We start from the raw sequence: 136,891 nt of genomic DNA, 5'->3' as shown, positions 1-136,891 counted from the left end.
CCCCCCCCCCCCCCCCCCCCAGTGTAGACCTAGCCTAAGACACTAAAGTAAGTGATTCTTGGAGATCTCGTATCCAAATACTGGTCTGGCTTGACCAAATGGTCTCTTGGGATCATAGCACAAGGTGATAATGCTGCAGGCTCTTTGGCCTTGATTCAGGAAATCCACCCTATTGAGGACAGCACTTAAGCATATACGAAAGTGTTGTCTTGAATAGCAATGAGCTTAAACATGTGCTTAATTTTTTTCCTGAATCAAGGTCTTTAAGAAGAAAACAGCCCAGCATCAGACAGTGAGAGAGAAGCTGCTACTTGACTCACCTATATAACTGTATGTTTAATGCTTATTTTATTTTGAAGCAGTGAAATGTTTAAAATTAAATTATTCCTCCTGTTGCAGATGTTGATGGTTTGATTACCCAGGCTTTGCTGACTGGTAACTTCGAAAGTGCAGTTGATCTCTGCTTACATGATAATCGCATGGCTGATGCCATCATATTGGCCATAGCAGGTGGACAAGAGCTGCTGTCAAGGACTCAGAAAAAGTACTTTGCTAAGGTGCAAAGCAAAATTACCAGGGTATGTAGCTTTTCAACTGAAAACTAAAACCAAATCTCTGTGTATAGGCTTTCAGCAGATTCCTGAAACTGTTAATGTTCTGGTGACCTACGACTTTCCTTGCTATCTATATACATTTGTTTCTAGGAGAATTGAATGTTGGGTAAATTCAGTCATTGGATCTGTGAGTGAAAGGGTGTTTTTCTGTTTTGTGTATTGTTAAGCAGAGAACAGGCTTATTAGCTAGGACGAAGAGCAGCTTTTACTCTTATTTCTACTCTCTCTCTCCTCATCCTTTTAAAATGCATTGATCACATTGAGTAAAAAGAATCCTCGCTGATGAACAAGGATAAATATCTAGTTTAAACAGTGTTTAGTGTATGTGCGGTCTCTTATCTGGTCATCTTTAGCAAGTACTGTACTTACTCCAGCTGCAGCACTTATTATGTTAATTTCTGTCCAGTCAGTTGGAGCAGAGATTTTTGCTGATGTTTTGCTTTACTGTGTACAAAGGTTATCTAAGAATAGCGGGACTAATCTAATCACATGACATCTATGAGACGGTGTGATATGGACATCTGGTTATTTGTACTTTTCAGCTTCTGCCTTGCTGGCAATGCTCCTTCAGTTCTTTGCCTCCTGCTGCTCACTTGCGTCAGAGGGTCAGCAGAAGGTGAAAGCAAGAGGAGCAGCCATCTAGACGTACTGTTACCAAAGTTGGCATTTTGAAACTGACCGCGTATTTCAGTTCTTGCTTCTCACTGTACCTTTGACAGGGAAAGGCATTCAACGGTGCAGTAGGAGGAGGCAAAATTGAAAAGAGCAGGTTTTTATCCTCATGCTAAGGTCCTGAATTAGCAAAGCACTTAATCACATGCGTAACGGGGAGCAGTGGCTTCAAATGGGACTGCTCCTGTGCTTAAAGTTGAGCAGGTTGCTCAAGTGCTTTTCTGGCTCAGGGCGTAAGGCTGCAAAGCATGACCAGCACTAACACACCATCTGAAGTCTCTAAGCGGCCATTCCCTATGATCCGACTGGGGCAAGGGCAGTTCCAGTTTGTTTTGTCTGGGGCAAGGGTAAAGAGGGAAAATCTGTCCCCCTCTCTGAGACCTTTTCTAGATATTTTTAGTAGGCTTAAAGAACAGAAGTAGTGGTATTTCAAATACTCCTTTTGGCAATCCATCCTTTTGGGAAAGACAATTCTGTGGAACACCAATCCCTTACCTATGTGTTGTGTTAGCAAATAAGTGATGCATTTGTCATTGCACATTTTTTTTGATTAGTTACTTGCCTTTGTTTTTCTTCTAAAGTCATACAAACTGTTTGTTATGCCCAACTGTGTTTCTTACACTTGTTCACTAAATATCAACACAGCTGCAGAGTAAATCAGTATTCCATCTGAAGTGGATGAGTAACTGGAGGGCAGAGCTGGAGGCAGGGAAGAAAAAACTGAATACTATCAAGATCCTGACAGTTTGGCTCAGAGGACAAAGGGTGGGGTTGTTCAGTTAGTGGACAGAGTATTGTTGATGCAAGTCTGGGTTGCCTCTGCTTAGGGCAATCTCTTTTAACTGCAGTGAAGTAGGCTGCCAGGGGCGTAGAGTTTAATAAAATGGAATTAAAAGGTTTGATTGGCATGCAGTTTAGGAACAAAATCAGTGACACCCCTCACTTTGTCCTGTGTTGTGCAAAAGTTTTATAACTAAATTCTTAACCAAACAAAGCTAACCTTGTACTGTAAAATATTTTTTTAAAGCATCTGCATTGTCCCTAATTTTCTGATTACTGTACCCGTGTGATGTTGCACTCAGGACACCCAGAGCTGTGAGCCACCATGTTCCCACTCTGCCTTAGCAAGAGTGAGCGTGTTGCTGCTGATAAGGTATGTGTCAGCTTTCTGACACATCAGCCTGTCTGCCTTGCCAGCAAACTCTTCAGGACTCCGCCAGCTTAAACCTTGCCTTGTAGGTGACAATCAGTGAACCCCAGTTCTCGAGTTCCCCAGAGATGTCTCCCTGCAGTGTCCAGTCCCTCTCACTGGACACTCACAGAAATTAAGTTCCCTGCCTCCAGAGAGACAATACACACACCAACATGTTAGGTTAGCTAAGACTCACACTTCCATACAACAGCACTGAGATGGTTTTGTAATAAAACAAGAATAAGTTTATGAACAAAGAACAGAAATTGAAGTGATACTAAGCAAGAGAAAGAGACAGGTATGGTTACAAATAAAACAAAAGAAAACATGCTATAAAATAAAAGTGACTAAAACTTAATCTTTCTTTGCCTAAGCAGTTTTTGTATGTACATCAAGTTACCAGCATTCATAGCGTTTCAGACTAGGGGATCCAACTTTTACAGGCTCAAAGCGTGCTGTACCTATGTCTTCTCAGTGATGGGCACCTAAGGGGTTCTCTCCCTTTCTTGTTATAGACAATAACCCCCTGAAATGTATTCTTTGAAAAGTAAGCACAGAAGAAGTTCCTCTCCCCTGCTGCTTGTTCTTCAGCCTGAAGGCGCCAAGCCCCTTTATTCATCCTCTGGTCAATTTGCTTTTTTAATTAGTTTGATCACTTTATTTACCTTAGATGCAAATGTACGTCTGTTGTACTTTGCTTGCAAAGCTTGATCCTGGCAGACTGGTGAATCCACATTCCTTTGTCTAGGACAAACCTGTTTATCTGCTCTGCTCAGATTGCTTTGTCTGAACACATTTTAGGAACATATTTCCAGCACACCTATGTAACACTTTACACGCTACCCATGCGCACCTCACTCAGTAATACTATCATAGAATCATAGAATATTAGGGTTGGAAGGGACCTCAGGAAGACCAATCCCCAGACAGATTTTTACCCCAGTTACCTAAATGGCCCTCTCAAGGATTGAACTCACAATCCTGGGTTTAGCAGGCCAATGCTCAAGCCACTGAGCTATCCCTCCCCCCCGGTGACAATCACTGCTAATCACCATGGTGTTACCAACTTTCAGAAAACCTTTTATTCAATACACGTTTATAGTATAATAATATATACAATAAGTTGATTTAATTGTTTATTCTTTGTGTTCAGATCCTCTTTTTTCCCCTGGGACATCTGCACCTGATCGTCACATTACGTGGTGTGAATTTTATAATAAGGGTACTTGCTGTCCTGTGTTGCCTTTGCCCTTGTTTCTAAGTTTCACTAGATCATTCTAAACATGAATTTACATAATCTTTCAGATTAGTTGAGTCATGGTGAAGTGTCTGTCCCAAATACCGTGGGGTTGGACACACAGCATAGATATAAATGATATGGTGTCAGGAATGGGAATTCTACAAAGACATCATTCGGTCTTTCTCTTTCCTTCCCAGCTCATTACTGCCGTTGTGACAAAGAACTGGAAGGAGATCGTTCAGTCATGTGATTTGCAAAACTGGAGAGAGGCGCTGGCTGCTGTGTTGACTTATGCTAGGCCAGATGAATTTGCAGCTCTCTGTGGTAAGAAAACTTAAGAATGGATGTAATTTATTTTACTCAACTTTAGTGAAACTATGCTTTTAAATACTCCGAAGTTCTTTTCCTTCAAATGAATTAATTTATTCATAATTAGTTCGTTCATTGGATAATTCCTTTATTTTGGATTATGGGAACTCATTGGAATTTTAAAGGAATACAATCAACTTGAAATCAATACTCTATTATCTTTCATCTCCTACCCAACCAAATCTGTCTGTGTTCCTGGTTCAACATGCAGCTCCCCCTATTGTATCTGTTCTGTGAACAGACAGCTCTTCAGTCTCCAGGGATGTCAGTCCAACTCTTTTTTCATAAGGCATTAAATTCATTCTTTTATCACAAAAAATTAAAACAAACATACTCCTCAACGTGATCCATTCCTAAATCATTGTACAATTCAGAGGTGTTTGTACGTGGAAAGAACCGGTATGCCTCTTCACGGCCAAAGCAAAGCACAACCACTGTTATCTTTTCCTATAAGCCAGCAGTGATGCCCATTAATATGAGAGCTGCCTCTGCTAAGAAAACAGTATATAATATTCTTTTCTTATGGGATGCCAATTAAAATGTTTCAGAAACATGACTAGATGAGTCAGAATTATCAGACAGATTAACATGATTTTTTGGGGAAGAGTCAACATGGCTTTTGTAAAGGGAAATCATGCTTTGCACCTCTATTAGAATTCTTTGAGGGCATCAACAAACATGCAGACAGGGGTGTTCCAGTGTACATAGTGTAGTTAGCCTTTCAGAAGGTCTTTGACAGGGTCCCTCACCAAAGGCTCTTAAGCATAGTAAGCAGTCATGGGATAAGAGGGAAGGTCCTCATGTGGATCAGTAACTGGTTAAAAGAGGAAACAAAGGGTAGGAATAAATGGTCAATTTTCACAGTGGAGAGGTAAATAAAAGGGTCCCCCAAGGATCTGTACTGGGACCAGTGCAGTTCAACATATTCATAAATGATCTGGAAAAGGGGATAAAAAGTGAGGTGGCAAAGTTTGCAGATGATACAACATTACTCAAGATAGTTAAGTCCAAAGCTGCCCGCCAAGAATTACAATGGGACCTCAAAACTGAGTGACTGGGCAACAAAATGGCAGATGAATTTCAATGTTGAAAAATGCAAAGTAATGCACTTTGGAAAATGTAATCCCAACTGTACATACAGAACGTTAAGGTCTATATTAGCTGTTACTACTCAAGAAAGTGTTCTTGGTGTCATCATGAAAACAGTTCTCTGAAAACATCTGCTCAATGTGCAACAGCAGTCAAAACATCTAACACCGTTAGGAACCATTAGGAAAGGGTTAGATAATAAGACAGAAACTAATATAATGCCTCTATATAAATCCATGGAACGCCCCCACATCTTGAATACTGCATGCAGTTCAGGTTGCCCCATCTCAAAAAAGATACATTAGAATTGGAAAAGGTACAGGGAAGGGCAACACATATGATTAGGGGTATGGAACAGTTTCCATTTGAGGATAGATTAAAAAGTATGGGACTGTTCATCTTGGAAAAGAGATGACTAAAGGGGTTTATGGAAGTGTTATTTATCCCTTCACATAACAGAAGAACCAGGGTCATCCAATGAAATTAATAGGCAACCGGTTTAAAACAAACAAAAGGAAGTTCTTCTTCACACAATGCACAGTCAGCCTGTGGAACTCGGAGCCAGGGGATGTGGTGAAGGCCAAAACTGTAACAGGGTTCCAAAAAGAATTAGATAAATTCCTGGAGGATAGGTCCATCAATGGCTATTAGCCAAGATGGTCAGGGATGCAAGCCCGTGCTCTGGGTGTCCCTAAACCTCTGACTGCCAGAGGCTGGGCCTGGATGACGGGGTTGATCACTTGATAATTGCCCCATTCTGTTCATTCCCTTTGAAATATGTGGCATTGGTCAGTGTCAGAAGACCGGATACTGGCTTGATGGACCATTGGTCTGAGTGTAGCTGTTTCTGTATACAACCGTGTTAGCACTTTAAGTTGTTAAAGCACCTTGGAAAAATTAATTCTCCCACCATGGCTAGGAGGAGGGAAGTGCTGTCTCCTTTCCACAGATGCCCACACCGAGGCAGAGAGGAGTTAAAGGCTTGCTCTTGCTTCTGTTGAAGTCAGTGGATGAAGTCCTTGAGACTCACCAAAGACCACACAGCAAGTCAGTAGGAAATCCAGGGTGAATGTAAAGGAAATCCAGCCACTCACATCATGTGTTCACTCCTGCATACCACACTGTCTCACCTCGCCTTATTAGCATAATAAACCAATGGCTAGCCAAGGTTACACCAGCCTTATGTTCTAAACCTTACTAACATTACTCACATGATGGATACAGCTACAAGACAAAATATATTGTGCTAGCAAATCAGATTGCCAGACACATGCAAATAAACAGCAAAATGTAAGACAAGTTCAGACTAGCCCCCATCATTTGTCCCCTTTGGACACATGAACATGTTGCACAATTAGTCTGTTTTCAGCATGAGTGTCAGGGAAGAGGGTTCCCACACTTTGGGTTCCTATGACTGCAGATAAACACTGAGCCACATTGGCCAAGCAGTAGCAGGAAAGTGTCACAATGCCTGCATTCCCTCTGTGCAAGATGGGTAACATTTTCAACAGCACCCTAAATGACCGAGTGGGTACGCACAAAACAATGACAATTTTAATGTTTCTCTTCTACATTTTGCTAAATTTAGAGTTTTGGCATATATTTGAGTATCACAGGGATTTTCATTGTCTTACCTAGAGCTAGTCCAAGCATCCTGAGTGGTACTTTGTTTTAATTATCAAGTATTTTATGAGATGACTCAAATGCTTTTATTTATAATTCTTAGATCTGTTGGGCACTAGACTTGAAAACGAAGGGGACAATCTCCTGCAGACACAGGCTTGTCTGTGTTATATTTGTGCTGGGAATGTAGAGAAACTAGTTGCGTGTTGGACTAGAGCTCAGGATGGAAACAGCCCCTTGTCCCTTCAGGTTAGTGTCTTTGTGAAGAAAAGTGTTGAGTGACATGCCGTAATAATTTGGTGTGGTACTTTTGGTAAGTATGTGAGTTTGGCTTTTAAATAAGTTTATTTTTATACGGGATTTTGACAGACTTGCATATCCCTCAGCATGAAAGTGATGTGTTACTTTAATGAGTAAAATAAGATTATTTATAAATGGCCTGTGGTGACACTATATTGCAAAACATGTTCAATGTTTATCTCAGCTTGTAAAAATAAGGCTGTTGCATTTTTAATTTATATACTTTCTTTGCAAGGGTTGATATATCATTTAAATTCATTAGAGACCTTGATTTGTTTTGTAATTCTTGCTTTTGGAATATATGGTTTAGAAACTTTGGGGACCAAGTACCTAAAAGTAAAACCCAGAATAGTTAGTCACAGGTGTTTTTGAAGGTGGACATGGATATATTTATTTTTTGGACTTATATATATGTGTTGTGCTTAAGGCAAAGTCAATATCTGTTTCCCCACTATAAGGGAATTCTTGCATTTTTTCTTTTTATGATGCTGTCCTATGAAATTGCTTTGGACTTCAATTTTAGAAGTAGCTTATTGTAATACTGCCACGCAGGTCAATATTTGCAGTAGGCTGAAGAAAACAGAAATATTTTTGAACTGTATTTTATGTTATCATGTATTTGTAGTTGAATTTCAAATAACTATAATTACTTTTCAGTCTTCTGAACAAGATTTCCTTGTTACAAAAATATCTCAGATTTGAATTTGCATTTTGATTGTTTTGCTTCACCAGTTCAGACTATAAAAACCACAAATGAGCTAATATTAGGCCTCAGCGAACGGTGATATGGGAGAGCTGGACATCCCAGAAACTATTATTTTAATCCTGGGGGACCGGGCGGGAGGAGCTTGCCTATTTATTAAGATATTCACTTACTGGGAAAAAACATGACTGAACTAGAGAACAGTCCAATAAACACACAATATTAGTGGTGTACTATTGCGATTCATGTGTGGGTCTGGATTTTTTAAACACTGTACCTTCATTAATGGTCTAGAAGAGGGAGTAAACTGTACATGAATGAAATTAACAAATTATACTAAACTGGGAGCTATTGCAAACACCAGTGAGGATGGAGGAATAAGAGAGAGATAAGAAATGTGAACAGAAAATAACACAATGAGATTAGGATGACCAGATAGCAAGTATGAAAAATCGGACAGGGGCCGGGGAGTGGGGGATAATAGGCACCTATACTGTATAAGACAAAGCCCCGAATATTGGGACTGTCCCTATAAAATCGAGACATCTGGTCATCCTAGGTGAGATGCAACTGGGGGAAAAAAATACTAATGACATCTGGGAGAAAAATAATCCAAAACACAGCTGGTCAATGGGAAGGAGGAAACTGGGGAATAGGTTTCAGAAAGAGAGCAAGGGTTGATAGTAGACATTTCGTTGAACAAGGAGTTTGCAGTGCTGTTTGGTAGTTAAAAATTTTTGAAAAAAAGGGCCAATGCAGTTTTGGGCTGCACATACAGAGGCACAGTTGTTAAAGGGTGGTGCAAACAATGAGGAGAATTATTTTGAATGATACATGGGTTTAACTAGGAGTCATGGAATGGAATCAAGAAATTGAAAATTTATGATGAATATCAAGAACAATTTCTTGTCAGTAAGAACGATTAGACTGTGGAATAGTCTCCCAGAGGGAGTGGTTGAATCCTCTTTGCTTAAGACGATTAAAACTAGAATTGCCAAAACACTATTAATGGTAAGTTAGGGAACAATCCTGCATTTGCGAGAAGATGGATTAGATGACCTAAGTGGTCTTTCCCATCTCTGCTTATGTTTCTAGAAAAATTTTGTAACAGCAGTAAATAACATTCTTTTGTTGACTAATACTAGAAAAAATGGCTGCTGATAATCTACAGGTACCTTAGATCTCATAAAATAAGAATTTTAAAAAGCTTTTCTTTACGGAGTAACCAGATTACTATTGGTTTATTTAATGTCACTACATTTTAAAATGCACTGAAATGAATGGTCACTGATTACCGTTCTATTATCTTGCTGTCTCTGAATGTTACACAGAAAACCAGCTAATAATGATTGGGAAAATCTTTATTTTCACTCTGTTTAAAATAATGTAATGAGAACTGTGTGGTATGCAAGGTTGACCTCGAGTCTGTTACTGACATGCTGTAGTTAGTGGCCATTTTCTCTCAGTTGATCCCATTAAGTTGCTGTTTTTCCCTCTGTCATAATCCCCCAGGACCTCATTGAGAAAGTAGTAATCCTGCGTAAGGCTGTGCAGTTTACACGATCTATGGACGCTGATGCTGTCGGGGCTCTTCTGGCTGAGAAGATGAGTCAGTATGCCAATCTGTTGGCTGCACAGGGCAGCATTGCTACTGCATTGGCTTTCCTTCCGGCAGACACCAACCAGGTAAGTGGCCTTAACTTTCCTTCTGCCCCCTTCTAGATGAACAAGCTTTAATTGAAGACCTTTGCGTGGCACATATAGTGTAGAAAACTGTCACTTGAAGACATGTTCCAATGTGGTTTGGGGTTCTTCTTCCCGCTCAGAACTGCATTGACAGGGATTATTATTGTGGGTAGGTGGGAAAAGTCACTGGAATGGAACACGGTCTCAATATAATCGTCTCCTGGTGCCTCAGAAGTTAAAAGGGGGGGGAGGTTTGGAAAATAAATCAAGGTAAAGCCAAAACTTTGCTTTGTGGTCCCCAAGTGCTCTCTTACAATGAATGGTTTAATTCCTCTCCTGCTAACCACTTACTGTGAATTCCATAGGTTTTGCAGGGTGGCTATTGGACTATCAGTTAATTCCTGTATATATTCTGAAGTTCTTCTTCTTGTCACTCTGAGCTGTGAGAATTGCATTTCATTCTTCTCCCTTCTTGGCATGCCATTCTCTAGAAGAGCCCTCTAGAGCCAGTCACTAGTGGTTGTAGCTGCCATCACCCCCCATGCCCCATTTTCCCCCTCTCTCCACAATTCTGTGGCATTCCCACCACTGCTGGCCTGGGAATGAGAATACCAAACTTGGGATTCAACCCACACTTCCAGTAGAGTCACTTGCACCGGATCCAGCTGGAATGCCTGTTTTTTGGCCGACGAACAGATTTGCTTCAGCCACCCAGAACACTGTTCAGTGGAGTATCCTGTCCTCTTCTGAACAGTCATTTGAAGTTTAACTGATCAGTAAGTGGCCATCCATCTGCTGATTCGAGGCCACAGATTCCACTTGGTGTAATTATATGTTTGCTTTGGTTTACTATCTATAGCCAAAGATCATGCTGTTGCGGGACAGACTTTGCAGAGCCCAGGGAGAACTTCCAGTGGGACAGGAGACACCAAAGTCCCCGTATGAGAGAGAGCCCATGCCCAAGGGACGAGCTGGATCTGTGGCTGGACAAATGCAGATGCCCCAAGGCCCAGCCCAGCAGTATTATCAGCAGGTAAATGATTTACAGCAGTCAAGCTGAAGCAGTGCTTCCACTGCGTGGGGTTTGAAGATGATGGCTTGTGCACTTTGTTTCCTTTCATGAATCCGAAGTGTGTGTGATGTGCCTACGAGCCCTTTGGACAGCAATTCCTTTGTGCTTTCTTGCCATCTGCGTAGATGCCTCCTTTACTCTGCTTTTGGAAACACCTCTCACATATCTTATCAAGCAGCCTGGGGTTGGAGATATTTTTTTTTTTCCTTTAATTTCAAATGTATTTCAGTGCAAAGCACTATAGCTTCGGGGATTTTTTTATTTTTATTTTCCCCTCCGACATGCAGCCTTTGAGATGCAGTCATGTCATGCGGTAACCATCTCTTCAGCTAAGGTCGGGCTGGCTATTCACTCTGCTCTGTAATCGGCCAGACAAATTGCTGCACAGCTGCAATACCAAACTCATGACAGGTGATGCTGATTCCGCTGGCCCATGCTGTGAGTCCAGTGATGGACGGATTCGGTGGCCAGTACAGCCTCATGCTTAAAATCTCTTCCCCGGGGTGTGGGGAAGAGGCAGGTGGAGTAGGAGCTGTGTATGGAGAACATATGCACCCTGGACAGGGTAGAGGTGCTGGTGAAGGAGGCCTGGAAGACCAGAGCATGAGATGTGCTGGAAGAATGAGTGAGTGAGTCTGGGGTAGAGGAGGAAGTTGTTTGGGGGGCGTTGGGTGGGAAGGCAAATGACATCTAAAGGAGGTTGGGGACCTTTGTGCTAGATTGGACTCAAGGCTGTACCAAATCAGACTACATGGTAGAATGGGGGGAAATAGGTTTGCCATTACTGCCATGGGATGGTGTGAGACACGCCATCTCAGCTGTTCCCCTAGTTTAAGTGTGATTGCCAATCCATTAGCAAGCCATTGTTGATCGGCTGGCCCTTTTGTGACTAGCTGCTTTCAGTTAATTCCTTGAGAACGGAAGGCGTGTATTAATGGTATAGGAACTGTTTTTAAATGGAGAAAATGGAAATGAGAAACTAGGTCTGCGCTTTGGGTTTCCCTTCACATCCTGGGTGCTGACGGTGTGGATTTACTGGAATGCTCACACTTTCTGGCCTTGAGGCATCTGATGCTTCAAGAAAATCAAGTAGTCGCATCTTCCCAGCTTTTTTGGATTCTGGCTGCGGAGGGGGTTATGCTGCATCTCACTGCATCAGGGAAACGAAATTATTTGTCTTTTTGAGGGCAGAAGGAAGAGGAAAGGCTAAAGGGTCAGGATGTTTGGCATTGTTGTCCTCCTTTGTATATTGGTGGCTTTGAATGCCTTACTGCAGAGTTAACCCCAAATGATATCCTGGATGTAGAACTTACGAAAAGTAACTTTCAGAGTGGGCATAAGACTTCATTAGATTTATGCAAACATTTCTGTGCTTGATTTCAGATACTTTATTACAAATAATTAAACCAGCTTTTCCTTTCTGTTTCTCTCTCACCTTCCTTCCTGTAACCAATGAATTGTATTTAAAGGTGATATTGCAGTCGCAATAACCTTCATGTTCTGTTATGGAAAATGTTAGCCTTCCTAGATACGAATTGGTCTTGGTAATGCTACAAACTAAAGTTTCACGTTTTCTACCCGTTAGAGCTAAATGGAAGGGGATGGGAGAACTGCCTCTGCTTATTTAATAAAAAACAACAAAACTTACTTTCAGGTAAAATTATGGTTTAAACTCAAACCAACAAGTACATTCCAAGTGAACTGTGCAAAGAAATTTTTGACTTGCAGGTTCCTTGTGTTAAAAACACAATTCCACATTTAGGTACTGCAGGGATTTGATATTAACGGGGTGTTACAGACGGACATGCAACAGTATATAGATTGGACAGAGCAAAGTAAAACGTAGTATTTGAGCCTTCACTTTTCATTTCATTGCCATTGGCCCCAACTTAGGAGAGCACTTAAACACATGTATAAGTCGATCATTCCTGTTCAGGCCAGCACTTAAACATGTGCTTAATTATGGGTCTCCCTCTGTGTTGCATTATAATACTCTTTTTTTTTTTTCAGTTGGTGAAAAGCATCTAATTAACTTTTTACAATTGCAAACTGATTATTGATCAAATTATGCACATACATATTTGGGAAGTTATTTGTTGTTGTAATGGCTCATTATATTAAAAAAATACATAGAATCATAGAACTGGAAGGGACCTCGAGAAGTCATCTAGTCCAGTCCCCTGCACTCGTGGCAGGACTGAGTATTATTTAGATCATCCCTGACAGGTGTTTGTCCAAACTGCTCTTAAAAATCCCCAATGATGGAGATTCCACAACCTCCCTAGGCAATTCATTCCAGTGCTTAACCACCCTGACAGTTAGGAAGTTTTTCCTAATGTCCAACCTAAACGGCTCTTGCTGCAATTTAAGCCCATTGCTTCTTGTCCTGTCCTCAGAGGTTAAGAAGAACAATTTTTCTCCCTCCTCCTTGTAACAACCTTTTATGTACTTGAAAACTGTTACCATGTCCCTTCTCAGTCTTCTCTTCTCCAGACTAAACAAACCATCGCTATTATTAGAAGTAGGTGTATTAAAGTCATTCCTGAGCCATGTGGTAACTTAATGTTGTTGCTTTTACTCTAACTATGCAAAGACCTGGATTTAAGGCTCACCTCCTGTCTCCTTCCTCTGACATCCAACGTAGGCACTATGAATTCAGTGTATGGCAGTATCTCCCATTCCTCAACAGTGCCCTCTCTCCGCAGCTAAAGATGTGATCTAGATGAGCCAACAGAGTCCTGCTCATTCATCCTTGGTCAGGAAGATAGTGATTACAATGTAGGGCTAAGGGCTTGGGAAAGTACGGAAAACATGGGCATAGGAGATATCTGGTATCCCGTGGGAACTCTGAGGACCCAGTTGTGGGAAGAGACTAAACACTGAGAAAGAAACTTATTGTGCATGTGCTACAGCTGGATTTCAAATTTTACTTTTTAAAATAAAACACCTGAGAGGGTCATCTGAACCCAAGTTGAACAAACCCCACTTACATGAAGGCAGTCAACTTCCATTTCATTGAAGCCTTGTAACTTATAGGCTATTGTGTAAGTGCTGCTTGGTGTGAGGCCTCAGCATGGGGTGGATTTTTGCAGCAGTTACGAAAATGTGACAAAAGGGGGCTTTGTAATAATGACACTCTGACAGAGCTGGCTTTAGGGGCATGTATAATGCCGTTCAAACACCAGTCCGCTTTCTAACTGTTAGTACTTTCTCTATGCTCCATCTTCCTGCTGTGGTTCCCTTTAGATACCAACACTCTTGACCTCTTGTCTTCTCTTTTTGCTTTTGAATGTGCAATGATTTAGGCTCTGTCTTTATTTTTATTTTATTATCTTGATTGCATGGCTGCTTTGAAGCACTGGGATGCCTGATTTTTTGTGTGTTCACAGAGTTCCTATAACCTGCATTGCATCTGGTAATGTGATACCCTTTAGGGTGTTTTTGTTTTGTTTTGTTTTTTTATTTTATTTTCCGTGATTGGTATTTCTTTGTTCAATTCAGGTTAGAATTGCCCCTACTGTCACTACCTGGAGTAACAAAACTCCTACTGCCCTTCCCAGCCATCCTCCTGCAGCCTCTCCCTCTGACACACAGGTATAACATTCATTATTCCTCTTTGAGCAGATCCTGCTCCCTTTAAATAAATACCCCCGTATACAGTTTGTATGCTTGATGCATTCCGGTGCATTTGGGAGACAGCAACAGGTGTTCAGGTCAATCTGATTTTTTTGTTTCCATTCAGCTCTTGTTACATTTCCAGATATCACCCGGACGGCTAGCCTTGAAAAAGCATTAGCTGGTGTTTAATCAAAATTTAAGTTCAAGTGAGAACTTCCATAGCTTCCTTTTGGCTGTGGAATCATGCAAGTGTTGCAAGAGTAGTCTTTTTCTCTCTTTCCCCCTAATGTTGGAAATATCAGGTTTAACCTTTAAAAAGTGTCTTAAAATATCTAGATGGCAATTTTTTGTGACTTGCTGCACATCATCTCTTCATTATATCGAAGGGGTTTGTGTTCTAAGGATGTCTGCTTCTTCATTTCCTGTTTAAATGATAGTGCATCACTTTGGCTGTGGTTCACCTTTATATTGTTCAAAAAGCCTGGCTCACGGAGGTGGTGGAATGATTAGCACAGTTATGTCAGTGGCGATGGCTATTTTCTGTTCATGTCAATTCAAGGCCTTTAAATATGAAATTGTGAAATCCCATTCAACGACTCCTCTGGTGACTTGTTAGCAGCACCGACTACATCTAATCTCTTTTCTCTTTACTGCATTCTTGTTTCCTAGGGAGACAATCCTCCACCCCCAGGTTTTATTATGCCACCCGGGGCTGCTCATCCGAATGTGTCGCCACATCAGGCCGCCTCTCCCGGCTACACTGTGTACCCGCAGGCGGGGGCACGACAGCCGTACCCGCAGAGTAAGTAGCAATGGCTTATTTACACAGCGTTCGCATGAGTGAGTTTGTTTGGGAGGTTCAGACCAATGGGGAAACCAGTGCCACCTTTTGGGTGAGGGAGGAATCCACAAAAAGCTCCTGCTACTGTTCCCGCTCACTCGCCATACCGAGGGGTATTTTGTCAGGGATGATGTGGCACTGCATATTAAACAGCTAAATTATAATTAAGCAGGTGACTACCAACAAATCTTATTTTGAGGCCTAGACTGGCCCTTTCTAAAAGCTCAGAGGGCCAAAGATCCCTACAAGTACTCCAGAGCCAGGTACTTCTCAAGCAGCATGCCTACTTGTTGAGAAGGAACTTAACCTAATTCAGCTATTGCAGAGTCGGCTCAAAGTGAGAGAATGGGACAGGGAAGAGACCATAGATAAGGGCAAAGATGGAGATTAACGAGGACGGGGAAGCTGCAGTAGCCTGTTTAAAACAAATAATAACAAAAGAAACACGGGGTAACCGGGAAGAGTAACCGGGGTGCGGGGGGGAGAGAGAGAGAGAGAGGGAGAAAGGATCCTATGGGAGCAGAGGAGAAATGACAAACACCAAGATTAGACCAGGCACAGTGTTTGAGTTGTGTCATCTAATGATGAGATCGGGGAGGAGACCTGAGTCCTGGACTTGGTTCTGCTACTAACTATGACTGCGAGGATGTCATTTATCTCCTCTGTATGGGCTTCCCCGTCTGTCAAGTGGGGACCTTACTTTTCTACCTGACAGAGGCATCGTGTGGATGATGTTGCTCCTAACTTTCCACATTTAGAAGGCTCCCACAGAAGTAGTGTATGGGTTGTGTAATGGCCTGACACTTATGAGTTTTGGGAGAGAAGCAGAGAGCTGCCGATAATCAAGGTCTTTGTGAAAAAGGACATAATTCCCATTGCCTCCCAGGCTCCAGCAACAGGGTGAGGTGACATGGCCTTCTGAGTTCAAGCACCGCATTGTGGGAGTAGGACCTGGCTAGCCAGGAAGCCATTTCAAGTGGGTTGGGAAGGGAGGAGGTGGGCATTGCCCCTAAGGGAAGCTGATGTGAAATCTGATCCTCCACTGCAGAGAGGAACAAGCTGGCACCTTTAACCTGCGCTAGCAGGGTATTAGCTCATTACCTACCAGTAGCAAGACTCTCTGCCATAGCTGGCTTTTGGAGAAAGGCCCACAACATCTGAGGCCTGAGCTTGCTATTCAAGTTAGGTGTCCTACATGACGGGGCATTTTTCTACTTATTAAGCCATCAAACTAGTCTAAAATGTAAGTGTTCTGCTCAACTGAAATCAGGAGGAAAGTTGTGATCCTTGGTAGCTAGGAAGAGGGAATGGGGCATCAAAACTGGAGAGGATAGTAGCTTTCTCCTAGTCTAGTAATGTTACTAACAAAACCTCTCCCTCTTCTCCCCCTATGTAGCTTATCAGCCAACACAGCAGTATTCTTATGGAACGGGGGGACCAGCACTCTATCAGCCTCAACAACCTATTGCTCCTCCTGCTTCAAACTCCTACGCTAACCCTCCCTATATGCCTCCTGCTTCTCCCCATTCCGCGCCCTCTCAGTTATATCCAGGACAACCTCAACCCTCTCCAACAAGCTTGAATCCTGGCTCTTCTTTCCCCGCCCCTCCTTCTGGTGCATCCTTCCAGCATGGCAGACAAGGAGCTCCAGCAACTTCTGTGGCTTATGCACTGTCTACTGGACCAACAGGTACTCTGCCTGCAACCAATGAGCTTCCTGCATCCCAAAGAACAGGTCTGCGCTTGAAAGGAGTTATTTTGCTTATGTGGATTTTTGTTGTTGTAGTTTGTGTGTTCTGGTGAATTACTAATATAAAATTTGGCTGCGTTTTAGGGTTAATGCACAGTGTTTCTAAAAATGACATTATCCTTTCTGGGCCTAGTACAGCTGTAAGGCCTTGTCCACTATAGCTGAAACCGTGCTAGCATAATAGCTCTGATTCCCTGATCAATGTGTACAGAGATCTTCTGAGAGTCACGCTGCGCTATAGAAAAAGAATCTCTGTCTGCCGTGGTCAGAGGAACAGTGTTCATACGCAATTGATGCTGGCACAATTTTAACCATCGTGTGGACAGAGCCAAAATTGCTATGTGGTTGGTGAACCAATACCTAAAAATGAGCAAATATCAAACCATCGTGGATGCAGTGAGACTGGTTCTCTTCTTACTCGCACCATTTTTACTAGCATAATTTCTCAGTAGTGGTCATCCCCAAGTGACACACGTCTATAAATGAAAGGAGGGTCAAGCCCAGTGTAGGATCAAATTTAATTTAAGAAGCCCTTTCTACTGAATAGCCTCACGGAGATGCAGTCATTAGCTCTGTTTTCCTAATTATCAGCTGTGATGGGATTACTGTGCTTATGAATGCCCTGAAAGATCATCACAAATCATTTAGAAACACTTCAACAGCATGTTTTTTCTATAAGATAAACAAATAAAACAAAAATAGCATGTGTCTGTTGCTAGAACACAAGAGCATGTTTGAGTGTGCATGATAACAGAGTGACCCAAGCATCCTTTACTGTTGTTTTCAGTTTGAGCAGCTTTAGTGACCTTTTGCATGATGACCGACCTATCTCTTTATTAATGTCACTTATTTCTCAGCTAACTTTTAAACAGCATTTCCAGTCCTGATGTATACATGAGCGTGAGCAATTCTGATTTAAACATTGTTTTCGCTCTGCTCTGTTAACTCAAAGGGGATAAGGGAGTAATTGAAAACAGGGCTGTGTTTGGGCAAGGATTCCATTGTTTAAAGGGACAGTGTCCTGTTAATGGGCTCTGAGACCAAACCATTAAACTTTCTTTTAAATGTCCTTTCTGGTGGGGAAATGGTTTGCTCAAGGCGCTGCTAATGGGATATAGAGCCTCTAGGTTGCCAGCTGGAATCCAGCCCAGGTTGGTAGTGACTGAAAGTCTGATGCTGTTTGTTGATCGATGTGAAATGTATTCGGTCTCGGTCCCTTCCCAATGAACAAGTCTCCCCAACACAAAAAGCCCAGACCCACTTGGTACTAATTGGCAACATTATTGTCCATCTCATCAGAGATGTCATGGCTTGAATGGGAGTGGAAGTTGATCTGTTCTCTGACCAACCTGAGCAATCAAGCTGGGTCAGGAATGAGGCACCCTTCACCAGGAGGAGCTCCAAAGGTTGGCTGGTGGCACACTGATGTTACTTGCATTTATCTGAAGCTGGTTCTGCCCCTACCCACACTGTGCCTGTTCTCTGGATAAACAGGACTGCTGTCTCCCGGGCTGTGGCTCCAGTTCCTTTCATGAGTATTACATTTATACACACACGGTAGGAGGAAAATGTCCACTCTGTCCAGGGAAGAGTGGGGTCAGTTTTGGGGGCCTGTCTGCCTGGGCAGCATTGTTTAACATTGTAGGGATGTGTTTTCCCAAAGGGTGCATCTTGCTGAGACTGTTAATATCCTATCTGTTCTACAAACGGACAGAATACCTTCTCCTTTCCTCTTCATGATGAGGCAGTTGGATACCCTTCCCCATCTTTGTGTGAGGATGGTGTGCACGAGGAGGAGGTATTAGTAAAATGGGTGGAGTGGGAGTTGCTTCCAAGTTTCCTGGCCTTGCAGAAGCAAAGCTGCACACTGTAATGCAGACAGCATTGCTCCTGTACCTTCCAAAAAATGCAGGTAGCAGGAAACCGCTTTAACAGTTTTCTCTCTAATCCATTTTACTATTAGATTTGGGTCACTAGAATGCAATTGAGAGATCTGTCATCTGTTAAGTTTCTTGTGTTAAAAGTTTAAGCAATATAGTCCATATGACTCTTTCAAAGTAGGGTACAGCTCTCACTTACGCACTGTAGAAGCTTCCAACCTTAGTAACAAACACTGTAATATAGGCCAGTTTCAGTTTCCACGTTTTGCTCAAAGGTGACCTACACTTCTTTTTATCAAGTTCTGTCAACATTAGCAATATGGGCTGAATTTGTCCTGGGGCGGGGGGAGGAGATCTGGTGTAAAGTTTAAAACTTTTAAACTTGGGTATTGAAAATTCTTTTAATTGATTATTAGCAGATTTCAGCACTGAGACCGCAGTGCCGCAAGCCTTTAAGTATGTGTTTAAGTCCATCCCTATTCACCAGAGCATTTGAGCACATGCTTAACTTTAGTCACGTGCTTAGACCCATTGCATCTTAAGTGCTGAATTGCTCTATTGCACAGGGTTGGGCCTCTGAGTTGGAACCATATGGCTGCAATTGAGGGAACTTTGTAAAAAAAAAAAAAAAAAAAAAAAAAAAAGATGATGTTTCAGGGAACCTTCAACAGACTGTTCTGTTCAGGTTGTTCAGAAAACTGTACCAACCAGAGAGGGAAAACTTGCTTTTTAAAATGTTTTTAATGCTGAAAGTACAATATATATTCTGTTCAAACTCCATCCCCTTGGAGTAATCTTGATAAACAGACTGTACTTACCATGCCTTAGCCACCAACGTCATTCACAGAAGTTGTGCCGCATAGTGAAAAAGGCCACTCTGTAAGGGACCATTATATTAAATACATAAAAACATAAAGCCAACGTTCAGCTCATAGCTGTATCTCCAAATGTCTAGGTGCAAACAGAGAGATGAGGTGGATGGGGTAATATCTTTTATGGGGCCAAATTCTGTTGGTGAGAGAGACAAATTTACACAGAGCTCTTCTTCAGTCCTGAGCAACGTAGTTATACCGACCTAACCCCACTCCCCGTATACAGCCCTGTGTGAAAAGCTCTCCAGTTGGCCTAGGAGCATCTTTACAGCATTTTACGTGTATGGAGACCTGCCCTTTATCAGTGTCACAGCTAAATTCAAGGTGGAACAGATCGTTTAGCATAAGTAATTAACACACATTTCAAGGGACCATTCAAGGTGAAGTGGCCTGTTAACACCCCTCCAGTCATAGGGAAGGAGGGAGGCGGGGTGGAGAGTTGTTAGTGGATTATAGATTGTTGTAATAAACCATTAATTCAGTGTGTCTATTCAATCCATGATGTTTAGTGTCTACCAAAGTTTATGAATTTAAGCAAACAGGATGGTTATGCCTAGTAATGGAGGTCTGATCCTTGACTTTGAATTTCTGTGCGTTCATATGTTGTAATCCAGGATCTTAATATAATTTTGATGTGGCTTGTTTTTCTTTTTAAACTTTATTCATTCAAAAATAAAAATCTAATGCGTTAAGATTAAAGGATATATGCAGTAAACCAGCATCCTTCGAAGATGCAGGTATAAAAGCTAGAACTCCGTGGGCAGTTTTTTCCATTTGGTTTTTTTTTACAGAAAAATGTAAAAATTGGTAGGCTAAGCAATATCAATAAGATCATATTAGAAACTAAGTGCTTTCAAATTTCATTTTAAACCATCTGGACTTTTACAACAGCAGATGTTTAAGGAACCTATCTGTGGCATCCATCTTAAGCATAAGTAATGTTTATTGTTGCACAGTATTCCTTCTTTTTGGGGGTTATGACAGTGCACGTCTCAGTCCAGTGAGAAGTTTGTGCAAGGATTATAAATCTCTAAAAACCAGGGTTAATGACAGATGTGCCTAACAAATAGAATAGCTGTCTAGTGCTCCCCTTTTCCCTTCTAGAGGATGCAAAATATCTTGCTGTGTCATGTTATTTGGATTGTCAGCTCAGTTAGGGCAGGGAACTTGTTTTATATTTCTGTGTGAACCTCATATCATAACAAACATGATATTGACACACAGTATAAATACAAAATAATCATATAGGTCTTGATTCAGGAAAGCACTTAAGCATGTGCTTAAGTCCTACTGAAGTCTAGCACTTTGAGCACATACTTAAATGCTTTCCTGAGCAGAAGCCATTGTGATGAGGGAATTTTGTCTCTGATGAGTAGTCTCTTGGTTCAGTTGGCCTGATAACAAAGCGAGTCAGGATTCTGCAACAATTATTAGGAGCCACTTGAAATGATGACATTCTAAATGGGAAAGAAGTCAGACTCGTGTTTTGGGAGGGCAGAGGAAAGTCATTCTGCAGGGTTGATGGGGCAGCATATAGCACTAATTGATGTTATCATTAAACTGACTATTTAATTAAAGTAGAGATTTTTTTGTCAGGTGATTCAAAATTCAAGCTTTGCACACTTGCTGAAATGAAATAGCTAATGAGAAAAATAATGACAGGTTAGGTTATGTTTACTACTTTTAAACGCCTTAGTTATTTTTGCATTTTATCTACAGAAAATCAGTCTTCTCAAGACAAGGCCTCTACCCTGGAAGGTGAACTAGCTACAGTATAACATGGAAATCATTAAGCCACAATACGAAATTAATGGAATGCATGTGACCCTCATAGTACACTAAATTCAATGCTCTTTGTCAATACATTTTAATTGAATCAAATTTTATAATATCCTAATGAACATAAATAATACCAGAACTGGAATTTTTAACCACAGAGATGAGTTGATGCATTTTAACTGAATTCTATACAATTATTAGCAGTATTAGTAATGCTAAAAAAAATTTGATGTCCTAGTCTGTGCTACAAAAGCCAGGCTCTCCAAATCTGAAATCTTATGAAAACTGATGTGCCAGATAGGTAGAGGAAATAATACCTGATGATCTTGTTGGTCAGGGGATGTGACTGAGTTTTGGTTAACAAGAAGTCAGATAAAAGGTTTTTAATTAATTAATAGGCCTCTTTAAGGTTTTATGGGCATGATGGCTATGGAACTTGTTTAACAAAACTCTTAAGTGCTTGTTAAATTTAGAGTCCAGTTAAGTCTATACTGAAGTAACACACTCCACTGTGTGAACATGAATTCATAGTTTACTAAAAGAAAACCACTGTGGTGAAAAAGTCCATTGATTTATTTTTTCTTTTGGCTTTTTGTGGCTTTGTACAATAAATCCTCATTACCCCAGTTTAAGCAGCATTAATGTTGAGTTTTAATACAGTGGTCCCCATTAAACGTGCATAATGAAATACTGGAACAATTTTTAATTCACTGATCTAAGCTTTGTACTGCAAATTTTGCAAGTACACACAAAACGCTTTCTTTTAATGAGCTGATTTCTCATGAAAACCACTGAAAAAATTATTCAGAAACTGTTAGCCTATATTCTGTATTTCTCTTTCCTCATTACTACTGACATTGGCCTGAACGCAAGGGGCCAGAATCACCAGTCTGCTCAGGCAGCTATACTCTGCTTTTGTGACCCAACACAACCATAAACCTGATTTAACTGGCTGGGTAAACCTGGTTTATGACTGCCTTGTCTCTCTAGAGCACCCAGGTGAATGTGACCTAGGATTTTAGGAGCCCTACTGATGTTTATTCTTCACTTGGAGTATTCTCTTTGTTTTCCTTTTGTTGTTGTTGGAGACCACATCTTGTTGCTATGTAAACATCCTTCAAAAACCGCAGAGCAGCAACATTCAGAAAATGTCTTATGTAGAATTCAGTGCCCATTAACTGCTTTTTTCCAAACTTCTCTGAAGTAGCGACTGTTGATTAACTTTGTGCAAACAAAATTGCCCAGCAAATGGACTGATTTGTTTTGTTACAAACAGATATAGCGAAACCTTCATAGGTAACTGAGAGACTATGTTAACATACTTTGGCTGTGCGGTCCCAACTGTGTTTCTGCCAGCAACATTGCCAACATTCAGAGGGTATGGCAGTGCAACATTGCTCTCTTGGGAATTTGTTTTTTATGTTGACTACTAGGAGTTTAATTTAGTGCATGCAGGTGATTTATATGATGTACAGCAGGGGAAGCTCAAGATGACTAGGTCAAACTCCTGCTTAGCTGTAAAAAAAGTAACCTCTCTGAGGCAGATAGAGCATAAGGGCTTTCGGTGTGATGAACTGCAGGGCTTGCTCCTTAGCACAAGGGATGTGTTATTCTACCATCTTGAATATTAGTGGTGCAGTAGCAGATTTGAGAACCCAGACTTTGGTTAGCAGGTCACATAACCACCAGTTTTACAACTTTGGCAGAGCCAGGCTTGCTTAAGAGTTTTAGATGTTACTAGAGTAGTAATTTGGAAGTGTTGTGGGGCAAATAGGTCTATTCCCCATCTTCTAGGATTCTAACACACGATTAACATTGCCTTTTTTTGTTATAGGACCTCAAAATGGTTGGAACGATCCTCCTGCATTGAACAGAATGACAAAGAAGAAGAAGGTACTGTATGATGCATTTTAAAAAAGCAGCCTCTTAACTAAATGTTATGAAAACCATTGCTGGAAGAAGAAAAATGAAGTGTTATCATCAAACAGCAATTTAATTGCGTCATGAATAAAAGTTGCATTTAAAGGGAAGGAAGAAATGTAAATTTTCAGCATATATTATCTCCTGAAATACATTTGTAAACACCCTGAAATATGCATCCAAAGGAGACTGAGTTCTTGGGGAAATTGTTGTTAATAATCAGTATGGTCACTTTTGGGGGCAAAAATACTATGGACCAGTGTTATTTGCAGAAAAACAGGTGAATGTGTTTGCCTAGGGCCAGACCCTGAGCTTGTATATGTTGTCATAGCTCCATTGACTTCTCTCGAGTTACAACAATGTCCACAAGTTGAAGATCTGGCCCCTGGTATTTACTAATGGTATGAGAGGTGTCACGATGAGAGACCATGATATAAAACTTTACCTTTATCAAAGAGTCTGGGTGGGAAAATGCAGCATGACCAGTGTAGATAGCAGGAGTGAGGAGCTCATGACACTTTTATTAGGGTAGAATGAGCCTTTCAGTTCTAGTCTCGGGTTCATTGTGGAACATTTTGCGGTGATCAAAATTCTTGCATCGTTATTGTGGCCCACGTGAAATGAGAGAGTGGTGATCTGTCCATTTCTTCATGGCAGTCTGAGCACACAGAATAAGGTTGTGAATGTACATGGAGACAAAGCTACAGTAACTAGTAACCCCTGGAGTTTCTGTCCTGGTCAGGATTACCAAACATCATTGGCAGGGGAGCTGGGGAAACTTGCACTGTTCCTGTACGTGACAATGTCAGGGCTTTGATCTCCAAAGCTGTCAGTCTGGGGTACCTTTTAGAGAGGGTTAATCCTCTCAAAGAGGAGGAGGACTCATACCAGTATGGATAGCGCCCTGATGATAAATGACTAAAAAATCGGTTAGAAAATGCTGTCTTTTTAATTGGATTAGTTGTCGTGGAATATTTTGGTCGTAGCCCTGGCTTCTGTAACACAACCTGATCTTTAGGTTTTGGGAGTTATTTCAATAAAAAGTCATGATCTTTGTCACCATGCCCTAATTGGTACCAGCCAAACTTCCATCATGAATATTTACGCACTGATTTATTTACTGTGTATTTTCAGTATAATAGAGTATGCGTTTCATAATGTTTTTTAAACTATTACTTAAATATTATTAAATGGTTTTAAAACAATTTTTATTGTAAAATAAAAGATATTTTGCATTTTCCCCCCAAACAAGGTTTTTTTTAATAATTTCCCATGACTAATGATTTAATATTTACTATTTAAAAAATTGAGTGCCATGATTTTTCTTTTTTATAGCTAAAACTGTGACCTTTGCTTTTTTTTTTTTTTTTTGCTGTGACCAAAACATGTCTTTTGCCATGACAAGCAACCAGCCATAATTACAGTTTCATTAAACCAGAACTACACTTAGCATCTTGGACTTTCTTGTTGTTTCCTTTTTAATACCCTTAAAAAGTGTGGAAAGTCTAACTGGGGTTTGTTTTTCACGTTATTGTAGTTGTAACTGAAGCCAGCATCCCATTTAGTCATTTGTTCTTTCCTCTCCCAAACACACACTCTCACGTTTGTGGCCTTTTGTCAGTATGTACATACAAACATTTAGGCACTAGTTCTGAAATGCACTAATAATTGGACTTAATAGAAATCTGTTTGCCAGAGGCTTGACTCTCATTTGAAAGATGTATTGTTTGTATAGTGCCAGCTGTGGGCTAGGAGCTTTACAGGCGAGAATAAAGAACTGTTCTTGCAAAGAAGATCTTAAAATATCAATACAGATTAAAAAACAATAAAAAATGAAGTATTCCTAGACTATTTCCCATCTGAGTAATGCTATCATTAAGTAATCTAGATATTTGGGAGTTAATTTTCTGTTATTAACTGAGATTCATTCTCACTTACACTTTCGTTTTCTTGAAAGTAAAATGCCATGTTCTAAAGACTGTATGCCACTCTGTGAGTTCTATAGTGTATTCTACTACGTTGTACCCTCTACTGCCTATAGATCCCAATCCTGTAAACGCTTAATCACCTGCTTTTTAAGTTGGTGACTAGCCCTTTGGCTTGAAGTTAAGCATGTGTGTAAGTGTTTGCTGGATTGGGTTTTTAGATTGTAAGATCTTTGGAACAGAGACCTTTTATGTACTTGTTATCTATCACTTGTACAACAGTGTCAATTTATATGTCATAAGTAAAAATGCACAAGGAGCTGGGAGAAAGGGATTGTTTTCTACATTTCTGTATTACAGGTACATCGTGTTTGAAAGACAGGTTTAGTACAATACAGCCCTTTTTGTGGAAATAATGAACAGAGAAGGCATGGTAAACTTTTTGTTTGATTTTCTTTAGATACCTGATAACTTCATGCCTCCTGTTCCCATCACATCCCCAATAATGAATCCTCTGCCGGATCCACAATCCCAGCTGCAACAGCCGCCAACTTCACTGCCACCTGCAGCCCAGGCTACGTTTCAGCCCTCGCATCTTCCATCAGGGCAGCCCATTTTACAAAATCCTTTCCAGCCTATTCAGCAGCCTCTGGGGCAATCGGTCATGCCTCCGGCTATCTCAAAAACTAGTACAGAGGGGGCACCAGGAGCTCCAATTGGCAATACCATACAGGTAACGGTAATTAAGATGATGTTGTTTTGTATTCCGGTAGCACCTAACCGCCCCATCCAGGATTGGGGACTGATTGTGCTAGGCATGGAACAGACACAGAATGAGAACTTTCTCTGTTCATCTTAGGCCTCAACTACACAAGAAAGTGGCACCGGTTTAACTAAACTGATTCAAAAGGCTGTGTGCACACGCTTATTTTGGTTTAGCGTAAGTTGATTGGGAATTGGTTTCAGCTAAACTAAAATAAACCACTCTTAAGCTGAAGTAAGAATGTCCACATGGGGGCTTGCGCAGTTTAAATGGGTATAAAAACCAATTTAAGTTGAACCAGTACAACTTTCTCATGTAGACAAATCCAGAGAGAGGCTGAGAGACAAGGCAAAATGAAGTAAACCGTCTCACGGTTCAAGGCTATCTGCATCTCTGCCCCCTTCAGTGGTCTCTCTGAGTGCACCCACTTCAGGCCTCAATGCTTTACGTCTCCAGGGTGGAATCTCACGATTCTCCCACTCTCAGACAAGAGGGTGGGCTGCAGCCTCCTGTGCACCAACAGTAATGGCTGAGCAGGCCTGACTAAATTTGGCTGCCAGCAGCCTTTCTTTCACAGCTGTGACCAGTGTGAATGTAGAGACCCAGTACAGCTTTGACAAACCAAAGTATTGTGTGACTTTAACAGTACGGCCAAGCATAACAAGGAAACGGGAGGGTTAACACAACAATCTACAGGCATATCTGTCTGACCTAGATTCTCCCAGGCACCCCCACTTCTGGGGCTGGAGTTCAGTTTGCTTTCCATGGCCCCTGTGTCCCCCGTCCTCCCTCCTCCCCCCGCCCCCCCACTTTACACTCTCTCTGTTTGTCAGTCCCAAGGTTCTTTGTTTCCAGCTTCCTGCCTGAGGGCCCCTCCATGGGCTTACAGATTAGTACCTCCCAGACTGAGTCCCCTCCTGATGGTTGATCTCAGCCTAGTCATAGGTAGCAATGCCTGTCCCGTTAGGTATCTGTGAATGGGGCAACCTGAAGCCATCATCCCCTTTCCTGCAGAGATGCCAAGAACTCCTGCTGGAATTAACCCCTGGTAATCATAACTAACAATGCAATGGCAACCAGTTGGACATAGATTATATATCAGTTATTACAGGCATTTCCTGTGTCTGTCTCCCACCCATCCTTTGTTTATATCGAGCAACCCCAATCTCAGAGCATTCATCCCCTGTCCCCAAACCAGAACAAGACTCATGCCAGGAGGTGTTCATCTCCTATGAGTAGCAGGATCTTAGACGGCTGAAAGAGCATCAGTGGGGTTTGTATCCACCATCTTCATTCAGGGTTGTCACTTTATAACCATAACCACCTAGTCGCTGCTGCTTTGCACTCGCTACTATCCCGAGCCAGGCAGTCAGGCTAATCAAGTAGCTTCTCCCTGCGACTACCCTGCTTTTCACAGCTGCCGCTGAAGAAGAGACATTGGATGCACTCCCCAGCTGAGACACGGCTAATGTTGCCTCTTCAGTCATCTCAGCTCCACAGACATGGAGGGGAGGAGCAAGTGAACATGCTCAGATTGTTAGTAACTTGGGCCGAGTTTAAGAAACAATGATAGATTACCTACAATTCCCGAGGAGTTTCCAAAGTGACTTTAATACCCTATCTTCTCTTCTTTAGCATGTGCAGTCGTTGCCAGCGGAGAAGATTACAAAGAAGCCTATTCCTGATGAGCACCTTATTCTGAAGACCACATTTGAAGCTCTCATCCAGAGATGCCTGTCATCTGCCACAGATCCAGTAGGTCTTTGCATTGGGTGATCCGTTAGTGGAGCGGCACTCTGTAATGAAGTATTTTAATTAGACGTACACCGTGGTGACTGTGCATTAACCAGCGATAAGTCTGTCATTCGTTTTAACTCTTTCTGGCCCAAAGGATCCCTAAGCACTTTACAAACATAACTCAGACACAGATAGAAACCCACACGCACCACTGAGAGGCAGCCACGTTGGGGACGGAACGTGGCAGCCGTTCAGCAGCAGCACCGCAAAGCACCACAGGCGTTTCAAATGGGGAACAAAGTATCAAGCGTGGTGAAATCCTGGCCGCAGTGATGTTAATGCCAAAACTCCCATTGACGTAAGTGGGAGCAGGATTCCACCTCAAATTTTTACTAGCGCTGTGGCCTAGTGCTAACGATCTGCCCTACCACGCGGGAGACATGGCTCCTGGTCACTTTGTCTCTGGATAAGTAGGCCTAGGTAGAGCACTGCTACTGGGAGAAAGGCAGGAGGAATTCCTTCTGTCCACAAGGGCAAACTCCTTCCATTGTATTAGTGGCGTTGTTGGGCTCCCTTCTGGCTCTCTTCCGGCTGGAAGAACTGGAGCTCTGGCCTGGGTTGCGGGGTGGAGAGCAATGGGATCCCCGCTCTAGTTCTGTTCAGGAGAAAAAGGAATTCCTCTGCTTCTCTTCACACCAAACCCTCCCCCTTAAGCTAGGAGCTATGCTAAGCTGATTTGGCATGTCATTGTCTGTTTAGCCCATTCCTTTAACTGGAGCAAGAACCCTCATATGCCGAGGTGGGTATTAGCTGAGGCTATCGTGCATCCGAGCTGAGAGACGGGGCAGAAGGATCATTTTAAGCCTCCATTTTTGATAGGTGTGTGACACTCCCCAGCGGTATTCAGGGTGTGAGGTGCCTCATCACCACCCGCCCACAGCATGAAGCAGCTTTGCCTGATGCCTTCTGTAGCTCAGCTCCCTGAAACCAACAGCCTGTGGCCCCAGACAAGCCCTGACGTCCAGATGTCCACAACCACCCCCTGCGGGCTAGTGACAGTCGCACCCCAACCCGTGAGCCCCATCTGCCAGCGTCTTCCTCTGGAATAGCCAGCCCTTGTCACTGGGCACTCACGGGCATTACCAGCTAAGCTGTCCCTGAAGGGAGAGAGTACGCACAGCTTGACTAGAACAACTCGGGATCAGATCCTTTCTAGCAAGGCAGCACTGCAATCTCTTCATAGTGAAAACAAATACAAACTTAGAAACGAAGGTTAAGGTTTTAAGAGCTAGTGAGCAAGGATAATTAGAAGAGTAGATTTTAAATAAAACAAGACATAAAATGCAATCCCAGGTCTACACTTACGGATGGTCACCTTTTCCTGTTCGAAACAATATGTTCTCTCCTAAGGATTCAGGCTTTAACAGAGCTGTTTTAGTCATAGCTAGGATACTGGTTTTCATGGATACCCCCTGCCCTTTAAGCGGTTTCCTCAATCAATACATGACAGAAAGTCTTTTTGTTGTTCCTTATATTTCCAAAAACTCATGATTTTGTCCCAAAAGATGGGGAGACCCCTGTGAATTCCCTTCCTGGGGAGCTGGCTCCAAGGTGTCTTCCCAGACGTCTGTTTATTTCACATCCACATGTTGACTTGAAATGCAGGTGTGGCTCCCATTGTGTTTGGCTTACCATGCTTAATCTATATATGAACTTAAGCAGTCATGCAAATATACATCCCTTTGTCTGGCTAAACCAGTTTTTCACCTTTGCAGGGGAGTAACATCTGGACACAAACTTGTAAGGACATATTTTCAGTATATTGACATAACTTCTTAAATATAATGAGTACACACATTTCACAATGATATTTTTGGCCAGCATGATCCTGGCTTTCATTTAAGATCTCAAATGGTATTCTATATAGCAGCAATGTGTTTGCTCCCATAATTATACCTTTTCCCTTCTGGGCAGCAAACGTAAGAATGGCCTGAAGAAAATTCAGTTCACGTTCTAACATCACTTCACTTTCTCTTGTTTTCTCCATATGAAAAGGTCACTTTTTCTGGGGCATCAGCCCAGTCATTTGTTTAATTCTTTAAAAATCTCTCAGATTTTCTTGGGCAGAGCAAACATTCCTTGGAATCAGTAGCTGGAAAAGCTTTCATGATTCCTTCCGTATATTTGAGGAATAGATATCATTAGCACATGGGCAGTCTCTACCAGGCTATGTACAAATACAGGACTTGGTATGAAAGACAGTGTTGTCTAGTGGTTAAAACAGGGAACCGGGAGTCAGTAGAACTACCTGCAGCTCTGCAGCTGACGTGTGTTGTGACTTTGTGCCATTTGCTGAACACAGATGTTATTATCATCACTTAATCCTTCTATGCGTCAATTCCTCCCTTTGTAAAAAGAGGCTAGTACCCAGGCTGTCAAGTGATTTGAGACAAAATCTTATATGTGGGAGGTCACACCAAGAGGCTCTTTTCTCACCCTGTGATTTTGGGAAATCATTTTCTTCTTTAAATCCCTGGATACCACGCAGGGTTATGCCACGCTAACTCTAGAATGTGCTTGTGGAATGACATTCTCCTTGAAGCTTTTGCCATCTGTAATAACCTTCCTTTATTTCTCCCATATCAACCATCCATCACACTTCAAATCTCTACTGAAATACAGCCATATAACTTTTCATTTTTTCTCTTTCTTTGTTAGTGCTTTACTGCGTACAATAACTCAGTGAAATGCTCTCTGGGAAATGAAGTTATTGATTCTAGAAGGTCCTGGATTGCGTTGGGAGAAGGGAATCCCAAAATCTTTACCAAACCTAGGGTGTCTCCAATGCTGCTGGCCTCTCATTTCACTGTCTCATTTACGGCTGGAGGACTCTGTTTTTACTTTGATTAGTCATGTGCGAAACTTCAAGTTCACAGCTGTTCACATACATGACGTGGGATGAAAATTCACCATCTCACTAATGAATGTGGCACTTTTGGTGGAACATGGTGAAATTCCACCCCACACCCTGGGCAGGAATCATGAATCTATCACAGGTGAAAACTTGCTATTCTAAGAGAAATGTCATCATTTTTGTTGCAGAAAAGATCACACTGCACCCATAAAATTCTGTCTCTGCAAAATCAGAACACTCAATGGGCACAAAAGATGTTTTGTAGCTTGGGGTTTGTTTGCTTTTTCCTGCTTGCAGTAAGAATTTGTTTACACATGTTCCTGTTTTTACTCTTATTAGCCTTGCCATGAAAATACAATCAGAGTAGGTTTTAAACTAGTGAATTTCATTTCTTGTTTTTGTCTTCTATTACTGTCAGCCCTTGAACTCTCAGGACAAAATTATTTCTTGGGCCGCTGGCTATTTTGATCTTAGCATTATTTTTACTCAACAGAAATCATGTTTTTCCAGTTAGCTGCAAAACAAAATGTATACTATATATTTATGTCACACATTTTTAAATCCCAAAACTTCGCAGGATGTTTCACAAACGATACATGTGCTGTATTACTGCAGTGCAGTAGGTAGGCAGAATCTTAGGGTACGTCTATACTTACCTCCGGGTCCGGCGGTAAGCAATCGATCTTCTGGGGTCGATTTATCGTGTCTTGTCTAGACGCGATAAATCGATCCCGGATCGATCCCGGAAGTGCTCGCCGTCGACGCCGGTACTCCTGCTCCGCGAGAGGAGTACGTGGAGTCGACGGGGGAGCCTGCCTGCCGCGTGTGGACCTGTGGTAAGTTCGAACTAAGATAGTTCGACTTCAGCTACATGAATAACGTAGCTGACGTTGCGTATCTTAGTTCGAAGTGGGGGGTTAGTGTGGATCAGCCCTTAGGTGTGGGGGTTGGCTGCTCTCTACTATCATCTAGTCTTTGTCTTTTGTAGTAAAATCAGTGGCAAAAGGTACTGAGCAAACAGCTTAAAGTCCTAATGAAAACAGTGCTAATCAGGGAATCTCAGTTGCTGCTGTTCATTTGTTACATGGTTCCCTTTGTGAGTAAATCATATTCTCACTATCAAATCAGAACTGTGTTCTTAGTACCACTCCACTTCCTTTTTTTCCCTGCAGCAAACGAAGAGGAAATTAGATGATGCCAACAAACGCCTGGAGTTTCTGTATGACAAACTTAGGGAACAGACAGTAAGTAGTTTTGTTCTTTTATTACTTTGTCTTTAAATATTTTTTTCCATCTGATGTTGCATTTATATATATTATATCATTGGTTAGACGCATGACATTTCGGTAGAGTACTATTGCACAGGTCTGTTCCTTTCTTGAAAAGATGGCATTGTTCCAGGTTTAATTATCACATATTCATCATTACCTAGAATGATTGGCACTGAGTGTGTGCAGACTTCTCATGCCTGTGTGGAGTTATGGCGTTTGTATTGTGGTAGTGCCTCGAGGCCCTGACTGAGATCAGGCTCCCATTGTGCTAAAAGCACACAATAGGGGTCCTTGGTCCAAAGAGCTTACCATCTAAATAGACAAATCAGAGAGAGGAAGTATCATCCCCATTTTACAGATGGGGCCCATAGAGACTAAGTGAGTGGTCGAAGGTCACACAGGAAGTTTTGTGGCATAGCCAACTACTGAACTCAGCTCTGCTCAGCACCCGCCCCCCGTGGCATAACCACAAGACCCTCTTTCCTTAGCGATAAATCTTTTTGTTGTTGACACTTGCTTGTGGGATGCTTCCAGAAGAGGAGACCGACCTTAAAGTAAGTACCTAAATGTGTCTTGTTCATAGTCCTCACTAACACAGGTGCTCTGAACTCAGGGAGATGCTGGTGTAATAGTGGTGTAAAGCCATGTGTGGAATTGGCTGTATGTCCCAGAATACAAGTTTGCCATGAGCCTCTGCCCCATCCCAGAAGAACTCTGCAGGCATTTTTTCTTCTTGTATTTTGATGTCAGTTAATATTCTTCCCCTCTGAACAGCCTGGAAACACTGGTGTAAAAGGGCCTGACCAAAGTCAGTTGAGGTCAATGAGAAGACTGCCATTGAGTTCGTTAGGCTTCATTTTGGGTCCAAAATGCTTTAGCTCTTTGCCACACCTTTTCCAAGGGATGACCCAGGTGCCACAGCAGCACTGTGGTTTGATGCTTGACCTGGGCTATTCAGTCTTCTGGCTTTGGCATAGTGGATGCATTTCCTTCTGCTGAACTTCCTTCTGTGTCTCGGCTTCATTTCAGCTCTCCCCAGCAATCATCAACGGCTTGCACAGCATTGCAAAGAGCATCGAAACGCGCAACTACACAGAGGGACTGAACATCCACACCCACATAGTCAGCACCAGCAACTTCAGCGAGACGTCTGCCTTCATGCCAGTGCTGAAAGTCGTCCTCACCCAAGCCAATAAGCTGGGGGTCTGATGTTACCCCTCTCCCTCGCCTATGCAGAGCTTGTGATGTCACTTTTCCAAAGAAGTACATTTCTGCAAAACGTGTGCAAGAAGGGGACCAAATACCAGACCTTATAGCATGTTGCAGTAGATCTCTGATCAATGGCATGACACTATCCCTACAGATATACATCATCTTAGAACGGCCTTTGAGCCCTGGTGCTTTTTTATTTTAATCTTTTATCATCCCTAATGATTCCTGTCTACAGACAGTATATTTAATGGATTACATCTCGTGTTGTCAATTTTAAGTGCATGTTGTACACTAAACAGTGGTTTCAAATACAGAAGTGAGTGGGAAAAGCTGTTGGTAGGTTGTGTATCAGACAGACCTTATAACACATTCTTTCCATCTCCCCTCCCATTCCTCCATAGCCACCAGATTAAAGTGTCTGATCCTCTTTTTAAGTGTATTTTGTCATTCATTTTTTAAAGCTACCTGCAATTCAGTTTATTCCAATTAGATGTTAAATAACTTAATTTTGAACTGGGGCAAATAAGAAGAATAAAGGCTGATGTGAGCATTTCAATAAAGGTTAATTTATTACAACGTGTCTTTACGACATGAATCTTTAAGATTTGAACTGGAGCCAGGGAGAGAGCTATCCATCACTTTGGGGAGACGAGGACATGTTTTCTCAGTGCTGAGCGCACTGCAGAAGTCCTGGTACATAGGGATTAAAGCAAGATTCCATTCTATTCCAAGATTACATCTGGGTGTTCACATGTCAAGGAAGGGTTTAACAGAGCATTGAAAGATCTGAAATCTTTACAAGTTGCTAAGGCAACCAGTAGAGAGAGGTGGGCATTCAGCACATAAACAAAGGCAAACCTTTTCTTGCATTCCCCTGAAGTTAGAAGTTATAGGTGGCCATTTTCACATCTGCAATGCTCCGACGTGCACTATGCTGTGACATGACCACTACCAATGGCCCCAGACCAAGTCAGGTAAGTTTCTTGTGTGTTTGTTATTTACTGATGCCATTCTGCTCTGTTTAAATTTGTACTTGAGTTTTTAAAATTTGAAAAACGTGTCACGAGTGGCAAATAAGTGTGGTAAGGACAATTCCATAATTAATGGAATCTCCCATTAAAAGGTATTGCCCGCAACAGCCTGTGTTTGTGAGAATATAGACCCATAGGAGCTATCAAAACTGTTCTTGAGGAGCTGCAATTGAGGACAGTTTCACTCCACCAGATGCTGAGACTTTTAAATATAGACAACAAAAGTTAGGTTCCTAAATCCATAATTAGGCACCTAAATAATCCTCCTCCTATTCTTCTGTAGTTGGCTATTGTATTGGCTGAATAGTGGCAGAAAGGTGAAATACGGCAGCACTGCCAGAAGTGAGTAATGAGGTTGAGGAATCCTTTTTCTTGTCTCAGTGAGAAAAATAAGCTTGTCAGTAGTCCACCCACGGATTCTTGGACCATATGGTCTAGTAAGTATTTCCCATCAGCTCTGTAAATGGACTGATGAGCTGTGTCCCAGGTCAGCATCATGTGGCATTTCCTCTTGTGAGGAACAGTCTCACAGATCTGGTCTGGCTAACCCATTTTACAGGCTTTGTTTCTTAGGCTGTAGTTGTGGTTGTGGGTATTGTGAAATCACACTGCTAGCCTGTCATCATAGCAGCAGCACAGCTATCCTGGCTTTGTCAATAGCCTGCCTCTACTTAGGCTGTCCTCAAGATCTCCAAGCTGAGACCCAAGCTTTCTAAAAATAGAACCGAAATGTACTTAATGAGAAAATCTGCTACTTTATCAATGAGAACAGTTGGGAACAAAATGGTGATAGATCAGTGACCTTCTGATGACATCTTCAAAGAATGTCAAGCAAGTAAACCACTCTCTGACATTATAAACACACAGGACCATTTTCGTGTAAGGAAGTCAATAATGCGCTGCCTGTTTCTTACTGAAACCAAGATTTCGGTGGAACCTCATTAATATCACTGGAGTTACTTCTGATTTACACCAACCTGGTCAGATTAGAATAAGTCCCAGAGGCTGTGGGGAAAAAATAATAAAACATTTAAACTTTGGCAAGAGGAGTCTTGTCCTATGATAGCTGGATGGGTCTTGTAAGAAGAGGAACCCGTCCTGGAGAAGAGCGAGTTCTCCAGCCAGTGGAAAATCTTTATATACATATGGAGGGAAATGTTCACTGGCACGTGCCGTTTTAATAGAATTTTCTAGTACCACCTTGCAACAGACGGGGATGCAAAGTGGAGGCTACTTCAGAGTCTTTTTCAGTACTATAGAAATAATAGATACTTAATCAAAAAACCTTTATTGCTTGTAAATTCTTGTCATGGGTTTACCGTGTTTTACCTGGGGAATTTCTAAGACTAGCCTACAAAGGAGTGTTTTGGGTTATCTTTTAATCATGACTATTTATATAAGATATTAAATTTAGTGCTTTGGGGATAGCAGAGCTCCCTGACATACATACTGGGAATGTGGGTTTTGTTACATGCTGCTTAGTAACAATGGTCCTGCTGTCAGAAGAACAGATTTTCTAAACTGGAACCCCGGGAAGAAAAACGGGGAGAGGAACCATTTAATCCTGGTGGTGGCGTACTCCTGATCCTGTTCTAGAACGTGGAGCAGTCAGGTTCTTGTCTCCTCAGCTCAGGGGCTCCTGGTAGTTGGATGATTGCTAAAGTCCTTGGATTTTTGCCTGCATTTGTCTTCTAAAAAAATGTCTAGCAAGCCTCAACTCCCTTGAGGGGCTTTGAGCCTCACTTCAGATGACCCACGCGGTAAGATGATTCCATTTGATTAGTCTAGACTGTGCTAGAACTTAGCAGGGAAACCATTCCTCCTCCATCAGTTATTTCCCCCTCCCTGCTCCTCAACCATATGTTGGTCCTGAATGACTCTGCATAAAAGAAATCTAATGTGGATTAGCAATTCAAAACCACATTAAGCATCGATTAGAGAGAGAGGTTAGGCAAGGGCAGACCATATTCTAGCCTAAATGCTAAAATAGGATGATTACTGCATCTCTCTTGCTTTCCCTCCATAGCAGTGAGATTCTGCTTCCACTGAAGTCAGTGACAAAACTTTACTGGTGCAGGACTATGCAGTCCCAGGATATTTGAGACACAAGATGGGTGAGGTAATATTGTTTATTGGACCATTTGTGTTGGTGAAAGAGACGAGCTTTCAGGCTGGACTAGGCTTTTGGGGCAGGACTAAGCCCTAGAATTGGACTAAAGTGAAGTCAGTTTTCATTATATGTTGTATTATTTTCACAAATAATATATTGATACAAAGAAGTTTTAACATGTAACATTCTATATGTGAGCGCACGACATTAAGGTTGAGCTTCCAACCTTAACTTAGTTCATCCAGGTTTGTGCATCCACTCTCTTTTTTAAGTAGCTCTAACGCTCTATGCTCTTTTAGTTTTTTCTAATTTCTCTTTATTTACCCTGTGGAACTCATTGCCACAATATATCATTAAGGCCAAAAGATTATCAGATTTTTGATGTTGTTTTTTTTAAAAATTGGACATTTATATAGATAACAAGACTATCCAGTTTGGGAATAGTAAACATTTTAAAAAAGAGAGTTTTGATAGGGGTATAAACCCTGAATCTTCAGGGCATAAGCCATTCTCTGACTATTTGAGTTAGAAACAAACTGAGGACTGGTTATCCCGTAGTTGCCTATTGCAATGTTTCTTGCACCTGTCTCTGAAGCATTAGTTCTGGCCACTGTTAAAAACAGGATACTGGCCAGATCGACCACTGACCTGATCCAATAAAAATTGCCATTAGAGCTTGTGATATGTCTGAGCATTCGGTATTTGACAGGGTGTCTTTTTAACTCCGCCATTATCATCTTTGAGATACTCCAAGCCCAGGTTATTAAGAAAACCAGAGAGCACAATTCCAATGTTCATGCACAAAATTTCCCAGTTACTAATTTTGTTAGCTCTTAGTGAAAGCTACAAAGGAAGCCGTTTGTTTTTCTATTCAGCCAATTCTGTTATCTCTTCACAGAATTACTGATCAGAACAGATACTTTTTTTTCCATGCAACCATAATTCAAAAATCTCTAAATCAATTCCTCTCAGACTTTTCACAAACAAACAACCAAATACTTTTCTGAGCAAATTTCAATTCCAAACTTATTTGCTTGAGAATGTTCTGAGCAACAGAAACAGAGGAGTCGGAATGGAAGTTGTACTCAACCTACCAACAAAGGAAAATATTCTTTTTAAACATTTTATTTTAAAGTCGTCTTATACATAATATTCAGTGCATCAAAGGGGAATTTAGGCCCCAATCCAGCAGAACACTTGAGTGTGTGCTTAACTTGAAAGCACACAAACGGTTCCATTGACACATTTGAAGTAAAGGGGACTATTCACGTGCTTTAAATTAATCACGTGCTTAAGTACTTTGCTGGATCAGGGTCTTTGCTTGTCTCCATTCCCTTCTCTGTCACTCGATGAGCTCCTAGGTCTTTGAACAATATTTTAAGATCACTTGCTAGGATCACAACGGCTACATTTTTTTAAAAAAGAAAGAAAAATCAATATAATTCACTTTGAAAACATTTTTACAGCTCTGTGCTGAGATTTCATGATGGCTGGGGACTGCAACCTTCCTGCCTTCTCTTTAATAGGTATTTGCTTCTCCTCTGCATTTTTCCAGAGAGAGAATTCTAGAAGAACATTTAAAATACATCTATAAAAGTCTTGGGCTTAATTATATACTCTCTGCTGATTCAGTTGCCGCCGGAGCGCTAGTTTGTAATTAATTAGCACACTAAGCTAATATGCTTTGCCCCAGTACAACTCATAAAATTGCTCTTTTCAAGCTCTGTTGAGCTAACGTTTGAACATTAAAAACAAAGTGTTTACTCACCTCACACTGAGTTGTTTTGCCCAATTCATTCAGTTGGGAAGAGACTTTGCATCTTCCAGAGCAATGTCGCTTCTGCTGCACGAGAACAGTGCTATTCATTGTGGGGTATACGATGCCTGCATCACTATTCCAAAGGGGCATTGTATTGTACGGGGCAGGTAGGAATGGGCAATCAAGGTGCATTTTAATTAGATCAAGCCCCTCTGCTCTGCTCAGAGAGAGAAACCAACTTCCATTGGCTTTTGATTGAGCGTATAGTTACAAACCGAGGGCCCGATTCTGGCAAAGCGCCCCCTGACTTGAAGCAGGCCTGGAAAACCCAGTGCCTTTTGGTCTCATTTTCTCTCTCTTGTGACTACATGTTTATAGTGCATGTAGTCAGGCTGATCAGGAGCAAGTGACAACGTGGGTACTCGTTCGCACACTCATGTTCCATGTTGTCACATCCCTTCTTTCAGCAAGATGGAAGTGCTCATGTTGCACACGGCCTCTCGTGTTCCCATTTGCTTGGATGGAGAACACGTAAATAATCTAGTGACATTGGCCAGACTCCGTGAATATTGTTTCTTCTATCAATGCAGTTAGTTCACAAGTACATTTTTGTTGGTCAGCTGGTAAAGTGGGCTCTGTTCTCCTGTAGACCCTGATTAAACAAAACATGTGCTTAACTGCCTGTAGGTGCTTAAGTCCATTCCTATTCAGCAAGGCACTTTGGCACTTTATCCATGGAACTTATGACTGTGCTTAAGTGACTTGCTGAGTAGGAAAGAACTTAAGCACATCCTTACAGTTGAGCATTGATGTCAGTGGGACTCGAGCCCATGTATAAGTGCTGTGGACATAAACATGAGGAATAGCCCCCTAAGTTTTACTTTAAATTCGGTTGTTTACTGGGTTTTAACTTTCTACCTTCAAAAACAATAGCATAGTGCAAAAATAATATCAATAGCAACTTACAGGTCACCCTCACCACATATATCTGTTCTGTAACTGTTCAACCTGCATGTAAAAGACCTACTGAAGCACAATGGACCACACTCTGCCATCAGATATACACACAATCCTCAAACAAGTCCAGTGGGAGTTGATCATGAATGATGGCAGAATTTGGTCCAAAGTGAATGCTCTGTGCCATGCATCAAAATCCATCTCCTGTCTGGGTTGTTAACAAGTCAGGGCATCCTAATATAAACCCCAGTTCAGCAAGGCACATAAGCACATACCTAACTTTAAGCATGTGAGTGGTTCCATCGAAGCTGATGGATCTACTTATGTACTTACCGTTCATCAAATGCTTAAATGCTTTGCTGGATCAAGGCCTTTTATTTGCATGCTAAATGTTAGACACATGCTTAAATTCCTTGCTGAATCAGGGCTTAAAAGGTGGATCTATACATTAATAAAAGATACTAACTAACAAGAAAATAATGTTGACCACAGCATAGCAGGAAGTGGTTTATATTCCATACATATTTGTAGTCTTGTGTGAACATGTCGAACTATATTGAAAAAGTAAACAAACTAGAAACCATTCTCTGGGACAGAGTATCGCCACAACAGTGAGGCGAGGCAGTCTAACAGCAGCTGAGTTAACCCTTACTCATTTTTTAAATCGCACCAATCTTCTGACTCTGTTTCTGAAGCCGGATCAGAGCTCACAAAGGGATTTTTTTAGTAATCTTGTCTCCCCCTCCCACCAGTTGGTTATGGTTTGTTTCCCATTTCCAGTGGAATGTCCTTGCCCTCTGAACCAAAAGGTAATTTTAAAAGGTTTGAATGTTTTTGGTTTTGTTTAGAACTAAAATCTTAAAACGGTCTAGGCTAGAGATAACAGAGGTGTCATGAGACCATTCCTGAGGCGATGGGCTTATACCCTGGTTCTATCTGACCGTGTAACTGTCTGAGAAAACCTTTGCACTTCAAATCTCTTCTGGATTTTCTTTCAGGATTCTCCATGTCTCTAGAGACCAGGAAGTGCTGCAACTATTTTTTCCCCCATTGGCATTGTGACGGGTTGGATCACAGAAACCTCCTTGGGAGCTGCCACCCACTCTGCCAAGACTACTTCTACCCCTGCTATCCCTGCCAGCTCGGGACCCCAGCACCCTGTCTTGCTGAGCCAGACATTCCCGTCTGCTCCAACGAAGACCCAGGGTTTGAATTACTTGCCTCAAAGCTGCAGGTTTACCTGAAAGCACCTCACAGAAGTGTTCCTGTCTTTAACACTCAGATGCCCAACTCCCAATGGGGTCTAAACCCAGATAAATCCGTTTTACCCTGCATAAAACTTATGCAGGGTAAATTCATAAATTGTTCACCCTCTATAAACACTGATAGAGAGAGATGCACAGTTGTTTGCTCCCACAGGTATTAATACATACTCTGGGTCAATTAATAAATAAAAAGTGATTTTATTAAATACAGAAAGTAGGATTTAAGTGGTTCCAAGTAGTAACAGACAGAACAAAGTAAGTCGCCAAGCAAAAGAAAATAAAACACACAAATCTATGTCTAATCAAACTGAATACAGATAATCTCACCCTCAGAGATGCTTCAGTAAGTTTTTTCTTCAGACCGGACACCTTCCAGATCTGGGCACAATTCTTTCCCCTGGTACAGCTCTTGTTCCAGCTCAGGTGGTAGCTAGGGGATTCTTCATGATGGCTCCTCAACCCCTTTGTTCTGTTCCACTCCTTTATATATCTTTTGCATAAGGCAGGAATCTAGGGTGACCAGATGTCCCGATTTTATAGGGATAGTCTTGATTTTGGGGTCTTTTTCATATATAGGCTCCTATTACCCCACACCCCCATCCTGATTTTTCACACTTGCTGTCTGGTCACCCTACGCGAATCCTTTGTCCCTCTCTGGGTTCCCATCCCTTCCTTCTCAATGGAAAGACACCAGGTTAAAGATGGATTCCAGTTCAGGTGACGTGATCAAATGTCACTGCAAGACTTTATTGCCCACTTGCCAGCACACACGTATACAGGAAGACTTACAGGTAAAATACAGCCATCTGCAGACAATGGTCCTGGTTAATGTGAGTCATCAAGATTCCAAACCACCATTAATGGCCCCCACTTTGCATAATACAATAGGTCCTCAGGGTTATATTTCATATTTCTAGTTTCAGATACAAGAGTGGTACGTTTATACAAATAGGATGACCACACTCGGTAGATTATAAGCTTTGTAATGATACCTTTCAAGAGACCTTTTGCATGAAGCATATTCCAGTTACATTATATTCACTCATTAGCATATAAACTATAAAACCACATAGACTGCAATGTGACAGGCATCCCTCCTTATCTTCATTTGCAGGAAGAATGCTATAGCTTTCCTCTGCAAAAATTGAATCCTCCTATGTCCCAATTCCATGCAGTCACTAAAAGTGTCACCATTCAGTCGATCAGATTTGGTATCTCTTTTCCAGCCACCACACCAGGTAGATCATCATGTCCCCAGTTTCTAATTGCCGTGCCTATCATGATGTCAGACTTCAACGGGTTGCTATTTGGTTGTTGGTTTTTGCATCTGTTGCATTCTCTTCACTTTTAAAAATATTTCTGGGGTGTTTGTTAAGGTAGGTCTCTGTTTGTATGTTTGCATGATCAGGTCTTTGAATTTCTCCTCCAGGCTAGTCACGATCCTTTGCATGCTATTGGCCACAGAGAGGTGTTCTTCAAACATTGCTTTGGTGTTAGAGGCGGAGTCCTGAACTCCCCTTCCTCTGCATGTGATGCTACAAAGGAGGCACCTATAGTCCAGTGGCCCGGAGCCATCTGTGCCCCTGGTGTAAATCCAGTTATGACTTAGGGTGGTTGTTTGGGTTTTTTTTGTTTTTTAAAGAGAATAAAACTTTCCCTTGTATTTTCCCCCAAAAATGTATTGCTGTAGATAACAGCCATGGAAAAGATTCCGACACCTTTATTGGTGTTGAGGAGCTCCTAACTCCATGATTTCAATCACTTAAGGAGCTACGGTACTCTTCAACAAAATCAGAGTATCGGAATCTGGCCCTCAACAAATCAGACACAATGCTGGGATTGGAAACCTGGGCCCCTTGATTTCACTGAAGCCAGTATTTCACCCCCTGGTCTTTGCGCTCCCAAGACACAAGTCCTCCCCCACTCGGGCTAACACAGAACTCCACAACTGAAAGCAGGCACTGATCCCTCTTGCTGTTTGTGGGCCACTAAGCCATGACATCACTCTCTTTCAATTTCACTCCTGCACTAACCAATTTAGGAGGTTTTACTGGGGAAAAAGCAAACTCGGAGTTCATGGTCGTCGTCCTCAGAAGGTCGGCCCCCCGTCCATCCGTCCCCCCTCAGCCCAGTGAGTTTTAAAGCAGCTAAAGGTTAAAGAATGCATCAAATCACAATACAGCATTTGTTACAAGCAGAGTCCTCCTGTATGTTTAATTGATGTGTATGTGGTGCTTATATAGTGGCTAATATGTAACAAACTAGTGTAAATTCTTGCTCCAAATTGCTTGCGGTATAAGGGGAAACAGATCAAAGAACAGAATACAGAACAAACAAGGAGGTGAGGAACATATAGCTGGATTGCAGTTTTTAATGAATAAAATTACTGGGTGATCTTTCAAAATTTCCCCTTTGCTTGTATTATGTGATTTTGTTCCAGAAGGCATTTAAAGAGTTAGTGTTGTAGGTCGCGCTACAGAAATATACTTTAATCTGCTTAAGCAGATGGACGTCAGTAGGACTTCTTGACGTCCATCTGAAGTCATGTGCTTAAAGTTAGGCATGTGCTTAAGTACCTTGCTAAACTGAGGTCTGGATGAATGGTTTTGCTGTAGATCTTTTCATTAAGATACACCCCTGGCCTCCATATGTTACTGATGGCTGAAAAGCTTACCTAGTTGATTTTTAGAAGGTCCTGTCTGCATTAAGGACATTGGTAGCCGTGTAACTGCATCAGTGCAGTCACCAGGCAGAAACCCCTGATGCAGAGGCCCTGCATCAGCACAAAATTACCTTCTACTAGTGCAGTTCACTCGGTAATTTACCAGATGAAGTTATACTTCTGTGAACTCCACTGTGTGTGGAGTGTATCTACATTAGAGGTTGCAGCCATGCAACTATTACTGTGTAAGTGCACCAGCGTGGAGCCTCAGATCAAAGGACTTTAGAGGTGGAAGAGACTCATTAAATCACTGAGTCTGTCCCCCTCTGAGGATGTGGTACAACCCAACCAGAAAGCATGTATCTGCTATTAAAATGACACTATGTACACTTGAACTTCGCCTAAAGGCTGACCTTGAACATCCTAAATATTTGCGCCCCTGAAGGAATAAAATATAATAACCCATCAGTCCAAATTAAATTACTAATGCCAGTGACCCCAAAACAATTAACTGAAGACAACGTGTGTTGCAAACACACGCAGAGAACATTTGTAGTGAGGGAACCATTCAAGAATTTAAGGAAGGAGTTGTAGGCAAATATTTTACTTGATCTTGACATCTGATTTTTAAATAACTTCACAATACCATAAATTGTTCAGGACTCTCTTCCCTTGTGCTGTATCAGCAGCATATGAAGCCATTCACTAGTTAACAATATACTACTCTCCCCCCTCCCCTCCCCCCGGTTCTCTGTGAATCTGGGTCATCCTCCGGACATTGGTGAACTCTGTATTAACAAATCCTACTCTAGGATCTAGAACACCACAGGATTCTGCCTTTCAAACACTAAGTGACACGGCACACAAAAATGAGGCTGCAGATACAGTGAGAAATAAAGGCCAAGGCCGAGTTGGAAAAAAAATGGATGGAAGATTAGATGCATGCACATGTGAAAACTAAAATAATAATGCTTTTGGGGAGGGGACAAACTGGAGAATACTGATGTACCCTTTATTGCTCCTTTTACTTCAATGGCTTCTTTGTTATTTTCAGGGGAGTAAATTTTATTAGCTGATCCCGTCCGGAATGTCTGGTGCTGCCTACGCTCAGGAAGCACTTTTTGGGGGGTGGGAGTTGGCTTACAGAACAAAGATATCTGAAAATCAGCAGCCTTAATGAAGTGCTTACGGTCACTTAGTGAAAGCCTAGCTCAGACACTAAGAACTGAGAAGATAATATTTGGCACTTTTCTAGCACCGTTAGGAGCTGTTGCTTACAAAAGTAGTTGCTAGTTTTCCTCCCCCCCATTGTGAGGGGAAAGGGATACAGCTTTTATAGACATAATCCACATTAAGATTTGATTTCTATCCATATCTAGAGGAAATTTTCTCTTAGATAGTTGATTCTGATCTGAAGTCAATTGGACTAATCGCATACTTAAAGCTAGGCAGGTACTCAAGTACCTTGTTGAATCAAGGCCCTAGGAGCACAGTCTAATAGGGGTGTTGCCTATCCTCAAATCAGCCAATCACTTAAGAGGATTTTCTCTAGACACAGAGAAAAAAAAATCAACTTTCATTCAAGTCTTAATTTGGGGATATCAGTGGGATGCGCTTAAAGAGAGGTATTCACGTAGCTAAATGGGAACCTATAAACAGAAATCCCTATTGCACAATGTGAAAGCTGGAAGCAAATCACACCCCCCTCTAGACAACTATTTAAAAGATTCCATCTCTGAATTAGCTGCCCCCCTTTTCAATGCATGGCCCCCTAAAGCATCTTGAAGAATCATAATTACCTGGGCAACCAAGGAAAAGAAGTCTGAGACCAACAGCAGTGGGTGCAGGACACACACTTTCTAGAGAAGGGCTAAGGCAGGAGGAGCCAGGCTCCTAGCAGCTCGAGATGGAAAAGCCTAGTAGAGCCAATCCATCCTTCCCACCCTTGACTCCTTGGGAGTGACTGAGTAGGGCCTTAGGGGTGTGACTGGGGGAGAAGCAGGGAAGAGATCTCTCTTCATGGCACCCTCCCCTACTCAACTGCCTGATTTATTTGGTGAAAGCCAGATGGCTGGAATTATGACAGCTTAGAGTTGGGGGACCCAGCCAGTGAGACCACAAGAAGGGTCAGCTGTGCATGCAGGATGGTTCTAATCTCTTGCTGCAGCAGAATTATGTGATCTAGGAGGTTTGGAGACACCCCCCACCCTCCCCAAGCCTTTCAAGTGGAAGATTTACAGGATTGCCCATGACATCCACCTCACTGAGTTTCCCTACCCCTCTGGTCTGCTCCTGCTGGCTTATCCATGGAAGTAGGGGGCATCATGGCCCTGAGCAAGGACTGCGGGATTTGGGCCTTTAGGGTGGAATTCACCCCTGTGCAGAGACCTAGGTCTTGTTTTGCCTCTCTGCAGAGCAGTGAATAATTATGAAGCGTAGAGCCCAATCCTTGCAAAAAGGGGATTTTTGGGAAGGAGTAGGACAGCAACTTAAATCTGCTGTAGGTCACTGCACTTTGGAGCAGGACCCACTCAGACAAGATGGCCATGGGCATCAGCCAGTGTGACTGGTGCAGCCCCAATGCAGCGACACTTACTTCCATCAAGTGCGGCTCACTCCCTTTAGCTGCAGTCAAACCCACCTATGGGGGCATCTCTTTGGCCCAGCACTTGATGGCATACGCTGGGATTTCCCAACAAGGGATTCAACTTGCCACCCACTGACAATAAAACCGAGGTGGAGACATTTTTCACAGAAACCTTCCCCCCTCCACTAAAAGAAAAAAAGGAAACAATCATCACTAGCTGCTGTTGTTTTACTTTTGATGGAATATATGGGTCCAAAACATCAAAGGTGTTAGCATGATCCTGTGACATTAAACAAGGTTCAGGGTTTGGTATACAGAGACCTCAGCCTGCTTGGTACCATCACCAAGACACCACTAAAAATCCCTTTTACCTTTTATTAAAGATACCCGAAGAAAACAGAAGCCAGTTTGAATGCATTTGAAATGCACACTATTAAATAAGGCTTTTCTTTTGAACAACATTCTTTGTTCTCTTTCCCTTTAGCTGGAGAGAGTTTTTAGCAGGAAACCCCTCTGAGAGGGTATTGGAGAGGGTACGAACTGTCCTTTTGGGGAAAAGAGAAAACATTAGTGGCGATAGGCTGGAGTCCATTTCCTAGAAGACAAATCCAGACAAACGCACACCAAAGGGGGGGAAAAAAGAGAACAGTAAAGACAGAAAATGCAGTTTTTGTCTCCAATATTGACTCTTATTGCTGGAAAACACAGGCCCAGCACATGGTCTGATCAGCACCTCTGAGACCTGGCAAACTCATACCAGCAGTGGGCTGTTTAGGGCATTGCATTAAGCTGCCTCTCTGGTCACCAGTAACAACAGCGTTGCTAAATATACAGTCTTGGCTTGCTAAGCCAGGCTCTTATTAGACAGGAGGAAAAAGGAGAGGGCTAAGAAAGAAAAGTAATAAGGTGGGAAGGAAAAGGGCACGTGGAGTAGACGGGGGACACAACACAGTCTCACATCCCAGGTAGTATTTGGGATTTAGTTGGAGGTAGTGGAGATGGTGATGTCATCTGGCCCAGCTGGCTCAGAACATCTCTCAAGATTAGGATGAAGAGGGGCTGGGGACCCAGGAGACAGTGGGGGTGGCAGCCATGACAGTGAAGCTCACTCCTTCCTCTTCTGTCATCTTTCAGTCAGCTAGCATCGGGGTAGCCAGCTTTCCTTCCAAGTCTCTTTATGAGGGCCCTAAAGGGGAGCTGTGGATTCCCTCATTATTTGGTTCACCAATTAGACCTAATTTTCACCACCAATTTTGGTTCACTGATTTCTGGTCCCACATGTCTCTTGTTTACCAGGCATGATCTTAACACCAGCCGTGGCTCCTTTCCCCATCAGCGTGCATTGTTATAGCTTATCGGGACACCTTATGCACCTATAGCCACTTTCCCACCATTTTTACAGTGAGCTCACAACAAGAGTCAAGGTGGGAGGCCCATTTATCAGCAGATCGCCCATAACATTGTTAACAGTCTGGTTACTGCACATTCATTGCAGGCAGCAAGGCTGCAAATAGATCACTCAACAGTTCAATGCATTGAAAAACTGCCCTCTCCCTGTGGTATCTGAGGGATAGCTCAGTGGTTTGAGCATTGGCCTGCTAAACCCCAAATTGTGAGTTCAATCTTTGAGGGGGCCATTTAGGGATCTGGGGCAAAAATCTGTCTGGGGATTGGTCCTGCTTTGAGCAGGGGGTTGGACTAGATGACCTCCTGAGGTCCCTTCTAACTCTGGGTCTCTATGAGTAATCATTAAGGGGCCTGATTTTCCAGTGGGAGCCGGATTGGGCCCTCAATCCTGTTTAGAGCAGGGATTTTCAATTGATGTTCAATTATATGTCCTTTGACAGCAATTGATATTAAGCAGGCACCGTTGTGCTGAAGGAGTGCAGGCTGATTTGGTGCATGGAGGGGTTTTCCCCCATCAAGTGAGGGCCTATTAAGAGGGCTCAGCACCCTCACAAAAGCTTGGCTGCCTTTGGGGAGGACTAGTTGCATCGGGCCACCGCTTCTGCTTCAATCCCGCCCTCTCAGTGTTTGCATTCCGTTTGCGTGTGCGGGGGACTATTCAGTCTAGCCAATATGTGGCAACAGCGGCCAGAGCCGCTCTCTTGAAGAGCCCCACGTGTAGTGCTGATTGGCTGTAGCTATGCAGGTCTGTCTTTCACTCTCCTTTTCTCTTTCCCCCTCCCCCCCTTTTTTTTTCTTCCCTCTGTTGCTGTGCGGAGTTCAGCCTTGGCACGGCAGGAGCATCATGGATGAGATGCTAGCAACAGATGCTGTGCGCCAGGACTTGCATTCGTAGGGTTCATTGAAAACTGGTCTGGAGGGGATAGAAGGGGGGGGAAATCCCCAAACCTAACAAGAAGAACACTCGTCATCCGTTATAATAAATCATCAACCCTCCAAGCAAGCAACTACTCCCCTTCGCTGGCTGGCTGGTAGCTGCTCTCAGACCCTGGTCTGTGGGGTACCGCACAAGCTCGGGCGCATAAGCGCACGCAGACCTCGCTTTCTTAGCTATGTCGGGCCCGGGAGCCGGCTGTGCAGTGGATGGAGAGACAAGCAGCCCCTTCTGTGAGGGGAGAGAAGAAAGCCCGTTAGCATCAAAAGCCGAGAGCAGCGAGGGGAGCGCCAGAGATCGCCAGCAGATTGTCTGGAGGAATGTCGTCCTAATGACACTGCTTCACATCGGCGCTGTCTACTCCCTCTGCCTCATCCCCAAGGCCCAGCTGCTTACTTTGATCTGGGGTGAGTCCCGCTTTGTTATCCCCTGGGAGGAGACATCGCCTTTCTGTGGGGGGTGCGGGCGGGCTTGTTTCTGAAGGCTGGATTAGTCCTGTGTTCACGACTGTGCTTTAAAACTGGAAGGCGGGGGAGGTCGCACAATGGAGCCTAATATTTCAAAGTCCTCTTTGAGCTCGAATCATTCCATTCAGCTCCTCTGCTGCGTGATTTGCACCCTAGGGCGAAAGGATGGTAAACCACCCAGGACTTCCCCCACGAGCGACAGGATCAGAATTGTTCCCGTGCTGGAGGGGGGTGGGGTGGGAAAACAGAAACAGTCAGATTAGAAACTTCATCTCTCTCAATCGATGAGGACATCAATTGGCTGTTTTCAAGCACCTTCCCACAGGAGATGGTCTTGTCTGGTCCCTGCCCCTGTCTCCCAGCTCCTGGTAATTTTGACTCATTACTGAACCAATAGCTCACAGCATTCTCAATGAAACAACAGGGGAGAGGGGGAGATGAAATCTCACGTAAGGGCCTGATCTTGTGAGGGGCTGAAGTCAATGGGAGTTGAGGGCGCTCAGTACCTAGCAGGATCAGACCCCAGCAGCCTAAAATGCTTCCCACTCTAATTCTTTGCTTCAGATACAGTCCAGGCTGTCGTTACTTTTTCTCCTTATGGGCTCTACTTCCCCAGCCTCTTCCCCCTTTTAATGCCTGTACGCGTAGATGCTATTTGCCTGCTTACATATCCCTAGAGTCGCTATCAAAGAATCCCCCGGGGTGTCTGTCATGTGTGCCCCTGGCATAAAGCAAACCTGCTGGAGATATGCTGAACAGGGCTCCCCGCTTCTTCTCCCCAGCTCCGGCTGGGGCAGTGTGGCATGCACCAGGGGCTTTGGGGGGCAGCCATGACTTAGGGCTGCAGCCCATGGGTACGTCAGCATAGCAACTTCTGTTGGCCCTTTTCCCCCGGGGTTAGCTGAGACAAAGGACGCAGCCCCTGCTAAGTGAGTGCGTGCAGGTCAACCCCTCTGTGGGGGGGGACGTCTGATTTTTTTTTTTTTTTTTAGAAAGCCCATTAGGGACCAAAGCGCAATCCCAACATGCCTTGTGCTGCGGCCAAGTGTCCAGCCCCCTGAAACACACACAAGACTTGCTTCTGATGCTTACCACAAGTGCCACTGAATCTGATGGGAGTTGAAGGGGTTTGACGCCACCCAGGCCCAGGCCCATAAGTAAAGATGTATAGAGTTAGTGCATGCTGGGAATGTGGAGCCCTTCCACTCCCTGTTTGGTTCGGAGGAGCTGTGTGTTGACACACTGGTTTGCATAACACATGGTATGCAGGGAATGGTGCTTAATTCCAAGGCCCTCAGGTTCCCAACCGCCTCCCTCCCTCCACTCCAACCCCCCTCCCTCACATATATTCACTACTATACTGGTACTCGCTGTGTTCCTTAATGACAATTATAAGGGCTCTTTGCACTTCCATCCGACCGCTCATCAGAGCCTCTCTAAGCATGCTGTTAGCCCAGAGCTACAGAAGGGGAAACTGAGGCACAGGGAGGTTGTCACACTCTGAGTGTTAGAGTAGGGAGTGGAACACAGGTCTCCGGGCTCCCACTTGCTAGCTCTAGCCTTTTACTCTTCTGCCTTAAAAGAAATGATTGTGCAACTTGAAAGCCACAAGTGTGTGAGCAGGAGTGGCACGGGATGGTACAGGCCGGAGGGAGGTGGAGGGGGTGATACAGGCTCTAGATCTAGACCATGTTCATCAGAAGTTGCTCTGTCTCCTTCCTGAATTCCAGGTTTGCTTTTAAGAGCAGTCGTAGAGAGATCTCAGCCGGGTGAGAGCATTCAGGCTGGCAGGACAATAAAAGGGGATGAAAGCTCAAGTCAATGGGTGGCATGCCCGAGATCACTTATTCACTGACTCTTTAAAAATCCTGCACCCCAATCTGGGTCTATGCTGGTTATGTACTAGGTATGTAGCTTGTGAACCTTGTAACCGATGCTTGTAATCTCTCATAACTCAAGCCTGACCCTTTCCCTCTTAACCTGTGCAAATTTGATTTTAAACATTAGCTTTAATAAAATGTTTAAATGTGTTCAATGTCTGGCACCTCCTTCTGGGGAGGAGGTGCTTGCACTCCCCTCATATGCAGGTGGGGGAGGGGTGAGCATTTGCTCTGATAGCCCTTTTCTGTCTCTAACCACTCGGATCCCAGCGAAGGTCATATCCTGCAGGCAGCAAGATGAGCAAGCCACACCCACTCCCACACTATCTGAAGTCTCTCATGGAATGTCTACATTACAATTAGACGCCCGCAGCTGGCCCGTGCCAGCAGGCTCGGGCGAAGGGGCTGTAATTTAATTGTGGTGTAGATGTTTTGAGTTGGGCTGCAGCCCGAGCTCTGGGACACTCCCCCTTGCAGGTCCTAGAGCCCGAGCTCCAGCCCGAGTCTGAACATCTACAGCACAATTAAACAGCCGTGAACCCGAGTCAGCTAGTGTCTACCTGCAGTGTGACACTCAGTAGAGGCCTCCCCATCCCCAACCACCCATTTCAATATAGGGAAGAGAAGGCCAGGGCAGAGGAGGGTTCGAACCTGACCTGGGTTTTTTTGTCAGTGTAACACATCTCTACTTCAGATCCATTATTCCAAAACCGGCCCACTAGGACTGCCAGCTCCATCGGCAGAGCATTGGTTCAAAGGATACACAACGAAGAGGCCTTGTTAGTCCTGTATCTTTTAAAAGAAACACCCTCTACCCCTCCAGTGTTCGCAAGAGGGGGCCTATATCTGAGACTGAGCGCTGCTAGGACAGCATCACTGAGACATATAAAGTTTTCTAGATGAAGGTGTTCTCCATGCTTGTGTCTTTCAAAGACAGATTCTGTATCCCTCACAAATCATAGAAGCCTCATTATGTCTGTTACCTTGGACACCCGTTTGTGGTTTCTGTGCTGAGTCGGCTGTCTGTGGCCTTGATTACCATTGATTGCAATCTCCCCCCGCCCCATTCCCGCTTCCTTTTAATAATTCCCAGAGAGTTTTGTCCGATTATTCTTCCCTCTGCCACATTTCCCAAGTCTCTAAATGGGTATTTTAATGGCTGGCCCTCCTCTTTCCAGAGGTGGTTGTGTTTTGAGACTGGAGGGTATATCAAATCTAAATCTAAATCGAAAGCCAACACTAGCGCTGTTGGATATAGATCTTGCCTGCTGCAGAAGTAGATCATGAAACAGCCAGAGTGTGCGTTACCTGCCTACTGCTTAGGCACGGGAGTAAACGCTCCCCGTTCTCCCCAAGTGAAAATGACGAAGACAGCCTGGGATATTTCAGCTGTGGTTCCATCAGCTTCTTTGAATCAAACGAGTTTCAGAGTCGGGCTTTGCAGAGCCCTCGAAAGTTCAAAAGGGAAAAGAATCTGCTCTAATTGTTCATAAATCTCCCAGTCTTTTGTTCTGTAACAATGTGATCGTTCTTTAGACAGCACTGCTAGCAGAATTCCTGGTATTTCAGTTGCTGTAGATACAGAACGGGGCCACTTTTTTTCAATGACATCCATTACTTTCTTTGATAACTTTTTCTTTTTTCTGCCCTTTTTAAAGCGAAACATATGATGAGCGAAATGGCTGATCTCTATTAAAATCCAGGTGGAAAACAGGTTTGTTTTTTCTCCCTCCCTCCCTTTTGCTGCTATGTAGATGCCTACCTTTTCTATTGTGGGAGGGTTTAGAAAACCACCCCTGGCTGCGTCTTTCTGGGAATGCTGCACACAGCATAAGGAGAGGAGATTTGAAAACCAAACGAGTTGTAAGAGCCAAGCAATGAGAAAATAAGAGGAGGCACAGCTATGCTCTCTGAGATGGGATGGCTTCTCTTGTCTGTTCTGTAGCTGTCCCTGATGAGAAGGAGAAAGCAAAGATTTGCACTAGGAAAGAGAACCTAACATACAGCTTCCTTTATCTTGTCCCTCCCATCTCCTCCACTGAGACGATCCTAAAAGAAAAGACTAGATTGAGTGTTTGAGGATCTGCCTTATATGTGGTTTACTGAGGCCCCTCTGCTGGATGGAGTGAGTGCCTGCCTGGCCACCTATGGGCTGGTCAAGGGGATAAAATCCTCACTACTGCTGACAGCTGAATGAAGGTCTCCTTTGGCATAAGGGCTACGCATCTGTAGGGGAGTTTTGAGCTAAGGGAGAAATTATTATTATTAATTTGTATTGTGAAACCACCTCGGAGCCCCAGTCCTGGATTCAGGACCTCACTGTGCTAGCACAGAACCAAAAGATGGTCCCTGTCCCAAAGAGCTGACTAGCTAAGTATTCTGCCTTGCTGTCAAAAGTGTTAAAGGTGACCTGCAATAGCTTTTGGTTGCATCCTTCATTTGTTGCTCTGTGGTGTGTAAAGAAGGGCTGGGAAGCTCTTCTTCTTAAGCTTTGTTTTCCTCCTCTTCCCCCAAAGCTTAGAAATATCAGGGATGTCAAGTCTGGTCTACCCTGGGTTAAAGTCCGTGCTCTGCCACAGACTTCCTGTGTGAACTTGGCCAAGTCACAGAGCCGCTATTCCCCATCTGTACAATGGGGCTAATAGCCCTGCCCTGCCTCACAGGGATGTTGTGGGGATAAACAATTATCCCCATGCTCAGATACTAGGGGAATGGGGGCCATACAAGTACCTTAGCTAGACATCTGGTGAAGGGTAGCAATGCTTGGTACAGGTGTGAGATAATTAACATCTCAATGAACTAGGGTATGACCTTTGCATCCTCCCCATTCTGCTGTACCAGTTTAGAGGGTGTGTGGGTTTTCTGTTCTCATGTAGAGGCAGGTATGAAGGGCTAGTGCCTTTTGGGGACTAGACTGTTAAAATGAAGACCCGGGGCATGTGCTATGCACAGGAAAGGTTGTGGGTAGAGGGTTTTAGCTGGGTAGTAGGAAGGTGCATGTGGAAGGGTTTTAAAAGTGGTTGGAAGTCCTCTTCCACTCCTCCACCTCTCTTTTTTTCCAGCCAGTGACTCCATCCAACATAGACGTATCTCCACGTCCATCTGAATTCCGAACATAGTTTGCAACCCTAGGACTAAATGTTGCTGTCACACCTGCACTAAGATCTCACTTAAGAAATTCTGCTCTCCTTATGGAAACTGAATCCCCATTTATGTTAACAAAGAATGATGTAGGGAGAGCAGAATACTGGAGCCAAGCGCTGACAGACGCATGTGAGAAAAGAACTGTCCATCCAGCATTTTCCCCTCATCTTCAGAGGAATCTCTTCTGTATTATTATGAATAATGAATCACAAACAGGTTAATATTTGTATCATAGGAGGACCCAGAGATCCCGCTCAGAATTGAGCCCCCTTTGTGCTAGGTGCTGTGCAAATGTGGTTTTTGTTTTGTTTTGTAAAAGGAAGACAGACTCTGACCCAAAGAGCTTACAATCTAAAGAGACGCAAGGCATGACAAGTGGATCTAGAACGCAGTGGGAGCAGGGGAGGAAGACAATAGTGACAGTAATAGGAACACAGATTTGCACTGATTAACTGAGTGAATACTTCAGGGGCTTCACAGGTCGGGGTTTTTATAAAAGCGAAGAAGAGATGAGAGCATTCTCTTTGGGCCTGAGGTAGCCATGTTTGCTTAGACAAAGTATGTCTAGCATTCAGGGTGCCTCAAGAGAACTGCAGGTGCATGGCGCATGTGGAACAATGAGCTCTCCTAGAATACATCAGCAGCAAACATACTCCTTAAAGAGAGAGAGCCTGGGTTATGGAGCAAGGATGGCAGAACAGGGCCCTCCAGCTACCTCACACACTAAGTTTTCCAGGCCAAACTGTCCCTGCTGTGCTGTAGATGATTGCAACTAGAGAGGAGCCAGAACCAAATTGCCACTTCCCCAAGTTTTGGGAGAGTTTGGAGCTGGAATTGGATGTGAGCTTTGCAATTCAGGCCCAACTCTCCTTGAAACCTTTTTGCTTCACTAAAAGATGACAGTCGCCACCTATGTGGACTCTTTCTAAGGGCCTGTCTTTCCCCCTGAAAGAGAAGGAGCCTACAACCCACAGTGAAGCCCTGAGCGGTTGAGCAGGAGGATGATCTGGTTCTCCTGGTTATCAGGACAGCTGGGCTCAATTCCTTCCTCTGCCACTGACTTCACACATGACCTGAGGCAAGTCACTTCAGGCTGGAATTTTGAAAGAGTTCAGCTCCCAGTTAGGCACCAAAAGAAGTGGTCAGATTTTTTTATGATGGACGCTGAGCTCCTTTGAAAATGTGACCAGGAGTTTCTCTGTGCCTTAGTTCCCCATCTGTAACATGGGGCTAATACAGCAGTTCTGCCTCACACAGGTGTGGCGACGACAAACAGGTTAAGTGAGAGGTGGTTGGATACTCTGGTGGTGGGGGCGGTATAAATCCCGGGACAGAGAAGTCCACAGTGGTGTCTGGATAAGTCAGGCAAGTGGAATCTGTGTACCTCAGGGAGGTCCCTGTGTCCCCCCCAACCCCAGAAAGTCATCCCAAGGCACTTTGTAAATCAGTGGTTCTCAAACTGGGGCCGCCACTTGTGTAGGGAAAGCCCCTGGTGGGCCGGGCCAGTTTCTGTACCTGCCCCATCCATAGGTCCGGCCGATCATGGCTCCCACTGGCCGCAGTTTGCTGCTCCAGGCCAATGGGAGTTGCTGGAAGCAGCAGCCAGCACATCCCTCGGCCCGCACCGCTTCCTGCAGCCCCCATTGGCCTGGAGCAGCGAACCATGGCCAGTGGGAGCCGCGATCGGATGGACCTGCGGACGGAGCAGGTAAACAAACCGGGGCTTTCCCTACACAAGCGGCGGCATCCGTTTGAGAATCACTGTTCTAAATGATGTCCAAAGTCCATGTAACACCCCAGGGAGTGACTGCGGTAAGAGGTATGCAGAGTTGTACCTCCCCAGTGGCCAGCACTAATGTGGGACACGTTCCTAATGCTGTTTCACGAGCAGAGAGTTCTCCATACCGTTTGTTTGTTTGTTTTTCTACGTTCCCTTCCCCAGCAACAACCAAATGCAGCCAGTCTCTCCCTGAGTGGTCTGGGGCTGCCACTTCCCTCCCCACACAGGTGGGATTTCCCTTCCGGCCCCCCCTACTGATCCGCTTCCCACTGCTCCCAATTAACTTGTAAATCAGTGAGTCACTGCTTCACGCTAAGCAGAGATGAAAGAGGGCCACCATGCTACCTAGAAAACAGCAGTTACAGCCAAAATGAACACTCAGCAGGATTCGTTTCCATTGGTAACTTACTGAAATGCATCCAGCTGCACATAATAGACAATGGAAAAATTAGGCCAAGGACAAGCCAGAGTCAGTTGTTTACTCAGGATCATCTATACTTCCCCTTCCCCTGCTTTGACCAACACCTAGAGAGCTTTATTGGGGCTTGTAAACCACAGCTCACAGGGGCAGGAGGGGGGATGCAGGAGGGCTACCCAGAGGCATTCTGGGTGACTGAGCCAGGGAATGCACTGACCAAGGGGGAACTGTAGCATGCATTCAAGGGATGCAGCATGCATGCCAGTGCCCCCACCAACCCCCTCCTGCCTCTGTCTAGTGCGGGAAGGGCTGGGGCCAAAGTGCAGGGACTGCATCCTCTTGTCCTCTTGCATTCCCCCCCCACACACGGCCAGCCAGGCTGGGTCTCATTCTCCACAGATGGCAGGTAGGAAGGCGCTCATCCTCTCTGTGTCTTGGCACTAGATGTTGGCTGTCACTCAGTGCCCTAACAGCTCTCTCTGCTTTCTGATCGCTACAGGATAGCTTGGCATGCAAGCTAAGAGACGCGCCACAGAAGCAGCATGGTTGTTATTGATGTGTGCTATGAGAGCGCCCAGTGGCCCCAGATGGGATCCTGCCGGTGATAGTCAATGTGTAAAGCATACAGGAACAGGGGGGCTCTAACCCGAAGAACTTGTAAACCGAGTTTATCCTTAGCTATTGTATGAGTTTGACCTTTCACATAGCCTCTGAACAGCACCTTCATGGGTCTGTTTTGCCTACCTAATAATGGCTATGAAGATGGAGACAGCTCCAGCCTCCCCGGTGCCATTTCCTGAGAACTTCCCTAGGTAATGGCGGTGGGGGAATGGGGGGGGGGGGCACTCTCAGTTTGAGGATTCGTGCCCAGCTCTCCCAGTGAAGTGGATCAGCGGAGCTAAGAATGGTAAAATAAAAGCAGCAATAAAGCAGATTAGGGTGGGAAGGGAGCTTCACTCTCCCAGCAGGAGCAGAAAACAGGGAGCAGCCTGGGGACCTGACCATTCCCAGCGCCAGCTCCTGAAAACAGGAGGGACACCCCTGGTGTGAAATAGGGTGGTGTACTGTGAGTAGTTCTGTCTCAGCACTGCTCAAAGCTGAGCATGTAAACCACCACCACCCCTTAAAGCCAGCCACAGTGTGGTGGATGCTGCTGTGATTGTCTTTTGTGTGCGGCAAATGCCACACTTCCCACCAGGGTCAGAAAACCTCCCTCCCCAACCACTTCTTTGCACTACCATTGGCAGGAAAATACCAGTGTGTCTCTGAACAGGAGTATGGAAGCAACTCATCATCAAACTGGATCCCTTCCCATATTTCTATTACTGTCTAGGGTTCCTATTGTCATTCTCTTAACCCACAGGCCTTTTTGTTGGTCTTTCTCTCTCTGAGCTCCTTGTTATATGCAATCGCTTGTCTTTTATGTTTTCCATACAATTCCATCTATGTGACTTTTATTTTAATTTAAGGAAAACAACAAAATAAGAACAAATATAAAATCTCCAAGAAAGAGAGAGAGCTGAGTGTCTCACTCCAAAATCTAGTGTTGCCAACACTCACATTTTTATGGGAACATTCACCATGTCTGGTATTTTACCAGCTCCCATTGGCCAGGAATGGTGAACCGCGGCCACTGGGAGTTGCAAGGGGCCATGCCTGCGGACGGTCAATGTAAATTAAATGTCTCGCAGCCCGCCAGCGGATTACTCTGATGGGCCGTGTGCTGAAGGTTGCCGACCCCCGTGTAGACACTCACTATAGCAACCATAGGGGTTCTCCCATCACTGTAGTTAATCCCAAGGCGGGGCAGCTAGGTCGATGGAAGAATTTTTTTGATGACTTTGTGCCTTCCACACCAGAGGTTATGTCGGCTTAACTGTGTCTCTGAGGGGGGTATGGATTTTTCGCTCCCCTGATAGACGTAGCAATGCCGATGTAACTGTTCAGTGTAGACCAGCCCTTAGTCTTAGTGCAGGTCTTCTCCTGTCAGTCAGGTCCCAGAAGGATCACTGACACCACTGCAATAATCAGTGTTGAGTAAAAGCAGCCATGATCATGTAGCATTGTCCTGGGCTGGCAGACTGGCACCCTGAGCCAAGCTAGGCTCAGTCTTCTCCATGATTTAGCAGGTATCCCTCAGCATCAAGGATGAGCTGGCAACAGAAGTGTCAGTTAGTGAGCCCAGCTAGATGTAATGGTTCTTAATTAGAAAGACTGAACCCAGCTGTGGGGGTGGAGCAGCAAGCGCACTGCTGAAACAGGGCTGCAAAGGCAGTAGAAGGAAGAGAACTCTGGAGAGAGAAACAAGGGGAGTCAGGCTGCGTCACCCACAGGGAGCAGGGTAGGCTCCTGGGGGTGGTGAGATAGGGCTGTGAGCAGTGAGCTCCTCAGAGCTAAACTACTGGAGTTGCTAGGAAGCAATGGGGGAATCCTGCTGGGGAAGAAGTGGTTTAAGAAAATCTCTGCAGGGGCCAGGAAGCAGAGGATTTCAGTCAAGCCTGAGAAGGGCAGAAGAACTGTAAGTGTGGACATTGTTTGTTAACTTTGTGGGACCTTTAGTTACACTGCAAGGGGAGGGAACTGTTATGTGACCTGGCCAGAGAGCTGAGCCATGGAAGACCCAGGACAGGAAGTGGGAGAAGATGTGGTCTGGGCTGGCTATCGCAGGGCAAAAGAAGTGGTCATCAAGGTGTGCATGAGAGGTGAAGTCTCGACGCAGTATTGCAGGAGGCACGAGGGGTGCCCTGAAGTGAGGATGTGCACTTACAAGCATATAACAAGGCCAATCTTATTCACAGACTAGACTGACCTAGGGCCAAACAAGGTTCTTGACAGTTAAAGACTGCAAAGGCCTAATCTCTACTAGAGCTCAGCAGAGAAGCCAACTGAAACTTGAAAACTAAGGGGCCAAATTCACCCCTGTGATAAGTGGGCACAACTCCATAGTGTCTGTTATGCCAGGGCTGAATTTTGCCCACAACTAGGACTATTTAGGTTTTTCTCAACCTTTGCCTAATTCAAAAGGCTGTGTGACAGCTCTTTGCCTAACAAACATGCACAGATATAAGGCCTAGGCCTGCTCCTGCTCCCCCTGTAATCAATAGCAAAGCTCCTTTTGTTAACAGGAGCAAGATCAAACCCCGTGTGTGTAATTTCATAGGTCTCCATATTGGTTTTATCCTAAGGATAGAGCTTGGGGAAATCAGAACTCTAAAGTTAGGGATATCTATTACTATAGGCCATCTAGACCAATAATCCTCAACCTTTCCCATACGGGAATGCCCACCTCCCAATCTAGCTGGGACCCCCACACACATTAAACAAAACAGAGCTAAGACCATAAAGCCATCTTTGCCTATGACCTCTGGTTCTGTGCCAAGTGCAGCTCGGGCAGATGTCGGAACTGGGTTTTCAACAGTATGAATGAAATCACTCCCTCTCTCAGCTGGTACCTGATTCGAAGCCCACTGAAGTCGATAGGAATCTCTCCATTGACTTCTGTGGGGTTTGGATCATGCCCCTCATCAGTTTTCACTTGCAAGGTCCCTCTGAGGTCACAGTCTGCCTGGCTCTTTTGTGATCCGCAGATTCCTGCAATAAAAACCAGGCAGGCAAGCTCTGAGCTTCTAATGTAAAAATGAGCAGAAATAACTTCAAAAGAACCCAGCCAAGCCTTTCAGGCCTTCCTCCGTCATAAAGCAGCACTAAAGGGCACACGATGATTTGTTTTCCTTTGGAAGCCTCCTTTAAAGATCATATCCTCTGGGTAATGAGCAGGAGGAACAGGTTTGCTAATAATCCTGCAGTCCCACAGATCCGACAGCAAACGTCCTCCTGCAGCAGGGACATCAGTCCACAGTATGGGGCTCATTAGTGCTGCCATTTTTCTATAGCAGTTCTGAGAAGGTGGGCATGGCCAGTGCCTGCCATGTGCCCACTGAGCTGGCTGCAGTTCTGAGAATCTCAGCTCCTTCCCCTGGAGCCCAAACACCAATCTCTCAAAGACATGCCCCCTCATTAGAAAGTAGGGACGACAGCAGCACAGCTGGACAGCAGAGCGTGCACGCTTTCTCTCTCTCTCTCTCCCTGCCAAAGATCGAGCAGAGGAGACCCGAGGAAAAGAGCAGCATGGAGAGCTGCAGGTGATGTGGGATTGAACCTCACCTTTGTGACTCAACACTTCAGGCTTTATTGACACTAAAAGATGGGCAGCAGCAGCGCAATAGGTAGGGGTGTGTGTGTGTGGGGGGCCAGCGGAGAATTAGTCTACAAGCCTGGCAGGTCAGTGTTCTGCCCCCTCCTTTCCTCTCCACAAATCCCCTGATCCCAGATGCTGTGCTCCTGCAGGGAAACAAGGGAAGGTAATTAAATGATGCAAGAAAAGGAAGGGCGGGAAGAGAGCTCGTTGTTATAACAGCAAGGGAAGAGATGGTGACGTTTCACTTTTTTCCTCCTTTAAATCTTGCTTCCCACAAATTTAGGTGCCCCAGCCGCTGTTGCCCATCTGTCTAATTCAGCCACTCAATGGGCGGTGCTTCATGCCCGGCAAACAGCATTTAGAGTCCTCCCCAGCACTGATGCCTCGTAGTGATGTGACTAGACATGCTCAGCTAGTGGTAGCTCTGTGGCATGTGGTTCTGTGATAGACCCTTACAGACAAAGCACCTCTTTCAAGGTTAAAAAGGAGATTGGTCATTTTTAAAATGTTGTCGCTGCTCCAAAATGGAATCTGGGGATGGCTGGGTGTCATTTGAGTCCCCTCAGTTTTAACTTAGCTGCTACCCATTGAAACCTGAGGCACATTAAATGTGCCCTCAGCCAGCTACGAGTATCAATCTTTGGGCACTTTTATAAGCTTTTCATACACTTGCTATTTAAGCTTCAATGCCATTGTAAAGTGGGAAAGTAGATATTATTATAACCCATCTTACTGATGGGGAAACTGAGGCAAAACAGTTAAGTGAATTGTCTCAGACCAGAGAGGGAAGCAGTGTCCCAGGTGGGGCGATCCTGGCTCTTAGGGCTCTGTTTACACCACCAGAGCACATCTCTTTCTTGGTGATATTAAGCAGGTGCTCTCAAAGAGAGGGTCAGCAATGTCAACAGCCCCAAAGGCATCTGAGAAATCTAATAATATCAGCTTTGGACCTCTGTCCATCTCCCAACCACGGCAGGTGCTAACACCAGAGCAAGAGGCATCGCTCAGTAGAGTAGGTGCAGTGGTGGTGGTTCTCCCCCAACTCCCAATAACCTTCCTGAAAGAGGCAAAGATTGAGAGAGGCTGGAAATAGGCAGGACTGTAGAGAGGTGGTTCCTTATGCAAGGGTTTAACCATCACTTTTGCTTTAGGATGGTAGGCAGGTTGCCCTCATGGAAAGAGGCATGAACAATCCCCACCAATAATGGACCCAAGTTCTCCCCACTGGCTTTGACCAGCTATGAGGGGCAGGGCGAGTTGACCAAAGCTTATCCCCTGTACCTCGAACCTCCAGCAGTGAGACTGGAAAGGGACTCTCAGCCAGAGAAGAGGGTGTATTTGTGCCTGGCTCGATCAGCATTAGGATAAATGGAGCAATATCTGACTCCTCCACCAGGTGGAGGCAGTGTGGATTCAGGCTGCCTGCTGCTTGGAGCTGTGCCGCTGATCTAGACTTTGCAGATGCTCTGGGGTGGGGGGAGGGGGAGGAAATAGCTGCCTACCCTCAACTACATCCAAAGCACTGGGATGCAAAAGGTCTGCTTCAATCAATAGGATTCAGCATGTGTCCCCATCAGTGGCGCTGGAGCTTCCTTCCCTGCAATTGCACTTGTAATTAACGTTGATGTTATAATTAAAGATGAGCAATTTGTTGCAATCAGTAGATTTTATTTTTTACCATCCAGACTAACTGTATAATGCCCTGCTCCACTGGAAAGTTGGCACATCAACATGACTCTGCTACACGAGGCAGCACCTGGCCTGCGTTCTGTCCCACCTACCCGAGGCATGTTGGCCAGCACACACACAGTTAATGCCTGAGAGCCAAAGAACAGCATCAGAGCAGATATCACAGAGCGTTTTACAGCGCCAGGGCGGATATGAAAGAGAAGCATATCTGTCCGATGCTGGCATCAGGAAATGGATATACTATTTTTGTTTTCCCAGTGAACCTCACCCTTAATAACAAAAGGAATCCTAGAACAAAGAGCACTTTCCGTCCATCCTCAGACAACTGACCTTGCAGATGTTGCTTTCAAATGGACCAGAATCGAATTAGATGGAGTCAGTAATCAAAGGAACTTCCCTTGAACGGATGACTGGCCAATTGCCTAGTCAGGGGTTTTCACTTGCAGATTTAGCTTGTGAGCCCCCACCCTGGCCCCTAAAACTATCCTGGTTACGTGGCACTTACAGACCTGCCTCTCTGACCTTCCACACACTGTAGTTGTAGCCATGTCGATCCCAGGATATTAGAAATACAAGGTGGATGAGGTAACTGTGACAGGTTCCCCTTGGGGTGCCACCTGGAACTGGAGTACCACTGAGCCCCCTGACCCATCAGCTTGGGTTCCCTCTCACACTGTGCTGCTGTGACAAGCTGCAAAGCCCTCCAGTCTGCATTTTCACCAGCATTCACACAGGTAGGGGCACACCCAGCTCCAGTCACATTCAGGCTCTCTAACCACCAGCCTCCCAGCCTAGGACCCCAGAGCAGTACTGTCCTGCCCTGGTCAAATCTGGCCAGTATAAGTGATTATAAATGATAGCAAACAGATCAAAGCAGATCAACTAGTAAATAAACAAAAATGCAAACTGAGCTTAACATACTAGATAGGTAGGATATGAATTAGCAAATTCTCACCTTGAATGATAAACAAGTTGGCAGATTCTTAAGGCACAAGCTGCCTTGGTTTTGCAGCTTGGGTTTCCCAGGTTTCATACACAGACTAGAAATCCCTTTAGTCTGGACCATCACTTTTCCCCTGTTCAGACTTTATTCCTCAGGTGTTTCCAGGTGTGTGGTTGTAGGGGGAGTGAAGTACCATCATTATGTCATTTTTTCCCCTTTTATATCTTCTTCCCACTTGCTGGAAATCTCTTTTGCTGTGACCTGGGCCAAAGAGCTCCCATTGTGTAGTGCAATCTCTGAGAGGTTTCTGTTGTACACAGTTCCTGGGGTAATCCTTGTGCTTGTGTGAATTTCCTCAATAAGCCACTAACATTGTTTGGCCTTTTTATTGTTGTACCTCAAAGGCTGCTTGTGGGTGGTTTTTTTTTTTTTTTTTTTTTCAACTTCACGTGTTTCAGTAACGCATACATAGCCTAACTTCATAACTTCACATACGTCACAGCACATACCATCCAACGCGATATTACTGTCTAGCAGATCAATCCTTTTAGAATGATACCTCACAAGGCGCACTTCGTACAAAACATATCCTTGGATTGGAAAAATCTTGCATGCCCTTTCCTTGCACAGGCAACTATGGGCCTTTTCCTAGGCAGAGGGAAAATCCTGCTTTTCTAGCAGACACATGCGTCACCTCTTCCGTGTGTAAGTTTTGTAACTGAGGCTGCCTAGAATGAGAAGAGTCATATCTGAGAATTATGACTGAGAATTCAGTGAACTCTGTGGAAGCCTGATAGTAACTTTTTAACCTGAGTCATTCATTTTGAAGGAGGACTCTTAAGCTATGTCTACACTTTAGAGCTGGGGGTGTGATTTCCACCTGGCATAGACGTACTCCCTCTAGCTCTCATCCACCTAGTGCACTAAAAATAGTCGTGTAGTTGCAGTAACGTGGGCAGCAGCTTGAGCTAACTGCCCTATGTACCTACCAGAGTCAAGGTGGGTTTGTACTCAGGGCGGCTAGCTGCTGTCTCTCTTACCATGGTTACACTGCTATTTTTAGCATGCTAGCTCCATGAGAGCGACAGGGAGTAGATGTATGCGACCTGGGAATCACATCCCTAGCGCCAAGTGTAGACATTGCCCCAGCTATAATATTTCACTGAAGTAGGAGGCGGGGGTACATTTAACAAGGGGGAGGGTGGTTTTGTCGTTAAAGCACTAGTCAGGAAACTTGGGTTCAAATCCTGCTTCTGCTACAGAGCTACTATGTGGCAGAAGACAAATCACTTCGTCACTCTCTTGCCCATCTGTGAAATGGAGATTATAACATTTTTTTCGCTGCCAAAAATCACTGACATGGCTTCTTGAAATTCATGAAAACCGTTTGAATTCTTTGAAAATTTCTGGTATTTCACAGAAATGAACATTTTGATTCAGTTTGAAATGAAAAAGTTTGGTTTGTGTGTTCAAATTGAAAAACCCAAATCTTTGATTTCATTCTCCTGGCATTCTCTTTCCCTGGCCTCCTGCCGTCCAGTTATATCCAGTGAGGAAAGGAGGAGGGAAGAGGCAAGAAAGCAGTGGGAGAAAAAGCAAGAAAGAAAACCAAACCCCATCGCTTTCAGTTTTGATTCAAATGTAAACAAAACATTGAAAAATTCAGTGAAAATTTTCAAATGCCATAAAGTTTTCTTTTCCTTTGAAATTATTCATGGAAACTGTGGTTAGATGTTCGGCTGCATTTGTGTGTTCTCCCTGTGTGCTGCCTCAGCTCTGCACAGCAAACCTTGAGCGAACCGCCCAATGACCACAAGATCCGTTAAGGTACGAAGGTCAGGTTTATTATCAACGAAGCACGGTAATAGCACCTGGCAGACTCTATGAGGATACTAAGACATGTATGCCCATGACAATGGACCAGCTCAGTGAATGGCGGGACTTTCCATTCCCCCCTTGGCTGGACAAAAATACTCCCTCTGAGATACATCTTTATACCCTGATACAAACAAGTTAGTACTGCCTCTGACATAGTTACTGCCCCCTGATGTGGCTAGTTATCACCTTGGTTCGATCAAAACATCTCTATTACGTACTGTCATTCTGACCTTATCTTTTAGGAGGGGTCGTTGTGTTCCTGTTATCGTTGGGGAATGTTTTTGTACCATTCTTGATACTGGGATGTGTTTGCGTGCATACTCTGTGACTAGCACTTCTTAAGAATGTGTATTTCTGCAATATCAACCCTATTCTTGCCAGATTGTGAGAGCAGGTTCTGCCTCAGACCAGGCCTCTGATGCAAGAGCTTATGTCTCAGGCTCTCTTCCTACTACAGAAACTAACTGCTATTGTTCGAGAAAAATCTGTGGGAAACTTTCCCTGTATTCTGTAGAAAAACTTGTATTTTTGAGAAGGAAAAAAAAAAAATTCAGCCAACTCGACTAGATTTGTCGTAACTTCTTCCAAGTGCTCATTTGGCTCTTAGTATGGAAAAATACAATACTAAAAAAAATTAAATACAAGTTTTTAAATTAGTAGCAATCACTGAAATATATTTCTTATCATCCGCCGGCTCCTGCTCCATTCAAGTGAATGGAACTAAAGCATATAGTTAAAGTCAAGCAGGTACATGAGTGTTTTGGGGCCTGATTCAAAGCCCACTGAAGACTCCCATTGTCTGCACTTGGCTTTGTTTCAGACCCTTGCTAAACTATTGATAGGCTTAAGTCAGTCATAGGCTGGCTGGTGCCTTTTACTACACATATAAAACTGTGCCCATTCATGCATTCTGTGTACAGAGATGGCTGAACATCATATGCTCAAATTTTCTGCCAAAAAAGAAAAAAAAATTAAAATTTACCCATTGGCAGAGGGAGTCTGGGGTCCTGATCCTGCAGTGAGCTGTGCACCCACTCATAACGCACTGCAGTGCATCGGGATCCCAGCTTTGACAATTTCGGCTCGAAGAGGAGTGCTTCAGAAAGTTGAGCAAGGGACAATGGCTTTATATCTGAAACCATACTGCAAACTTAACTCCAGTACTCACTGTTTCAGCTTCCTCGGCTTCTGTGGGCTGGCTTTTATGTTTAAGACAAAAGCGTTCTTCTGTTCTCCGATCGTCTTACATGTGATGGCTCGGTGTGATTTACCATAGGCCCTGCTTGATACGCATTCAGCTCTGGGTGAAAGGCTGCAGCTTCAATTTTTTATGAGCGAGATCGCGCTGAGTGTGTCTGTTAGGATAAAAGGACGAAAGGATGGAGAAGTGGGAGACCCCATTTGTGTCAGAAGTTCTCCTCGATGACGGGAAATCTTACAAAGAAGCAGCTTAGTGCTGCCTTTTTGAACTGTTGGCTCTGTTTCCGAGGGAGGTAAATACACTATGTACATAAAATACACAGGTAGGCTTACGGGTTTTAGGTGTGGGGTCCTCCTACAGAGGGAAGGACCTGGGTGCTATATTGTTCGATCTAAAAATAGCTCAAAACCTAAAACCCCCGAATTAAAAACAAACAAACAAACAAAACAAAAAAAACCAGTTAAGTTGCGAAGTGACAACAGATCAGCATGACTGGGCAGATCCTGCACCGCACCTTGGCTCGTACACGCCCTGGCATGGTCCACTCCAGGGTATATGCCAGGGATGGAGTCCGATGTGGAAGGGCGTGTGCTGGGGGGGTGGAGGAGGAGGAGCAACTGGAGCATTCAGCACTACCGGCATTCTTGGCTGCAGACCAGCCCGTGGGCAGCCATAGGCAGGGGCGTCGAGTTGTATTGGCCCGTGGTGCCCGGGCTCCAGCAATGTTCAGGGCCCGGGGGCCCTGCTCCACCAATGTTTGGGGCCGGGTCTCTCCCCCGGCCCCCCCCGCCGCCCCCCCCCGCCTCCCCCGCGTGTCCCCCCGCCCCCACTTGCTGCCCCCGCTCACCTCCCTGGGGCCCCAGAGCCTGCAGCTCATGCTGACTCGACTCTGCTGGCTCCCAGCATCAACTGCTACCGCAGGGTCCTAGTGGCCCCCATCCATAAATGGCAGGGCAGGCTGCCCTTCCCCTGCCCTTCCGCCCTAGCCCTGAGCCATTCCAACGCCCCAAACCCCTCATCCCCCTGCACCCTAATCCTCTGCCCCAGCCCTGAGCCCCCTCCTGCATCATGAAGCCCTCATCTCCAGCCCCACCCCACAGCCCTCACCCCAACCCTCTGCCCTAGCCCTGAGCCCCCTCCCAAACCCCTCATCCTCAGCCCCACAGCCCTCACCCCTGCACCCCCTCCCACCCCCAAACTCCCTCCCAGAACCTGCACCCCTCACCCCCTCCTGCACCCTCACCCCTTGCCCCAGCCCAGAGCCTGCACCCAAACTCCATCCCAAAGCCTGCACCCCAGACCACCTCCCCCACCCAAACTCCCTCCCAGAGCCTTAGGTGGGGGGGGCGGGTTCTGGGCACCACCAAAATTTTTACAAACCTGCCACCACTGGCCATAGGGAGCCTTCTGTAAATCAAAGCAGCCATTAGGGAGCGGGGGCCTATGTTCATTCTTGGTGCACGCGTAATCCATGTGGCCCAAAGGTGGTGTAAAGTGACCCCTCTGCCCCCGCCCCTGTTAGCCTTCTGCGCTGCACCTGTCAGAAGATGCAGCACAGAATCTAGTCCATTGTGTTTCTGTTTATCATGTGACTAGTGTCAGCTTGATAATGCCTTTAATGATTCGCTTCCTGGCTGTAAAGGGTTTGGGTTCTGTAATTGATACGGTAGATGGCTAAATAATGGCCATGTAGCCATCTCAAGAGTATGTGTGTGTGTGTGTGTGTGTATTTTCCAGGATTGGTTCTGGTGGGGTTTGTTGTTTGTTTGTTACAAATTTCATTTGTTATGTTGTGTATGAAGACACACATTTTAAATAAATAGGCTGGAGCGAGGGGCACTGGGCAAGCTAATAATGTCTGGAGACCAACCTCTACTTTTCCCTCTTATATTACGGTAGTGCCCAGTGATAAGCACTGCACATAGACATCGTAAGAGACAAACCCTGCCAAGGAAGGCTTGCAGTCTAAAAAGACAAGACAGACGTAAGAAGTAATATCTTTTACATATATGGAACTCGTTCTCCAGGGCCCTCCACTTTATGTAGTCATTTGCACCTGTGCAAAGCAAGCGGGATATTCACTAATACCTCACGTGGAGCAAGACAACACAGAATTATGCCTGAAATCACCAGGTATATTAAGTTACTTTGCCCAAGGTCACAAACCGAGGCTTTAGTAGAGTTTGGGATTAAATGCGGGTCTCCACAGTCCCAGTCTAATGCCTTAATCACAAGACCATCTTTCCTTCTACCCTTGAAAACTGCTGGTGGCATGAGTCAGTGTCGGGACCTAAGTCACCTATCTCTGGGCATTTATAAAGCACTTGTCACTGTGGTGGTTTAGCACGGATTAAGGGCAAGTGAGGCTTGAGGAGTCAGTAAAATCTGTGTCCTGTGTGTTTTCAGTGTTGTGATGGAGTGTTATTTTATTGAACTGAGAGACGGGAACATTGGAAACTTCAGAGAAATTAGAAAATGTTCATGCCTTGCTTTTTGTAACCTCAAAAATCCTTGCATTGTTCAACATTTTGGAGCAAATTCTAGTTGTCAGTGTGGTTTAGCCTTTTTTTTTTAAGATCAGGAAGATTCTGTTTCTACCTTTGTCCCTAGCTTCCTTTGGTATGTTGCTAACGGCATCTGGGCCAGTTTCTGATGCCAGGTATGCTGGTGGAAATATGGAGCATCTCCACTGACTTCATTGGAACTGGTTTGGATTTACACTAGAGTAACTGAGATCAGAATCTGGCCCTCTGTGTCAAAGTTGACCTGTCCAGAAAATGGGAAGTAATATCATCCCTCTCTAGGGACAGTGGCGTGAGTTTTTATTCCATGAGGGTTGTGAAATGTAGGCATTTATTAAGGCTGGGCTTTTCAAAGGGACCTAAAGGAGTTAGGCACCCAACTCCGAGACTCTTGAGTGGAAGACATGGGTTGGCCCTAGAACTCAGCACCAGTGTCCATTCCCCATAGGGTTCTTTCAGCAGGGAATGCAGAAGTAAGTGCAGGAGTCACCTTCCCGGATCCTGAAATTTTATTTCAAAGTGGAGAAGGAACCTGAACCAATGGATACCGAAAATATTCTGTCCCCATGATATTTCCCTATTTAGCTTGATGAATTTAGAATCATGACTCATCTTCAACTTAAGACATCTTACTATTCCTGCCCTGGGGAGCTGCCATAAGCGTTTATGTATGTGCAACCAAAAGGCTTTGATCTGTGGACCGTCCCAGAAAGCGTGTGTGCGCAGAGACCGGGACTGTTCGATTTCATTTAGCTGGTGATTGCTGGGGTAGAAGAAGTGTGTGATTGCTTCTCTTTGGAATTCTTCCCAGGATGGTAAGGAGGTGGTGGTGAGGAATTGCTGTAGAATCCTCTTCTGTTGTTGTCTGAAACTCTGCTTCCCATTTCACTTTGATGTGCTGTGACTTCTGTGTCTCAGAGCTTGATTTAGAGCTGTTCAAAGAGTGTTTAGATCGCCTTTTAGATTCAGTCGATTTCGTTCTGAGATTTCATGCATTTGGCCTGCAAACAAATATGCTTTTTCCTTTGAGACATGGGAAGTAGGTGGGAGTGAGTGGGTGGGTGCTACTAGGATAGAATGATGCCTTCTGCCTCTCGGTTGCTAGTCTGAACTCAGTCCAAAGTCACTTTGATGTCAATGTTTGCTGTTCTTTGGTGGCTGTGCAGTGGCCTGTGTGAAATAGGTCAGTCATCTCAATCCGTTTGCTAGCAGCAAGATGTGTACATCAGAAGAATCCCCATTTAACTAGCACCCACTTGATTTTTTTTTTGTCCAGCAATCTCAACAGCAAACCAAACACTAAATGGGGCCTGGAGACCGAACTACCCAATACTCCCTAGAACTGCTACTTCCATGTCAGTGGGTGAGGCTTATTGGTAGGACAGTGGGAAGAAGCTTGCACTATATTACCCATCGTGCACCTGTTCTTCAGGTAGAGGGTTTCGATCTCCAGAGTTCTCCAGCCAGAACAAGTCTGGAGGGAGGTAGCTTGGTGTGGCAGGTAGGATATCAGACTTGGGTAGAGGAGAGCTAGGTTCTAGTCTTGGCTCTGCTATTAACTTGGTGTTTGATCTCAGTCAGTACATTTTTGGGTGGATTTTCAAAAATGCGGGCTTACCTCTGCTCCCGCTAAAGTCAAGGGAGAGCTTCAAAAGCATTCACAATTCGCCTAACTCTGCCGTCAGTAAAGTCCATGGTAAAATACTCCATTGTCTTCAGTGGGAGCAGAGTTAGGCCAATACTGAGCACTTTTGAAAAGCCCCTTCTGCCTCCACCTGGGTCAAATAGCCCTGTACATTTCATGAGCCATAAACTCAACCCTCTCCTCCCCCCACCTCGCAAAAAAAAAAAAATCTGTCTAGAAGCTTATTTTTGAGGGGGATACAGGTTACACTGCCCTTTGATTTAGAAAAAGAAGGCTCAAAATGAAGATATGGTTGTCTCAATCACCTTTGAGATGTTGTTTTGTCCTTAGAAAAGTCATATTTAATACAACTCTTCTAGCCTGACTCAAAAGCAAGAACTTTATAGATTACATTTTCAAAACTCAGGGGCAAGCAATTTTGCCCTGGCTCTATGAGTAGAGGTAATATGTCAACAGGTGAATCTACAATGATGTACACACAACCCCCAACTGGTGTTTACAAATTCCAATCATTGCATCCCTACCCCTACCATTTACACATGTAACTACTTAGGCTTCTCATAAATGGTGGGGAAGGATGGTCTTGTGGTTAAGGCACAAATCTCTTGAAATGATTCATTGTACTGGGGTTTATTCAAGACATCTATATGGTTCCATCCACAGCTCCTAGAACTGAAAGAAAATTATGATTTCTTATTAAAATCATGCCTGAATTGCCCTTGCAGCTGTCCATCAAAACAAAGTAAAACATAGGAACGATTTCTGCCTAGAACAGCACTAATGTTGCGTTCAGTTGGCCTCTTGTGTAAAAGGTTACAGATGATGTCGCTTTTATCATTACAGGTGAAGTGTAACCCTTGGATGTGACTTTTTTTTTTTTTTTTTTTTCTTTTTTTTCAAATCATCATTCAGAGCTGGAAGATATATGACCATGAAAGATTATGTCTCAAGAACTTTTTCATTCAGAAGAAGCAAAATAAATAGCTGCTCTGTTTGTTACCCATGGGATCTCACCTCCTGATCCTTGAACTACTAGAGGCATTAGCAGTTCAAATTAATGGTTAGAGTCCTACCGTGTTGGCAAAAATGTAAATACCTTTATGAAATCGATGCCTGCAGCTGTATCGCCTGGGGCTGTGAACGCATCCGGTCTCATAAGCTAAGCACGGTTGGGCCTGTCATCGTTTGGAGGGGAGACGTCCAGTAAAACCCAGGTGTTGCAGCCCTGTGAAACTGTTCCAGAAATGTACTGGCCTCGCTAGAAAAATGACTTGTCTGCCCTTTATCAGGATGGCTGCCTGGGAAAAAAAATTGAATATTTTTTCATAAACTGACTTACCAAGCGAGGGAGGAATTGTGCATGTTGCTCATGAGTGGGACTTTGCAGAGCTGTGTTGGTGCTCCGGTGGCTATATGCGGCTGCGGTGACGTGTGGGAGCTGTAAAAGCCAACCAGCAGGCGGGGGGACGAGGAGCTTTCCCAAGCTTAGGCATTGCATTGGGCTACTGTAAGCTGGGGGCCATGCTGAGAACAGGAGGGAACAGGCCCATGGCGACTAGCACAGTGGGGATTCTGGGTGGTGCTCCTGCCCAGAGGCCACTCAGGATGGGGTTGCTGTAACTTAGAGCAATCCCCAAGTTGTCTAGAGGCCATTTTGGTCTCTAAAGCAGCCCAGAGTTGAGAGGGCCCAAAGCTGCCTTAGTCCACCCCATCCCTGCAGGCATGCTAGGGTCACGTGTCCAGGCCACTACTCCTGCATTCCCAGCACCCGGACTCAATGTCACGCATTGAGCTGGGCCACAGAAATGGGCTACCAGAGTTGTGGGGCTCTGCTGCCAGAGGTCACTGTAGCACCTGCTCCCCCTGCCGGCTCTGAGCAGGGAAAATGCAGCTGGCAGGAATAAGTGAGCAGCAGCTAGTGGGGGAGGCAATAGGAACATGGCCGTTACTGGCTCCAGAAACCTGCCAGCCTGCGCCCAGCCCAGAGACACTTCACCCACCTGCCCCATCTTCCTCCTGGGAGCCTCCCACAGACACCACTTTTCTCCACCAAGCTACCTACTACCAACTCTAGGTACTGCCCAGCCTCACCCCTGTCCTCCCCACACGAGCTATTCGTTGCTTCCCTCAGCCACTGAGCTTGCTTAATCACCTCCCCTCCACACATCCTGTACACCCCCACAAACCTAGCTCCCCCCAGCCACCTCCACACACCTGCTCCATCCAGCAACCCCCCCAACTACACTCCTCCTTTGCCCAGACACCCCTCACAAACCCAGCTCCCCTGACAGTGCCCTCCCACTCCCTAGCCACTTGCTACAGCTGTCAGGTTTGGGGCAGCTCTGTGCCCTGACCCCGCAACTGTTTGGGGGCAGAGAGCATTGACCTTTAAGTTTATGGCCACATACAAATTATGTGCAAATGTCCAGATTATTTCGTGGGATATTTTTCATATTTACAAATAATTGGTCTGAAAAGTCCCATGGAGTGGCACAAAACTTGGCAGGTATGTGCTCAGGCTGCCAGTTTTGTACTGGGCCTTGAAAGCGGTACTGCACAAAATCTCACCCAGGCTTTTCAGCGTGTTGAGATCCTTTTAGGCAGTGTTGCCTGATGGATAGAGCACTAGGCTGGGACTCAGGAGACCTGGGTTCTAGTCACAGCTTTGCCACTGCCATGCTGGGTGACCTTGGGCAAATCACTTTGCACCTCAGTTTCCCCCTCTGTGAAGTGGAAATAATGATACCGACCTCTTGTATAAAGTGCTTTGAGATCTATGGAGGAAAGGTGCTCTGAAAGAACTAGGTAGTAGTATTATTATTATTTGGGATGAATGATGCCGTATAGACATTAGGTGTTGCTAGTCACCACTTTCATTCATCTAAAGTTGTCCAGCAGGAATTAAAACTAACACTGTGCACCTGTGCTGTAGCGCCCCCTAGTGTTGAATGGTGCACAACACGCCACACAAGCAGGTATTTGTATCCTGTTTGAGGAACCGCCACCTAAGCATTCAAACTGTGCATTAAATACTCCTTGGAGTCTTTATTTTTAACTGGAGGATCTCAAAGCACTTCAGAAGCATTAATTAATTAACCCTTGCAACTCCAATGCGAGGTAGGTGTGTATATAACATTACTACCTCCATTTTACAGATGGGGAAACAGAGACAGTGAAGTTGAGTAACTTGACCAAGGTCACACAGATTCAGTGGCAAAGATGAGAGTAAACCCAGATGCCCTCACTTCTGTGCCTATGCCCCGACCACAGACAGCACTGTCCTCTGAATGCATTGCCGTGTTTTGAACTTGCTGTCCAGTCATGAGCTGCATGGGGAGGGGAGAACGTGAACGGTGCTTCAGTGGGAAGCTGGGCATCAGGATTTCATTGACAGCCACTTTAACTACCCCTTGATGCTGCAAGAGCAGTGCAAGGGGCACTAATGTAAAGGAGAATCCGGTTCTCAAAGCTAAAAAGTTTTATATGGCGTAGAGGGGTGTGCGCGGGGGTGCGTGAGAGAGACTCGTAGGGATGGAGCGGTGTAATATACTGGGTCAGATGACAGTGGTAGGTGGCACTGTACATTTCTCATTCCCAGTAACAGAACTGCATTCTGTGTTGCAGTCTGCAGCAGCAAGCTAATGAACCGATGTTTATCCTCACGTCTGCCCTTGAGAAGGGCCTCTGCAGCAGGCACCTTACAATTGACATTGATTTGTAAGGAGTATGCCCCCTCCCTCTAGTATGTGTGGGAAATGCACGTAAATAATGGGCCGGATCCTGCTCCCGCTGGAGTGAATGGCAAAGCTGCCCGCGGGGCTCTGCCTGCATGGAGCTTGTTGAAGGGTGGGGATGTAAAGAGGCACAAAAGCAGGTGAAGGCTTGGGGATGGGGAGAAGTCAATGAACATGGTGGTGATTTATGCATCCGAAGAAGTGGGCTGTAGTCCACGAAAGCTTATGCTCTAATAAATTTGTTAGTCTCTAAGGTGCCACAAGCACTCCTGTTCTTTTTGCGGATACAGACTAACACGGCTGCTACTCTGAAACCTGTCATGGTGGTGATTGGCACCATTAGCACCATAGTAAAAGACAGTTTCTGCCCCCAGAGAAATGACAGGCTAAATAGATAAGACAGACAAAGGGTGGCAGGCGAAATTATTCACTGCCTCTCCCCTTAGGGTAAGGGGGAATGGGAGTGTGTTTACATGGATTGTATTTTAAACAGAAGCAAATCCAGCTCACCAATCCACCCCTCCCCCATCACAATTACGCCTTAAGAACACTCATCAATGGAAAAAAAAAACCACCTTGACCAACCTTCATTGTGGCCCAGGTCCCATAAGCCCGTGGTTTGCAGCATACCCTCCAGGTCAGTAGGTTTGGGCTATTTCAAACCAGAGTGGTGAGTGCAGCAGCCACTGGACTTCTATGATGGCATAACAGCTCCTCTGTCCCTACTGTGTGGTTTTAAATCTCCCCCATGCGTATGGCCTGGTCCTTGGTTTGTTTTTAAAGCCTATTGTAATGATTGAAACAAGAGACTGTCAATGGCTCCTAAGGCAAGCTCATTTGTGAGGAATTGTTCTCTCTCTTTATTTTTTATTTTATTTTAAGCAGTTTTGATCAAAAAAAGAAATTCCTACCCGCTGATCAAAGCCAGAGGTTTTAGTGCAAAAGCTCCAAGCCTGCTTCAGGTCTGTTTTGATCTGAGGCCCTTCCCACAATGTACTGCCTGTGTTGTAACAGGACTCAAAGGGATGAGGGCTGGAGCCTTACTGTTGCATCTCCTAGCTTTAGCCACAAGCTTAATGCCGTATAGCGATGGTTTATGTCTGTGAGTTTCTCTCTGTGCATCAGACATGCTGTACTCCTGTCCAATTTCATGATACTGCATGTTCCAAAAGATTTGTTACGTGCCTGTGCATGAAATGTATGTCAGTGCTGTGAATTCCAGTGTTAAAAGTATTCTCGGCCACCTGAGTACACTTTCCTTTGGACACAGGTAGCTCACGCTCCATAAACCAGTGACCTCGAAAGGAGAGATCATAGTGAATTCTCCCACCTCCCTACCCTTTATACTGTAGAGTCCATTTCGGTGCTTTAAAGATTCACTTAATTGGATTTGCGTCAAGAAACGTCATTTTTTCCTAAGAGCTGAACTGTGTGCTTGGCATTTTAAAATTACGCAGCTCAGTTACTCCTATAAATAACTATCATATTCAGAAAAGCTAATGTCTGCCTTGCTACTGTGAATGCCTTCAGTAATTAATCCTTAGCCTCTGCACTGATTTGTTTTCTGCTACTTTTTGCTGCTTTGGATGCTAATTGTGTGCAGCGTTAGGAAGGGAGGGTCACTAGTTCTTTAACAAGCCTTTATTTGGTTTTGGTAGACTTGTCTTTCTTCCCATTTGATTAAAGTGTGTTTATTTCATTTTTCCATAATAAATAATATAATGTAATCTCTGGCTAGCTAGGGTTTAAAGTAATTTGTCTTTATCTTATGTGCTTAAAGCTAAGCATATGCTTAAGTGCTTCACTGAATCAGGGCCTAAAAGATAGTTGTTCCTTTCAGGTAATACTTTCAGAAGTGCCTAAGTCACTTTTGAAAATGGGACTGTGCTGTAATCCCTTTTGAATTCCAAGCACACGGTGCAACTCCTTGGGACTAAGGAGTTGAAATGCTGAATGCCAAAGTCAGTGCTGAAAATGGGACTGGTGCCTCTTGTGGCTTAGGTACTTTGAAAATATTATCTACTCCCTTTGTAGTACTGCAACAGTAGGGTTATTATCCAGCTGTTAAAACATTATCAAAGAGAGTCATGGGAGTGGGTGAGCCGGTTCTGATGCTGTTTTCCTGTACTGATATGCCATATCTTCCTATCGTAGCATCTGCAAGCTCGTATCTTTCAGCAGGAGAGGAAGCTTGCAGGCGATTGATGTATAGTTAATGCAGCCTTGGCTTCTTACCATCCCACAGGAATGATCACGTGACATTACTCATTATTTTAAAGCATGTTTTACAGATTATCAATGGCAACATTGTGAATGCATAATTGAGTTGTCTCACAACTCCTATTTTTATAACTTGTGTTTTGCCCCTCGGAGAGAGAATTGCAGTTTCCTCCATGTAACTAGGTTATGTTTGATTCTTGGCAGTGCGTGGATAGATGTTATCTGTTACAGTGTTTTGTAATCCTCTGTTAAGAAGGATGTTCAGGTATTTCATCTGTTTCAGGAGCCAGCAGGGTTGATACTCGTCCACTTTGGCGTAGGGTAGAATTGTGAAAGCACTAACATTTTTATCCAGCTTATTTTAGAACTAGGTAATGATCCCAACTGATGTGTAATGTTCATTACATTCATTATTTAATGTTTAGGTTTAGCCAATAGTAAATGCCTATTAACTGGACAAGGTAGGGACAGATTTTCAGAAGAGCCTAGGGTCAGAAGTTTAGGAGATCAGTACCCACAAAAGAGGCTAGATTTGTTTCAAAAGAGCTCCGCTTCCATTCAGGCAACTACTTAAGGGCCGGGGTAAAATCTTGGGCCCACTGGAGTCAGTAGGAATTTTGCTCTGGACTTCAGTGGAACCTGGATTTCACCCCAGGTTTTCCCAAATGCTTGGCACCCAACCCAGTGGACACAACGCCAGATTACTTAGTCCTGCCTTGAGTGCAGGAGACTGGACTAGATGACCTCTCGAGGTCCCTTCCAGTTCTATGAATCTATGATTCTAAGAGCCCCACGCCCAATGTACTGAGTTCACTTGAAAATCGGGCCTTGATCATGGGCGCTCAGCCCCCTGAAATATATGGCCCTAAGGTTTTAGGCTGTTCACCTCCAATCCACTCCATTTTTAAAGGACTCGCCTGATATGGTTTATGCTGCTTCTCTAGGTCTGTGACATGGTAGCCCTATGTCTGCAGCTCAAAATTGCATGGATGTTCTTTGTTGCCATATCCCATTGCAAGCTCAGAATATTTTAGTTGCTGCCAACGATCATCCCTCAGCCTTCTTCCAGGCTTCTGCTTCCCAGGTTTCTTTTCCTGTCTGGGGTTGTTTTCCCCTGATGCATTACCTTGCTTTTTGTTTTCAGAATGAATCTCATTTTACTCTTTGTTATCTATGTTGCTATCCTGCCCAAGTCCCTTTGCATTTCTCTGTCCTCCCTGCTGTTCAAAACACCTCCAAATTTAGCATCTTCTGTAGTTTATAATTCATATGTCATTTAATTTTGTTCTAGATCGTTAACAAAGATGTTAAAACAAAAACACTTTGTCTATTGATTGTGGAATATTCCCATAAATAGCATCTGCACACCTGCACAACATAACTCAGAGCCTGGCAAGTCACTGGCTTCTGGTTTGCATATTAGGAAAGATCCTGGAAATTAAACTCTCTCTCATCCTCTCCCACTTCCCTTTTCTTGTGTACCACTGGTCTCCTCTTTGCCCTTTACAGTGTCACTACTGTTTGGTGTAAGAATGTTCTCTCAGCTTCTGCCATGTGTAACAGCTGACTTACATCTCTCCATCTCAGCAGCTCCCCAGTCTTCAGATCTCCTCTCTTGGTACGCCTCTTAAGGAAGCCTCTCCCTCTGCTACCATATAAAGGCATTTTGTATACAATACACTCTACAAAGTAAGGCTGTGATCCTAGTGTTGCCGCCTTTCTAATTGCTGGTAACGGGACCCCCCTCCCAGACCCCTCCCGCTGCCCCACCTCTTCCTCCCTCCAGAGCCCTGCCCCTGCCCCGCCTCTTCCCCAAGGCTCCACCCCTGTTGCTTGCACCTCTTCCCACCCTCCACTGTTGCTCCCTGGATTCTCTCTAGGAGCTTGGCTGCAGGTAGGAGGCTGCCCCGGCTGACAGGGGCTGGCGCAGGTTCATGATCTGGCGCTTCCTCCCATCCCATGATAACTGGACTTTTGGTTCGGAAGCCATCTACATCAACCTTATGTGATCCTGCAGTTGGTTCAAAATCCTGCAATTTGTCACCGTACTTGTGCACTGACTCCATGTGGGTATAAGGCGCCGTCCGCAAGGATGAAATGGCAGGACTGTAGCCCAAAGCCCCGCTGCAGTAATCTAGCACCAATTTCTTCCATTAGCGTCAAGTCTCTATACTATAGTAGCTTTAAAACAGTGCCGTAGAAAGACAAAGGGCTAAATCCACAAAGAGAACGTAGGCTCAGCATTGCAGTGCCTGATCGGCTTAGGTGCCGGTGGAATCCACAGCTCCAACTTGAGGCACTCAGGTTCCTGTACAATGCATTGGGTGAGTTAGGAGCCTAACTCAGATGCCAGCATGCAGAGCAGGGATCTGCCTAAACTAGCCAGTAGGAAATGCTTAGGCCCTGCCCCTCACAGGGCTTAGTCACCGACCTTGGGCTAGAGAGCGAGGTGAGATTTACTCCGTAGCCCAGTGGTTCGCGCACTTGCACTCCTGGGGGAAACCCAGGTTCCAGTCCCTGCTCCAAGGAATGTTTAAGTAGCTTATATAAAGTGGAACAGCTTCAATGGGAGAATTGGAGAGAGACTCCCCCTATAGCCCAGTGGTTAGGGCACTCAGGTGAGAGACCTGGGTTTGGGTACCTGCTTAGGCAGAGTGTTGCTTGAGTTTCCTGCATCTCAGGTGCTGTAACCACTGGGGTGCAAGGGGTTGTCCTTTGTGTGGGTTAGGCATGCTTGGAGCACGCCTACTGGATCGGGCCCTGCGGGTGAATTAGGTGGGGGTGCCTAGTTTGAGAATCCCACCGGGGTTTAGGTGTGAGGTGCAGAGCGGCTGAGGGCACAGGCAGCTCTGCACACGCCCACTAGCAGAAATGTAGGCACCTAGGGGACTTTACTGGTGGAAATTTAGGAGCCTGGAGAATTTAGTGTTAGGTGGCAACTTGGCAGGGGTTTTGAGGATCTACATTTTGTATGTAGGTATCTAAACTGGCAGTTAGGTACCTAAAACTATGTGTGGACCTAGCCCGACATCCCTGTCTAAGTGGAAAGAGCTGTCGCGATTCCTCAAAAAAAGAGAGGAAATAAAATAAATAGAGGGCCCGAGGACTCCAATTGAAACCGCAGTCCTAGTAGCTTATATTCAGTCGTTTTTCCCCTCTGAAAATCTAGACTGAAAGAAAACCAAACAAAGGCAGCACTAGATCAGTGTTTAAACACTCCAGAGCAAAGAGCTGTTTGCACAGAGCCTGCAGTCTCGCCTCTCAGCATAAAAGTGCTCCTTCTAATTGCATTTCAAAGGCATGGTAGCATATTTCAGCCAATCACAGGCAGATGGCCCCTGAACTGCTTCACCACAATGAAAGCACAACAAACCGGCTACTGTTTCCCCTGGCTAAGCTGCGCTCAAAGTGGCCTGTACATATTCAACAATAAATGGAGACAACAGGTACATGCCATGATCGCGACGAAGACTGACTGACTGATAGATGATGATGAAAGATAATGGAGCAAATAATTAAGAAATCAATTTGAAAACAGCTAGAAGATAATGAGATGATAAGTAACAGTCAGCTTGGATTTGTCAAGAACAAATTGTGTCAAACCAACCTGATAGCTTTCTTTGACAGGGTAACAAGCCTTGTGGATAGGGAGAAAGCAGTAGATGTGGTATATCTTGACTTTAGTAAGGCTTTTGATACTGTCTCGCATGACTTTCTCAAACAAACTAGGGAAATGCAACCTAGATGGAGCTACTATAAGGTGGGTGCGTAACTGGTTGGAAAATCATTCCCAGAGAGTAGTTATCAGTGGTTCGCAATCATGCTGGAAGGGCAAAAGAGTTGGGTCCCGCAGGGATCAGTTCTGGGTCCGGTTCTGTTCAATATCTTCATCAATAATTTAGATAATGGCAGAGAGAGTACACTTTTAAAGTTTGAACGATACCACTCTGGGAGGGGTTGCAAGTGCTTTGGAGGATTGGATTAAAATTCAAAATGATCTGGGCAAACTGGAGAAATGGTCTGAAGTAAATAGGATGAAATTCAGTAAGGACCAATGCAAAGTACTCCACTTAGGAAGGAACAATCAGTTGCACACATACAGAATGGGAAGAGACTGTCTAGGAAAGAGTACTGCGGAAAGGGATCTGGGGGTCATAGTGGATCACAAGCTAAATATGAGTCAACAGTGTAACGCTGTTGCAAAAAAAGTGAACATCATTTTGGGATGTATTAGCAGGAGTATTGTAAGCAAGACACGAGAAGTAATTCTTCCATGCTGATTAGGCCTCAGCTGGAGTATTATGTCCAGTTCTGGGTGCCACATTTCAGGAAAGATGTTGACAAATTGGAGAAAGTCCAGAGAAGAGCAACAAAAATGATTAAAGGTCTAGAAAACATGACCTATGAGGGAAGATTGAAAAAATTGGGTTTGTTTAGTCTGGAGAAGAGAAGACTGAGAGGGGACACGATAACAGTTTTCAAGTACATAAACAGTTGTTACAAGGAGGAGGGAGAAAAATTGTTGTTCTTAACCTCTGAGGATAGGACAAGAAGCAAACACCTCTCAGGGATGGTCTAGATAATTAGTCCTGCCATGAGTGCAGGGGACTGGACTAGATGATCTCTCGAGGTCCCTTCTAGTTCTATGAGCACGGAAGGCTCGTGCTGCCTGCAGCCACAGCAACTGCTGAGAGATCCCCTGGTAGCCAACCCCATAATGGGTCCTTTGGGGTTGTATCACAACCCCTCTCCCAAGCCTCCCTGGCAAGGAGCGATGTGGTAGTTCCATCACTCAGGGATCAATGAGGGGTCAGGAAAATGAAAGATGAAAAATGTGGAGAGGGAGGAAAAGGAAGAGTCTAGTAAGAGTGAGCCATGGCCTTACGGCACTGCCTACAATAGCAATACTGCTCTATTGCCCTGCTGCTGAGGGCTGGAGAGCTAACTAGGCCCTGCACTAAGTCAGTGGGTCTGCAGCCTTTCCTTGCACACATAAATGGAGCAGCACAAACACCATGCGACTGCCTGACAGGAGTGAAGAGCAGGTGCTGTAGAGCCTCATGTGCATGCTATGGCAGATAAACTCTGTGGCTGGTGACCTGCAGCAGGGATATGGAGAGCCAGAGCTGTGCTACTGCTATGAAGCTTTGCAGAGGGCAGGGCTAATGTGGACAGGTACCAGATTACGTAAAGGGTGTCCGGAGGCCATAACTTTGTTAAAATAATTGAAGAAGAGCCCCCCCCTAAAGACAGTGTTCTGCTAGCAGCAAAAGGGCATTGGGGTAAAGCAAGAGCAGCCTGGAATTGTCACCTGCCCCTTCCACTTTAAATATATTAATCCTGCTTTTGACCAAAGCAGTTAGGCAGAAATTTGGGGTCTTGTGAGTTGTTCCAGGCAGGCAGAAAAAGAAATTGGTGATGGAATTGAGTATTTCTTTGGCACAATCCTGTTTATTTAGGACATACTAAATCCTGGTTTCCTGAACAAAGCAGCAGGAATCAAAGAGGAAATCGTATCTTTGCTCAGAGCTCCAAGCCTCTTTCAGTCAGCTCTCTGCCTCAAAAGCTCTTCCTCTAGGATTTCCTCAGGGCCATGCTGCCAGGGCTTGCCCAGGTTGTGTCCTTTGTTTTCAGTTGCTTTTCTCTCAGCATCTGTGGTCATGGTCTTGGTCTCCTCTCTGATGCAGGCGTACACCAAAACAATACCCAGCAAAGCCCCTTCACCCATACAGCTCACATTCCTGAACAGCCTCACGTGTGCCTTTGTTTTGGATGGTGCCTGTGTTTTGGTTGGAGGCCCCCATTGTTTTAGCTACCTGGTTCCATAGAGGAGTTTAGTGGTGTCTTACAACTATCTTAAATGAAGGGCGAGGGTTACACTACCAATGGGGTTTAACCCAACACATAACAGTATGAATATCCAAGGTCAAACGAGCCATCTTAATCTCGTTGGCCTAGATCAGGCCTGTATAATCCCAGAGCCTGCACAGGCCTGCAGATGTAACCCACATACCTCCTGGTGTCTGTCCCATCTAGTGGCACCGAGATCACCTAGCGAGAGAGAGAGACAGACAGACAGAGCGAGAGAGAAGGCTATAGAGCAGACTCATTAAACAGCCAGTTAGTTGGCTTTTAGCTCATGCAGTACAGGCTCATGCACTAAACTCCCGAGGCTCCAGGTTCGATCCCGCCCACCAGGGTCTATCAGCATTACACAAACCCAAGCAAACTACTGCTCTGGAGAACCACCAAACATGGCACAAAGCACTCGGGTGTTTACACAGAAACAGCAGCCTGTTTCTGTGTGAAGGGCTAAGTAAGGGCTCTTTTCCCCCATATGCAGCATGAATGGGAAACTGAGCCCCTACTGCAAATGATGTTTTAACCCTTCCACCCAGTAAGGTAATCTAAGCTTTATTATGAAGGCCTTCTATCAAAAATAGCTATCCTGTGACACAGTAGAGTAGAACAATCCCTCCCCCCACCCAAGCTGCGTTATAAACCTGTGGAACTTGCATGTCATTGGGTTCAAAGAGCTCACTTTTTTTTTTTTTTAGGCTTGGATGTTTATATGACTAATAATGAATACATTTATAGTTCCATAGAACGAATATAAACTCTTATGCTTCAGTGCACAAGCCAACTACTAACTGAGCTGAGGTTAGGAAGAGGCTTCCTTTTGGATGGCTGGCTGGGTTTCCATGTGGAGGCAGAAGAGAAACCTGCTGCAGTTGGACACGGTTTTCAGGCTGGGGTGACTGTTAAGCTGCGTTCACAGCCACGGTAACACACTTTCCCTCCATGCCAGAGCCTAAGGCCTGATGCCATGCCAAAGACTTAGTGAACCAGATGCAGCCTGCAGCTTTGAATCCATGATCAAAGTGAGCGCTCCTCTGAGCTATCGCCAGCTCTCGGGAAATGGCGTTGGGAATCTTTCTCCTCTTCCCCTGGCCTTAATAACATTACACTGTTAGCTGCCTGGCTCAGTGTTTCATTTCACTGCACTAAAAGGAGACTGTTTCATCCCCCTCATCCCCACACACAGGTATCTCTCCCCCCCGGGCAAAGCTGTTCTTCAGTCTGCCTACATGTGCCATTGCCTCCTGTGCAGAACAAAACAAGGCCCTTTGCTCACTGATCAAGGCATATGAATGTTTCCTACTCTCTCCTCTGATTTCTTTTCAGACCTCTTTTCCCTGTGTCTCTTCTCCCCTCCACCCACATCCTTTTAAATCCTTTGTGTGTAGACTTGAATCTTGGCAAGAGACAAGACAACCTATTGTCAGATGGCTTCAAAGCTCCGTTTTTGGCTGCTGTGCTATGGATTAGGCCAGGTCTGAGACATCAAGGCCTTGGCTTCCCGGCGCTCTCACACCTCGACTTTTGCTCTTCATCATGCTCCGTTGTCAGCTTCCCCTCCGCATCAGTCCTGTGACTAGTGAGAAGATCCTGGGAGCCCTGTTAGACTCCATGTTCAGCTGCATACAACATGGGGCATTGCCTGTTCGTCCCGCCTTGAAAAACCAGCCATGTAATCTCCATTCGTTCTCCCGAGCGTGGCTCAAATCTAAAGGCCCTTCTTTAACTTTACTTTTTCAGGCAAACTCCAACTCCTTGAGTAAGTCTGCATAGCACCCACCGCTATCGTATCTGAGGACCTCACTATCTCTAATGCGTTAACCTCACAACACCCCTGAGAGGCAGGGCAGTGCTGTTATCCCCATTTACAAATGGGGCACTGAGGCACAGAGAGACTAAAGGCCAGATGAACAAAGGTATTTAGATGCCTAAAGATGCAGATGGGCCCCTGGTGGGATTTTTCAAAAGTACTCAGGCACCTCACTCCCATTGACTTTCATTAGGAGATAAACACCTAAGCTTGCTTTAGATCAGTGATACTCAGACCTCAGTGGTTCAGGAGCCAAATTAGTGAAAAGAGTCACAGCAGTGTGAATTCATTGTTTCTTTTACTGGAGTACTAGCTATTCATATTTAAACACCTTAGCCGATCATCAGAGATGCTGAGGAAGTTGGTGGGAGTGGCGTGTCTTCAATTCTTCTGAAAACTTGACACCATTTGTTTTCGCACCGGGCATGCAAAACCAGTGGCTGCTCTAGAAAATGTGGCTGTTAGTTACAAATTCCCCCCCTTGCGATGGTATAATTCAGGCCTGCTGTAACTCTGCCCCCCCGCCCCCCCCCCCAGAGAGGGATGAAATCATGAGTGGGATCAAGTCTCCAGGAGAGCAGTAGTTACCTTAATCCAAGTAGCTCAGTAGTCTCCCCGGTACCTCAGCCCAACACTTCTGAAGTGAGAAATGACCCTGGCAACACCAAAGTGAGCTCAAACACAGAGATGAAGCCCGACCGAAGCTCAGTGACACACAGGGAACAAAATGCCGAGGCAGGTTCATCCCCCAGGGCTGGATCTGTTTGGTGCCATGACTTGGATGTTGTCCTCGGATAGTGGTAATTATAACAAATCTGCCTGTCACCTCTTTAAAACAAACTCTTACCATAGCAGATATTCCACATGGACTGTGCATGAGAGGAGAGCCAGGAGGACACGGTGGGATATGGAGCGCTCACTGACGTTCATTCATCTGAAGCACTGCCCGTCTCAAGTAGTTGCAGAGAAACTTAGGTGTTCCAGAAGGGGAGCTTTGGATCTTTGTTTCTTTATTCCCCCACCCCCATCCCCATTCTCTGCAGTACTGGCGATCTCTGCAAATCTGTATGTTAATTCCGCAGTCCTCATTTTTGTTGATCAGGATGAGGATGTCATCTGCATAGCACTAGTAGAAAGCAGGCTGGATGTAAGGCAAATTTAAAACACTGATTTTCATATGAGGCTTTGAGACTGCAGCTGCTGTTGATTGCAAAAAGGGAAGGTTTCATCACCTCCCACACCCATGGAGTAAGTGGTGGTGTTGATGCCTTGGAGTGCTTCACGAACTTCATGTTGACCGTATCTTCATCTTAGGAAAGGCTTTATATTCTTTGCTTCCTTTCCTTCTCCAGCTGGCGAGAAGGGCAGTGTGCTGCAGAGTGCATGTGAGAGAAGGAGAGGGGTCTTGGAATGCTGGCGGATAGAGGAAATGTCTTGTTGGAGGTAGATGAATGAAGTGGTTTGGGGTGAAGGGCTCAGTGTGGAGGGGAAGCACAGAAGTGCCACACAAATGGGGTTGGTGGTGGGGTCCTTTGGAGGGGAAAGGCAGCTTCACAGCACCAGCTCCTCTCCATCCTCTACATAGCCACCTCTGTCCCTGCCCTCTGCCTGCCAGACGGGATGAAGAATGATGGAAGAGCCACACAGGCCCGGATTTCCAAGTGCTCAGCATCCAACGTGCCAAGCCACTTATTTAGGTGTCTAAAGGGAGCGGAGTGCTTTTCGAACCTCTGGCCGGGCCCGACTGGGGACGCTGAGCTGTGCGGAAGAATCTAGCTCCCAGTGCATATGTTCCTCTCATATGGCAGCATAATTTACAGTGCAATACGCATCATAAGTGACTGCTGATTTCAGGGATGTTACTCCACTCCCCCCAGCCCAGCTTTCTCCACATTTACCATGAGAGGGATGTGCATGTGTAACCCACACACCACCTAGGTGTGGTGTTCTGTCCCATCTGGGGGGTGCGGGGGAGGGAGGGAGATAGGGAGGGGAAGAGAGAGAGAGAATGAATGAATGAATCTGCTCTACACCCTTAGCTAACAGCCAGCTGGCTTTTAGCTCATGTGGTAGAGGCTCATGCATTAAGCTCGGAAGGTCCCAGGTTTGATCCCAGGGTCTGTCAGTGTTACACATGCATGGTAAGTAGGGAGGCTGCCTAGTGCAGGCTGGCCCTGGCAGCAGAGCCTGGAGTAGTGGTGGCCCAAGATTCATTGGCTTGTCCTCTGCAAACCTCTGGGATCATTGACCTCTGCTCGTTTCACAGGCAACGCTCCCAGCTTATTCAGTGCCACTCCTGGCCCTCCCTCCCAATTAGCACAGTGTGTTGGAAAGGGCTGTGCCTGGGAGTTGTGCATCTTTTTAAAATAAATCCTCCCTTCTGTACATGGGGTTTTTTCCCAGAGGCAGGAGAGAGGATGGCCCAAAGCGTGTTTATGGCCGCTTGCTATTGCCTGTTCCCCATCATCTTCATTTGGTGACAAGCTGCCCCCCTCCACTGCAATCACCTACTGTGTTTTACTGCTCCAAGCACTGCAGTGCCAGTCCAGCTATGGAAGAGCCAGCCCAGCTGGGCTCTCGTGTTTTATGCACCGTCTCTAAAATTGTCGTCCGTGCTCTGATTCCAGAATCTCCAATGCTGGGGATGACCTGCGATAATGTGTGAAGCGCAGAGAGAGCGAGAGAGCGCACCACTGGATTTTCTCATATTAGATTAAACTCAAAATGCCAGTTTAACCTAGTATCAGTAAATCCGGCTGTGCTCGCTCACTCTCTCCACTTTGCACATTCTTGTGGGTTATATATAAAAATATTTTGCTTTGCTTTGTAAATCAGGACATTTCGGAAGTTAGCTCAGTTAAATAAACATGAAAGGCCACCTTGCAACTATGATTATTTTAGTTAGCTCATTGCCAGCATTCTGAGCTAAACCTTGTGCCAGGCACTAACAGATGCATTAAAATAAAATGATTGCAGCATTAATGTTTTGGTGATCATTTGATTCCAGGTGTTTTGGGGAGTGGCCAGCTCTTTTCCTTACTCACAGGAGCGCCGCCAGCTTTTCTGCCGCCCTAGGTGGCGGAAGGTCCCGCCCCGAAATGCCGCCCCCCACAGAGGCGGCGGAAGGTCCCGCCGCCGAAATACCGCCGCGGTTGCTGCCCCCCAAATTGTAATGCCCTAGGTCACCTAATGGGTTGCGCCGGCCCTACTTACTCAAATATATGACTTTACTGTTAGCTGCTGCTTATGTGATCTTGTCAATTACAAATCCAGAAGGGAGCTTCTGGAATATAGGGGAATTGCTAGTAGGAGAGGTTTGCTCTAAATGTAATCCTTTTATATGTCAGGATAGTCGCGCTCTGAAAATGAGCAAGGAATATAAATGGCTGCTATCTCCTCATGTAATTACTATAGCCACTCTGATTATTTTAGGTAGTTCATTTAAAATTAAAGAGTTGAAATTGAGTTTGTAATTTATTCTGCAGAGGAAAGCTGGGGATTAGAGTCTTATCACTGTAGATCTGCGATGACTTATTAGCTATTTATAAATCAGGAGATGGCTGTGGTGAAGTGAAATTTGCAAGGACCTGATTTCCCACAAGTGTCACGTCTAATCTCACTGTGAAATACATTTGATTGAAAAGATTTGCTTTGCTCTGGTCCCAGAGCTGTTGGGGACTTTTTGCTGGGCTATTTCAGCTCTCAGGCTTATGGGTGGAATATTTATGCTGGTGTAGCTGCCCCACTGCAAATCCCACAGGGTAGATGCGCTATATAGGTGTAAGACTGGATTTGCTCCATCATAGCTACTACACCTATATCGCTACCTGTATCCCCAGTACAGATAGTTCCTCCATCTCACCCTTCAGTTCTCGTCAGCTGTTCTAGTCGCTGGGGATGGGAGGTTGGGGGGTTACACACTGGAGAGCTCCTTGTGGAGCTTGAAAAGGGAGAAAGAAGAAAAAGGCTGCTTTTCCCTGGGCTACTTTGTGTAGGGACAAATCCCGGTCCCAGTCAAGCCAATAGGAAATCTCCAACTGGTTTAGCTGGCCCAGGACTGGACTCTGTCACAGCCTGTTCCTGGAAGGTGCTGAGCAACTTTGAGAGGTGTTGTGACGTTATTGACATAAACTGGGACCATATAGATCATTGTTGCAANAGCAATTTGTCCTGAGTTGGCACTCTCAGTTGGGTTCCGCCAGAACCGCATTGTCACAGGTGTTGTCGGCCTTCAACCACCATAGCTGTCCCTGGGAGATATGGGCTCTGAGCACCTGTCCGGATCATGCCCTTAATGCACTTTTTTTTTTTCTTTAATCTGTCTGTCATCTGAGTTGTCAAAGTGAAGTCCTGCCCATTTGTGACTACTAAAGATCCCATGGTACACCTTAAAAGAGTCTGGGGTCCTGGCTAAATCCCTGCCTGTGAAACTACCTAAAAATGCCCCCTAGAGTTTGTTGGATACTACATTGGCCACTTCCTGTCATTCATTGCTACAGAGATGCCATGTTCTGCCCCAGAGGTGATTGCACTTCAGTGATGGGTAAAGTAATTCCTGAAAAATGTTAGGGCTAAATCTTTCTCTCATTTATACCTATTGGCTCTTACTTAAGTCACTTGGGTGTAAATTGGAAAAGGAATGAGGCCGATAGCTTTTAAAGTATTTTGGTGACAATCCGAATGGAAGCCACTTATAAAGGGATGGACAGTACCCAAGCACGTTCCCACATTAAAACAACAAACAAGCACTATGTTCTCATTCTTTCAGCTTTAAAATTCATGTTCCTGGTGGCGTTTCAGCATCACATACATTCTTCAGGGCCCCTGCTGATGTTTACCCCTGTGTCAAATAAAGTCTAAGGGCCAGATTTCCAGCTGGTGCAAACCGCTTGATTTAAATGGAACTACTTCAATACATGTCAGTTGAAAATCTGGCCTAGTCTCTCTGTTTTTCTCTCTCTCTCTCTCTCTCTCCTCCTCCTCCCTCCCCCTGCCCCAGTGCCCAGGACAGAAAGGGAAATAAATAGTGAATTGACAAGGAAAATCAATGCTCCCTTAGTGTAATGAATTTATTCCCTCTGAAGCCAGTTATCTTTCCTTCTAATTTTGTACAACTGAGCAGCATTAAGATGTTGCCCTTGGATACAGAAATGATCTGATCCTCCGCAATTGTTGGAACCCTTCTTTATGTTAGATGGAGGTCCCAGTAGCTGCTGCTTTCAGCAATACCTCTGCCCCCACATTAATGACATACTAGTGGTTGGGCCCAAACAAAAACACCAAGTCAACTGATCTTGATATGTGGAGGGCCATGGCTCTTATTTCAGAATTTGGATCTAGATCCAAATGTCATTACTAGCCTCTCTTGTAGAAAGGGCTGAACCAAACACCCATGTCCAAAAACCCTTAACCGATATCTTTTCACAATGATACAAGGACCACATGATCCTGCGCAACATATTATTATTTATTATATAAACTGGATATGCCATATGTCCTGTTCGTTACACATTTGTTCCCATAATTTGCATTTTGGGGCAATTTGGAAGGCCACCTTTTAGAGACACTTGTGCCAGGCTCTCCTTTTTTTGGATACTAAGCTCTGTCAGGTTGATATATGATAAATAACAGAATGAACTTTTCTAATTTGATAGGCATCCCAGTCCTTTCATTTAAAAAAGTCTTGTGCAAAGAATTAGAACGAGGCTGGAGAGCCAGCTTCAAAGACCCTAGAGTGAGAATTAAAGAGTCTGGACTCTTCATCACGTCATCATCTTTCCTGACCTGATACTTTGCAGCTATTCTCTTTACAATGATGTGTGGGAAGGATGGTAGGAGTTTCAATTAATATTTGTATCCCCTTCGCAGGAATCAGAGGACGGGCTGAATTCAGCGATATACTTAAGCATGTGCCTGATTTTAACATAAGAACGGCCATACTGGATCAGACCAAAGGTCCATCTAGCTCAGTATCCTGTCTTCTGACAGTGGCCAATGCCAGGTCAGAATGAACAGAACAGGTAATCAAGTGCTCTACCCCCTGTCGCCCATTCCTAGCTTCTGGCAAACAGAGGCTAGAGACACCATTCCTGCCCATCCTGGCTAATAGCCACGGCTGGACCTATTCTCCATGAACATATCTAGTTATTTTTTTGAACCCTGTTACAGTCTTGGTCTTCACAACATCCTCTGGCAAGGAGTTCCATAGGTTGACTGTGCATTGTGTGAAGAAATCCTTCCTTTTGATTGTTTTAAATTTGCTGACTAGTAATTTCATTGGGTGACCCCTAGTTTAAGCATTGAAGCCAACGGAACTGCTAATGCCTTTGAAGATAGGCACATGCTTAAGAACCTTGCGGAATCAGGGCCTCCAAAGAGCCCTGAGCCACCACAGCAGCTGCCGCCCCATCTTAGAGGTCCAAACCAGTGCTGCCAACAGCGCCCACCAAACCTTGGTAAGAGGCCACTGAACAAGTGTCAGTCCTCAATGAATCATACAGAGCGAGCACAGGCTAGACGAGGGAGAGGGCACACCAGGGATTGCCCTGTAGTCTAGAAGACAGTTGCGGCATTATCGCCTGTTGCTGCCCAGAGAGAGCTTGACGCATCACGAACCTGATCCAAAGCCCATCTCTGGGGAGTTTTCCAGTCAACTTTGGGTTAGGCCCTATTAGAGGATGTCTGAAAGCCAGTTAGGGTGCCATGGTCTCAATATCATAGTCCAGTCCTCAACACTCCCCGCACTGTACCCTCAGATGTTCAACACCCCCAATCCCCCCGCCAACTTTCCCCTTCCACTCAAAAACTCTGCTTGCTTTCTCTTATGTTGGTTTAAGTACATGGAAAATGGAACTAATTTAGGGCCAAATTCAGTATGATGGTGACTCACAATGGGCAAATAAATTGGGCTAAATCCATTGTTGGTGGGATACCTCTGAAGTCTGTCTGGTCCTTTGACTTCAATGGGGCTACCTGGGTGAAAATCAGCACAAGAATCTGCAAGCATTTTGGCAAATTCAGTTTTTATTGCATTTTACCTTTATGACACAGGCCCATTAGTGCCAACTGGCAAAGGGTTCAGAGTTCTTAACAAGCAACTCCTATCTCAGACCTGACAAACTCACTCCACCTAATACCCCACTTTCATGGTATTTATCCATCAAGGGTAGCATCAAGATCTACTGAAAGCCTGTGAGTCATAGATACTCATAATTTTTGAGATGTGCGTATGGGTAATATTTAAGGACGAATGTAACAGTATTGACAGTCATACCCTCAGGGTCTTGGAGTGAAAGTGAGTCACCAGGGAATCATGTCTTGGTAATGGCCCATTCAAGCAGGAGGGAATTGTTAACCCTCCTTGGCTAGCCGATTATGTAATATGTTGCTCAATCGTCCCCCATTCCAACCACCCAGAAAAGTCAATGGAAAGCCATTAAAGACAAGCTATAAACGTTGAAACCCCTTGGATGTGAAAAGGAATAATATGACAGTGAGGGAGTGGCATGTCTGTGAATAAAGGCAAAAAACGGATGCAGTATGTCATAGGTGGGGGAAGACACTGGACATCACAAAGAGACACTTTGAAGGGGCCGGGATGCATCTATTTTTCAACCTGCAGGACAAAGGTTGGTCTGGTACCGCCTGAGTGACTGACGGGCTGGTTGTGTTAGGGAGTTAACATCCACCTTGCACTGGAGACAGGTGGCAACAAGATGACTTACAACCCCGGAGCCCTGAGTAGTGTCACAACTTTTGATGCTAGTTTCACTCACTGTGATTATAGAGTTAATAGATACTTTTGCAATCTTTTTCAGGTTGTGTCATAACCTTTGCAGTTTGGAACTGTAGGTGTTTTGCAGTTAATCAATTTCACCAATATTTCAGGTCATTTCCTTGCACACTGCAGGGGTTGCTGCTGGGTATGATATAAACACAAATAGACAGGAAACCTCAGCAATATGTGTTTACACCAGGTGAGAAGAAATGCATGACATACTGACGTCTAACGTTCTTTGTTGAAAGGGAAAATTTAAAGTAAAATTCTTAATACAAAACATCTCTTGCAGATGGAATCTGTTTCCTTTTTGCTTGAATAAAATTATTCAGAGACTGAAATAGGTGTGTGTGTGTGTATATATATAATCACTATACACGTATGTATTCCCAGCATGGTGAGGTCCTTGCTGAACAACACAGACAATGCTGGAACTGGAACTGTGTGGAAGCCTGTTTGAGTCTACACTTTGAAATTATTTTGTGCAATAAGTGTCTCCTGTTTAAGAAAGACAGACATGCCCTAGATTGTGAGAGTAGGGTAGTTTTGAATTTTGGAGGTTTAAGTGGATTTTGCTTTTGAACACTGGTCCCATTTGTATAGATTGTATATAATAGCCTTTTCCCCAGCTTCCTCCCGGCAGATGAACAGTGCAGCTGTATTCTTATTCTCACAGCCTTTTCTCTTTTGTTGTAAAACAAAACAACCCAGTCTATGCAGTGTTTGTTACAAACGAATTCAGAAATACTGGGGATAATAAGATCATCAAAGCGTATGGCATCAGGAGACGAATGCGTGAATGAATCAAACTGACATCAGAAAGGGCCCTCTCCTGGTTCGGAAGTCTGAAATAGTCGCTGCACGCAATTATTCAAAAGTGACTTCAACTGAGTACAACTGTGCTTTTGGAAATTAAATTAACTCTTTGAAATTAGGCATTTCAGATGAAAATTTGTTGTATATTCCTTGTCACCTGGAAAACCAATCTGCTGCTGTGGTCCATTAGCGTATACACGGTACACAGCAGCCGCTTGCTCTTCACAACGGCAGGGAAATCAACATGAAACATTTGTTCAATTAACAAAAAATAAAAAGGAAGAAAAGATGCTGAGCTGGGGCTCTTCTATAACTCCTAGCACCTGAGCTGTTTTTGGCTCAAGCCTGCTAGGTGCTGAGCAGGTAAGTATGTGTGTAAACACTGACTACCGTACTTATGTGCCTTACTTTATGCCTGATCCCTCAGGGAGAAAGGAAGAGTACTGTGGTGATTTAAGGCAGTATGGTAATGGTTAAGTGTGCAAGCTGGTCTCTTGCTTCCAGGACTGGCAGGGGCAGGGATGTATTTTTATTCAGCACTTGCCTTATTCCTACTTTTATTGTTGTTTGTATGGCCGTATCCTCTAGAGACCAAAATAAAAATCAGGGCCCCATTGTGCTAGGTGGATAGTCTCTGCCCAAACAGCTTATAATCGAAATAGCCAAAGGTGTGAGGGGAAATGTTATATGCCTCTTCCATAATGGAAATTCTAAGAAAACAGAGAGTTTGACAGGGCCCAGAGGCAAATAAAAAATCCCCTACCCCAGGAAAAAAAAAAGGAAAAGCATTGAAGTTAATTTTTGCTTCAGATGCTTTAAAAAAAAAAATCAAACTTTAAAACTGACCACTTTGTTGCTGTCTAGGCCAGAAGTGGAAAATGCACATAGAAGAGTTTTGAAGTGTGTGTGTGTGGGGGGGGGGAATGCCTGCAAGCTAAGAGTCCTTGAATGTCCAGCTTCAGCAGAAAGTGAATTTTTATTGCCAGGTTATAAAGTTTTGAGTATAGTGGGTTTTATAATGGGAACTCAGAGGTCTGAATGGCACCTGTTCAATTAGCTGATAAATTAGACTCAACAAAAGACCTGGACAGGGTGTGGAGGATGGTGCTCATCAAAAAGGTGGCTGCCTCCCTTCTGACATAACATAATGAAGGGAACTTAATGGCTTCTCTAGTGCAGTATAGAATGCATCAGATTAATCCACTTTTCTTAGATGCCATTTAAATTACAGTAGCATCTGGAGGTCCCAACCAACGTCGTCGGCCTGTTGTGCTAGGCAGTGTGGATGGTCCCTGACCAGAAGAGCTTACAGTCTCTGTGGACAAAGAGTGGGAGAAGAGACACAGGTGACATGACTTGCCTCAGGTCACACAGCAGGTTGTCCTGACTCCCAGTCCTGTGCCCTCTCCACTAGGTGACACTATCTCCCTGTAGGGTTGATTAGACAGCAGAAGGAATTTTTTTTTTAACCAAGGAAAAGAATAAAAACAGACACTTGACAAGCACTATTTATATATACTTCTGTCTTGCAGCATATTTGTGTTTCCTAATGACGGCTCTGGGGGTGACAGCTGGTGCACATCGTTTGTGGAGTCACAGGTCCTACAAAGCCAAGCTGCCTTTGAGGATATTCCTGGCCGCGGCCAACTCCATGGCTTTTCAGGTAGGGATGAGGTTGTCAGGTGTGATCTTCAGTCTTCGTGCAGTGTTCTCTTCAGGCCAGTCAAGGGTCTCTTATGTGAAGAGAGGCCAGCTGTTAAAAATTCCAAGTAAACCCAAACGTCCACCTGTTTCTGTACTGTGCGAAAGCAGGGCTGCAGTGATCACCTCTTTATTTGTACACGCCATCCAGTGCAAGGGAAAACCTGATCAGAGCGATGGTCCATGTAGTCCAGTATCCTGACTCTGAAAGTGTTCAGTACCAATGCTTCTGAGGACAATTACATGCTACCATGCCCATATAATAAAGTTTCTTCCTAAAATCAGGCCGCTAGAGATTGACTTATGATATCATTTCAGCTTATTTTTATCTTAGTTAATAAAACAACAACATGTTGTGGTTTTCTACAGCAGATTTACAAAGGAGGTATAATTAGCCCCATATTACAGATGGAGAAACTGAGGCCCAGGGATATGAAGTGATCTGCTCAAGGTCACACAGCAGGCAAGTAGCAGAGCTGGGAATAGAACCCAGGTCTCCTGAATCCTAGTGCAATGCATTATCCACGAGGCAACACAGCATCACTTACATTTATTTCTTTAGTGTAACTGTAAATAATCTTATTACTAATATAAATAATCTGTCCGCTTCAATAACGTCTTGTGGCATTGAGTCCCACAGGTTAAGTTATACTTTATGAATGAAAGCCATTTCTTTTTATCAGTTTTCAGCCTGTTTCCTTTCATTTGGATTGGCCACCTTCTACTTCTTGCATTATGAGAGAGGGTGAATCACAACACCTTACGGACCTCTATCTATACCATTCACTATTTTGTATACCTCTCTTATTCATCCTGTTCTCTAAACTAGATAGCGCTCTAAACTAGATCTTAATCTCTCCTCCCAATACAAAGAGCACAGCAGAGCTGTTGTTTAAAGCAGTTTAGGATATGTTTGATTTGATCATACTGCCCTCGCTACCTGGATGAGCACTGGCTGTTTTCTGCCACTCCACTGATGCAAAGCAGCCCTGCGAAGTGCCATGACATTGCTGCTTGGTGTGTTGAACAACAGCTCCACTTTTAAGTTGAATCAAATGAACAATCAACAAAAAATCAATGCAACAGCTGGCCACTATTCAGAGGAAATCTTCCCCACTTAATTGCTGTAGACCTGCGTCCACCTCGGATCCGAGCCATCAGGATTGTTGTGGTTCTTTTGAATTCTGCTTCCTGTGTTCCTGCAGATTTCCCACTTGGATACGTTGGCCTCAGTCATCAGCGATGGCTGAGGAGCGCACAGTGCAAATCCAGATAAGTGGGGGGCCTAAAAGTGGCTTTGCGCTGCCTTTGCACCCCTATTTAGTCACAATGGCACCATCCAGGTCACCCAGTGTAAGTTATACTAGCCTGAGGGCTGTTCTAATTCACTTCGGCTGTGGGGGGCCTGTGGCAGGGTCAGCCTCCACAGCACCCACATGTGGCTTACCACTAGGGTGACCAGACAAACAAGTGTGAAAAATTGGGATGGGGGTGGGGGGTAATAGAAGCCTATATAAGAAAAAGACCCAAAAATCAGGACTGTCCCTATAAAATCGGGACATCTGCTCACCCTACTTGCCACTGCACTACTCACCCTGCCTCAGCCACACACGCCCCCAGCAGTGGTCTCCCTCCTCACCACTGGTGAGGCGCTGGTAACAAATGTAGACACTAGCCCCATGTGCAACATAAACAGAAGGGTCTACTTCTCCTCCTGGCTCAGCTCTCAGCTCTTCCCCATTCTCCTACAGAGCAGTGACTCAGGGCTTCTCCCCACTCGGGGAATTTCCCTTCTTCCAGAGCCCGTCACAGGAGCCAGCCTCCCTCATGCAGCCCTCCTTAGTCTTTCCCCAGGCATGCTTGGGAGTCCCTTCTCCAGGGCCTACCCAGAGGAACCAGCCACCCTTCTACAACTCCCTGCCATCCAGCTGAGCTCTCTCAATCCCCTTGTAGGCATTGCATGACCGCTTCCCAGCTGGGATGGATAACTGGACAGGGCCTTTTGATCCCTATCCAATCAGGATCAAATGTCTGGGGTGGAGGGGTAGCTGATCAGTCACAGGCCATGCTGAGCCCTACTCTCCTTAAAGAGCCAGCAAGCCAGTGACAGGACTATTATCGTGGTTGCCATGACTGCTGGCCATCGCCCTATGTTGGCTTCAGGGTCAGCAGGTAGCATCGGAGGAGCTACAGCATCCCACCATGTCTAATATCTCAGTATAAACACATCTCCACGGGCACTGTGGATTCTACTTCACGCTGTGTGCTATTGTGGCATGATGTCTCTCTTGCACAAATCCTATCAGAGGCAGCAATTTTATCTCTATAGTTCCAGTAGACTTTTATGCTCGGAGGTACCTGAGCTGTTTCTCTTGACCTTGACCATCCAGCTAGAGTTACTTTCTCAAGCTCTTGTAAGGTTGAATCACTTTTTTGTTTCAGAAAGGGGGCAGTAGCTGAGTCATATTTACTTCACACTCCTCCTGTTTCTCAGCTCCTTTCTTTCACTATGTCAAATCCTACTGAGTGATATCCATTCTTACTGAGATGTGCCATTGTGACTCCGCATGGGTTTATTTTTGCCTACTGTATGAAACAAGCTGGTTTTGAACTTAACATCAGGCAGTCACTAATCTTTTGCTCTGATTACCTTGCACTCAGCTGTAGCTATCTGTCTGGAATTTCAATTTAGTTCATTTATTTCCTATGTCACAAACCAGCCTGTTAGAAAACCTCGCTTTGCAAGCTTTTTAAGAGACACAACCAAGACATCTGGTCTGCATCTTCCTCATGGCTTTGTCTTCTAGCTGTATGTTCGTGTGTGTATTTTACTCTTGTATTTACTTCAAATGTGTGCTAATGTTTCCTGCTATTACATGTATGATGCCACACTCCTCGTGTCTGACACGTTTACATATCACGTTGTGATTGCCTCTGTATTTGTTACAAACTGTTCTGGTCTCTGCTGTTTTATTTGCCCTTCTATTCTGTCATTATGCATTTTTTAATTAGATGCACTTCAGCTCTTTCGCAGCTCACTAACACTTTCATTTGGGGAAGCACATTTTTCACTAGCCCTGCAAATATCCACTGGTCTATGAAAAGCCAAGTTAATTTCTTGCACTAACGTTGCTTTGAGCTGGTTGTTGGCTAACCCACAACTAGCTTTATTATGTAGGCCTCTAACATCGTGATCGATAGTTTCATTTAGTAAAGAATATGTGCCTTTCCCAAGTGACATTTTTGTCATTTGTAAATGACTTTGTCTAGCACTCCTCAGGCCTCGTCCTGCTCCCACTGGAGTGTAATGTAAAATTCCAGTGCCTCTGGACCTGCCCCTTTTAGCATTATGGAGGATTTCAGCCTCTGCGGTTTCTCTGCAATGCTATTTGCTTCCTGACAGATTTGGAAGCACTGCAACTATCTCCAATAGTTGTCAGCCAGACTGAGGTTCAGGTGACTTCCTATGCTTCATTTTCACCAAAGCTTTAGTTTTCTTCTGATATTATGTAATAAAGGTGTGACAGACAGGAATGCTGGAACGAGACTTGTTTGTATTTGCTGGTCCCAGTCACCTGACATGGGTTAACGTTACAAAAAAACTAATACCCTTGTCACATGACAGGAATCAGGACTCCAGTGGTTACTGTTACATTAACATTCCCATACAAATGTCACTTAGTCTCACTTTACTATAGTCTGGGGACAATAATCTAGCTGAGTTTTTCAGTGTCTCTTTGTTCTTTAATTCTCTGCTGGAACGGAGGTTGAAAGGAGTTATTTATGTGCAGTCCCGGAAGTCTTCCAGATACAAGTTTAGGATGATGAAATTTTCTTAATTTACAGATTTGAGGCAGGTTCTTTGGTTCTATGGCCCAGTCTCCCTCAGCAGTACTACTTATTCACACCATACAGTCTCTCAGAAGTTGGCAGCTGATATACAGGGCAGTGGATGTCTACCAACTCTGGCCACGAAAGCTTCTCAGTTCACAAAATGTGGACCTACGCAGTTGTCTTCTTGGACTTACTGCATTCTTCATCAAGAATGGTGAAACGTACACTCTCTTTGTTATTGCCTCATTCTGGATGTTTCACAGAAACCCCCATCTGTCTGTCTGCTCTCTTCTCCTGCTGAAAAGAGAGCTGCTGCAGCTGACAGGGATGATCCTATTGCCCTTCCTGAAACACTTGCTGCTTTGGATGGCGGATGCTGTATTGTCTTCCACGTCGTGCCAAGAGTGGGAAGAAAGAAGAGGCTGCTCTGCTGAATGGTTTTTGCTTAACACACTGCTATAGATGAGAGCACAGACTAACATCGTCAAACGGGGGGGGCCTAAAGTTAGGAGCCCAAATTTATAGTTAGGCACCTAATAAGTGGCCTGATTTTCAGAGATGTCCAGACAATGGATGCTCAAGACCACTGAAAATCAGACCACTTATGGTATTTCAGTCCCTTCAAGTGCCTCACTTTAAATACCCACTCTTGAAAACTGTGGCTCTAGAATTCATGCTTGACCATGGGACAGGTAACCTTGTTAACAGCCATTCTTTGCCATCAGACTTTTAACTGACCTTCATATCTCATGACAGCTTGAGCAGACGTGAGCCTGAGCTGTAATTTGTATCCTGACCTGAGATCCAACGTTCAGGGGAGTTTTGGGTCTAAGGTTTTTGTCCCAGCCCATTTGCACATGAAGGAAACAGATCCTATAACAAAGGCACTCTAATACCTAAATCAGGTACACTTCCTACCGTCTCCCTCCAACAACCATCATTACAGCTGACTTCCCAAGTCACTCTCACAAAGACCTCAAGATAAAAATAAAACTAGTGACAAAAGTCCAGTGAGTGAAAATCATCTTTGGCTTTTCTGAGCCTTAATTTTCCAGCATATCTGTGGGCAGTTTTTTGTTGGTGCTGAAGCTACGGGTAGCTAAGAAGTTTAAAATTCTGTTGAAGCTTTGTTTTGGCCTAGGGATAGGGATGTTTGTTCCTTCTCTCAGGTCTTTTTGGCCCGTTGTCACATATTGGGCCAACTCTTGTAGGATGCTGAACTGATAAGTTCAATGAGAGAGGAAGGTAGTTGGCACCTCAAAAGATCTGACCCATTTTCTGTGCTGCGTTCGTCCCTAGAGAAGTTGATGACGATGAGCTGTAGGCAGTGGATAATGTGTGGGATGGTAATGAATAGGTACCATCGTTTGGTTTGTGGACAGTACAATGACATTGTCTCTATTGCAAAGCAAACTAAACCAGAACTCGGCAATAAGCCATCCTCCCAGCTGCATCTCCTCCAGCAGTAGAACAGCAGTATGGTTTTTTAGAGTGAGAGTTACCTGTTTCCAGGCCAGATGTTGCTGTCTTAGAGACCTGCAGGAAAAACCAACTTCAAAAAATATCCTCTGAGCTCTCTCATGGATATGAACTCCAGTTAGGCCACTGGTCTGCAGGAACCACGGTGGAGGTGAATCGGATTTCTTTCAGCTCTGGGTCTTGCAAACACTCGTTTCTTCCTAGGGCAGTGAATCTGCATCCTGGGAAAGAAAAATGTCCATGATGAAAGAGATGTATTATTGTGGGCCTGCAGCAGTTGTGACTTTCCAGTATGGCTTATTGGAAATCACTAAGAAGGACAAGATTAGGGCAGATTTGTTGAGTGTCTCATTCAATTCAGTAAGATGGACACTGTCTGGCTTTCAGCACCACCAGTGTCTCTGTTGCCTTTATCTGGATACGTTTGATGCACCAGCCACTATGGGTGGTTATTTTCTGACACTGAACAAATTCCTTGGTGTCCTTTTTACTAGGATTGGAGATGGGCCTGAATCAACCCCCCAAATTGGAATAAGCCAACCATTGGGGAAGCTTGAATCCAGACCTACACTTCACAACAAGCCCCATCTCTATAATGGGCTCTATGAAAACTCTCTGGAGTCCAGCAACTTTAGGAGAGGCTGAATCCATCTCTGAATTTTGTGGTTTGGGCCAATTTTATATCAAGGGTGAAAGAGAAATGGACCCCTTGAGCTCCACAGTGGTCCAGGAATGCAGTCGTAAAATCCTTTCTGCAGGGTCACCTCCTTTCCACTGCAGAGCTGGTTCCTCTGGGTAAGGAAACTTGCTAACCTAGTGAGGAAGGCTTTAAACTAGGTTCGCTGGGGGATGGTGACCTAAGCCCAGAGGTAAGTGGGGAAGTGGGATACCGGGAGGAAACACAAGGAGGAGGGTGCAACAGGGGAGGCCTCCTGATTCATACTAAGAAACCAGGGCAATCGGCTAGTTATGTTAGGTGCCTGTACACGAACGCAAGAAGTCTGGGAAACAAGCAGGAAGAATTGGAAGTCCTGGCACAGTCAAGGAACTATGAGGTGATTGGAATAACAGAGACTTGGTGGGGTAGCTCATATGAGTGGAGCACTGTCATGGATGGGTATAAACTGTTCAGGAAGGACAGGCAGGGGAGAAAAGGTGGAGGAGTTGCACTGTATGTAAGGGAGCAGTATGATTGCTCAGAGCTCCAGTATGAAACTGGAGTAAAGCCTGTTGAGAGTCTTTGGGTTAAGTTTAGAGGCGAGAACAACAAGGGTGAAGTCGTGATGGGCGACTGCTATAGACCACCAGACCAGGTGGAGCAGGTAGACGAGGCTTTCTTCAGACAACTAACAGAAATTTCCAGATCACAGGTCCTGGTTCTCACTGGGGACTTCTATCACCCTGACATCTGCTGAGAGAGCAATACAGCAGTGCACAGACAATCCAGGAAGTTTTTGGAGAGTGTTGGGGACAACGTCCTGGTGCAAGTGCTGGAGGAACCAACTAGGGGCTGTGCTTCTCTTGACCTGCTGCTCACAAACTGGAAAGAATTGGTAGGGGAAGTAGAAGTGGGTGGCAACCTGGGCAGCAGTGACCATGAGATGGTTGAGTTCAGGATCCTGACAAAAGGAAGAAAGGAAAGCAGCAGAATATGGAGCCTGGACTTCAGAAAAGCAGACTGACTCCCTCAGGGAACAGATGGACAGAATCCCCTGGGAGGCTAATATGAGGGGGAAAGGAGTCCAGGAGAGCTGGCTGTATTTTTAAAAAGCCTTTACCAAGGCTTTTTTTTTTTTTATTGAGGCAGGAACAAACCATCCCGATGTGCAGAAAGAATAGCAAATATGGCAGGCGACCAGCTTGGCTTAACAGAGAAATCTTCAGTGAGCTTAAACACAAAAAGGAAGCTTACAAGAAGTGGAAACTTGGACAGATGACTAGGGAGGAGTATAAAAATATTGCTCGAGCATGCATGGGTGTAATCAGGAAGGCAAAAGCACAATTGGAGTTGCAGCTAGCAAGGGATGTGAAGGGTAACAAGAAGGGTTTCTACAAATATGTTAGCAACAAGAAGGTGGTCAGGGAAAGTGTGGGACCCTTACTGAATGGGGGAGGGACCCTAGTGACAGGTAATGTGGAAAAAGCTGAAGTACTCAATGCTTTTTTTGCCTTGGTCTTCACAAACAAGGTCAGCGCCCAGACTGCTGCACTGGGCAGCACAGCATGGGGAGGAGGTGAGAAGCTCAGTCCTTAACCTGTTCTTTCACCACTATTTAGAAAAGCTGGACATGCACAAGTCCCTGGCTCTGGGTCTAATGCATCTGAGGGTGCTGAGGAAGTTGGCGGATGTGATTGCAGAACCATTGGCCATTATCTTTGAAAACTTGTGGTAATCAGGGAAGGTCCCAGATGATTGGAAAAAGGCAAATATAGTGCCCATCTTTAAAAAAGGGAAGGAGGAGGATCCGGGGAACTACACACCAGTCAGCCTCACCTCAGTCCCTGGAAAAATCATGGATCAGGTCCTCAAGGAATCCATTTTGAAGCACTTGGAGGAGAGGAAGGTGATCAGGAACAGTCAACATGGATTCACCAAGGGCAAGTCATGCCTAACCAACCTGATTGTCTTCTATGATGAGATAACTGGTTCTGTGGATATAGGGAAAGTGGTGGACGTGATGATATATCTTGACTTTAGCAACGCTTTTGATATGGTCTCCCACAGTATTATTGCCAGCAAGTTGCAAAAGTATGGATTGGATGAATGGACTATAAGGTGGATAGAAAGCTGGCTAGATCGTCGGGCTCAATGGGTAGTGATCAACGGCTCGATGTCTAGTTGGCAGCCGGTATCAAGTGGAGTGCTCCAGGGGTTGGCCCTGGTTTTGTTCAACATCTTCATTAATGATCTGGATGATGGGATGGACTGTACCCTCAGCAAGTTCGTGGATGACACTAAGCATGGGAGGAGAGGTAGATATGCTGGAGGGTAGGCATAGGGTCCAGAGTGACCTAGACAAATTGGAGGATTGAGCCAAAAGAAATCTGATGAGGTTCAACAAGGACAAGTGCAGAGTCCTGCACTTAGGACGGAAGAATCCCATGCACTGCTACAGGCTGGGGACCAACTGGCTAAGTGGCAGTTCTGCAGAAAAGGACCTAGGGATTACAGTGGACGAGAAGCTGAATATGAGTCAGCAGTGTGCCCTAGTTGCCAAGAAGGCTAATGGCATATTGGGCTGTATTAGTAGGAGCATTGCCAACAGATTGAGGGAAGTGATTATTCCCCTCTATTTGGCATTGGCAAGGCCACGTCTGGAGTACTGCGTCCAGTTTTGGGCCCCCCACTACAGAAAGAACACATTTGGAGAGAGCCCAGCAGAGGGCAACAAAAATTATTAGGGGGCTCAGGCACATGACTTATGAGGAGAGGCTGAGGGAACTGGGCTTATTTAGTCTGCAGAAGAGAAGAGTGAGGGGGAATTTGATAGCAGCCTTCAACTACCTGAAGGGGGATTCCGAAGAGGATTTAGCTAGGCTGTTCTCAGTGGTGGCAGATGACAGAACAAGAAGCAATGGTCTCAAGTTGCAGTGGGGGAGGTCTAGGTTAGATATTAGGAAAAACTATTTCACTAGGAGGGTGGTGAAGCACTGGAATGGATTACCTAGGGAGGTGGTGGAATCTCCATCCTTAGAGGTTTTTAAGGCCCAGCTTGACAAAGCCCTGGCTGGGATGATTTAGTTGGGGTTGGTCCCGCTTTGAGTAGGGGGTTGGACTAGATGACCTCCTGAGGTCTCTTCCAACCCTAATCTTTTATGATTCTAGGAAACAGCAGGGTCTGGCTATACGAGTGCCAACCCTCTGTGTATATAAACACACATTTTCCCTAGTGGTTTCAATCCCTGATTTAATCTGACGTGATTTATTTTTCTTAGCCAATTCAGAGAATCATTTCTGCGGTTCAAATATATTAGGGTGTGGTTGGAGGGTGGAGGGGATGAGATAAGGTGTTACCAAAGTCATTATGCCAAGTCTGTATCTCTCACCCCTCCCTGGCTGTCTCCACAGAATGACCTTTTTGAGTGGTGTCGAGACCACCGGGTGCATCACAAGTACTCGGAGACGGATGCTGACCCCCACAATGCATGTCGTGGCTTCTTCTTCTCCCACATCGGCTGGCTCTTTGTCCGCAAGCATCGCGATGTCATAGAAAAAGGGAGGAAGCTGGATTTCACTGACCTGCTGGATGACCCTGTTGTGCGGTTTCAAAGAAAGTAAGTGAACGCTCTGGAACTGCTCCCAAGCGGGGATCTGAGCAGAGGTTTGGGGGGGCGGGGCTGTTTCCACTTAGTCTGGTTTTGATACGTTGTTTTATACTTCCCTTTTCTTTCCTCCCCAACATGCCCTTCCCTAAACTTGTCTGGAAATAGTAGAGCCCACCCCACGCAGTGGTAACCTGTTGGGTACCAGGAGATCAGTCCCGCAAGCTCTTACTCCCAGACCCCCTTGCCGGAGCAAACTGCCCCTTTCTTACCTTCCCCTCTTCCAAAAACACCAGAGGAGGGGAAAAAAAAAGTCTGCATCTTTTATTGCATTCATTGATAGAATCCAGTAAACCTGATCATCATTAACTGCCTCCGTGGGGAATAAAACATATCTCTCTGTCTGAATTATCCAATGATCACCAACCCGGCCCACGGGACCCAGTCGAGCTGAACTGCTGTCTCTCCCAGTACCTTAATTCCTTTATAAAATGAGATGTCATCAGCTTGGCCCGCTGGGTTCGTACAGACCAGACTGCAGCCTTCCCCAGTCCATTATCATCACTATGGTAGCGGATACTGATCTGGATGTTTCCGCCTATATTGAAATTATAATATTTTCTATGATGAGTAATTACTGCCTAGGATGTAGGCACTATTCCCAGGGTTGAGTTCTAAAAGGCAGATTGGATCAATTCTGTTTGGTAACCAGAGTGTTATTTTTGGACACTACTGGGAAGAGAGGGCAGTCATGCCTGTCTTCGCATTGCAAAAACGCCCAGGAAGGGCTGAACGAATCGCTGGTCAATGGGACTGGACCAGGGATGAAACTGATGCAGTGCTTTGGTCTAGTTGTTTTAGTTGCTTTTTGGAGAGCAGTGGAGAATTCCCCAGGACTATGCAAAGTCTCCTTTGCAGTGTATTTGAGCTTCCATCATTGTCTTCTCCCCTTTGCATGAGTGAATCATGTCCCGTCTCAGACAGGCATTTCTGTAGTGCTTATATAACTGTGGCATAAGGTACAGTTCTGTGCAGGGAAGATTGTCTTAGCAAGTGATATTGCTCTGGATTTGACAGTTGAGTTTTGGACTATTTAGTCTAGTGAATTTAGAGTTTAAATTTTCTCTTTCTCAGGAACATGCACCTGTTTATGTCAACACCACATTGTTGTAAGAACAGATGCTTATTATTTACTTACTGGAAAAACAAAGAAGTCTGATTGGTCATAATAATATTGAATTGTACCTCTCTAGTGGATTTCTTAGGACCGGATTAGGTGACATCCTTACTCATTCTGGGTCCAATTCCATTGTCAGTTACATTAATGTAAATCTGGAGTAAAACCATTAATTTCAATGGCGCTACTCTACGTTTACACTGGTGTAACAGAGAGCAGAACGTGGCCCACTGAGTAGTGCCTTAGTCCATGAATAATCCACTCCATTAACTGCAATGAAACTACTCAGTGGTTCTCAACCAGAGGCCCAGGGCCCCCTGAAGGGCTGAAGCAGGTTTCAGGGGGTCCACCATGCCTGGCTGGTGTTAGACTCACTTGGGCCCAGTGCAGAAAGCCAAAGCCCCGCCACACAGGACTGCAGCCCGGGGTCCCGGGCCCCACCACCCGGGGCTGAAACCGAAGCCTGAGCAACTTAGCTTCACAGTGCCCCCAGTGGCGTGGTGCCCCGAGCAATTCCCCTGCTTCTACCCCTTAATGCTGGCCCCGGCTTTTATATGCAAAAAAACAGTTGTTGTGGCACAGGTGGGCAGTGGAGATTTTATAGCCTGTTGGGGAGCCTCAGAAAGAAAAAGATTGAGAACGCCTGGTGTAAGGTACAATTCTCTGTGAGTAAAGGTACAACAATCTCTGGCCCTTAACTGCACAACATGGGACAAAAGATCAAAATGAAGGACGTACACACACACACACACAATCGTGCTCGGCGTTTGCAGGAAAGGGAGGGTCACTTATCTTGCACAAGTAGTCATTAGAACTGGCCAAAAGATTTCAAGTAAGAACTTATTTTCCTTGTAAAATGGCTGACTTTTTAAACCACATTTTTTTGCAAAAAAATGTCACCATTACTGACACCATTTAACTTTTTGCTAAAATGTTTGTGGGTTTTTTTAAACTGAAATTTGAATTGCATTTTTTGTTGAAATGTGTAGTGGCACATTCCATTTGCTGAAACCTACATTGTTGATAAATAAAAATCTTCTATCAACATTTTGATAACCATCTTGATAAACAAACAAACAAAAAACCCCACAAAAATTAAAATGGACCCATTTTGATCCTGGCAAAATAAAAACAACTTTAAAATGTTTTTCTTTATTTTAATTTTGGATCAGGTCTAACAATAATGTTGCCTCAGTGACAGCTGCATTTCTGGTGCCACTGTTTTACAGTAATGTAAGCAAGATATTGTGAGATCAGCATGGACGGGGGTAAATCTGGGTTAAAAATAAGAGGTGCCCTGTCTGATGAGGCCCAGTTCAGAGGGATACTAGTGCTTAAAGTGTCCTGAAAAAAGTGTGTGTGTGTGTGTGTGTGTGTGTGTGTGTGTGTGTGTGTGTGTCATAATCTGGGGGCAGCAACTTCGGGAAGACTATAAAGAGTTCCCCTCAATGACCCATCTTGTTTTTTTAAAATTCTGGTTTTTGCCAGGTCTCTGTGTGACCCCTTGCAACCCTCCCCCCACAATTTTAAGCACCGAGGGACGCTGAGCCAGGGATCCCTTTGCCTGTCAGTCTGAGAATAACTTGCCTCTCATTCTCCAGTGCCGAGCCCTTGTGTGACACAACGCGTTACCCTGCTATGCAGGCTTGCCTGTGGCACCTTTACATTCTCTTGCCAGCCCCTGATTTTGTTTTGTCTTCAGACTATTCAGGTATTCTTGGCCTGTTCTCCAACTTATTGCGCATTATCTTCTATCTGTCTCTCTTCGTCTCCCCACCTCTTGGGCCTCTTTGCTGCTCCTCTCTCTATTGAATCATTCCACATGGCTTGCCGGCTCCTTTGTCACATTATACTCTTTCTGCCATTCACCCTCCTTTCTAGGGTTGCCAGGTGTTAGGTTTTTGACTGGAACACCCCCGGTCGAAAAGGGATCCTGGTGGCTCCAGTCAGCACCGCCAACCAGGCCATTAAATGTCCGGTCGGTCGCGCAGCAGGACAGGCAGGTTCCCATCCCTACCCGGTTCCGCATGGCTCCTGGAAACAGCAACATGTCCCTCCAGCTGGGGGGCAGCCATGGGAGCTCTGCACGCTGCCCCTGCCCCAGGTGCCGGCTCTGCAGCTCCCATTGGCCAGGAACCACAGCCAATGAGAGCTGCAAGGGCAGCATCTGAGTAAGGGGGTAGCACATGGAGACCCCATGGCCACACCTCCGCCTAGGAGCTGGACTTCCGGGAACCGCTTGCAATAAGAGCTGCCCGGAGCCTGCATCCCTCACCCCCTCCCGCGCCCCAACCCCCTGACCCAGCTCAGAACTCTCACACACAAACTCCCTCCCATAGCCCACACCTCCTCCCACACTCTGAACCCCGGAGCCCCGTCCTGCAGCCCAAACCCCTCATCCCCGGCCACATCCCAGAGCCTGCACTCCCAGCTGGAGCCCTCACCCACTTCTCCAGCCCAGCGGCCTGTCTCAGCCTGGTGAAAACGAGCACCTGAGCAAGAGTGGGAGTGAGCAGGCGACGGAGGGAGAAGGGGCAGGGCAGGGGTGGGGCCTCGGAGAAGGGGCAGGGCAAGGATGCTTGGTTTTCGGCAATCAGAAAGTTGGGAACCCTATTCGTTTCTCTCCCCTCCCCCCTCCCCCGCCGCCGCCCTTTCTGCCTCCCTCCTGGCTTAGTTTAGCATTCTGCTTCACTTATCATCCTGCTCTCCCTTTGTTTTTGCCTCTTGCACTATTCAGCTTTATTTCCTCCATGCCTCTGTGTGTGTGTGTGTGTGTGTGTCTTGTTCCCCTTCCCCAGCCCCCACATTTGATCATACAAACTTGGCTGAACTGTTGGAGCAAGTTGTCACATTGCAGGGCTTTGAAAACTACTTTCCCTCATGAAATTCTGAGGAAGAAATAGATCAGTCAGAATTACAGCTGCATATAGATTTGGGGGCTTGATTGAAAGTAAATGGGTGCGAACCCCTGGCCTTCATTGAAGTTGCACCTTCATACACCTGGTCTATATCTGCCTCTGTTTTATAATCTCTTCTTTACATTTGCCTATAATTGTCTCCAAAATGTCCCGGGGGGGGGACTGAAATCTTCTGTGCAGTCTCAGCAAAGGGGTGATTTTCACTGGAAAATCCCTCCTCTATTTTTGCATTATGTGAGAATACAAATAATTTAAAAATAAAGAAGTGGGGGGACCGCAGACATGACTTGGATTGTAAGTTTCTCGGGGCATGGATTGTCTTTTTGGTCTGTGTTTGTACAAGGCCTTGCACAGTGGAGCCGTGGTCTGTGACTGGGGACCCTCGGTGCTACCACAAATCAAGTAAAAGATTTTGATGATGATACATTGCCTATTGAAGTCAATAGAAGGCCTCCCACTGATTTCAGTGGGTGCTGGCTAAGGCCCTACTTTTATAGCCAGGTAGACAAATTCAGGCCCAGTGCGGTTTGTTCTGTGGGACTTGGTGCCCAATCAAATCAGCCTCGCTGCCAGAAGATTTAAAAAAACAAAAATAAAAGGCTAAAATCTTCTCTTGCAGTTACACCTGTGTTACCCACTTAAATGACAGAATTTTCAGTCAGGTTTTGAAGCCAGAAGGAACCATTATGGTCTGGTCTGACTTCTAATGTAGGCCATAGAACCTCTCCCAGTAATTCTTGCCCTTCACTTCTGCTTGAGCTAGAGCAGATCTTCTAATTTTCTTCTTCCTTTATGGAGGAGTTTGTGCCTTTGTGGTCTGAGTAGTGGAAGTGAAAATAAAAACCGTGCCAATGGCCAACATGCTCAACGTGCTTCAATACCAAAATATCGACAAACATGAACCTGCATAATAATTCTCCTCTTATTGAATCTGTGCTATTTGCTTAGCATCAAAGTTCTCGGTCCATCCTATTGCTAATCTCAAGTGATTAGCAGACCTAAGGGCATGGGATCACTGCCAGTGCAAGTTGTGATTTGCTAGGGACATTAATCAGGGCTCAATGTGCCTAGTCAGAACTTTCATATGTATTGTAACAGACCTGTAGCCTCTTAAGACTTTTATTCACGGCTGTTTTCACTCTGCTGCTGCAGTTGTTTGGTGCTTTATGCAGGAGTGGGGAGAGAACGCCAATATCCCTGCTCCAAAACCAGTGCTTCCTACAGATGGCGCTCAAGAAGAATCTTCACTAGCTGTAGGATAATAGTGCATTTGACACAAATGTAGTTGGGCAGTCCAGCCCAGCTGATATACCTTAATTGCCATTCTGGGACATCGGGCAAATGGTCTTTGGTGCATTTCATAGAGACAGGCCCCAGCTGCAAAGTTTGCAGCCAAAGTGGAACTTTCGCAAAGTTCCAGGGTGTTCAGACGGGGGGTTTGCGCTGTACAGTTTGAGCTCCAGTATTTTGATCAATTGTAATTTATGCCTTTAAATACTCTGACTGTCACAGAACCTTGAATCACAGTCCTTTTTCCCCTTGAAACACAAAACAAGCGAGTTATGCATATCTGGAACTTCCCCTGCTGCGTTCAGCCTTCCCCCGGCTTAGCCGACGTTACCTGTCTTTTCCCCGTAGACAGATTAATGTTGAATGCAATTTTCATTCTGACAGAAAACAGCTGCAATTTTATGGTAATTTTTTTCCCCTTCAGCAAAGTCTTTTAATTATTCCTCTTTTAGTCAGCCTGCACAATTTACCATTAAAAGCCGACACATCTTCCATGTAGCCTATTGACAGCAGCTGACAAATAGGCAAGGAGAGAACTGAAACAAAACTACAGAGCGCTCCACTACTAACATTCTTGTGGAGGAACAGAAAAGCTCCTGACATTTAACAAGCGGTGTATTGGCCTTACCACTCATGAGTAATTAATCTTCACACTTTTTTTTGGAGTGGGCTGTTGGAAACATAACCACAAAGGCAGGGAGAAAGGGAGAGAGGAAACAAGCTTTTAAGAATGAAAAATTGTTTGTTACCTTCCTAATGCATGATGGTTGCTGGCAACTGTTTCTGAGTATTCTGAATAATGGTCTGAAAATGTTCTCTGTGTTAATAAAGCCGAAATCTGCACTTGAAGGTAAAATTGAGGGCAGATTGCATTTACTTTACTTTAAGTCAGCACCAGTTTTTTTGTGCAAAAACAAATTAAGGTCCAAATGGCTGAATGCAGCTAACATCTGCTCTGATGCTATTTGTTTCAGTTTGGAAAACCAGCTAGATTTTAGACTGTTTTTCCCCTGCTGGAGTGAGTTGATAATCTGCAGGGCTCCTCATCTGCTGCAGTTCTGTTCCAGTGAACTTTCTTTGGTATAATAATAATAATACCTTTCTTTTACATAAGGCTTCTCATCCATAGATCATCTTACCTCCACTTTACACATGGGGAAACTGAGGCACGGAGTGGTGAAGTGACTTGCCCAAGGTCATGCAGAAAGCCAGTGGCAAAGCTGGGACTAACCCAAGACCTCCTTAATGCTACTCCCATGCTCTGTCCACTAGGCAACACTAGCACATATGGCTATCAGAAATGAGTTAAAACTTCATGGTTCAGCACCAAGTGAGTAAACCGCCCAATAGCCAGTGAAATATACAGATGTTCTTCTCTATTAAAGAAAATAAATCTCTCAACTAGCTCTGTACAAGGCTTAGAGAAAAGGAGGAGTTACAGGAACTGCATGCCAGATTTTCATTTAAAATATATTTTTATATATTATTACTGTAATATAAATAATAATAATAACACCGAGAGACCTTGAATGAGCTCAGGGTCCCATCATGCTAGCCACAGTACACACACATAGCAAGAGACAGCCCCTGCCCCAAAAGCTTACTATCTAAATAGACTACTAGGCCAAATGAAGTACTATTATTCCCATTTTACAGATGAGGAATCCAGACACAGAGAGATGAAATGACCTGCTACACAGAGAGCCACCAGGAGTCTGTAGCAGAGATAGAAATTGAACTCAAGTATCATGAATCCTAGTCCAGTTCAGTAACCATGCAGCTCCCCCTCCTGTCACAGTAATGTTGTTGTTCTTGTCCCTTTCTCTCCCTGTAGGTACTATAAGAGTTCGGTAGTGCTAATGTGCTTTGTGATCCCCACCCTGGTGCCCTGGTACCTCTGGGGGGAGAGTCTGTGGAATTCCTACTTCCTTGCTTCCATCCTTCGTTACACCGTCTCTCTCAACGTCACCTGGCTGGTCAACAGCGCGGCTCACATGTACGGCAATCGACCCTACGACAAGTACATCAGCCCCCGGCAGAATGCATTTGTCACTTTAGGAGCAATTGGTGAGTACCAGGCAAAATGTCTCTCTGAAGCTTTAACCTGGGTTACTTTGCGCATTGCCGAGCTCTAGCTAGCAGTGGGATTTCCTTTCACTGCAAACAGAGCAGCCACTAGAACCATGCACAAAGGATAGTCAACAATCCATTCCTTGAGTGTTTAATCCTGGCCAGGAGTTAGGCAGTCTGTCTGCAGTAATCCTGTGCAGCACAGTCTGTGAGCCAGACAGCAAAGCCATGAGTGTCCTAAGTAAAGATTCCTTGTGTGTTTGTTACACCTGAGCCCTGTCTCTCTCCTCTCACAAGGGACACTAAACTAAATCCATTTCACCAACTGGCCAGGCACTCCCATGGCACTCAGTTATGAAACACTTATTACAGTTATGGAGGGAGTGGGTGTGTATCTTCAACCAATGAAGACTGCACCATAGCTGAAAGCTCTTCAAGATACTTTCCTCTGCCCATTAGCATCACCTCTGTCTTGCTCAGGGTCAGCGTCAGCTAGCTGTTCTTCACCCGTGAGCTGATCTTATCCAAGGACTAGGCCCTCTTGGTGGTAGTGCTGTGGTCATGTGTGTGAATATGGTTGCCTGTAGATGTTGAAAAGGATTGGAGAGAGAACTGATCCTTGTGGAATTCCACATGTGAGTAGTCTGGTAGGAGGTGCAGTTTCCCTGCACTACTTGTTGGATGCATCCCTCCAGAAAGAGCTTAAGACATTTTAGCATGTTACCCTGGATCCCTGCCATCTCTCTCAGGCGAGACAACAGAATCTCAGTCAACATTGTGGAATCCTGTCAAGAAATCCAGGAGAATGAGAATGGATCTTTCTGTCCTCTATCCGCTGGCAGGAGGAGATCATCCAAAAGTGCCACTAGGGCAGTTTTGGTTTTGTCCTGGCCTGAATCCAGAATGAGATGGTCTAGGACGTTGGCTTCAGTTACATGAGCTTGTCGTTCACCTTTTGCTAGCTTGTCTATGAGCTTGGAATGAGAGGTCTGACAGTGGATGGTAGTTGGCTAGGACCGAAGCATCCAGGGTGGGTTAGTTCAGCATTGGTTAGGCTAGTGTGTGTTTGAAGGAGGAAGGGAAGTTTCCTTCTGTGAATGAGGCACTGATCATTTCAGTCAGGAGTGGCACCAGTTGTTCAAGACTCTTTCACAAGTCAGGAAGGGCATGGGTCAGATTCACAGCTCTTGGGTTAAGACTCCTTTAAGGTGTTGAGAATTTCTTGACGAATGAACGCTGGGAATGCAGGTGGGCTGTTTGGTTGGTGGGTGGAGGTGAAGTGGATCCCAGCTGTTTGAGAAGGCTTCCTAACGGTGCGTGATGTTTTCAGTGAAGTAGGACGATAGATCTTCACAGCACTTAGTGCTCAGCTCCACAGCAGGTCGTCGTCATTCAGGATTAATGAAGCTGTCTACCATCCTGGATAACTGCTTGGGGAGGGATTTGGCAGCCACAGTGGAGGCTGATAGGAAGGTTCTCTTGGCCTATAATATAGCCTCGGCCTAGACTTTGAGGAATTTATGTTGCATCCTCTCTGAATCAGCCTTTGTTTGCTTCTATCAGTACTCAAATTTCCATCCCTCTCTCTTCACCCAGCGTAAGGCGCCAGTAGCCACGGAGATGTGTGAGCAATGTGGAGGAAGGGGCCGTGTGGGAGCCAGTGTGTCAGTGGCTGACTTTAGAATGGTAACTAGATTCTCAACCCCTCGTCCTGTGGATGGAGTACTATTGTCTTTTGGCAGGCTTTGGAACTGGTTGGAGTCCATGAGTCTTCGTGGTTGAATCAGGATCACTGGACCTTCTTGTTGCCTGGGTGCTGGAAGGTCTCTGACCACTGCCTTTGTGAGGTGATCATCTGTCTAAGATAGTGGCTGGGTTGTGATGTCCTCCATTTTTGACATCTAGGTCAAAAAACAGGTCCAAAGTGTGACCAGCCGCGTGGGTTGGATCAGAGGTGACCTGTTTACATCCTAGGGTGGCAAGTAAGAAGATGAGTTTGGGGGCTTTGGCATCAGTGGCCTTGTTGAATATGTGTGTTGAAATCTCCCAGGATGACAAGTCAGCAGCATTTCACCCCCATCACTGACAAGGGGTCAGATCCTTTATGGATCATTTAATCTGTGCTGGTTTGTAAATGAGCATAAAACCTATGTTAGCTTTGGGTCTGGTTTCGACTGCCAGATGCATCAATTCAAATGAAATTGTCTTACGTGAGGCACATCTCTTGCATTGGATGTTTGCTGAGAAGATGAAGGCAGGGCCATCTGCCTTCTTGTCCTGTCTAGGTCTGTGATGTACTGAGTATCCTGGGGGAACAAGGTGCGCTAGCACAGGGCTTGCTGCAATATTATCCAGCCAGGCCTTGGGGATGCAGGCTATATTGTGTGCTTTGTCACTAATGAGGTTGTATATTGTTGGTTGGTTGTTAGCGGCAAATCTTGCGTTGATCATCCTCAACTTTAGTTTGTGTTGCCTGCTTCTGGTCCCCGCCTAGGTAGGGGTCCTGTACAGTATAGGCGTTAAATGTCTGAAATCAGGTTTCTTTTTTCTGTTTCCTTGGACAGTTCCTCCCAATGAGAACAGTAATAGGTGATGATGTAGAGGTTGCCACAGGTTGGGAAGTCATTAAAAATTCCACCCTTAGATTTCAAGTATGGATTTAGGTTCCTATGAGGTACCTACTTTGGACCATCTTAGCCTCTGTATTCATCATACATAATTGAACCTGACTTCTGCTCTTCCCACTATCAGTGCTGCTGAGCTTGTGATCATCTATCTCCTCCTCCTCCTTCCCTTTTAATCACAATAATTTTGCCGACTGGACGGCACACATCTGTGTCCCAAAACTAAAGCTCTGACCTGCTACTCTAAAATAAAAATGGATATTTCCCACTTCCCAGGGCTAACCCACCATTAATTGAAGCCTCACGCCATACGATTATCCTCTTCTCTTATTATTTGAATAGACATAGTGGCTATTTTGACAGTCAGTCGTGCCGTTGCCACACGTAAATACCGCATGAATGTCCGAGACCCTTGAGTGCAAATGTCAGGGCCTGTCCATATTCCTCTTGAACAAGTGCTGCAATGAAATGGATAGGAAGGGTTATTAGCTGCCACAAGGGATGTACAATTTTTTCTGTAATAGAAAGGAAGTCAGGGAGCTTATCTCTGCTCTCACCTCAGCCTGACTCCTCTACTCTCTCTCACAGCAGGTTTTCTCGGCTCCCTGCTGCTGCACAGTTTTTAACCCTCTCTCTTATAACTGTCTTAAGAGTTCCACCAGCGTATGACACAAGCCCTGTTAGGGAAGAGGCGCTACACTCCTCTCTGTTACCTTAACTGAAACATCCATTCAGCAGCGAGATATTTGACAGGGAACCTGAGCTATTGCCCTCGGAATGCTAAACTTACTCTTTTGGGCTCATAGAATGATAGAAGATTAGGGTTGGAAGAGACCTCAGGAGGTCATCTAATCCAACCCCCAATGCTCTGCTTCAGATACATGTGTGGGACTCTGGCTGACGGCAGCATGTCCCGTCTAATAGCTGGGCTGGATGCTGCCAAAGGGTGTAAGGAATGGGAGACTGGAACCAGTATTGAAACCAGTTTAGCTTATAGCGTGTGTGAGACAAAAACCTTGCACCGCCCTGTTACAGAGGTATGATTGAGCCTCAAGTCTCAGTTGAGCTGAAAAGAGATAGCAGTCAAGCTGTTTTCAACAGTGGATCCTTCTGGTTCATTTGTGACAGCCTTGGAATAGGCCAATTCTCTGGTGTGTTAGGGCCGAAAGGGAACTTCTTCAGTCATTCTCATCTGGAGGCATCCTTGTAATATCACGTTGGATCACTCCTGCCACGGGGTTTGCGGGGGCACCTCCCTGTGGCCACCACTGGGGATTAGCTCATGACCAGTCTGACGCCCCTTCCTTCAGTTTCTCACCCCATGGTCTCATTCTCTCTCTGGAGTCAGGTTACTGCCCCTCCATCCCTCAGGGTGCTCTCTCGTCATGGCTGGGTCCTCTGGCCAGGTCACTGTAGTCCTCCTCTTCCAGGGTCTCAAAGTCCTACTGGACAAACTGTCTCAAGCAGTCTTCTGCTCCACTGCCCAGTCTTTTCCACTTCCCCAGTGGCTGGTAGGGGAACCCAGGCCCGCCCTCTACTCCGGGTTCCAACCCAGGGACTCTACAACCAGCGGGCAAGGTTTGCACTGTCCCAGACCTTGCTGCTGTTTCCCTGAGCTGCATCCTACTTCACCTCTATCCGGCTCCTTCTCCACCCTCATCTAGGTACTCCCTTCCCTCAGGGCTAAGATCCCAGGGCTTCTAATCTCCCCTCCCATTTGTTCCTTTCCCTCTCTAAGCCCAGAAAGTTACTGCAGTCCCCTTCTTATTTTCTAATTCCTGGATTTAGAGCAGCTTAGCCTGCCTCTTGCTCAGATGGGCTTCATCATCAACTAAAAGTTTCAGCCCTGACTCTTCTCTCCCCACCTCCCTGTGCAGCCTGTCTCAGGGTTAATTGCCCCTTCCTCTCTCCTCAGACCTTGTGTGAAGTAGGCACCCCATTCCCTTCTTGTTTTCCGTCATGTGGTTTAGCAATAGGGGATTGTTTGTCAAATGTCTTTGTTGCCCCCTCTCAATGGGGGAAGCAAAACCACAATGTACTTTATTGATGTGAGGACCAAGTTTGCTACAGAAATCTCACATAGATATAGATGTAGCTTCATGTGAACTGAATTAAACTACATCAGTGTAAACCAGTTGTAAATTGAGATGAGTATCCACACTGCAGTTTGTCCAGTTTAACTAAATCAATGTAAAAGCCAGTATTTGTGAAACTGATGCAACTTTTGCATATAGGGAAGCCATAGTTAGATAGATGAGGCCATGATCCTGCAACTTTTTCTCTCTCTGCATTTTAAATCAATGATGCACCTGGTGGGGTTACACCAAGGTAGAACATGTTACAGGTACAGGGTTACACCAGGGTAGAACATCTTCTATCTATCTAATCACAAGACATATGTTGGCCACTGCACTTAAAATCTCTGTTTGTTTTTCTAGGTGAAGGCTTCCACAATTACCATCACACCTTTCCATTTGATTATTCAGCCAGCGAGCTTGGCTTGAAATTCAACCCAACCACATGGTTCATTGACTTCATGTTCTGGTTGGGGCTGGTTACTGACCGAAAACAGGCTCCCAAGGAGATGATCTTAGCCCGCAAAGAGAGGACTGGTGATGGCAGTGCTTGAAAATGTAACGTTTCTGTGTAAATCTATGCTGTCGTGTGTCTGTGTGTGTGTGTGCGCGCGTGTATTTTTTCTTTGAGAAAAGTAGTTTTTGGGTTTTTTTTTCAGATAAAATGGGCTACATTAATCCCTGGGATAACTCCATTGACTTTAGTGGCTTTATGTCAGGGGTGAATTTAGTCCCAATTTTTTTTCCTATTAGATGTCTTATGTCCAAATCCCAGACTATTAAGTGTAAAAAATATTGGATATTATTTAATATTAGTGTTAAACATCCTAGATCTTTGATTTTAGTCATTCTAGTTTAAGTCCAGTGTACACTGTAATATGCTTGTTCGTGTTAACCCTGGCAAGATGGAGGAATTAACTATCCTTTCAAAGTGCGGTTCAGGTGAATGTTTGTTTTTGTTTTTACTAGACAACCAAACATGCTTTGAGACATAATTTTTTGGGGGGTTGGGGATAGGGCCTGATATGCTGTTACAAAAACAAACAGAAAAGAATGTTTAAAAAATCCCCTATACTGGGGGAAAAATCCGTTTTAAAAAAGATGTTTGTCTGAAAATCTGTTTTCTTATTTCTGTTTGCAAGACCCTTGCTCCACTGTCTTTGTTTATATAAAATTAATTTATTGCTAAGCAGGCTTTTGTGTTAAACGCTACACATTATACAAGCCAAAATACAAACTGATGCCATGCTCAGCTGATTCATTCATTGTCACATAAACGTTGTAACTTGTAAAGATATACTGCTCAACTATGTCTTAAACCAAAAAAAAAGCTTCGATTTAAATGTTTGGAGACCTAATTTATATTCTAACAGGTCACAGCCACTGCTGCATGCATATTTTAGCTACTTCTGCACAATAGGTGTCTTCATTTTTTTTTCCAGCTTTCACTATCAGGTCTTTAAAACCTGGCCTTTATCTAGATCACAGTTTTTCCTAATCTTACAACTGCATGTGGCCTCTATTGGTTTCAGAGCAAAATATATATATTTTTTAAAGTTATGTAGCTTCTGGATTTAACAGTTGCCTTTTAAAAGCAGCATGTCTTGGGACCTACAGCCCTTTGTGTTAGATGGTAGCCAGTGCAGGAGAAAGGCTTTATGTTGTCTGCACTGGAGCACTTTTGAAGACAGAGGGCCTGATTCTCATTTACATTAAGGGTTTGTCTACACTTAAAATGCTACAGCTGCCCCGCTTCAGTGTAGACACTGCCTATGCTGATGGGAGGGGTTAGGTACTGTACTCCACCTCCCCGAGAGGCAGTAGCTCGCTCGATGGAAGAATTCTTCTATCAACCTAGCGTTGTCTACACGAGAACTTTGGTCAGCTTAACTATGCACTTGGGGGTGTGTGGATTTTTCACATTGTTAAACCAGTCTAATTTTGTAGTGTAGCCCAGGCCTGAGATTCCCTTTGCCCTGTTCTGGCAGTGTGCATGCCCACTTTCACGCCCATTTACACTGCAAAGGGAGGAGGGGAAAGATGGCCTTAATATAAATGAGAATCAGGCCTAGTTATTTTCAGGAAAGATGTACAATTTTAAAACCAAACTCAGTTCTTTTGGGTTTGTTCGGGTTTTCTTTAGTTTTGTTTTTCAAATGATGCCAATATAAAAGAATTGTCCTTATTCTGTACTTCATCCAGCAGGTGTTTAACAGTGTTCATTTGCCATTAATGACATGTAAACTCATGAGTGATTTACAATAAACAGCTATGAATTAGCCTGTAGCCTGGTTCTTATTTGAAGATTTTTCATTAAATGGTGGTTTTATGAATGAATGATCAAAAATATTACACTCCTGCTCTGTGGCCACTGGTTACTGCACTCCTTTGTGAAGTCTCATCTAGATCTGAACATGGCTCCACCCATTACCATAATATCTACCACCTCAAAATATTAATGAATTCATCCTCACATGATCCCTATTTGACAGGTGGGGAAACTCAGGCACAGCTGTGGGAAGTGACTTGTTCAAGTTCGCACAGGACATTAGTATCAGAGCCAGGAACAAAACCCAAATCTCCTGAGTCCTAGTCCAGGGTCTTAACTACAAGATCATCACCTGCTTTCTTGCTTCCTTGAGTTGGGCCCAACGAAGAGTGGCTAAATGATCAGGAACCCACATGTCCAAAATGTAGCTGGCCGGTGGGTTTGGAGGTGATGTGTATGTGAGGGAGTGTGGCAAGGGAGAGCTATCTATATCTATATCTATATGCCTCTCATAAATGATTCATCCCTTTATAAAAAGTTCTGTTATTGCCGTTTACCAGTTGGGGAAATTACATGAATGTAATGGAGAGCTAAACCTGGGTTTATAGCTTTCAGTTAAACTTTGGGATAAAAGATCTAAAAATTATACCAGTACTACCCCTGGACTGTATTGAGTTCATTTCTCACCAAGCACCTCTATAGAGCAAAACTTCACTACTTCCTATTATGGACCCAATCCTGCAAATAGATGTATTGGTGTGAATCTTTATGACTGCATGGAATTACAGTGAATTCAATGGTATTTTGCACTGTGTAAGAGATCCCCACTAGCTTACATTTCAGCAGTACTGGGACCGAAGACTAGGGAACCCGTTGCAAATGACAGATGCTTTTTGTGAATTAGAGAGTAAGCAAAGAAACATGAGTTTGTGTATAAAAAAAAAAAAAAAAATTAAGGCTACGACATCAAAACAATGTACATTGTACTTCTTTATGCTTTACTTTCTTCTTTACTTTGTATTTAGATGGCTAAAGATAAGCACCTAAATCTGCATGCAAAATTTCCCAGGAACTTTTTTTTTTTTTTTTTTTTTTTTTGAACAAAAATCTTAAACCAGAAATAGAAAATGCTATTTTTGCAAACTGCTTTTGGTAAAATATATATATTTTTTTCTGTTAACATTTTCAGTTTCCAATTTTTCATCAGAAGCCCAGAAAATTTCCATCACACTAAGGCATTTCTAAGACAAAAATTCAGTTTGATCAGAAGACCCGTTTTTGGGTCACAGAAATATTTCTGTGAAAAAATTTCAGTTGGCTCTGATATTTGGGCACCTGAATAAAAGCAGCCTGATTTTCACAGATGCTACTGCCACAGCTCCCTTTGATCTCATTCGGAATAGGAGCAAGCTTTATCTACACGTATCATACCAGACGGAAATCCCCGCCCGTGGTGGCAGATTCCTTATTCCTCAACTGGGGCCTGTAATATTCATCATATTAGACTTACTGAGCCATTGTGGAAACAGTGATGCAGCCCGCTTGGGCTGAGCTTCAGAGGCAGAAGACTGGAGCGGAGAAGCAAGAAGGAAGGTAGGACTTGACTTGACGTGAGGTGAGATGAAGAGCAAAAAAGGAGTATGAGGGAACAGGGTGAAAAATACGCTGGTGGGCAAAACCTAGGAGGGAATGGCAATGGGGCTTTCTGTTTTAAAATATAGTCACCCAAATCATATCCCTAAACTCTTATTTTCCTGAGACCTCCAACAGACTTCATTCAGCCCACTACCCCCCGGTATTCACACAATGTTCGTGCTGAGTGCCTGATTTCCGAAAGACCTAGTCCCTTCCTCCTCCTTCGGTGGAGTTCATTGGAGTGATGCTGATTGGCACAAGCTGAGAGTCTGGCCCCACATGTAGTTCAGAGCCACAGGCCCCGATTCTGCTCTCAATTACACCATCAGCACCCCAGAGGAACTCCCTGGATTTCATGTGAGTTATGCCTGCTATACAGCCGAGTGGCTAAGAGCACAGTCTGACCTGAGGTCACATTAACAGCCTGCCCTGTTACAATATCCTTTCTGATGGTCTCCTCTCTATGCCAGATGCTGTTTGGGCAGCCAGACTTCTTCACAAGCTCACAAACTGCGGGCCAGATCCTTAGCCACTTCAGTGGAGCTATGCCAATTTACCCCAGCAGGAGAGCGCTCTGTGGGTCTGCAGTTCAACTCCCAGCTCTCTCAGCAAGAAACAGCTTGCTCTGTTTTCTCAGATCTGCAGGCAGACAGGATTACGCTTATAATACCTTATGCTTGACAGACAGATTGTACACACACCTCTGCTATGACATATGTCATACATATTACAATTTATTAACAGAGCGACACACTGGGAGGGGAAAGGGTGCTGAAGCATGTGACAGGCAAGCATAGGGAAATAAAAACTTTAAAGAGAAGACCCATGGGCCCAAGTGGCCATCGCCTCATATGGGGGTGGTCAGATACACCCACTTTGCGCTGACCAGAAGTATACCACAGCGAATGGAGCTCCATAGCCCCAACTGCATTCGCCACTTAGGTCTAACAGTGGAAAACAGCCATTGCAGTTATTTTGGCCATATAATTGGCCGCATTGCAGGATGCAATTAATCTGGAAGGGCTAAACTCTTCTGGGCTGTTGGGGCAGAGGAACTAGTTAGCGAGTGGGGCAGGTTTAATTGAAATAATTCATACTGTCTGTAATAACTCAGCACCAAAATAGGGCTCTGCATACAGTAACAAATCACTTCATTACATGATTACACACTGCGGCCTGCATTTGCAAAACTGGCTAATGATTTTGGTACTTTAACTTCAGGTTGTCCAACCTGAGACATTTGAAAGGGGGCTGATTTTCAGAGGGCAGCTGCTCAGTGTTTAGGGCCTCTTCAGGTGTCTCGGGTTGAGCACCCCAAATCAGTCACTGTTGCAAGTTTAGGCCTATTAGATAATGCACTATGAGACAGGATTTTTCTACCACCCTAAAAACAGGAGCAACAGGTTGACATATTTTTGCATCCTGTTGGGGTTACCCTATTCTATTGTTGCAGTGTTCCACACTAGATTTCTAGACAGAGTTGTTCTCTAATAACTTTTCTAATCTCTGTTTTATTCCGTAACTTTGGTCTGGTCTTGCAATAAGGTCCCCCAGCTGGAGCGCACTGCAACATTGGGACCTGTGTACTACACGTTCTCTTATCAACCAGCCGCACAGCCTTCTTTAGCGGCCACGCAGGAGATGAACCAGTTAAGTAGGCAGATAGTCAAAATCCATGTTAATTTGCCGATTAGTTATCTGCACATTTTTTTCATCACCCTGGGGCCTTGGCTATGCTAGGGAAATACGGGAGCAGTTGCCCGCCATTGCTAATTCTGGTTCACCCGCAAACAACGGTAGGAACGCTTTCAAAAACTGTCCTTATGTAGCTAAGGCCTATGTTGTTCTGCTTAGTCTGTGTTACACATTGTATTAGCACAGTCTACTGTGTGCTTGACTTTCATGGCTGTATTTGTCTGGCATATGGAGCCCATGTTTCAAGATGCTAGAGAGTTGCACTTAAGTTTGTAAGGGAAACAAATGGTGTCATATTGTGTTGCTTTGGTCCTGATCCTGCAATGAGTTCTGCAAGGACAGACTCTGGATGTACGCAGTGCCCCATTGAAGTTGTGGGGCTGTGCATGGATACAGGGGGTCCACCCATCTAGCACTCAATGCAGGATCAGGGCCCAAATCATAATACACACAAACAATGGGCCAATGTGCAATGTTGCACATATAAAGTAGAGCTGAGGAAGTTTTTTCAGGGAACAGTAAATTTGTCAAAATATTCATTTTGACAGACACTGACATGATGAAATTCAGATGAAATTCGGTCAATAGTTTAGGCTGAAAAAAAATGTAAGAATTTGTTTTTTGAAAAAGTTGAAATGATTCATCCCAGCCATTTTGAAATGTTTTGTTTCAACTTTTATTCAGAAATAGTGTTTCATTTTGAAATGTAGCTATTTTTTAAAAGGGGGAAAAAAATCTAAAAATGTCCCAAAACTAAACAAAAAAACTGAAAAAAAAAATTGGGGATCAAACAAAATACTTTGTTTGATCCAAAACCAAACAGTTTTGTTTTGCTGAGGAAAAACTGGAAAAAACCTACCCCACTTTTGGTTTGAGCAGAACCAATTTTTTTATTTTTCAGACATTTTGGTTCAGCCCCCAAACCAAAAACATCAAATTTTTGCTCAGGTCTAATGCAAATCTAGGCCCTGCCTCATCCTGCAATTAGCTCTGCATGAGCTCCTGGCCCTGCAGCACCAGCTGCAGGATTGGGTCCTTGCTACAGGGGTGCTAAATCAGGAGCTAAATCGGCACCCTGTCCTCGCTAATACCCACCAGGCTATAGTAATTAGGACCTAATTCAAAGACAGATAGTTGACAGAGGGTGTCAATTAACTGAGTAGAGCTACAGCTGAAGGGCTAATTGAGGGGGAAGAACACTCTTCCCCCCCCACCCCCCTTGTAGCAGCTGGGATTATGTAAATAGACAGGCAGGAAGCCTGGCATAGATAGGCTTAGATACTGCTAGTATGATTCCCTTTCCTAGCAGCAAGTGGGTAAATGTATATATATTACTAATGCTACAGGCTGTGGCCTGCTGGAAGAATCCAATAAAAGGTGATGGTGGTGACAGTGATCTGGAGTTGTTGTGGTGAGTGACTGAGGCTGGAAAGGATTCTCAGGGGACTACCTTAGTGTGATAGGCCTTGCTTTGGTCTTGATTGTGTCAAGGCTTAAGCCAATGCTTAGTATGATGCATGTATGTAGACCTGTTGAAGGCCTTGTCATTTCCTTGGTCTCAAGTTGCTCGCTATCTGCCCTCACATTCTCTTAGTGTAGTTTTATGGAGGTGGGCTTGATAGGTTTTTGTTTTAAAGGAATCAGCAATTCTATGCTATTGACAGATTTGGATAAACACCATTGGAACGCTCTATCCCTGCTCCTGCCACAGCAGTGAGCCCTTTGCTAACTGTCCTAAAAAATAAATATGCACTGAATGAGGCAGAGCCCTGGTTTATTCACTCTGCACCTGGCCTAAACATTGCAGTGTGCCCAGGAGGGGCTGTATGAACCCCATGCTCCCTCAGGGTAAGGAAGGGGTTAATGCAAGCCCAAGGAGTGGTAGGAGATGGACCAGCTGGGCTCATGTATAGTTCCTGTACTTACAAATGGGCTTTGATCCCAAAGCACTGGGGTGGGGCGGGGAGTTGGCTGGGCTCTGCTGCGGAGTTGTGTGTGAGGGGTTTCAAGGTACGGTATATCCACTGATGGAGTGGAGTAGATGGCACGTAGCATTGGTGAGCTTGTTTCTGACTCTTCTATTCATGGCAACCTGATGTAAGTGGCCCCTTGTCCTTTTGGCTTTTGTTACAATGGGCTGCAGACCCCAGTAGATGCCCCTTTAATTGGAACAAAGGAGGAAGATGGATGTGGGTGAAGCACTTGTATATGACAAGGTGAGACTGAAGCTTCTACCTATGAACCCCCAATGAAGGCTTGGTGCCTTTCTTCAAGAGATGGGAACTGGCTGAGAGTGGTGGCTGTTGGAAGGAGTCTCTAATGCTGCAGCTAAATTAGCCAGGTGTGAACAGACTTTCCTGTCTGCACTCCAGACAAGGCTAAAAAGTTGGATTAGGCATGTATCAAATGTGACCTATTTTCCCAAAAGCTCATAACTCTGCATATGCCTCCACTGCGCTGAATAAATAAATAAAAGTGTGTGGTTTTCACTTTGGTTAGCTAATTTGAGTTCTAATGGCAGTGAAAACGTGGTAACTTGGGTTAGCAGCTCAAGTTCAACCCCAAGATCTCTATCGGCTTTTACTCCAGCTGCTAACCTGAGTTAAGATTAATTGCTGTGTCTTCACTGCAGTTCTAACCCAAGTTAACTCCACTTAGCTAATCCACATTAGTTAAGATCACACTTTTTGCAGTGTAGACATACCTTCAGTTAGATTAAACCCAACTCTTCCCCAAGATGTTCAAAAGCACTTCTCCTCACTGGCTTGTTTCTCTATTACACTTGAGCTATCTAATTTTATCTGTTTGGGCTACAGAGTACTTCAAGAAGGGTTGCAAGAATCTCTCAATGGAAAAGCATATCTGACTTCCCCCCCATCTCAAACTGTGAACCTATTTTTGATCTGATTTATAACGTATCTCTGGGTGGGACCTGTGGCAGGTTGGATCACAGAAACCCCCTTGGGGCTGCCAACTGATGTGCCAAGACTACTTCTGCTCTTGCTTTCCCTGCCAGCTTGGGACTCCAGCACCCTGTCTTACTGAGCCAGACATGCTAGTCTGCTCCAACACAGACCCAAGGTCTGAACCACATGCCCCAAAGCTGCAGACTTAACTGAAAGCAACTTGAGAAGTGTTCCTGTCTTTAACACTCAAATGCCCAACTCCCAATGGAGTCCAAACCCCAAATAAATCAGTTTTACCCTGGATAAAGCTTTTACAGGGTAAACTCATAAATTGTTCACCTTCTATAACACTGATAGAGAGAGATGCACAGCTGTTTGCGCCCCCCCCCCCCAGGTATTAATACATACTGTGGGTTAATAAGTAAAAAGTGATTTTATTAAATACAGAAATTAGGATTTAAGTGGTTCCAAGTAATGACAGACAGAACAAAGTGAATTACCAAGCAAAATAAAATAAAACATGCAAGTCTAAGCTTAGTACAGTAATAAAACTGAATACAGATAAAATCTCACCCTCAGCGATGTTTCAATAAGCTTCTTTCACAGACTGGACACCTTCCTAGTCTGGGCACAGTCCTTTCCCCTGGTACAGCCCTTGTTCCAGCTCAGGTGGTAGCTAGGGGATTTCTCATGATGGCTGCCCCTTTTGTTCTGTTCCACCCACTTACATATCTTTTGCATAAGGCGGGAATCCTTTGTCCCTCTGGGTTCCCACCCCTCCTTCTCAATGGAAATGCACCAGGTTAAAGATGGATTCCAGTTCAGGTGACATGATCACATGTCACTGTACGACTTCATTATCCACTTGCCAGCACACATGTATACAGGAAGACTTACAAGTAAAACATAGCCATCTACAGTCAATTGTCCTGGTTAATGGGAGCCATTAAGATTCCAAATCACCATTAATGGCCCACACTTAGCATAACTCTAGGACCTCAGAGTTATATTTCTAGTTTCAGATACAAGTGATACATTTATACAAATAGGATGACCACACTCAGTAGATTATAAGCTTTGTAATGATACCTTACAAGAGACCTTTTGCATGTTACATTATATTCACACTCATCCGCATACTTTCATAAAATCATATACAGTGCATCGTCACAGGACCAAACCTGGAAAATTTCAGACCCAATTTTGAAAGTTTTCAAGAAGTTAAGTGAAAGAAACCAAAGGGGTGGAATGGAAACACGTAGCCAGCATGAGTGCTGCTGTGCCCACTGTATCAATGTACTCATTAAGAAACCCCAGAAACCTTCTCAGCAGTGTTTCAGCAGCTCATTCAGCGAATAGGAGAGCTGCCTTTTATTGGGACAATCACCTTAGCGATGATGCTTTCTAGTAGATGCCCCTGTTGACAGTATAAAATAGAACTGAATGAGAGGAAGGTTGACCCTGTGGCTAAGGCACTGGATTGGAACTCAGGATATTTTGGTTCACTTCCTGGCTTGGTGACAATCCCTGCGGGCAAGTTACTTAGCTTCTTACTTCAGTTTCCAATGTATAAAATGGGAATAATACTTCCTTTCTCCCACCCACTATCAGTCACTTTAGACCCTGACTGTGCAAGGGATTATGCATGGTCTTAACTTCAATGGGATTACTAGCATTTGCAGGGTCAGGACCCTGAATTGTAAACTCCTTGGAGCAGAGCTGGCTTCCGACCCTATGTACATTCTTCACTGAGACCTCTGGGCAATACTGGAATACAAATAATAAATAAATGGAATGGACTTGCAATTCAAAAATAGCAGGAATTAGAAACTCTTTAAAGCAAACTCTGGAATTTAAAACTGTTGGGTTAATTGAACAATTAGTTTAATGGCTATTAAGTGACGCACACACAAAAAACTAAATTGCAGCACTTGCATTACAACTTGGATGAGTTGACTTCCCATGCTTTGTAACAGGAAAGCCACCCCTTTCAGTGCTACTTGCCATAATTAGGGTTTTCAAGGTGAAGGCTTCCTGTCTGTTACATATAGCCAAGGCTCCCAAATGCTTTTTAGTGATTTACTCTTCTTTGCAATTAGATATGGGGTTTTAGCCTGCACTCCCTCTGCACCCAAAGCTCCCCCTGACTCCGGTGGCACCTATAGGTGCAAAGGATGCAGGATCAGTCCCATTGTGATTAATGTTGTTCAGAGATATTTTAAAGCAATGGATCACAGTGATGAATTAGCAACAGAGGGTCCTGTAGCACCTTTAAGACTAACAGAAGTATTGGAGCATAAGCTTTAAGCTTTCGTGGGTGAATGCCCACTTCATCAGACGCAATATTCAGACTAACACGGTGTCAAGGCTGCTTCCCCACTTTGAACTTTAGGGTACAAATGTGGGGGCCTGCATGAAGACTTCTAAGCTTAACTACCAGCTTAGATCTGGTCCGCTGTCACCATTCCCAAATGGATTCCCTTCCCTGGGAAGCCTTGGGAAACCTTTCACCAACTTCTGGTGAATACAGATCCAACCCCCTTGGATCTAAAAACAAGGAGAAATTAACCATCCCCCCTCCTTCCTTCCACCAACTTCTGGTGAATACAGATCCAACCCCCTTGGATCTAAAAACAAGGAAAAAATCAATCAGGTTCTTAAAAAGAAGACTTTTAATTAAAGAAAAAGGGTAAAAATCATCTCTGTAAAATCAGTATGGAAAATAACTTTACAGGGTAATCAAACTTAAAGAGCTCAGAGGACCTCCCTCTAGCCTCAGGTTCAAAGTACAGCAAACAGAGAAAAACACTCTAGTAAAACGTACATTTACAAGTTGAGAAAACAAAGATAAAAACTAACACGCCTTGCCTGGCTGTTTACTTACAAGTTTGAAATAGAGACTTGTTTAGAAAGATGTGGAGAACCTGGATTGATGTCTGGTCCCTCTCAGTCCCAAGAGCGAACCACTCCCAAACAAAGAGTACAAACAAAAGCCTTCCCCCTACCAAGATTTGAAAGTATCTTGTCCCCTTATTGGTCCTTTGGGTCAGATGCCACCCAGGTTACCTGAGCTTCTTAACCCTTTACAGGGAAAAGGATTTTGGAGTCTCTGGCCAGGAGGGATTTTATAGTACTGCACACAGGACAGCTGTTACCCTTCCCTTTATAGTTATGACACACGGCAACCCCTCTGAGTGATGAATTACTTTGTGGAAACCGCCCTGAAGAGCAATCAGTTATTTGATAGGTACTAGTACACTGCAGATTACCTCCAGTTCCTATTCATTTCAACAGTCCTGGCATTGCTGTCTTAAACATGAGTGGTGATACCTACATCCAGAATCTCCCTGTGCAGCTAGCAAGAACAATGCAAACTGAATCCATCACCTCTGGCTTCTGCAGTATTGATTGCTTTTTAAACCAAGTAATCTGCAATTTGTGACACTGCTTTTTCAAAGTAATACTAACAAGTTTTGCTTCAGTTCAATCTGTAGGTATTGTATTGGAATATCCATGTCCTTCCCCTTAACTAATATCTGATCTAAAAGAACTTGTATGTATGGGAGAATTTGAATGAGAGAGAGAGAACAGTTCAGATGAGATGTGCAATATCTAAAAAGTCAGTCATGTGGAAAATGAAGGACCAGTTTTCTCCATAGTTAAGTTTTGGAGAGGTTGAGAACTCCACCAGTCTGGGTTTATGTGCTCTAGCAAAGTTGATCTCTGGTGCCACCCCTTGGGTGCTAGTAGCAGCAGATGCTATAGTGTGGACAAGGCTTAGGTTGTCTTCACCCACAGTATCGTCTAATGGAGACGTCCCTTCCAGTTCTAGGAGATAGGATCTTGAAAGGTCATATGAGTCCAGCCCCCTGCCTTCACTAGCAGGACCAAGTACTGATTTTGCCCGAGATCCCTAAGTGGCCCCCTCAAGGATTGAACGCACAACCCTGGGTTTAGCAGGCCAATGCTCAAACCACTGAGCTATCCCTCCCTCCAACTAGTGTAAAGAGACTAGAACACAGTCTTTTGTATAATACCGAGATGGACCCACAGCCAAAGTTTAGATCCAGGGTATATCCTGAGTCCTCTGGATTTGGATATGACAGTAAGCGCTTCGTTTGAAGGCAATCAGCACCTCATGCATGTGCCTGAACCCAGAACAGACCTCAAAACCTGCATTTGAGTGCTTGATTATTATCACTGCAAGATGGGTCCTGATTTGTTTAATTCCTGTACGGGCAATATAGATATATTTGTAGAGGCAATCATAGGGCTCCTTTCTAATGTGGCTTGAGTCACATACTACTGCTGTCACTAAGATAATATTAAAAAAAAATTCCCGGTGTTGGAGCAGGGAGGATGTACTGAACAAAGGCATAGCTGCGCTTCAAGTAAAGAATTCTGAGACTTCCTTTTTATTATAGGAAGGAAATTGTACAGAGTGATATTTTTGTTTCCAGGGTTCCCTCAGGACTCCCACTCCCTCACACTCTTTCAGCTTTATGAAGAAAACTTCATACTTTATTATGATCAAAAGTTTGTGGGTTGTTTTTTTGACCAAGAACATGTAGAATCTATAACTCGAAGACTCTTTCACTCATGACTTTCCTTATCCTTCTCTAGCAGGACTGAGAGAAGCTGGTGTGGACTAATGACTTTAAACATCCTGGAGAAAAGGAAGGAAAAGTTTCAATATACTGTAAAACTATAGTTGAGCTTGGAAAGTACCTGATTAAAAATGTCTTCTCTTAATTTAAAACAGTCAGGGTTCAAGGGCACAGCTCTGATGTTCAAAAACAACAAAGACTGACTAGCACCAGCAAGGTGTGGCTAGTTCTGGGAAGTACCTGTGAGGTGAATTGCTGATTACAGCTCGCTCTGAACTTACAATTTTTTTCATTTTTTTTTTTTTTTTAATTTTTTTAGTGCTCTGGAAAACTGCCAGTTTGGTCATAGTCTAGGTGCTTCAGTGCAGAAACTATCTTCCTCTCTTGGTGGTATAGACCCTGTAATTTGTGAAAGACCTACAAGAGCACACTTTATGGATCCAGATTAGATAATGCTTAATAAATAAGATTCAGCACCCAGTTTTAAAAGGGGAGTTAAATCTCTTACAAGGAACAGTTTAGAAGGCAGCTTTTTTTCTTACCATTTCTAGGTAAATGCTACCATGTCCAGGAGCGGCTCTATGTTTTTTGCCGCCCCAAGCATGGCAGTCATGTGGCTTTCGGCCGCTGGTCACGCTGATTCAGCGGCATGCCTATGGGAGGTCTGCCAGTGCCACGGCTTTGGCGTCCCCGCCGCCAAATTGCCGCTGAATCCGCCGGACCGGCAGACCTCCTGCAGGCATGCCACCGAAAGTCACCTGCCTGCTGCCCTCACAGCGACCGGCAGGCCACCCCCTCCCCCGCGGCTTGCGGCCCAGGCACGCGCTTGCTGCGCTGGTGCCTGGAGCTGCCCCTGACCATGTCATACGGACACACATGAGCATGAGGCAAAGCTTTCTTAATACGTAGTATCCGACCTACAGGCAGGGCCGGCTTTAGGCCAATTCCACCAATTCCCCTGAATCGGGCCCCGCGCCTAAGAGGGCCCCTCGTCCAGTGGCAGGGCCGCCCAGAGTGGGGGGCAAGTGGCAGAGAATCCCTTCCCTGGCTAGAGGCACCTTTTTAATTTTTACTCACCTGGAGGCGCTCTGGGTCTTTGGTGGCACTTTGGCGGTGGGTCCTTCAGTGCCACCGAAGACCCGGAGTGAGTGAAGGACCCGCCGCCAAAGACTAGGAGCACGGCCGGGTGAGTACAAGCCCCACGTGTTTTTTGTATGTTTTGTTTTTTTTTGTTTTTTGTTTTTTTTAGTCATCCCTGTCGGGGCCCCGTTGAAACTGTTCGAATCGGGCCCCGCACTTCCTAAAGCCGGCCCTGCCTACAGGGCAGCCTGTTTCTGTGGTGGAGGTAGTTAACAGATCAGTCACTGACCAGCTATCCTGCAGATAAAACTGCTTGTTTTATTTCTAGTTCTCTGGCTGGACCTCTGGGAACAACTGCAGCTTGCAGAGCTTCTTTTGTCCTCTGTTTTTCCAGCAATTCTGAAAATTCCTGTCCTCAATTCTTCCATCTGATATTCTTCCACCTCCTTTGTAACCTAACAGGATTAAAATACTGCTCTGTCTGGCAGTGTAATTGGGACCTATATCTCCACACACATACAGCTCTGTAGCAAGGTTCAAGGCTGCAGGGAAACACAGGTCTTATCTATACTGCAGCATGGAACAGTGCATTAAGTGTGCTGGGGGACAATCATCCTGTAACCAGTCCCTTCAACATGGTTTATTTTAAAGGCCTTAAGGCCCAGATCTTCAAGGTACTCCACTGATTTCACTGGAAGTGATGTGCCTAAATATCTTTGAGGATATGGGTCTAAGTGACCTGTCCAAGGTCAAGAGGGAGTCTGTGTTAGAGCTGCTATTAGAAGTAGAGAGTTCCTGGCTGCCAGTCCTACATTCACCCCACTAGAACGTGCCTCTCTAATAATATCAGGCCAATATTCAAATATAAATGTCTAAAATTCAACCACTAATAAACCTATGGGTACCTAGATATCTGCTTCTAGCACTAATATCACCAGGACCTAGTAATATTAGTAAACATTTGTACTTCACAAATGATGAATCTCTGGGAGGTCTCCTGAAGGAAGGTAGTTGACCTTATATGACTGACTACTTGACCATCACTTAAACTAGTTTTTGATTACTTCTATGAAGCAGCCTTGAAACAGCGCAAATTTCTCTTGGAAATTGTCTAATTGATCAATAATCCCTACGGGTCCTAGTTTGCACTGTTTTAATATGTATTCCAGTAACACAGTCCCCGCCCCTTTGTAGAAGACTAGTTTAAGAAGTAGCTCTGCCGAAAGCCAGAGAGAAGGACTACTGATTGAGCTGAGCTTTCTGCCAGCCCGTTAAACTAATATCTTTCTTACTCTGTTGCCTGGATGAATTCAAGTCTAAGTGGTATCAGATGGACTTGAGTTTTCATTCCGGAGTGGAAGAGAATGTATTTGACAGGAGAACTGCCAAAAAAAGTCATAGCTTTAAGAGCGTATTAGCAAAGCCTTATTTTTAGTGTCATGAAAGGACTGAGGACATTGTCTCAGGGTTTCTTAGTGGTTCTCAGGAACGCCAGTCACACAAGCACACAAATCTGAACTCACAGCTAAGAAACTTGAGCCATAAGTGGGTGGATGCTCCAAAGCAAGAGAGTGTTGTGACCAGATCAGGCCTCGTGGTAGAGACAAGACCTCTAGGGGTAACGTAGGGTACTGCAAGAAGTAGTATGGTGATGCAGTGAGTGGTGCTCTTCCCTCGGTTTGTACTAAGACAATGCTCCAACATGTCATAGGGCATTGTGCTCCTGGAGCAACGTTGTGGTGTTGTGTTTTGAAAGATCAGATCCTGGCCACTGTGGTGAACACAAATCTCATTAAACAACTTGCAGATGTAGGAATGCTATTCAGGCCAAATTCCAACTCGGGTAATCACATTCTCCCTATGTAAATTCCCCTGTTATTTCAGCTGGGTAAGTATTGTTGTTTGGCATAGTGTGAACAGATCCTTCAACACAATATAGCTGCCTGAGAAACGCTACAGGATATTGGCTTGGCTAGATTATCATTAAATAAACACCAAGCTGTAAATCTGTCACAAAGGAATAAATGGGACATAGGTGAGAGTCACACATACCCAAAGTTTGCCAACGTGATATTTCGAAGGCTTGGAAGTTCGGGGGTATTGGACAATGGAAGATGGAGGATTTTTTGCAAGACTAGTAGCATTACTCTCATGGTCAGAGGGAGTATTCTGGCACTAAACTAATTTGCAGTGGCCTGACCCACTTGTGCAGCATTCTCTGGGGGCATATTCTTAATGGAATCACTCTTAATCTGTACTTGACACTAAACTTTCTTATTTATTTTTTTTTTTTTTAATAACGGAGATATCCTATCTCCTAGAACTGGAAGGGACCTTGAAAGGTCATTGAGTCCAGCCCCCTGCCTTCACTAGCAGGACCCAGTACTGATTTTGCCCCAGATCCCTAAGTGGCCCCCCTCAAGGATTGAACTCACAACCCTGGGTTTAGCAGGCCAAGGCTCAAACCACTGAGCTATCCCTCCTCCCCCAGTATAGTTTAGAGTATACTGAAAATCCTGGTAATAAAGTACACAAGAAGGACAGATTATACCATAGGAGTGAGGGTACAGAACTGCACCTAAAAGACTTATGAAATCTAGTGAGAAAACTTCTGAGTAGCTGTATGGATACAAATACTGATTAATAAAAATACAAACACACTAAGGGCTGTACTAGGTCCACAGACCTCCTGATCAAAAGAAAGATCTCTCATTGACTTCACTGGGGCCAGGATTTCACCCACAGTATGCGATGCCGAGAGAAACTGAAACCAACCAAATTAATAAAAGAGAGAGGCAAGGTGAGTGAGGTAATATCTTTTATTGGACCAATTTCTGTTTCAGGTCTGGGAAAGTATTGAGATGTGCCAGCTACTTATGCTAAACAATCTGTTCCACCGTGCACTTAGCTGTACTTTCCCCAGACCTGAAGAAGAGCACTCGCTGTGTGGCTTGAAAGCTTGTTTTTCTCACCAACAGACATTTGATCCACTAAGAATATTGCCTCACGCACCTTGTCTTGCTACTAGCCAGGGACTGACCTGGCTACAACTACACTACAGCTAATAAAATGGTAATAATAAGCAACTCAAAGGGGGTGCATTCTTCCTTGTTTTGGGCTCTGATCCTTTGGTAAGAGTTGTTGGTTGGTTCATTTGTTTAACAACCCCTAAAGCATGGGTTTCCATGGTTTTATCAAGAAGAAAAACAGCATGTGCTGTGCATATGGCACTGCAAATTGTGGCCTCAGCATTTCGAAATGTCTCAGCCTCCTCAAATCAAGGCTGCCTGGGGGCGGGGCAAGTGGGCAATTTGCCCCAGGCCCCACAGGGGCCCGCACGAGAATATAATATTCTATGGTATTGCAACTTTTTTTTTATGGAAGGGGCCCCCGAAATTGCTTTGCCCCAGGCCCCCTGAATCCTCTGAGTGGCCCTGCCTCAAATCATGGCAACAGGGGAGCTGGAACAATTTTTATAGTGAGGGTGCTGAGAGACATTCAGCTAAACTGTCAACCCTGTACATAATGGAAATCACTTCAAGCCAGGGGTTGCAGTAGCACCCGTGGTTCCAGCATCTACGAATGGGAAATCAGGTTCCGGCCTCTGTGGCTGCTATTCCAGCTTTGCCTTGCTGATTTTAGAGGCTCGTAGCTGGCTCTTCCCTGCAGTGTTAAAAAGGTTAGCTTAATGGCCTGCCCTGAAAGCCATTTGCATAGTGTTATCCACTCCCTAGCTGCTGAACTCATCCACCCTGATACTCAATCCCCTGGTTACAAAGAAAATTAGAGAGAGAGAAGTAAAAGTTGGAAAGGGAAGACACTAGTCATGGGATAACAGATCAAATATCATCAATAGAAGGGAAATGTGACAGATGCAGCAGTAGATGAATTAGAAAAACCTTTAAAAAACCGGGGTGTGGTTTCAGCATGAAAGATGTAGGCTCTGACTTCTAGCACTTCTCGGAGTCATTGAAGAGAACAGTGTCCCTTTTAACTCCTATTTTGTAACCAAAGAGCTTGATCCTGTCAGCCTTTACACCAGTTGACAGCCTGGCTGACTCTAATAAGACGAATCACGTCAGTCAGTGTGTGAAGTTTCAGTTTGATAGTATGTTTGTTTAAATAGCTGGTGCGAGGAAAACCAATCAAGTCGTTTTCATATTTTAGTGGAGTTTATTTTCAGGTTCTCAGTCCTGCAATGTTATAAAGTGTGATCTGAAAGTATGTTAGTGTACAAAGCTTTCACTGAAGGCTTTAAAAGTCCATAGCAGCATTTTTACTGGTTATGCACCTATTTTGTTTTCCTGAAGCCTAAACTTGGGGCTAAATTAGAGCTGTTAATATCTCCTTGAATGGTGCAGAAGTGGGGGGGGGGGGGGGGGGGAAGCCATGTGAGGCATACAGTACTGCAGAAGCTTCCCAGCTGCTGGGGCAGAGAAGTCTAAACAGCTACGTTTGACACTTTCACTTATGATATGATTTTTGTTGGAACTCTGACTAGCTTTGCCTTCTGCAAACAATGAACTATTTGTGAAATTCCCAGAAATAGGAAGTGGTATAGCATTTCTCCAAGTTCTCAAAGCTGAGATCAGCACTTCATTATATAGTTAAGAAAAGATATGGCAAACAAATATGTAGAAGAGAAGGAATGGTCTTCTATAGCCATTCCAGGGCTGGGAATTCAAAGTTTAAAGCTAGGGAATGGATAGTTTAGAGGGGAGTATGTGTATGTACGTAATAATGTTTCGCAGGTCTCAAGAGGAATCCTGGAAGGAGTTACGACATGGTTTAGTAATTCCTGTGAACTGCTGCTTCTCCAGTCTTTCTGATTCATTTCTGCTTTAATTTCAGTACTTCCCAGTATCAGGCTAATGGGGTCACATGTGCTCATTTCTTATAGCATTTTAAATGGTAAGATTTATATTGAAAAAAATCTAATGAAAAAGGGCTGCTCCAGAGCATAACTGTGTACAGAGATGTTGCAAATACAGTATATTCTTGGATCTAACCAGACAAAGGCATCAGAATATTGAGTGCCTTATGGCAGGGACATAAAGCAATATGGACAGATAACAGCAAGAACATTATCCTTATCGAAATAGCATGGGAACTGTGTGTTAGATCTGTTTCATACACAAACTAGCAAACCACCAGTATTTGTGGATTCAAATGCATTAAAGCCTGTTACAAATATGAAATAGCTAAAATAGCCCCCATAGTACAGCATGTCAGAAGCCAGGTGTGCTCTCCAATGTTAATAGCACAGGATTGTGCAGTGTTACCAGTCTCAGAAGCCCTTTGCATTATCCCTCACCCCATCCAAGAGACACTCATCACCAGATCTCCCTAGCCCAGTTCACATCTACCAACCTTTCTTCAGGTGTGATCCTGCAAACCTTTATTCTCACAAATAACCCCGTACCGAAAAGTTTGCGGGATTGGGCATTTAATTTCTCCCACTACACTAGCTCCATGCTTCTACCTATCTTTCTAATGGCCAGAGATCCCTTCTTAACATATGCTACCCATGCCTGGTTTTAGCAGTCTCTCTATCTTCCTCAAATTCTTCTGCTCTTCATAAATTATTCTGTAACCATAGGCTCCAGTGCTGCAAAAGGATTAAAGTCAATGGGATTCCATTTGGGTATAGGGTCCATGTTGTAGGATCAAGTACTTGTTCAGTAGTCTCTGAGCATCAAGGCTAACTGTTGGCTATTTGGCAAATACCAATAGGAAAGGCAGTGTGGTTTAGTGGATAAAGCGCAAGACTGGGAATCCAAATCTTGGTTCTAATAAATGAATGATCTGGAAAAAGGGGTGAAAAGTGAGGTGGCAGAATTTGCAGATGATACAAAACTACTCAAGATAGTTAAGTCCCAGGCAGACTGCAAAGAGTTACAAAGGGATCTCGCAAAACTGGGTGATTGGGCAACAAAATGGCAGATGAATTTCAATGTTGATAAATGCAAAGTAATGCACATTGGAAAACATAATCCCAACTATACATGGGGGTCACTTGGGGTGTTTGTCCCTCCTTGTATAGGTTTAGTCCCCCTCTTGAAAAATATTTCTAACTGGGCATCAGGAGACAGAATCTATGTGGAAGGATGTCCCCTGCTCCTTCTTTCTCACCTGTTTGAACTTCTGTTGTTTCCCTCCCTGCTTGATGACTCTGTTTACTGATTAAATGCAAATTAAGCAGAGCACACATTCCTTTGTTTAGGACAGACCTGTTTGCAAACCTCCGTTTGGGCAGGGCTGTGTGGTTTGGAACATGTGTTAATAACACCCTACAGTGGAATTTTATAACTGAACATACAGTGTTGCCATACACATTTTACCAGGACAATAATGACCAGTAAATTGAGTTTTCAAATGATACCTTACAAAGTGTACTTTGTACCATAGCGTGTGAACACGGGTACATTCTCTCATAACAGGAGACTGCTAGATGGACCACTAATCTGACCCAGTATGGCCGTTCTTATGTTATCCTGCTCTGCTTCTGCTCATCTGTGTGATCTTAGACAAGGCACTTCACCGGTAATTGTATCCCCTCCAGCCTTTTGTCTGTTGAGACAGTAAATTCTTTGGGATGGTCTGCCTCTTATGTTTGTGTCTGTACAGCACCGAGCATAGTGGAGCACCTATGTCAGTGGAGTCCTCTTGGTTCTGCTGTAATAATATTCTAAAACAAGGTGCCTTGGCACGCTGTTTTTACAAATTAGGACCTCCCCCTATAGACAGGATTGTTATTATTCACATGAGTAAATAAATTTAAGAATTGCGCCAATCTCTGTCTAGCACCCTGCAGGTCTGGGTCCCCAATGGGCTGAATGCCCTGAACTCCCAGCACCCTCAGTAGGAGCTCAAATCTGCACCCAATGAATTCAGTGATGCAGGATCATTCTTTAGGAGCTGAATGCACTGAAAATGTCAATGATTTCAAGAAATCACTGGTTTTGGTTTTTTGAGACACTTAGCTCCAGATTCTCAAAGGTATTTAGGCATCTAACTTCCATGGAGTTTAATGGGATTTAGGCACCAAAATACCTTTGAGGATCTCAGGGTCTTAGCCTTAGGACTTACTTTCAGAAGTATGGAGAGCCCAAATGCCAAGTGGAGCCAATGGGAGTTGGGTTGCAGGGGTTACAGCTCTGACAATTAGGCCGAACATGTCTCTAACCTAGGGTTACCATACGTCCTCTTTTTCCCGGACATGTCCGGCTTTTCGGCAGTCAAACCCCCATCTGGGGGGAATTGCCAAAAAGCCGAACATGTCCGGGAAAATGGTGGCTCTGCTCCTCCCCGACTCTTCGGCTCTGTTTAAGAGCCGGGCTACCCGAATGCTACCGGCTTCGGGCAGCCCCGTGTCTCCAGACCCTGCGCCGCCGGAGCCCGAGAGGGGAAGTGCCCGGCTGGGGGCGCAGGGTCTGGAGGCACGGGGGCTGCCCGAATCCGGTAGCGCTCGGGCAGCCCGGCTCTTAAACAGAGCCGAAGAGTAGGGGAGGAGCAGAGCCGCGGCGGCTGGAG

General features: G+C 44.7%; 2 protein-coding genes across 13 annotated transcripts in view; both read left to right on the top strand.

The window, feature by feature from the left end:
* Window positions 1-33,476, top strand: part of SEC31A (SEC31 homolog A, COPII coat complex component) — a 64,413-nt gene extending 30,937 nt beyond the window's left edge. For 3 of the 12 annotated variants that reach the window (XM_034770754.1, XM_034770755.1, XM_034770745.1), the window contains 14 exons: window positions 400-578; window positions 3,916-4,042; window positions 6,903-7,048; window positions 9,315-9,488; window positions 10,348-10,521; window positions 14,062-14,154; window positions 14,848-14,980; window positions 16,416-16,754; window positions 21,241-21,279; window positions 23,135-23,193; window positions 25,606-25,878; window positions 27,544-27,663; window positions 31,732-31,803; window positions 32,860-33,476. In XM_034770754.1, the coding sequence (XP_034626645.1) occupies window positions 400-578; window positions 3,916-4,042; window positions 6,903-7,048; window positions 9,315-9,488; window positions 10,348-10,521; window positions 14,062-14,154; window positions 14,848-14,980; window positions 16,416-16,754; window positions 21,241-21,279; window positions 23,135-23,193; window positions 25,606-25,878; window positions 27,544-27,663; window positions 31,732-31,803; window positions 32,860-33,039 (2,108 nt within the window). In that variant the 3' untranslated portion in view covers window positions 33,040-33,476. The remainder of the gene's footprint in view (window positions 1-399; window positions 579-3,915; window positions 4,043-6,902; window positions 7,049-9,314; window positions 9,489-10,347; window positions 10,522-14,061; window positions 14,155-14,847; window positions 14,981-16,415; window positions 16,755-21,240; window positions 21,280-23,134; window positions 23,194-25,605; window positions 25,879-27,543; window positions 27,664-31,731; window positions 31,804-32,859) is intronic. The other 9 variants (XM_034770747.1, XM_034770751.1, XM_034770749.1 and 6 more) reach the window with 9 other exon arrangements.
* Window positions 33,477-47,606: 14,130 nt separating this feature from the next.
* On the top strand, window positions 47,607-116,930 carry SCD5 (stearoyl-CoA desaturase 5). Its single transcript, XM_034772446.1, has 5 exons — window positions 47,607-48,161; window positions 93,268-93,398; window positions 102,819-103,024; window positions 110,232-110,464; window positions 115,530-116,930. The coding sequence occupies exons 1-5, from the start codon at window positions 47,933-47,935 to the stop codon at window positions 115,718-115,720; spliced, it is 990 nt and encodes a 329-aa protein (XP_034628337.1). The 5' UTR covers window positions 47,607-47,932; the 3' UTR covers window positions 115,721-116,930.
* Window positions 116,931-136,891: the final 19,961 nt, after the last annotated feature.

The sequence above is a fragment of the Trachemys scripta genome, chromosome 5, assembly GCF_013100865.1.
Source record: "Trachemys scripta elegans isolate TJP31775 chromosome 5, CAS_Tse_1.0, whole genome shotgun sequence".
NCBI classification, from domain to species: Eukaryota; Metazoa; Chordata; order Testudines; family Emydidae; genus Trachemys; species Trachemys scripta.
This window is presented reverse-complemented; position numbering and strand designations above follow the sequence as displayed.

Coding starts and splice junctions, on each gene's coding strand:
- SCD5 (XM_034772446.1), top strand. CDS start 47,933: ATGTCGGGCCCGGGAGCCGGCTGTGCAGTGGATGGAGAGACAAGCAGC. Junction 93,399..102,818: donor CCAACTCCATGGCTTTTCAG/GTAGGGATGAGG, acceptor CTGTCTCCACAG/AATGACCTTTTTGAGTGGTG. Junction 103,025..110,231: donor GTTGTGCGGTTTCAAAGAAA/GTAAGTGAACGC, acceptor CTCTCCCTGTAG/GTACTATAAGAGTTCGGTAG.